We start from the raw sequence: 111,059 nt of genomic DNA, 5'->3' as shown, positions 1-111,059 counted from the left end.
TTACTATAGTGCTACATGCCTACACTCACTTACATAAGTACATAAGTTATCATTTCATATCACATAACTGCATTCCTTACATGCTTTATTGAACTTGGTATAAAATATCTTCTGTCTAAAAGAACAAAATACCCCACACATGGACCCCATACACAGCATACAAAACTACTGCAATAACCTCTGGGTATCTAGGACAAAAAGTCACCAGCATCTCCCAGACCAGGAATTGTCATTTGCTACATCTAGTGGATGATACACAACATTACAGACATTACATGATGCAGCATTCAATATATGCATAGATAACTGAATCTCTTATGCACTCTGGTGGACACATATTCTCTAAAAAAAAACCCCATCCATCTCTGTATAAGGTATAACAAGTTGGAAGTTGCAAATTGATGCTGTCATGGACATCAATTCAAAAAGAGGCAAATGTAGATATAACAAGGGACTGACAAGGGTAAAATACAACTTTCATCTATGATAGAAGGACCTTGTCATTTAGATGTCCAGCGCGTTCAGTCCAAAGTCAGCGAGCAGTTCCTTGTACTCCTGGTGGATGGCTGTGCTCTTGTCCTCCCATCGTTGCCGAGCCTCAGACAGCTGGGATGTCAGGCCGTCCAGAGTGTCCTACAGGATACAGCAGTGGAGACAAGACTGTCAATGGAAGCTGAGGTTTTTCCTAAAATCATCCTGTCGCCTAACCTGGTATCTGTCCCTTTAAAAACCTTTACCTCTGACGAGTTTTAAGAGGGAGGTGATTGGAAAAGATTGTGCTTGACATGAAGATAAGATATAGAAATAAGTTTCCTATTGCTAGTTTTGTTAATGCTGTCTGCTGTAGAGTCTTCCTTAAAAAAGTTTAGTTTTGTATCAGTATTATGTGAATCAGATAGTGTAACCCACATGCAGGATCTTCTCGTAGTCTGTCTCCATGTTGTCCAGTTTGTGTTGGAGGTCAGCTATGGCGGCGTCCTTGTCCTGCTCGACCTGCTCCCGCTCCCTTTTCTCTGTCCTCAGCTCCTCCTGACACAGGACTGGACATACAGAGACGCCATAACTTTTAATGTGGAAACTTATACTCGGACTCTTCTGTGTCCTTACTCATTAATGCACAGGGGTTATTATAAAATGTAAGGCGGTATCCATACCAAGCTGTTCCCTTAGCGTGCTGACTTGCTCCTCCAGCCTCTTCACCTTGGTGGTCAGCTCTGCCTGCATGGTCTGGAACTGGCGACTAAAGTCTAAAATAATATTCAATAACTTGTTGATGTAGGAATCAGCTTAGGCTCCGATTTAATTAGACTTTTTCTTTTCAAAAATTACCCTAACCTAGGCCAACATGCCCCTTGTCCTTACTCTCATGAGGATCCACGCTTTATCTAAGGTATTTAGGTTATTAAAAGAGAGACTACAGGTTGATTCATGCCGTCACTGTATTGTACCTGAGTTGAAATCCCTGTGGCCTTGTCTCTCGTGCTGCAGCCTCTGCTCCATGTCTCTCATGCGTCTCTTCAGGTCGGTGCTGTCAGATTGGGCCTTCATCGCCGAATCATACCGTAAGGCTGACACAAACACAGAAACACACACGTGTACATGCACACACATAAGCCTTACTGTGGTGTTATTGGTGGAGAGACATATTGACAACTTAAGAGTTTCACAATGCATACTGACACACACAATTAATTCATGCTATACATCGGAGGGCACAGAGTCCAAAATATATGATAACCATGTGGTTGGTTTTGTTCAATATTAACAAATTTAAAATGTATACAGGTATGAATTTCCAATTATTATTTTTTTTAACAAGTGAGATGTCATCCTACTTTATCCACCTTCAAATTGGCTCCAGATACAATATATACTGTATGTGCATGACTACAGTATGTGTCTATTGGTAGTTTGGCCTATTGGTACAGTAAAATATACATAACAGAGGGCAAATTTAACCCAGAATCGCTGCTCACCAAGATGATCCTGCAGAACGGCTATATCCAGAATACTGCGCTTATACTTTGCTTCCAAGTCATTTTCACCTGTATAAGAGAGAATAATAATTGAAAGCAAATGTATGAATCAGCATCACACAAGCACAGAATCATGGATACCTTGTAAATAAAATTACTCTTTTCTGGTAGCTTCTTCATGGTATTTTTGATTTTTCTCTTCCCCCCTTTCTTTGGAGGCATGGTCGCTACTCGGTTGTACACACTTGGCCTGTTTTAACTACATGGTAGGGGGATGACCCACTGTTGCTGAGCATCGGTTGCTGTGTGAGTTGCCATGCACTGACTGTCCACTTTGATTGATAGTTGATTGACTGTAATAACAGCCAATCACAACTTGACTAGGGCACTTTTGCCCTTTTAGCTCAGTCAGACAAGCCATGTAATTGGATCTTTATTTCCAGTGTGACATGTCAAAGCGTCCCTTGTTGTTAGGGGCGACCAAGGAGCGCGCAGGGAGAATTCAGGGCTGCATTCAGCATCCCTTGGACGTTTTATGAATGCTGTCAAAGCGGAGGCGCGCGTCCGACTACATTCACTGGTCGCGAACGCGCACAGAGAAGGCGTGGAGTTTGGGGGGGGGGGCGAGGGCGAGGCAAACGGAAGGGGACGTACAGGAAAGGCAAGGGCCGCGCATACACGTCACGGGGGGGAAATAGAAAAATAGTAGGCAATGTTTAATTTCCACAATTATTTATTCGCCCCTGTCCCCGGGTACGTTTGTGATGCTTTGAGTTTTTATGAGTAATTTCCCTCTTCAATCATCGATAGCTGTTCTGCCGCCAGCCCCACGGAGGAGGGCTGACAGAGTGTCACAGCCACAGAACTTCCCGTCAAGACTGAACACAGACGAAAAGAGCTGCTGAGAAAAAGGGGAACGACATCGGGGGTTGTCAGAGAAGAGGGCACACTCCAGTCCGCAAGGCTTCGGGCAGAGAAACGGTGCCATTGTCCTCTGGCTAAGGACGAGCAGAGACAGGTCTTCTGCTTTGCTAATTAGCCTGCGTGGGTCCCTGCAGAGAGAGGAGCAGCGCAGCTAGCTGCAGCAGAGCGGCTTGCAGGGTGTGAGTGAGGGGCTTGTGTCAAACACAATCGGGACATTTATCTGGCAAACTAATGTTAGGTTAACTCTGATGGGATCCTTGCTCCGATAGAGTCATCCCTCTCCCCCCGTCGGACCCTCGCTCGAATTCGCCACTCGGGCGCTGTCCTCGCCGGGGGGTGCCGGATCATCGCCCGGTCCAGCTAGCTACAGGAGGCGGTTCGGTCCCCTGACCCCTAGCCTGCCTCGCCTGTCGCTCTGGCCGACCCTAGCCGAGCCCGACCATGGCAGGGAACCTGAAGAAAGGCGGGGGGCTCATCGGGATGATGAAGGATGCGTTCCAGCCACACCATCACCACCTCCACTCCCATCACCAGCCCGGGGCCGTGGACAAAAAGACGGTGGAGAAATGTTGGAAACTGATGGACAAGGTTCGTGATGATTAATGTTAGCTAGGCGGATAGCTAGCGCGTTGGGATACCTAGATTGCTAGCTAACCTCAGCTAACTAGCGATTAGCTAGCTAATCTTCGCCTGCTGTGCTGCAGGTCTTGCGTTGCTAACGTTAGCTAGTCAGCTGGGTGAAGACATGGTGAGCTAGCGGTAGCTAATTTGCTAACCTTATCTGTCCTGTTTTGTGCTGCGTGTGCCAGGCTGCCGCGCACCACTTCAAAAGACAGACTGTGCGGCCAGTGACTGGTATTATGTTTAGTAACATTAGCCCAGGGGTAGAACAAGGGTTTCTTTAACACATCTGCTTGCCAGTACAGTGCCAGTCTTTGCTAATTAGTTGTCATGCCATGATCCATCCATGGCATATTCTGCAAGGGCTTGTGTTACTGGTCACTTTCAAGTGTTAAGGGGTAACATCAGGGTTAACAAATAAGGTAGAGTGGGTGTAAGAAACATGCCATTCAGGGTCTGACTTTAGCTAACTTATGGCAGTTAGTGTAGTTATCTGTTAAATTATTTGGGTTGCTAGCAAAGAAATATTCTCTCCAGTACATTGCTGAAATACCTACTGTCAACTGGCCATCAGAAATTAGACCTCCTTTGGAGACTATAACAAAGCATTGTGGAAAAGAAGGAAATGTGTCCATTTAACTAGGCCAATTATGCTGTTTCACAGGGGAGGCTCATTTCACAGCTTCACTTCTCGGAAAAACTCTGTAGCTGCTTGACCCCCAGTTTCCTGTGAGATTCACACAGCATTATTAGAGTGAATAGGAGGACAAGACACTCTTTTGTGTCTCCTCTTCCTCTTTGAGGCCTTAGTTTAGAGCATTGAGTTTAAGAGACCAAGTCTTTTGACAAAGCTATTATTAAGAACCATTCCGGTATATCTTACTATATTAGCATTTGTGGTAGATTGTGTGCCTGGGACTTTTCTCCACATCTTTATTTTGAGGAGGGCACCTAAAACAAACATGAAAACAGAAGTGACACTGCAGCGTCAGTCTTTTATTTTTTCTTGCTGAAAGCGAAGCGCTCTTCATAATCAATGGTCAGCCATGTGGTGTTGGGCTGTCAAGAGCTCTTGTGAATAAAGTGTGTGTGTGTGTGTATGTGGCTGTCTCAACATCTTAAATAGCAAAGCAAGACTGGATGATTGATCTAAAAACCTTTGAGAGGCCTGAAAAGTCAGACTAGACATTCATCTGAGCCAAGTAGCCTATGAGGGAGAGCATCAGTGGGGTAAAAAAAAAAGTGGCTTGCCTTTGAGAGGCTAAAAGGGCCAAAGTATTTTTACTCCACCAGACCTTTTAAAATAGAAGTGAAAATATTGTTCAGAGTTGTTTAAAGGAAAACCACAGCCCAGCATAGGCCAATACCTGTAGTATGTTAACCCGCTCTCTCATTTCAAAACACCTCCCACGCAGGACTAGGTTAAATGTTATGAATAGCATAATGAATGTGCACCTCAAGACAAATTCTCCCCTGCAGAGAAGCCTACACTGCCTTGTCTGGCAGAGTTCAGTATAAGAAGCCTTAATTATCAAAAAGTTGTTGACTTATTTTTTTTTACTTAACCATCATGTTCTTGATGCCCTTACTCATGCTGTTACCAATGTCGCTGCCCAGTGCGTCACGTTTAAACATTATTTTAGCATTTTATTGGTGTCTCTACTGTTACATCACACCATGCACCAGGCTGCTTTGCAATTCAGTAATCAAAGACCTGTTATTGTATGACCAGGTGCAAAATTACCATCGGCCACCAGCCAAATACTAGTAAACACACTGACTGCGGTTACTTTGCCACTTTGGCATATAACCAGCAATGAATTTCAGGTCATATTTTATGCTAAAAAGTTGGCTGGTAAAATAATGAATGTGGCTGTATAATTTTGGGATGTACTAGTCACTGCGTCTGGTAGACAAAACATATTTTTCAGCTGTTGTGTATGACAGTGATATTATCTTTGTCTTTTATGTGCGAGTGAAAGCCTCCTTGGCACCATTTTGTAAGAGTGTAATATAATACTGTTCACATTATAGCCTGATATGTGTAAAACATTGGTTTATTCCATTGAAACGGGGTGCGTCAAAACTTTTTTTTGTCATAACAGAGTAACAGGGTTATCTAACTGTGGGTCATATGAAAATATCTGGTAAATTTATAAATCCATGTCTTCATTGCTTTATAATTTTGTCTTTATTCATTTTGATCAGACAGCGGGCAAAACACTTTTTCATGGAACAGTTTCAGAGCTGTAGGGAAACAAGGAAGCACAAAATTGCCTGTTAACAGCTAATTTATCCTAAAAATTCAACCATGTTCAACTTTTCTGCAAGCTGGTTAGGTATTATAAACCCTGAGCTTTATGTAGAAAAAGTTCCTTGCTTTACGCCAGGTGTAGAATCAGCCGAGTTTCCTTTGGTTGCTCAGATCTATAGAAAATGAATGGAAACCACAGAAAAAAAAGCAGCTTGAGTCACAGGTGGGGTGTGTGCACAGTTAGGGGTTTATTTCACAGTTCATTTTGATTGCTCTTCTACACTAGTGTGTTGCTATCCACCCTTGACGTGGGAGAGAGATAGACAGAGATCGACAGTGACAGACAGAAGGAGGAGAGAAGAGAAGAGTGGAATGCCGTTTAGATTGGAGGCAGTCAACATTTTACTCCATGTAGCCTTGATTGACGTGTGTATGTGAGAGAGCATGCAGTTGTTATGGATTTGCATGTGTGCATACATGTGTGAGTACATGTGTACAAGTGTGGTAGTTGATAATGTTAGTGGTGAACCCCTTGGCAACAGTCTTATCTGGTCTCAGACAGAACCGGTGTAGACCTTCTGGGTTTGGAGGCCTGGGGAAGGGGTGTAGTGTCGGTGATGATACTGTATGTGAACTTTCAATGAAGTTCCTCACCTCATCTATTGCTCTCTGACCCTCTTCTGTTTGTTTCCCTTTCACTATCACTGATATCATGTAGTTAAATGAAAAGTGGACTATTGGAACTCATACAGAAATCATACAGTAGCAAAATATCCAAAATACACTAAGCATACGATGACTTGTATGAACACTTTCCTGATAGTGAGTTGCATACCTTTCAGTACAATCGAATGCATAATTGTCCCAATGCATCTCTCTCCTCCACGTCATACATCTCAATTTAATGATTGAAATTAGTGTTAAAGGTGAAATCAGTATGGGATCTTGCCTAGATTCACCTGGTCAGTGTTTTTTTTTCATAGAGCTAATATTAGAAAATATTTTGACTACTGTGACTGTTTTATCACCTGATGCATTAGTCCTTGTACTATCCATCCACTACCAACTATGGCTACAACTAATGATTATTTTCATTATCAATTAGCCTAATCTATCCATTATTTTTTGATTAAACGTTGAGTCTATAAAATGTCAAAAAATAATGAAAAATGCCAATAAAATGACAAAAAAGTCACCAGAACCTAAAAGTGACGTCTTAAAATGTCTTTTTTATAATAATATGAAGAGAAAATCAAGCAAATCTTAGCAGTTGTGAAGCGGTAACCAGCAAATGTTTGGTATTTTTACTTATAAATGATCAATTATCAGAATTATAATCAATTAATGTTCTGTGTATCAGCTAATTGGTTAATCAACTAATCACTTCAGCAGTAACTACAACTCCACAAGGTTGTATAGCCTACACCCTGCTGATATTTGATGTCTGTTGAAAATATATAAGGGTTTCAACTTTTATTTATATGATTTCTCGTATGCATATTGTTAATATGTATTTATGTGAACCTAGTTGATGTGAATATTATTTTATTGCATTGCATGGTTTCACCTGTGACCCACAAACACCCTGTATAAGATGGAAGTGGACTTCCAATCCACAGACAGTGATGAAGGCCGGAGTGCCAAAAACATTTTGTCGTGAAATAAATACTGCTTAAAAATATCCTCGCTGTCAAGAGGGACCCCATTCTTTTTGATAGACATTTGATACAGGGATGATGCACCAACTGGTCTGAGCGCAGTGGCCCACCTACAGACTGAGATCAAATGTTCCTAATATATTACACACTCGGTCTAGCAGGGAATTTTTGAGATCTGGATTTATGACATTTTCCTTTATGTCAAACACCTAAGATTTGAAAAGGAAGGGAAAACCCTGAATGATAATGATGAGCCAGTATTGGACTTCTGTCACGAGATGATTGAAGCCCTGCTAAGGTTTTTGGAATCTCACATCAGATGATTTACAGTAGCTTTCCCATACTGATAAACCAGTGGTTTCTAAAATGCAGAAGCCTGGAAATTCAAGCCGACATGCTTGTAATGCTATTCCTACCACATTTCTATCAAACAATCACACATGTTTAGTCGACAAAAGTTTGGCCTGGTCTACTAAAGAATGAGCCATGTCCTGTTGTCGGTGTGCAATTGTTCAGTCACCGGTATAGCTGACAGCCTAGCTCTCGACTTGAACCTACATCGGTAGGTTCAAGTCGGGACAAGGGATTTTGAATGGAAGTTTAGTTTTGTGCCTCTGTAACCACACAACTTAGATTTGGTCCAGTTTTGGCTCCGGTGCTAAACGTGACAACAGCCACGTCCGTACAGAGCCTTATGACTAAGAGTTCTAGGCTTCGCTCCAGTAACTTTTTAATGGTCAACTAAGCAACTCAGACACAGTGCAGCAGTACAGTGAGATAGGCCAGGAGAGGTTGAACATTACTGAAGATACATACAGTCTGGTTTGCCTGTTGAGCGGGTTCGACTGAAGCGCATAGTTGATTTATGAAAACTGTCCCAAAGTCTGACCATTGACAGGAGAAGTCTAACTTTGCATGTTTTATAAGGCTATCTGATAGAATGTTATCCCTCCGTTCACTCATTACAGAATTCACCCTCTGTGGTGTTAATGATTGATGCTAGTCAGGCTGTTTGACTTGAGGTATGTGTCCGTATAACAGGCTCCATCGTGGGCAGAGTTTCTCAGCATGTGGGTATAAAGCTTGTTGTTTTGTACTTAAGTCTACTTGAGAGTGTTTGTTCTGTGTGCCGAAGCAGCCTCTATGCCACTACAGTTGTAGGTTATCTCCAATAGTCAGTTTCGCAGTCAGTGCATCAGCTGGTCAAATTTGGTCGGCAAGCACACTCTAATCTTGAGTAAAGAGAGTTTTTATTTTTTAAGGCAGAAGTGGTATAGCAGGTTCTTGGGATTGAAATGAGGAAGTGTAAACACAACGACAGCTTCTCTAAACAAGCTTAAAAGAAAATGTGTGGAAACAAAAGCTGTCAGAACCGCAGAAATTGAGAATCAAACGTACTACGCCAGCCTATGCCCGGTGACACGGTGATCACGTAATAAAGTGCAAACAATTCCTGCTGTCAGCATCCTTGTGCATTTCTACAAAGAGATGTGATCTGTATAGTAAATGAATGAGAAATGGAGATAATTGGCTGCCAAGAGATAACAGGAACTGTAGAGAGATGAGTGCAGGTATTGGTTTGTCCTATTCCACCCTCATCCTTTTTTTTTTTTGTTTAGATACTAGAGATTGCTGTGGGGCAGTGGTGAGGCAACCCATCAGCAAGCCATAAGAGGGTATTTTGAACGGGTTGAGATACCAAATATATTCCGTTATATATTAAATATCTTCAGAGAGTTGTCAGCCTCTGAGAGCTCCAAGCTTAACTCTTTGACGGGGCTTTTAAGAGCCTTTTCTCGCACTCTTTCACTTCGCTGTGGCATTTCCCATTCTGTGTGTCTCCTAGCTGGCCCCACTGACAACATTTTGCACTAAGGATAAGTGCTCTAATACAGAAAAGAGCTAGCTATATTACACGAGGCTCTTTTCACATGCTATAAGTTCTGCCCCAATGATGCACCAAATACAAATGTATAGTGACATTTTAGCTGATTCTCATCCGCTCTTTCTCTCTTTTTCTCTGTCCCTCTTCTTTAACCCATGTCTCACCACTCTCTTTCTAACGCATCTGCTCTCTTGTGTTTCTGTCATGTACCTTCCCTCCCGCACCCACTCCCGGTCTGTCTCTGCCTCTTCTCTTCCTCCTCACATCCTCCCTCTCTGCAGGTGGTGCGTCTGTGCCAGAACCCCAAGTTGGCCCTGAAGAACAGCCCCCCTTACATCCTGGACCTGCTGCCAGACACCTACCAGCACCTGCGCACCATTCTGTCTCGCTACGAGGGCAAAATGGAGACTCTCGGGGACAACGAGTACTTCCGCGTCTTCATGGAGAACCTGACCAAGAAGACCAAGCAGACCATCAGCCTGTTCAAGGAGGGCAAGGAACGCATGTACGAGGAGAACTCGCAGCCCAGGTGAGTAGAGTGATGCTGGTAACACAAAAATACAGGGATAAGCAATGATTGTTGAGGTTCATGGGATGTGAATGGGATGAGAGAACCTAAAGGGCTTTTCGTAGGAGCTCTGTATGGTTTCTCCACCCCCACCCTCCAACCCCCAAACACCCACCAACCCCCCAAACACCCATCCCCCATTGTTGTGTAGTTGCAGTAGTCATGCAGCCATTTTATTTTATCTAACCGTCTGAGCAACTTTCCCTGCTCAATTTGTGAACTTAAGATGAAGTTGAACTGCATATTCATGATGTGGCATTCTCTTCTGAATAATTCTACACTACACAGGCACAGAGTAAACTATTGAAATGATCTTAGCAGCTATCACCCATCCCCATCCCCCAGGGTGGTTGTAGCCTGAGAAGTATCAAACCAGGGAGAGAGGTGTTGTGGTTTGAACATGTGAGCATCTGTGGTCAGAATGGCGCTCAACCTACAGCTGCCTGCCTGTTACCTTTGTTTCTTTGCCTCCATATCTCCACCATCTTTTACATGTTTTTTCTTTGTCAAGCAGTCTCTCTGTAATGCTACACAGCTCTCTTTCTTTCTTGAAATCTCACAGTGCTTCCCTCTCCATCTCTGTCTCTCCCCTGATACATTCAGTCATCCCTCTCTCTCTTTCTGCAAAACAGAATCACAAGTCTACAGTCTGTAGTAAAAATAAGCAGTGGTCTTTTGATTTTATGTGCAGAGGGACTCAGGGAAGTGTGATTAAGAATGAGATATCCCAGATACAGAATGAAGAGGGGCGTCATTTTTGAAGACAAATGCTACTGCAGAAGACCTTATAACAAACTGGGGCTTCGTATCAGCAAAAGGATGTAGTAGGGTTAATTACCAGGCCCTTAGAGTTACAGACTAGCTGCAGGATGGGGCCTTTTCTCACCTCTGCTCTCATGTCACTATAGATTCCATTTAATTCACTGGATGATGTGGGCTGTGTGTGGTTCAGAAAGGCAGCAGGCAAGCATATAGTTGTCGCAGTCACATCCAGTCACATCCATCATATACTGTACGGTAATGGAATTGTAAGACGGCTCCCATTTGGAGTCCTACAGGGGTCTTTAATACAAGATTTGAGCCAATGTTATCCCAAGGGGTTCCTCCTGAACTGCCCTAACGTCTCTGGGGCAGTTCAGTTGTTTGTTCTGTTGTTTGGACAGAACTGTTGTTTGTTCTCCTACTGGCAGGAATCATAGAGATGACTTGCAGATGAAGTTAAACAAAACATTGTGTACTCTAGGCTAGTTGAAGTCTGGCTACAGTTGCTACTGTCTTCAGGAGCTTTTGGATTGGTCTGTCGGACAATGACACTAAGCGGATAGGGAAATGTTTGTAAGGAAAACCCTTGCCTAAGGGAAATAGTTGCTTGCAGAGCAAGGGTCTGAATAGGGGTTCAAGTATGTAGAGTGTAGATTTAAGTTCTGCAAGGTCTGATTAGAATTACCTTAACTGCACATTGCATGCTTGGGTCTGTGAGCTTTAAGACTTGGACCCAGTTTCCCACTGCCATTTGCTAATAAACTAGCAATTGTAAACAATTCTTTTACATACATAGTTATGTTACAAACCTCATCAAAAATGACAATTGGGCTGTGTTAGTTGTGTTTGTTGATGTTTCCCCTGCTGCTGGGGTTTACTACTGCAGAACTGTAAGTGCATTGCCTTAATTTAGAAAAAAAATGTCAGTTGCCATTTTATCTTAGAAAGACCTCGTCAGTTTTGCATAATTGCGTTCATTTACGGAGGAAAATATTTTGGAAAACTCATCACGTATCCTACACCTACTATGGGTTTCTCAATGGGAGTCAAATCTGGATACAGCCCAACTCTTCGCTTTTATGAATGGGCCTATGTATTACACTTAGTACTGTCTTTGAACTTGAATGTGCCTGTCCTTTATGAATTAATATATAATGAATAAAGTGAAAGAATTAATAGTATCTTGAGTGCATGTAAAATTAGGATTTTAGACGTGATTCACTTCATCCCTGTAGACCATGAAAATTGGTAATGAGCAGAGAGTTGATGCTTTCCAGTGGAACTACAGACTAACAGCAGGGTGGAGCCTTTTCCTACCTCCACTGACACTTCAGTGTAGTCTAGATGTTTCCATTTAATCACCATGACCTGTGGGCAGTCTTAAGGCTTGTGTGCCATTTTTGTTTTGGCAAACATATAGGCCTAGTACTTGACACAGACTAAAATTCAGTCAGAACAGAGAAATAGGATGGACATCAAAGCTCCAGCTAATCGAACAACAAAGAAGTCTGAGAATGTTAATGCCAAGCCAGATATGAACAACAAGTTGAATTATGAAAGTAAAGATGGAGGAGAGGATAGTGGACCTCTAGGTTAGTTTGGACAGGTCTAGAGCTTCAACTTAAGACACTTTAGCACTGGGTCAGCGTGAAGCAGATTAGGCTACCCCTCTAAAAAGCTTCCTGAGAGTTGCTGCTCTGTTTCTGGTGTTGCTGTGTGTTGTCCCACAGGCTGATGTCATTGGGTTGGGGATTCATCATAACAAGTTGTTGGAAACAAACACAGAGATGCTTACAGGCCTTACTGGAGAGGGAGAGAGAGACAACCGGTAGGAGAAGCCTATTCAAATAGGTTGTCTGTAGAGCTGGCTTGAGAGTTTACTGGTTTGACCGGACTGGCAGCTAGGAAAAAGCAACCTGGGAGTGGGTGGATGCTGCATCATTTCCCAAGGAACATGGGTACTGTTGAAAAGTGGAGCTTATTGGTGGGTGGATCTTTTGTATTGGAAGGATAGCCTACTCTTCTAATTCCTTGTTTTACCCTACCAATCCCATTCTTGATAAACCTGTTATTGCAATGAAATTTAATGTATTATTATTGTTAGTTGTAGTAGGAGTAGCAATTGATCCCCGTATAGGCAATTCTCTTTTCCCTAACCCCTGGAACTGTTAGGTATTCAGTGTCCTGCTAAAAGCTTGCTGATGCTCACTGACACACAGGCTAAAACCCAGATCCTTTGGTGTGTAAGGATAGTTTCATTACACACTACACCACCCTGCTGTCCCTTTAGTCATATGGTATCCTGTTTTTTGTTTTGAGGAAATTAGGAATTTTTCTTTATCTAGTTTAGATTGTTTTAGGTCCTTCTTATCTAGCCAATGCTGAACATATTTGGTGGGTGTCCGTGATACATCCTCATCTTGTAGCTCAGTTCCTCTGTGTGGCTGTTCTTTGTCATCTACCATGACGGTAATCTTGCAGACAGAAAGCCTCATGAAGAGACCCAGAGAGAAGAGGAAGCTTCTATCTCTTCCTTCCCCCTAGTTTAATTATCATGAGCTGATGGAGCCATTTGAGCTGTCTTAACCATTTCTTTGTGAAATTAATTTTCATCATCACTTCATTACACCAAGAGGCTGCAGAGAAAGGAATTCCTCGTCAGAGCGGAGGAAAGACACACACACAAACACACACACACACACACACAGACACACACACACACAGTAGCCAAGCATTACATACAAAGACTGCTATTGTCTGTGTTGAGAAGGCAGTGGCAGTGACACTAACCAATGGGTATCACCCCACTGGAGAATGCTGTGGAATCAACCAATGACTTTCAGCCACTAGAGAGACTAGTATGTGGTTAGGCTGCAACTGAGAGCAACACATGGCTCAGACTGAGAAGTCTATCTTTAAGGAAACTCCTTATCTCACTGGCTAAGTGCAAAACGATTAGGAATCGTTTGATAACAGGCTGCTTTCAGTGCATTCTTAAATTCAGTGTTAATTGAAATGTTAGGGCATTTGAAAGTGACTTCTTACTCATGCTACCGTGACTTGGTCAATATGTGATGGCTATTGACTATATTTTACTGAATGGGACTCTGTAACGTCTGCATAGCTATTCTCAAATCACATTGAAGGATCCTAGTGTATCTGCGACTGCCGAGTGCAGCGTGGGTGGATATGCTGTCGTGATGCCCTACTGATTTCTCCACAATGGCCTCCCCAGAGATTTAGACCCTCTATTTATCTACATTTTAACTCCCACCTTCCTCCCAATAGGAGCTGCGCAGATTCCTTTAGTCCCCCCCCTCAAGCCCATAAGTTCTGTGAGATGAAGTAGAGCTGAGGTAATACAGTATAGGCTCGACTTTGTTTATTTGTCAAACAACAGTGTGCTAAGCTCAATCTTGACTTTTACAGCAGCTGAATTGTGTGGGTGAGAGGAGTCATATATTTACAGCAGTTTTATATTATTGATGGAGGAGAGAAGGAGTGCGGGAGAGATTTGTTCGTAAGAGAAGAGAGGGAGGATGGAAAAACGAGAGAGCAAGAGAGAAGCCTGGGAGAGAGACTGACGGGCCGCAGTCAGACAGAATGAACGCAACACGACACACTAAGCACTTCCTGCTTGTTTGCCCCACTCACTTCCTCTTCTTGTTTCACACAGTGCAGCCGAGACATTTTCTGTCCTGTTCAGAGAGAGAGAAAGAGAGAGAGAGAGCAAGAGAGAGAGACTAGAAGAATAGAATGTTAATACCCCAACCGGATTACAACTGTAAAATGGAAAAAAAACTGACTTTTCATTAGGTCAGAACAGTTCCATGGTTCAGAATAGTACATTTACACCAGCTATAATCCAAATGCTGGCAAATATTTGGCTGTGGCTGGTTAGCTTATCTACTCTACCAGCCACTTAGTAGGCAAGGCTGTGTGTGGTGGGTCAGTGGAAAAAAATAATTTAACTTCTAGATTAGTCAAATCTGACTTCCAGCAGCCATTGTGGCCTGCAGATGAAAAGGTTTAACTCCCCTTTGCTGAGAAACTCTACACAATGTAATGTACTGTCCTGCTCTGAATTACTGCCTAATTTTATTGCTGTAGGCAGCGTGAGTTAGTTTACATAGTCAGCTAGGAAACATAGGCTAACCATTATCCATCTACAGTCCCCAAGCAGAGCAGTACAGTAGTAGGGCTGATCAATGTGTCCACAGATAGGCCCCTTCGCCCCCCTCCTCCCTGTATCTGTCCGGATATTGTTTTGACCTCTCTGTGAGACTCTGTTTGATCTGTCTTCCTGGGCTAAGCTGCCATTACATCCTGACCACTGTCGATCCAGATCCAGCTGCTCACAGGAACTAGTGGGGCTCCTAGGCTTAAGGGTGATCCATCGGCAGTGAAGGACCCACTGTAGTCTGGGTGATCACTTTTGATGCAATTAGGCTTAATTTAAAAAAAGTAAATAAACCATAGGCAAACTAAGCAATTCAAATGAATATTGGTTATTGATCGTCAGTAAAATGACAAGAGACTGAATGAGAAAGTGAACCAGCTATGCCCAAGCGGTAGGCTAGTGTTATGTGGTTATATTTGAAGTAGGGGTGTATACCTCTTTTCGTGTAGTTTGGCTTGTATCTTATCTTTACACACCTAATATGTTGCTGGTGCAATGCATTAGGACTGTTGGCTTTGTTTGAAAGCCCTAGTAAAGCACTCTTCTTCCCTCCCCCTCCTCCCTTCCTTCCTTCCATCATCCCTGCCTTCCTTCACTGACAGCTTATAGGCCCAATCCTTTACACAATAGAAAAATGCATTCCAGGCATGCTTCAGTTATATTATTACAGTAGCCAGTAGGAACAACTTCCTCAAGCTTCTAGTCATTCAGTGTTGTGCAGCTGAGCTACTGCAGATGACCGGTCAGTGGCATTGATCAGCGTGCTTGGACCGGGGCGAGGGCCTTGTCCTCCTGCCTCTGAGGTGTGGCAGGTGCCATGAAGAGACTGTCCCTTAACAGTGGTTTAGACTCATTCCACTTCACTCACCATGACAACAAGCATCCAACTGTTCTGTAAATGCTGCTGTAGTTAGAGGCAGGTAAGATATGCATGCCTGTGAAGTTAGTTTAGAGATGCTTTGGCGCATAACAAGAACGCTAATTGATCAGACCCACATTGGGTGTGTTTGTTCTTTTTTCCCTCCATGATATTCACTGCCCAAATCAATATTTAACTATAGTGTTACACACAATATTTATCTTTTATATTGCTTTTGTTACTGTTCTATATTGCAAACCATTTCAAAATTTATGAAGAATGGTTGACATGAAAATCCAATTTTCTTTGAGAAGTAAGACAGAGCTTCCCTTTTATTTTTTTGTGGTTTAGGAATAAGCAAAGTGCAATGTTTTCCTCTTCATTTGAAGCATACAGTGGTGGTAAAACCAGCATGCTTTGCATGAGGCCTGCCCTTCAGTTGGCAGTAGCAGGTGTCTAGGACTGTTGTGTCTGCGGTCATTACTCAGTTACCGGCTAGCTCTTCCTACTCGTCACAGCAACTGGATTCAGTACCCTGACAATTGTATTTTGAATAGAATTCTCAGGACTAGAGTTTATTTTATTTGTTGGTTTGGTCACATCTAGCTGATGCTGTCAGACCTAGATAACAGGGATCACAGCATGAAATCCATTCTGCAGCTGTTGACAGTAAACGGCTTCTCTGCCTTCATGATTGATGTAGTCAAGCCTTTGCAGGCAGAGCACAACGTGACATTGTACGGTACAGCACCTCTGCTATTTGCAAATGTCATTTGCACCCACTGCTATTTTGGTTTGTCAAGTGAGCTCCGTCCTAAGTATGACTTCCTATTTTCTATAAACCTGACATCCGTGTGAAACAAAGGTTTGTCTCTGAGAGCTTGGTTCCCGGCTTTGACTATCTGCACCCTCATCTTATCACTGCTGCTATAATACTGCATGAAAGGTCTGCGTTTATAGTACTGGATGGAGCCATAAGGAAATGCAGCGGTGCATAACAATGATGTCAGGCTAAACTCATGACACGAGAAAGTTTGCATGAATATCATTCATTCTAGTTTTATCAGTAACTGCTGAACTAAGTTTAGCTTATTGGTTTAGTTACTCCCACTCATTTTTTGATTGTTGTAGTGAAGTGTCTTATAAAGGCATATAATCATTGACTGTGATATTAAGGATGACTTGTTGCTAGTTTTGGACTTGGTTCACATCACAGTATAGTTCAGTGGGAGACATTCTAGACCTACCTGATAGGCCTCTGTGGCTGACTTGAAAAAGGTTAAAGATTGTGCCCAGAGATAGTTGACTGCCTCTTGTGAGCCACATGTGCCTCTGCTAGCCTAGGATCACATCCTACTAGGAGTCTCTCTCTTGTGTTCTTCTTCTCTCTGTCTCCTTCTTCTCTATCCAACTGTCTAAATAAAAATGAAAAATCCTGAAGGTGAAGTGGACTGCCCTCTCTTATTTTATTTTATTTTTTTAAAGAAGTTAATGTGTTATGTTCCCCAAGGAAGTGAAACACTCAGCTTCGCTAAATGACTCATCGTTAGTAATTGGCTCATCTGTTGCCTGTTCATGCACTGTCGTAGATGAGAATTGGGTAAGAATCTGACCTTTAGTAGCAAACTCCGCCCTTGAAATTTGGCCTGGTTCACCTTGGATGAGGCTCAGACCTAATGCATACTGGTATGCCTGAAGTGAATTGAGGCCATCTCATCCTCAAAGCAGTTAAGCCTAGGTTTCATATCGAAGAGAGCCAGAGCGTTGCACAAACTGCTCCTCTGCTGCATTCACTCTCAGATGAGTGTCCTGCCTTTTTTTCCATCACTCTGTAGAAATTGAGATGGATTAAAAAAAACTTTGTTGCCTCTTACTATGCTGCCACAGCAGGGAATTTTAGCAGTAAGCTAGTTAGTTGTGATGGAGAAGGGAATGGAGTAAGAGAAGCTCTTAGTGGTTAGTGTAGCAGTCAGAGAGCTCAGTCGTAGCGCTGGGGATGGAAAACCCAGTTCACACTTCAGAGGTTGCGGGTGTTTCAGCTTAGATTACATTGGCCCACACTTCTAGCTCTGGGCTCTACGTGCAGATATATGCGCACACACACACACACACACACACACACACACACACACACAAACAGTAGAGCATCATGGTTATTTATGTCGCTGCAGTATCAGTGAGCAGCCGACTCATGTAGTCCTCACACTATTAGATTATGGTGATTAGCATGACGCAATCCACTAGCTTCTCTGCCCCACAGGGTACAACAGTAACACAAGCACTTACTATTTATTCACACAGAGATAAATGAGCTCAGATATGGCTATTGAGGCTTAGTGAGAGGATTAAGCCAAAACACTGCTATTTTCTTTCTGTTTTTTTATTTATTTATTTATGTATTTATTTACTTTTCTCCTTCACAATGTGAGTATAAGCCTCTCTAATTGACAGCATATTAACACTGAATAATGCCTCTTGATTGGTTTTGACGGGAGTGATATATTTAAGGTCTATGAAATTAAATCAATTAAAATGCTCATTTAGAGAACTTGGTCTGCATTTTGCACAGGTGTGTGTTTGTGTTATGTTTTGCACAGGCTTGTGTGTAAGGACGCAGTTAAGTGTGTTTGAATGATTGCTCAAGTATAATGTAGTGTGTGTTGTGCGCTGTCATGGCTGTTTCCTGATGGAGATCCGGAGTGAAGCCAGTTCCGGAGAGTTAAATTTATAAAGTAATGGCTTGGATGAAAGGGGAACCCAGAATTTCCAGCTCATGCGGCACTGTGTTTTCACAGTATAACTAGATTTAGTTTTAATTTCTGTGCAGGTTTTAAGTTTGCATTCAGTAAAGGGAAAAAAAAATTAAGGCGCAACACTCGCTCAGTAGAAAAATATAGACTCTATTTATTGCATTAAAAACGTGACGTTCCAGCCGTGATGGCTTTCACCAGAGGAATACATATAGTACATGTGACCCAAGCATTTATAGCATTAGGTTAACACAGGTGACAGACAGTTAGGTTGATTACAGGTAGTCCAATCAAGCACAGTTTGAGCACAACCTAGTCCTATCTTTTCACTCACTCATGATATGGTACTTTGCCTTTTTGATGACTGTAAGCTATAACTCTGATCTAGCTTAATTCATCTTGTAAAGTGTTGTTTACAACCTGTGATAGCTGTGTTTCAGAGCTCAATACGTGTTTGATCTGCATTTCCACAAAATACGATTTAGCCTTCAGCAACAAAGCACTTCACAGTAATGTGACACTGTGAAGATAATACAGCTGCACGATGATAATACAGCTACTTGTGATCCAATCCTTGACTCAGCCAATGCAGACAGACAGGCTCTCACTCTGCACGGCTGACCCTTGCTAGCTGTGCTGTGGTGCATTAGCGCAGTGCGGAGTCGCCTGGTTAGCTGCGCTACTTTATCACAGCCAGCAGGAAACAGGAAGGGAGCAGCCAGCTGCAGGGTCAGAGGTCAAGCTATAGCATGAGGGGGAGGGGGACAAAAAGCTAGTGTCCAGAGAAAGGTTTGGCTTGTTGCCTTGGTAATGGTTAAGAGTGACCATGAGAGATGGAAAAGGGAGAATATTGCAGACCTGTGACGATCCAGTGTGAGTTAGCAAGCCTCGTTCTCTGTATGGCTAAAGCTCACTGACTCCACATCCTCCTTGGCACAGCAGCTGAAATAGCAGCAACAGTTGTAGGGGAAGGCTATTGGAGCACTGGCTACTGCCCAGTACACACACCAACTACAGAGCTGGCATTGTAGGAGGGAGAGGGACAGAGGCGGAGAGGGAGGGAGAGATGCTCAAACAGATATTGGCTTACTCTTACGACTTGTGAGACTGGATTTGAACCCGTGTCTCAGTGAAAGTTTTGAAACAACTTTCAGCTTTTCATTCTGTCGCAGTCTCTCTCCCATACAGACTCAAATACACAGGGAAGGCTCATACACAGGGGCATTTCTCGTGCCAGAGACAGCTGTGCCACCCTGGGAGCTTGATGCCATTCACGCCAGTGTTCGCTTTCACAGCATTCTCTCTTTTTCTCTCTCTCACTCTCTCCCTCTCTCTCTCTTTCTATCTACACATAACACCCAGAACACCCTGCGATTGGCTGCTTCAGAGGTGCTAGCCACTGTGTTCTCCTACTCAGGATGCTGCAACCAACATGCTGAAAGTTACCCATAGAAATGTAATGGACAAACCTGAATTGTGTCGTCTGTGAGATACATGTATAATTCAGCCTAGCTTTAGCCTCCTATGGTCACACAATTTCAGAGTGTATTGCGCCCACTGAAATTGTGGCCTCAAATGTAAATCTCCAAGCTTACTATTAGCATTAGTTGATGAATTAGAAATGAAATTGAGTTGGGGAGGTTTGGAGTGAGGAATTTTTAAGCTTGAGGATTTAAGTAGCCTCCATTAATGTTACAAGTGCAGAGATGAGGGGAGTGGATAAGTGGATTCTTAAGACAGTAAACTAGCCTAGATGTGGAAATGAAAGCTTTGAGTCAGGGGAAGATTAGAGCTACACACAAACTTGAGCGAGCGGATAAATGACTTCATACGATTACGCTGTAGATGAAAGTAGAGCATGGGGGGGAAGGAGGGGGGGCAGTTGTAGCTTAGATAAAAGCGCAGACTCGAGAGAGGGTGATAGGAGAATGGATGAGACTGCAGCTTTAAGGCTCAGTAGGCCAGTAGGGCCAGGAAGCAGCGGAAACACAGGAGGACCTCCCGCTGAGATGATAGCTGTTGAAGAAAACAGTCAGAAAAGCAATGTCATACAGGGAATTCAAAGCTCGTCTCTCCGGAGATGACACTGGAAAGGGAAGATGTTAACAAGTAGGGAAAACGCCTAGAGGAGCTTGAAGGTCTCATTTTCCACGTTGCATCTCTGGTGAGGGTTGCCCCGACTTCAAAGACGTCAAATCACTGACTCTGGCTTCAAGTCTTAGCTGTAGATTTTAAGCAGACAGAGCAGTTCAATAGACTAGCCAGCCAGCTACAACGCTAGTCACTGTTTGGAGGATCATTTTACTGCTGAGAGGGTAAAAATATAACCCTTCATTTGCAAGCTGCCAATGTAGACCTTGCATTTTCTCTCTTCCACATTCTTGTCTGCACTCTCTTTGATATAAACGATCATCCTAGCAAGCACTCGCCTGTTTTGGCAGGGTCTCAACATATACTGATCTTACTCACTGTATTGCATCCATCCCCCAGTCGCTGTCCTCCTTGCTCATTCACTCTTTCCACTCCTCCCTCTCTGCGCTCATACAGCTGCGATGTAGCCACCCTCTCATTGCTCTCTCTCGTGCATGTCAATTCACCCGCCCTGAGAGCCAGGCACAATCCCCCTCTGTGCTGCCTCGTAAATCACCGCTTTCTCTGCATAACACTTCTAATGCTCTGCTTGGGTGTTAGGGCATGGTGGCATGGTGCTGCTTCCTCCTCTCCTCTCTCCTCTTGCTCATATTCTCCTCTGTTATACTCTCCTCTTCTCATCTCCTCTCCCACTCCCTTGTTCTATCCTCCTCTCCTCGCTACTCTTCTTCCTTTTTTCATCTCCCACTCTTCGCAACTGGAATCAGAGCTATATACTGGGATGCCTCCACCTCTCACTCACTGTGTGTGTGTGTGTGTGTGTGTGTCTGTGTGTGTGTGTGTGTGTGTGTGTCTGTGTGTGTGTGTGTGTGTGGGCGCACGCCACTCCGTTGTCCCCCGGGGCTCATGACTATCTCTGTATTGTGGAGGCAGCTAAGGACAGTTATCAGTAGGAGAAAACACAAAGGAAAAACCCAACCTCTTGTGTAAAATATCTTATCTCCCACTCCTTCCCTGGCACCTTGAAGCCTCCTCTGTAAGCTACCATCAGTTTGACTACATATTTTAGTAATTATAAGTTGTCAGTTATTCTTATGGAAGTGTACAATCTGCAGGAAAACCTCTTCTTTCTCTGAAGAGGTGAGGCCAAGCATGCAATTTGTGTCCTGACATGCGTCTGTCTGTCAGAACTAAACTGATAAGTTGCTGAGTTCACCCTGTGTAAAAACAAGTGAAAACTAGCTCAGTGTTAGTTTCAAGCCTCAGAGGGCTCCCCAAGCACCAGCTGCCGGCTATTTAGCCGTCTGCCCACCTCTGTCTGGCCGGCTACTTTTATAACTGAATGTCACTAAGGCTACGTACACACTGCCAGAATTTGGTAGTGACAATCGAATTGAGTGAATGCGCATACGGTATGTATGGTACATGGGAGTCACTCCACTCCTACGATCTCGCGATGGCCGTAAATAATGTCTGTAACCATAGTAACGTTTACTTCAGTTCAATATGGCGGCTACCATTGCCTTTATTTTCGGTTTACTTGATACCAGTAACCAGAGGCGTCAATTTATCCATAAGGTCTTAATAAACCGCCACTGACAGCAGCGTCACATTCTCTTTTTTCACCGCATGGACTTGATAGTTTTAACCGCAACATTTGCGCCGAAGACTGCAGAACTGGTAGGAACAACCGTAATGTTGAGGAAACAGACTGGATAGAAAATTTGAGAATGTCTCAATCCTGACAAGTCCCACTTGCACACTGACTCCATTTTGCCAATGTTCAAAATATACATGGGAGAAGTAAAGGGAGGAACAGGGAAAGATCATAGGGGCTTCTGTTTTAGGAGGGTTTGTTAAAGCCCCAGTATGCAAGTGTTATGACCATGTAAAATTGGGGCATTTCCTCATTATTTAAACTGATTTATGTTTCCATAATTATTGGATCTCAGTTCTGTGAGTGCAGTAGTACTCAGGAGAGAGATCCAGTATTGCTCTGAGAAGACTAAAATATGAACTTTGCCTTATATTTATTACTATTTGTTATAATATTTTTGTTTTAGCCTACTTATTTCTGCACTGACTCAAGAAAGTACATTAAACATTCACAATTAATAAAGACTAGTGCAGTGCCTGTTCAAAACAGGCCTGTTCGGAACGGACCGATTGCTTGGCCTTCGGAATTGCTGCTTGCAGCTTTCTTGAGAACCGCTCTTCCAAACAACTTCACACCCGATTCCCAGCATCTAGGCTAAGCTGATGACGACAATCATGCAAACAACAAAAATTAAGACCCAAGGCAACCTGCTTCGGCCTATAAATGATTTTAGTCTCAGTGGGGGTGAATCTTGGTGCATGACATCCACATTACGCTCACTCTCACACTCTCAGACACAGCTCAGCTGAATCCACGGTTATTTCAAGGCTACCGACAGAACGGAACAGCAAAAAACCAAGTGCCATATGATGTCAATAAGCATTCAGATTAATGGAAGTCAATGAACATTGTCCCCAAAATATCGTCCTTACAGACAAACCAACATGAAGAAGCTCTCCACCTAATGGCAAGCTTAAAAACATCAGCAAGTTTGTATGTCCTAGAAATGATATTCTGCACAGGAGAGGTCTCCTTTGCGAAAGGTTAATTGCAAATATATTGTAACTTTTTTTTTTCACAAACATTAGAAAAGAACACAGTTGCAGTGTTAAAAGTTAGACTTTTAGAAGTAAAGTTGACATGTCTTTATCTCACAAACACCTCTGCTCTTTCCTCTGTCCCCTTCTTCCTTCTCCTCCTTCCTTCCCACCACCATGCTTGTTCACCCCTTCCTCTCTTTCCCTTTTTCCTTTATTTTGGATTTTGTCTCCTTTATTAAGCTGTAATATATACTGCAGTCACAATGCATGATAAAGATGTTGAATCTCAGACTCTCCCCACTGCTCTTCTCTCCCACAGACGGAACCTGACCAAGCTGTCGTTGATCTTCAGCCACATGCTGGCTGAGCTGAAGGCCATCTTTCCCAATGGTCTGTTTCAGGGAGACAACTTCCGCATCACCAAGGCAGACGCTGCGGAGTTCTGGAGGCGTGCCTTCGGGGACAAGTGAGTCCAATTACAATACATATAGAATACTGTATTATGCCAGTGATCCCCAACCAGGGGTCCTGGAACCCCCTTGAGGTCCCTTGAGCAGGTTCCAGGGAGTCCCTAGCAAAAGGAGGATTAGGGTAAATTCACTGTGTTAAATTTACATTTACTTAATTCACTAGACCTTAGCACAATGAGAGAAAATTAGTGGCAATTCTGATCGGAGGTCTCACTCTCCTCATTCTTACCTCCCCTCAGCTACAGTAGACACAGACAGCAAACATCTTCTTAGATCAGGTCTCTGGGACAAACCCGGGCAAATTATGTGAGGGTCTTTGGTCTAAAGCTCATCTCCCCTTGGGGTCCTTGACATGAATGTTTGAGAACCCGTGTATCATACCATCAAACATTCAAACTAAACCACAAAACAGCCTAGATTTTCTTTGCGGCGGTATCAAAAAATACATCCCCAAGTACACATAGCTAAGTCAGTGCACGCTGTATGCAGCCATACAGGAAATATGGTAGAATTTTAATGGCTGGAATTTCCCAATACTTACACAGTAGCTTTCCCCATTTATCAAATAACAATGTGGTGGTTAATGTATCTTACATCTTCAGGGGGTACTGACCGAGGATGTGGTCGTTATTTGGGTATGGCAAGTTGGCATACCTTAGCCTAAGTGAGTCCAAATTTCATGTTGTCGTTGCAATTGAGAGTAAGAGTAAAGCAAAAAAATCCCCACAAATTTTTTTGGAAGCCATATCTTCAAAAAAATCACATCGGATGAGCATTCAGAACCAATGACCCTCTAAGCTCTAGTTGACCAAATAACAGTACCGTATCATCAGTCATTGCTCTGCTTTGTCCAGAGAAATGTTGTCAATATAAGCAGGTTTGGGTTAGGGTTAGGGTGACAATGATATTAGTTGCAGGGACTTTGGCATAACTTGAGGTGTATTGAATTGATGCCCCTGACCAAGGACTGCACATACTGCACTGCAGAACGATACAAAGGGCCAAAAGACTCATTGTAAAACAGCTATAATCATGAAGTTTAGTTTCTATTTCGATTTGCGCATGGGGATGTTGTCATGTGTTGTTGTGGTGTGTTACAGGACCATAGTGCCTTGGAAGGTGTTCCGTCAGTCTCTCCATGAGTTTCACCCCATCAGCTCCGGTTTGGAGGCCATGGCCCTGAAGTCCACCATAGACCTCACCTGTAACGACTACATCTCTGTCTTTGAGTTCGACATCTTCACCAGGCTATTCCAGGTAGGGAGCAGGCGTGTGTCCATTCACGTCCACACACACACACACACACACATACAAACACACACACACACACTGCACCTCACTCATTCTATTATCATTTGCCTTGTGAGTTAATGAGAGGAACACGCAAAGAGAGAGAGTGAGAGATGGAGTGAAAGAGAAAACAGAGACAGAGAGCAATTCATAGCAGTCTATTAGCCTTGGTGTAGGAAACAAATCTCATTTTAGCAGCACATAATGAACTTTAGCTCATCTGCCACATCTTTTTTGGGCTAACTCTATCAACTTGTTAAGAGGATGCCTGCTCACACTGTCAGATGGGACCGAGGTAGAAACTTTTCCCCCGCTCTCTTTGAGAGAGAGAAATGTTTGGTACATTGAAATGCTTTTAGCCTATTTTAGTTGTTTCACTGGGGTTCTGTTGTTGCTTCATTTGGCCCATACAGACCTGTTTTTTTGTTTTGTTTTGTTTTTTCACTTTAACTAGCTAGAGATTTCCATTGAGATCCTTCTCAAGGACCCTTGTCATTATGTGTGCTCCTCAGATTACTTTATGAAAACTAGAGAAGGTCTAGAGAATAGAGAGGTTCAGAAATTGTGGAACTAGCACTGAGACCAGAATCCCTTCTGGACTAAGCAGGCCTATTGGGGTTGTAGAGCATTGGTACGTTGTCGGTCTGTGAGTTTGTTTTAATCCTGACTCAACCTTGTAATCTACAGACCTTCGCTACTAGAGTATTGCTTTTGAGCAGGGAGCTGAATCCAGTCTTTCATGTTGCGATGATAAACGTGAGGCAGCCAGAAACGACCTATTTGCGTTTTGGAGTATGTGTATTTATTTGTGTGTGTATTTTTGTGTGTGTGCATGTGCTTCGCAATACTTATCAAGGTCCCTATCCTCATCAGCATGTCAATGAGAAGAAAGGAGGGCGGATGAGAAGAAAAAATAGAAAAGACAAAGGAAGGGGAGGGCAGGAGGCAGGTTTATCAGGCATCATCCTCCGGGCTAGTGTATAGTCCCGGCAATTAGTCTCAACACTGTAATTAACATTGTACTGGAGGAAAAACACTGAGGCGTTATACCATGTCATGTCTAAACCTCTCTCACTGCTCTTTACATTATCTTTAAACCACTCCCATATGGAATAGTGTATGCTGCTTATTCCCTTGATGACATTATCCCTTGCTACTCGTGTCTAAGGCGTGGACAGGCTTAATGAAGCTTAAACAGATTATAGGCCTACAGACATTTCCTTCACACTCCCTCATAAAGAACAAGCCCTCGTCTTTATGTCCTCGAGCTCTGAAGAGGAAGTGAGCCTGTGGCCATTTTGAGCTCTGTTTTTTTTGTTATTGTGAAGATACCTTCAAATGTCCCTCATTACATGCAGTGTCTTTAGGCCAATTAATTTGATTTAATTGGTGAATAATTTAGATCAATATCTTTAGTAAAGCTTCAAAGTTTAACAGGTTTAGGGTGAATTGACGTGTCTTTATGAAAAATAATTCTACTGCTTGTTAAAGCTACACTAGGCAGCTTCACATGTTGTTGGCTCCAAATGTCGGTGAGAGGTAATTGAATACTTTGAACTTCCATACCCAGTAATCATGTAACATGATGTCAGTAAACTGCACACAGCATGCTTTTGTTTCCCAACTTGGCCGGTCTGTGATCGCTTTATACCAGAGGGACGAGATGCAAAAGATCTAACAATGGTGGGTCCAGCAGGTTTCCTTGGATGGAGCGCTCACTCGCTGCTGTCGACGAGACCACTCGCATTTCGCTCTTACGTTTCGATTTGTCATTTCCTGTGAGCAAAGAAGCGTACATAACCGAACATTTCATTTTGGCAAATAGGGCGAATCTGCAGGGTTTCAAGTAGTGGAGATGGGACTCTTTTCTCTTTGCACTCCCTTTTTCATTTAGGCTGATAAGACAGGTGTATTTTTACATAAAGAATATTGCCTAATGCAGCTTTAACCATGGCTGTGACTTTGCAGTTCATTTACAGCCTTGTATGTGTTAATTCCACTTCCTCACACACACCAGACAGACTGTGGTGACAGTGAGTAGGTGGTTCCACACACTCACTCTGGCGCTTTGGAAAAGTATGAATTAGTTTATTATTTATGCTAATGTATCTACACTATCACCCCTTTTCCCCCTTGGGTCGACTTGACTCAGATTTGGGTCAAGAAGGGTTGAAAGAAACATACAACCACCTAAGAAGATTGCATGAGGCTGTTTTAGATACCAAATAGGAAGGGTTTGCAGTTATATATAATAATAATATAATAACAATAGTCAGTTGCGTTCATTTAACCTACTTGATTCTGTGGCTCCAGAAATGCCAGATAAGTCGCATGCAGTATAAAGTGTTTTAAATTTTGCTTGGGGACCTTTCTACATTGTTTGACCTAGGTGAAAATGGCCATTATGTATAAATCACACTGATGCTCGGTACACAGTTGTTTTAGCGTCATCCATGATTCACTATGTTTCTCCATTACACTGCTCATGCTGTCATTGCAATGTCCATTCACTCACACATCCGATGACTCACTCTCTCTCTCTCTCTCTCTCGTATGTGTGTGTGTGTGTGTGTGTGTGTGTGTGTGTCGTGCGTGCGTGCGTACATGCAGCCTTGGTCATCCCTGCTGCGGAATTGGAACAGCTTGGCAGTGACTCACCCGGGGTACATGGCCTTCCTCACCTACGATGAGGTCAAAGCACGGCTGCAGAAGTTCATCCACAAGCCTGGCAGGTGAGACAGAGAGAGAGACATAAACAAACACACACACACACACACACACACACACACACACACACACACATCCTACAATTCATACCAGATTAGCCTATTGTCAAAACACCGGCAGCGGAGAGGTTTGGTGACATTTGCTCCATGGTGTGAGTTCATTGTAGCCATGACTCGGCACATTTCTCAGCACAATGCGTATCTTAACTGGCCCCGGCCTCGCTGTCAGAGCCCAATGTCTTCCGATGAATTCTGTTTATCGCCTATTATTAGTTTCTGTATGCACATGTTTTGGCAGTGTGAACATTGCCACCATTGACACTTATTGTTACGTAAATAGCTCGTCAGTCACAAGACCATCTAAGGCCTGCATGTATGCTTGTGCACACGTACACACACACACACACACACACAAACGCACGTAAGCAAACCCTTGCTTGGCGTCGGTACAGTGACAGAGAAGGCACCAGTTCAGTCTCAGTTCCACTTTCACATGCCAGTTATGCTATGGTGTGTGTGTGTGTGTGTGTGTGTGTGTGTGTGTGTGTGTGTGTGTGTGTGTGTGTGTGTAGGATCCAGTGCAGCGTGGTACTGGTACCTAGCATCAATGGCCTGATTGTACACAGAAAGCTGATGTCACCTCTTAGGCCCGGCCTGCACAGGGCCACGTGGAGAGCAAAGCAGTGCTACACTTACCCATGCCCTATTACCAAGAGAATATTTCCATGCATGTTTAAGACCATGTAGTTGCATTTAGAGTTATTATTTTTTAAGATACACCACCAGTCAAAGGTTTGGACACCCCTGATTGAATGTACTATGTTTTTCATTATCTTAAAGCCATTTTGATCTAAAGGCTTATGCTTAAATGCTTGAAATTTGTTTCTTAGACAAATATAAATAGTGAAGTTGATGCCTATGTATGAATTTTTTTCCAAATCCTTTGCCTTTCCATCAATGTAAAGGGCGGCTACTTTAAAGAATCTAAAATATAAGTAGATAGTTTTGATTTGTTTAACACCTTTTTGGTCACTATATGATTCCATTTGTGTTATTTCATAGTTTTGATGTCGTTACTATTATTCTAAAATGTGGAAAACAGTAACAATAAAGAAAAATGTGGTGTGTCCAAACTTTTGACTGGTAGTGTACATACAGAATACTTTTAAAGAACAGGTTACCATGCACAATTTGCAGGGACACTTTTCACCAACTCATTTGATTAGCTTCTTTAGGCTAATTTCATTGTTTTCAGTGTGTGCCAAGTGTCACAACATCCAACAATATCTTATTTCTCATGTCTCTCTCCCCAGTTATATCTTCCGACTGAGCTGTACGCGGCTGGGCCAGTGGGCCATCGGCTACGTGACAGCAGACGGGAACATACTCCAGACCATTCCCCACAACAAACCCCTCTTCCAGGCGCTCATCGACGGCTTCAGGGAAGGATTGTAAGTTCAGCTGCACCTTGTTAGGCATCCTTATATCCATCATTTTCTTTCTTTTTCGGAGAACTCTATTTACTGTTCTCCTCCAGCTCTGTTTTTTTCACTGTCTCCCAGGCTTGTTCTTGCTCTGTATTTATGCAGTTTTAATAGATGATCTCTCAACCAATCTTCCTGTCGTAGTCAAGGCTTCTCTTCTGCCTCCAATTTCTCCCTCTTTCTTCTCCTCTCTCCCCACAAAGCATTCATTTCTATGTAAACTATGCAGCTTTGTTTCGCAGCCCACGATTGAGTCTGCTTGTCGGCTCTAAACCAATCCAGCCATATCATATTGCTTGTTCCCATCATTTCACTGTTATCATAAGCAGAATGGAGATGTTGGTTTGTAATGTGCTGCTCAGTCAGTGGTTTGGCTGCCTGGCGTAATACTCGTCTTTTTATGCCAACGTTGATTCCTTTGTTTAATGAAAGCTATGGTTGGCCTGTCCAAACCTGTAATCAAATGCTGATTTAAACTGGGAAAGCTTATACAGCACATTGCCTCTATCTACAAAACATTTATCAAATGGCAATTATAGCATCTGACCCATTGGTACAATAATCACGTACATGCATCGTTATGGCGATGATGTTAAAACAAGTTGTCAGATTGAATAAATGGACTGAAGAGATGTTGTCATCGCCGCAGCCTGCTAAGTGTACATGCAATATAAACATACCATATAGTAATATTAACGATAATAATATATAATGTTATATATAATAATATTATAGATTATATATAATGCTGATGATAACAATAAAAATGCCTTTCAAAATACCCACGGGCACTTTAAGGGAAAGTGAATAGTGTGTGTGTGTGTGTGTGTGTGTGTGTGTGTGTGTGTGTGTTCCTTCTAACCCTGTGTGCCTCTGCATCTGCAGCTATTTGTTCCCTGATGGCCGGACCCAAAACCCTGACCTGACAGGACTGTGTGAACCTTCGCCACAAGACCACATCAAAGTCACACAGGTCAAAGCACTATGTTGTAAATCATTCCCCTTCACTGACTTCCTAGGCTGCATCCACAGGCTTGTTCTTTGTTTTTTGTTTTGTTTGTTTCCTGATAACATCCGTTATGCAGTTGGGCACCCACATACGCCTGTCAAGCAGTCGTCATCACATATATGACCCGGGGTGAGGGGCAGACAGACAACAACAAACACACACAGTGTGCACAGTGTAGGCTTTAATTGTAACATAGCATCTAAATGCACAAGGAATGGGCATTTTTACATTTTAAATTATAGTGCAAGTTCTCACAGTCAAGAAAATACCAGGTCGCAGTGCATTCCCAGTCGGAAGCAGTAGTACAAAATGTGACAAAACATCCCACAGGCTATGTGTTAGTCAAGGTTAAGTAGCTGACTAACCTAAATATATAACACACACATCTCTATTTAATATGCAAGTGTTAATATACTTGATTCAATTAGTTTGCATTGGGTTTGAAAAATCTAATTCAAATCACCTGTAGGCTAATGGAGTATACCAGTAAATACAGGGAGGAAGGCAGTGCAGAAGTTGTTTGTAATGGCAAGAAGGAAATAATTTGAGGTAGTAATTGGTATTGGAGTTAAATACCAGTGTTTTAGACGAGGTATGCTGGTATTATGACTTTAACGTTAGCTTAAGTTGTAACAATTAACTTAACTCAAACAATGTCATGTTCCCCAAATAACATGCTCCTTATTGGTCACTATGTTGCATTTGGTTAGCAGATGTCACGGTTAGACCCCAGTGAAAATATACTCAAATATTAGAGTTGGGGGTTTTTTAGAGCTTTTCAGTCAAGATGGGGTGTTTCCTTTGTGAAGGCAGTCTCCCATGGCTATAAATCACTGCGGGAAATCCCCGAGTGTTTTCCACTACAATCTTGATATTTGGTCATGTTAAACGACCAAATATGTTAAATGAGGCAATCAATTTAAATCTGCAAAAAATCGGCAAGTCCAGTTGCCCAACCCAAATCCCTTATTAGCTCATATCAGACTGATACTCTGAGAGGATCTTTATGAACAGACTCATTTTGTTTTTGCATAAGATTGATCACCACATACTAACTTGATCCCCAGGCCTCATGCTGCAGATTGTTTTGGGCACTTTCAAAGTGGTCTCAGGGAGTGCTGATGTCCTGTGATGATATTCTGTGTTTAAGCGCTGAAAGCTCATAGTTGTCTGTGTTCTTTTTCCCTTCAGGAACAATATGAGCTGTACTGTGAGATGGGCTCCACCTTCCAGCTGTGTAAGATCTGTGCCGAGAACGACAAGGACGTGAAGATTGAGCCCTGTGGTCATCTCATGTGTACCTCCTGTCTCACTGCCTGGCAGGTATGGGAGTGGGTGGATGGATGGTTTTGTGTGGCTAGGTGGCTCAAAGTTAAGTGTCATAAATCACTGTTGAACCGTTCAACAGTGCCTTCTCATCCAACTATCTTTCCAGGGGCGACAAACACATAAAAGCAGACATAACATCATCTTGCTGTGACATAAGCTCATCGTGGTGTCCTCTTACATCTCCCTTTCCATCTGACCACCAGGAGTCAGAGGGCCAGGGAACGGGATGCCCGTTCTGTCGCTGTGAGATCAAGGGCACGGAGCCCATCGTCGTAGATCCCTTCGACCCCAAGGACAACAGCGGGGGCTCCTACGGGGGCTGCAGGGGCATGTTCGGGGCCGAGGGCGCCCCCTCACCCAGCTACGACGACGATGATGACGACCGACTAGAAGACCCCCACCTCATGATGAGCAAACTAGCCTGTACCAAGGTAAGATTGAGGAAAGACAAAACGGATCTCAGTTTCCTCTGCTGTTCTGCCTCTGGATGCACCTCACAGGCTCCCACTGTCCTCTACTCTGTTTCTATTCTTCTGAGAGAACCATCTCTCCACAGTTAACACACTCTCTGCCTTGCCCTTTTTTATTTTTAGTGAGCCTCAAGCTCACAGTTCATATCAAAAGTCTTTCATCTCTGTCGTCCAAGGTGCCAAGGTAGCAGCTTCCTTTGTGCCTGTAGGTATTCGATGTACTCTCTCCTACATCTTTAATGTGCCTCTGAGAAACTCTCTGTGCATTAGTCTGCTTACGGACTATGTGAATGCCTGAGATCATACACACTTTGATATGGTCCCAGGTATTTCTTTGGCTTTGAGTATTGACCTGGCCCCTTTCTCATCCTTGAGTAACTCTATAAATGTGTATGTATGTACTGTGAAGTACTTAGCGGTATTACATACATATCTTATATTTTGTGTTGAGTTGGGTTTGTCTCATTGTGGTGAGGGTGAAGGGTAGTGATCATTTTAGAATTCAGCAGCCATGGAGCAACAAGATAAGAAGTGTACTGCAATATATTCCTCTTTTTAAATGTGTAACACTGCTGGGCTTACATGAACAAAGCAACATGGATGGACAATATTGGCTGCAACAGGAATAGGATGGACATCAACATCAACTGATCAAGTGTATTATGAGAAGATGCCGTTAGGCAAATCTTGATTACCTTAAAATGTTGCCCTTGTGTCTTAACCTGACTATTTGATCAGATGTGTTGTGTGTCCCCTCCAGGTGGAGCGTCCCCCCTCACCCATGTCCATGACGCCCCAGTCCTCTCTTCCCCCCGTGCCTCCCAGACTAGACCTGCTGCAGCACAGACCTCCCAACCCCCCTGGTGCCTCCAGTCCAGGTGTCACCACCAAGGTAAGAGCCTCGATGCACCTACTGAACATACACCACCAAGTTAACAACGTATTTAGGCAAGAGAGGAATACGATTTCTACTCTCTCAGCCTTTTTCAGTGTGTTACATATACCAGACATTGATGTTATCACATACTGCTCTTTTACATGTAGAGAAACAGGATCTGTAGATAAGAAACTGGAATTCTCTGCAGATAAGAAACTGGAATTCTCTGCAGATAAGAAACTAGATTCAACTTGGGTATTACTTGTCTAAGTTGCTTATATTGTTGATTATGGTCACAGTGGTCTTGTTGCTAATTGGTTTTTTTCCAGCACAAAAAAATGCAACACTGTGTTTGCTTTGATTTCACATCAATTTTACATGTAGTCTAAATGACCCTCCCACTCTCCCCCAAAACTCTCCTTTTCTCCGTCACCATCCCTCCCCTGCAGGCGGCGTCCCACCACAAAGACAAACCTCTCCCCCTCCCCCCTGCGCTGAGGGATCTCCCCCCTCCTCCTCCCCCAGACCGCCCCCACTCCGCTGGGACGGGCCCCGACGGACGGCTCCAGAGGCGGCCCTTACCCTGCACCCCCGGGGAGCCCTCTCGAGACAAGCTGCCCCCGGCACCCCCCAACCGCCCCATGGCTGACTGGAACTCCAGGCCTGTTCCCAAGGCCCCCACCTCCACCTCTTCCTCCTCTTCCTCCTCCTCGTCTTCCTCGTCCACCCAGGTGTCCAGTCTGGGAGGGGACATTCGAGGAGGGGTCCGAGAACTGTCCAACCGACACTCCCTCCCCCTGGCGCTGCCCTCTGTCCTAGACACACGTGCGGACTCACAGAGGAACAACAGCTCCCTCAGTCTGGACCACCAGCTGGTTAGAGGAACTCACACACACACACACACACACACCTGGCTGTGGTTTGGTTTGATTGGTAGAGTCAAAGGCTACATTTACATGCACACAATAATGCAACTATTAACCAATTGTCTGAGTAAGACTATTGTGACACTTCCCCACTTCCCCTCCAGTTTACATGTGACATGTGGTTATTGCAAGTATTGCCTTTTTTAGTAAGTCACCTCTGAGCTCAATCACCAGCTGCACATGCACCACTTAATCACACTTAAAGAAATGTGATTAACATGTATTCATGTTCTGAGTGATCTCTGTTCATGCAAATAAAGTCTGAGTACTGTCACTGAGATTATGCTTACTCTATGAGCATGATCACAGTTAAATAATCAGTGTTTACATGGGTCCTGCCTTACTCACATTATTTTATTAATTGCATTACAATCATATTTTTTGTGTGCATATAAACATGGTCACTGAGATTTGTCTTTGGTTTGTAGATTTTGAATGTAAACATATCATTCACTTTGAAGGTCTGAGATTTCTGTGCCTGCTTCCTTTCCAGAGTTTTGCCGCAGCAGCCAGTCAGGAGTACGACAACCCCAAAGTAAAACCCTCAGCCTCAGCCAACGCCATCTACGCTTTGGCAACCAGGTACTTCACCTGCTCTTTCTCTCCCTCCCTCTGCCATTCTGTACCCCTCTTTGTCACTTCTTTTTTTCTTTATGGTGTTTTGAAATATGTAGATTATATATACGGGCCACCTGGGTACTTGAGGGATACAGTTAACTTACTAACAATGCACTCAGTCTCACTAGATGCCTGTTTTTGTTTCACTTTATGTAATAAAGTTATGACAGATGTGATTGTACCATGACGGGTGTGAAGAAAGCAAAGAGTTTCCAAGAGGGTGAAATTCTAAAAAAACAAAGGGAGGGGAACCACCTCTCATGCAAAATGAAACCATTAATTCAAGCTCGCAGTCACATAAATAACATGTAGAGATTCTGTACAATCCCACAGCAAATTTGCGGCAGTGATGTCTAGACATAATTAATTTGCAGTTTATTTGAATGTGATCTCAGCTCCCTCCCCAGCTCTGGCTCCCTAGATAATAAGCTGCCTTGGTCAGCAACTGAACCTTTAGAAAACATAGCTTATTATATAGCATGTCTCATGTTATTGAGACTTTTTGACAAGCACCCTATCCCAAGAAAAAATGTTTTGTTGCACTGGTACAATACTAGAAAATAGCTTGTAGCATATTACATACAATAGTGTCCAGTTGGTGGACAAAATAACAAACACGTAACAATATGTGAACATTAAGCACATAATAAGGAGTAGGGCCACCCTTTGCTCCAGAACAGCTTCGGTCCTCCTTGTTATACTGTCATATAAGTCCTGAACTGTGTGAACTGGGATACTGAACCTTGCTTCAAGAATGAAAGCCTCCTGTTCTTTGAGTGATGAAGGAAGTGGAAACCTGCTTCACACTCTGCGCTCCAGGACTTCCTATAAAGGTTTAATGATGTTTAGATCTGGTGATTGGGGGGAATGGAAGGTGTTTGACTTCACTGGCAGCCCTGACCTAAATACCAGCTTTGTGAAGCTCACAATGTACAGTTTTTGTTGATACTGTGTCACAGAGGTGTTGATGAAATTCTTTGGTATTTTTTGGGTTGTAGTTTTGTGGTTTTTAGCATCCATCCCTGTTGGTGAAGTTACATTTGCAACCACTGTTCCTCTTTACTATTGCAGTGCGTCCATGCTTGACATATGCCGTCAGGATCTTCCTTTCCCCTGCCGCATTAAACAACTCTCTTTTTATTGTTTGAACTGATGCCCCCATAATTTGGGCATTGGTTATTTTCCTTTTTGGTACCCTGTTGCGTCATGTTACTTTGAGAACTAGCACATAAGACTGGTAATTGTCAGAACACTTTTAAAGCTGACGCATACTGCTAATTGGCTTTCAACTTAATGTGACTCGCCTGTGTAGCTGCCTTTATAATTCTGATTTAGTTAGTTCAATGTTTGTCCTTTTTCATGTGCTGTTTGTTATTTTGTTCATACATATTCATTACATACTTCTCAATAATGAAGAGATGTGGTTTGTGAAAAATGACTTTTACCATACCATAATGAAGCTGAGTGAAGTCTCACCTCAAATCACTGACATGAATGTGGCTCTTGAAGACCATGGCATGGTAAAAATTCATATAAAGGTTGTGGAACAGTAAATATATCTATACAGTACATACCTAAGGAAGTTTCCACTGGAAACATGTTGCCCTAAATGTGTATTGTAAAGCCATATTTACTGCTCCACAGCTTAAGTATGCATTTTTATTCATGCCACTGTTGGCTTTTTGCGTGACGAGTGTTTCCCCTCCGCTTATTTTTCTAGGTGTTTTATCTTAACGAACCTAAAGTGTAAAATAAAAGGTAACCATTCTCGGGGTGTTTGTTCGCAGACCGTCTGCAGCCCTGAGGCCAGTGACAGGAGAGGAGACTGCCGACAGTGACGAGGAGTCGGAGTACATGATCCCCTCCTCTCGGCCCGTCCTGCCCCTCGCCGCGGCCCCACCTGCAGTAGAGACGCCCCCGGTCCCCAGGCCCCCGCAGCCTCAGCCTCTAGCACCTCTCCAGACAGACAGACAGACCCAAGCACTCAACTCACGGTATGCATATCACTCCACATACCCAAGTCTTGCAACACGTCAAGTTGATCATGACATACGGTAGTTTTACTGTCATGGGTGATAGCCTGTTGTCAGTATTAACTCTCCTATGAGTCGTTGTGTCAATGCAGGGCTGTGTCTGTTATTATTGTTATGTTATTGCTTTCATTGTTGTGCTAGGCTGACACTGGCTGACCTAGAGGATGGACCTCAGATGTATGAAGCCATGTACAACATCCAGGCCCAGGCCAGAGACTCAGGTACTTTGACCCACTGCCTTTAGTACTGACTTGGATCAGGTGGGAGGAGGACAGATGGGTACAATGATTGATTTTCATATACTTTGCTGTGATTGTCTAAACGTTCCACTACTTTGTACTTTGCTATGTGACAAACACAATGAAGAATTATTTACAAATGCTGTTTTGACGCCAACCTCCCTACCTGCTGTACCACCCTTCAGAGATTCACATTCATTTGTGTAACCTCCCATTTAAAATTACAGTCTTGTGGAATGAAACTCACTCTCACCAATCACTGAATCTGCTGAATATGAAGAATTTGATTCGAAAATAAGATCTCCACCATCTGAAAAAATTGCACCTACTCTTACAAAATGAGTGAAATTAAAGCACATTATAGGTTACAGTTGTCACTCATCTTAAGACCTTTGCTTGCGTTATAGTATAGTTGTTTTAGAGGGTAGAATTTTAGGTAGTGAAAATACTCTAATTTGCATATATATAGTATTTTGGAATGAAACAGGCGTTTGCTGAATCTCCATTTAACCACATGTGGTTCTCTGTGCATCAAATAGTGTTTTACACGCTAGTGACCTCTCCTTGTTCTCCATCTCTCCCAGATTATTCTGAGTTGCCCCCTCTGGCAATGACCAATGGCCCCCGTGACCACACAGCTGAGGAGGGAGAGGAGGAGGAAAATGGCTACGACTTCCCCAAACCCCGACTACCGCTGGCCCCGGCCCGACGGACCCTCTCAGAACTGGGGGGCTCCTCCTCCTCGTCCTCCTCCTCTTCGTCGTGCTCATCCTCTACGGCTCCCTTCAGCCGCCTTTCTATAGATGCAGACGCTGGTGCTGCAGCACGTAAGTCTCTTTGTCTCTGTGGATCCAGGGCCTGCTCCTTGGTGCTGAAATGATTAGTTGATTAGTCAGTCGACAGAAAACTAATTTATTATAATTGTGATAACTGATTAATCGTTTTAGTTAATTATCAAGTAAAAATACCAAACATTTGCTGGTTACAGCTTCACAAAAGATTTGGTTGCTTTTCTCCGTTTCATATCATAAAATGAAGCCCTGCACTTTTTTTGGCAGCTAGTCAGACTAAATAAGCAATTTTAAGACATCACTTGTGATGGGTATTTGTCATTATTTTTGATATTTTATAGACTAAATGATTATTTGATTAATTGAAAAAATAGACAGATTAATCGATAATGAAAATAATCGTTGCAGCTTTATTGCTTTTAATACGTAATATCTTATTTTGACAAAATCGCTGAAAGTAACCACAGTTGTTCACCATAGTTTTAGCACTAGTTCATTCACTGAAGTGATTGCTTAATAGATTTTGATCATAATTTACACTCGTGCCCCGTTTCTCCAGCCTTCTCAGAGTCGGTGGAAGCCCCGGAGAGACCTCCCAAGCCCCTGCCCAGACGAATCAACTCAGAGCGTCGACCCAGCCCCGTCCCCCCCGTCCCCACCCCGCCCAGTGGTGGGGCAACAGGAGGAGGAGCCAACCCCCAGATCAGTAGCGAGATCGAGCACCTCATGAGTCAGGGATATTCCTACCAGGACATCCAGAAAGCATTGATGATTGCACAGAACAATATCGAAATGGCCAAGAATATCCTGCGCGAGTTCGTCTCCATTCCCTCCACCGCACATATTCTTACATAGCACACTCCTCGTGTTTCTCTCTCGCGCGTTCACGCTCCTGCCCTAGCTTGGCCCAGCCTGGTTGGGTTCAGGTTGGCACAGCCCAGCCCAGCCCAGCCCAGCCCGACGCCCATCGCCTGCAGCACTACCTCCAGTGCTGGCTGACGCCCCTGTGGATTTTTAACTGGCTGTCTCTCTAGCGAGCTCACAGCTACCGTGGGACTCCGCGCCCTGCACTCCATGCGCTTTCAACAGTGTCTGGCCTTGTTAAAACTGCTCCAGCAGGCCCCTTCTTTCTCAAGAACATCTCTGCGGGACTGAGTGAGCATGTGTGGAACGATGGAGGGACGCCACACGACGCAGACTTTTCGTACGGATCCTGGGAAGGCCGATTCATACGTTCCATTTTGAAGCCTCTTGCCGAAAATGTAACCAACACCTCACAAATAAAACTAAAAATGTATGTGTGTCTATATGAGAATTTAATATATGAGTAAATATATATTAAATGTGTGTAATATATACGTACATATACAGTATGTGAAAATGATTTCAACTTTGAGGGTCGCTGTTAGTACAGGCGATATGGGTAGACAGGGACCAGGTTAGAGGGGGATGTTTTGGCCCTTCTATCTGACTGAGGGATGCCTATCCATGGGTGCTTTCGTCTCAAAGAATAGACTGTGGCGAAGTACCTGCGAGGAAGAGGAAGAGTCGGGAGGTCTTCCTCAGTCTGATCTGTCTGTAAGCAGCAACTCAGAAGACACGCAGCCAAGCTTTTTCAGTCTCTTATGGCCTTGGGTTAACGACATTGCTTTGGTACTTTTTTTTTTGTTGTTGTTTTTAAAGAAAAACATGCGTGTTTGTCGTGTTGTATTTTTCAAAGTAGCATGACGTCGGTTTCAGGTCTGGACTGTTGCCTGGCAGTGTGTGTCTCTGTGCGTGTGTATGTGTGTGGGTGTGTGTGTTTATGAACAAGCGTGTACTTTGCGTGTACTTTGCAAGGAACCTCGCACCTGCCAGACCTAATCCTCAAGGCCTGTTCTCAAATTAACCCCTCTTCTTGTACAACATGAATGTGGAAATTACAATACAGTAGTATACTCCTATTCAGGCTCCTGCTCTGTAAACGTACTACTACTCTAACTCGTATGGCAGGACCTAGTGTAGCTATAGAGCCTGGCGGTGAGCTTTAGAGGACGTACTAATGTTGACGACCCTGCAGTACCAGACAGGCTAGCGTTGTGTGATCCGTGTCGGCTGAAACTTTCTCCTTCTCTCTTCCTCTAACTCATTGGCTGGTGTGGGTGTCTCTGTCTCCAGCCCAGTCCAATGTTGTGAAACAAACAAAAAAAAAACATTGTCATTGATTTACTTTGATAATATATTATTGTAATATGATCATAAATGTTATTATAATTCAGAAGTGCTTCACTGCTGCTACTATTGTTAGTGCTAAACAATTAAGCCTTAAATGTACATTTGTGAATATTGTGTTTAACCGTCATTCTGCTCTTTAAAGTGACAGTATCATCTGTGTTTCTCCAGTCCGTAATGTAGCATACTTGAAAGTACAAGCAGCTTGTGAGTCTGCGGCCGTCTCAAGCTGACTCTTCAGTGTTTTAAACCTTTTTATGATGTTCTACAGGTTAGACTCTGCATAGCAACAGTCATTTACTTTATTCAAAGCAAGCAAAATGCATGGAATATGGAAACTAGCCATTTTGTTGTTAAGTCGGGCATCTGTTGATATCCGTTTCCTCTCTCCTCTGGAGTGTGCCCCACTGAAAGGGAGTGACCGCAGCGTGGTCGCTGAGGCTTTTTAAACGTAGGCTCATGGGTTTGCTGGCCCACCCCCGCGTCTACATTTAAATCAGTATTTGGGCCAACTGTAAGAACTAACTCAGGAATAATATGTATCTGAACAAGTGGCGTTCACCCTGGCTGTCCCAACTGGAGTAGACTCCTCACCAGAGAGTAGATTATGAAAGAATTAACAACACATTGGCATCGATGGCAGTTCGCCTGCTACACCCGTTCATCCATGCACAACCAGTAGCCAAAAATATCCGCTCAATGAAGTCACACAAGTAGCCTATTACTTTTCACATTATAAACTTGCACATTTTACTCATTTCCAGTGTTCACAGGACTAGAGACAGCAGTTTAATTTCCAGGTACTATGAATGGATGGATGAATGAATGCAAGGAGCTTTGAGGTACATTGACTTCAGCCTCTCCCGGCATATGAAGAATGTTGTTTGGGCGGGGGTGTAAATCATGTCAATAGCTTATCAGCCCTAGCTTATACTGTATAATGCTGTCCATTGACTGGAACATATCTCTCTGTGCTGACTGGCCATACTCTAGTTTCTTTTTCTGTTCCTAGTTGCCTTGAGAAACTTAATGAAAAACTTTTTGAATGCATTATTGTGATGGATAATGGACGGGGGAGGTTTGTTTTGAAGCAGCCCCGGTCCCTCCAATCATGAATACTGTACCAATGTTTTGTTGATGTTTTGAGGAAGCATGTATTATTTACCTTTCTTTGTTTTGTTTTTCGCACAGTATACCAATTTGTGCTTTGATACTGTCACTCTAAAGAAAAACAAAATTGTATAAAGTTACTGATATAAAAGAAATGGCTATGTTTTATTTCATTTTGCATTCCTGTACATGTATTTTGTTCCAAAGGTTTTGTTTACTTCTGTGAATAATTCTGTGAGCAGTGCCATATGTTTAGAGTTATTAGCAAGTTCCTCACCATGTGTAGAATAAGGCCTTGTTTTTGAAGAGAGTACGTAGGTATTGCTCCGTACCTGTTGATCTCTGAAGGCAAGATGGTCCAGTATTGCTTGCATCAGTCTGTCCTCTCTGCCTCATCAGTGGCATCAGGCCTCATCAAAGAGTACAAGTGCTGATCTATTAAAAAGGCCTCAGGTTCCTTTAAACCACCTTAGTCATAGTTACCTGAAAGGTAATCCAGATCCTAGGTCAGGACTCGCCCTCACAGATGCTTGATGCGCACCAGCCCCGTTGCAGTAATAACCCCGCTCCCTTTGTTGGGGTACTTCAACTTTCTACCAGAAGAGGGAGCCGTTGTTCCATGTTGCCATGTCGCTTTTCATCAGTAAAAAGGCATTTCATTAACTTTTTGATGGTTTTTAAAGCTCATATCACTTTGGAAGTATGCACAGTGCTGTTAATAAAATGATAAACAAAAGCCCTGATTTGTCTCTCTTCTGTATGAATATGTTCGAATCTGTTTAGCTTGGAAATGTCAGTACACTTTATTTATTTATATTTATCTTCTTTAAAAAAAAGAGTTCATAACATTCATAAGGCCATTTTAGAGCACACAAAGATAAATACAAGCACAACTATAAGCAGTAAACAAAACGTGTGATAAAGTAACAACTAGACACAATAAGTGTATGTGCATGTTTGTTGGGGCTGGGATACACAGTCCCGTGAATAGTCTCTTAACGGGATTTAATTAACAAAAGTCCACTCTGTATTGGTTTATGTGTAGCAATGGTTGCAAAGAGAAATTGTGGTCTGCCAGTGATGAGGATAAAGCCTGTTCAGACAACAGTCCAATGCCGAACAACTAAAAGTGACATGGTGAGGCCCTTCTGTTGGCAGTAGAGACGAGCATCAGAAACCAACAATCTCTACAAACTCAATATTTGATTATCATTTACTATGTTGATTAAACATTTTGTAGCTGCATTATCTCTGTAATTCAGTAATGTCATTGGTTATTTTCCTTATTCTTAAAAATCATGCAGTATCACTTATTTTCTGATGGCTCAAAAAATGTATCTTTTTTTTTCTTTCTCAATAGGAGTATAGATTTGCCAACTTCGGCCTTACTTTTCCCTGATAAGGCGAAAACAAAAGTGGGATTTGACCGTCCAAACACCCTGCTGCTATTTAAAATCTGCATCAGATTTGATCCATTTTCAAATCTGCTGTAGAAAATATTCAACTCAGTGAAAAAACAAGAACTGTGCCACATATGGTCATAGGTATAGCATGTGATTTATGTATGCAGGTGCAAACCCATAATAAGAGTCATGGGTTAGGGGAAATAACCAGCAGTGTGTGAGTTTAACGGTAACAGAATTGGACTGATATATTCAAATTCCTTTGTTCTGGTCTGCAGTCTGGCACAGGAAGGACATCTATTTATGTAAATGATGTTGGAGAGTTCTTACTTTCATTTAACAATCAATTTTTATTTGGTATTTATCTTCAAAAATTACTTTACAAACAATGGATTTGTTTGTATATTGGTTTGAATGTCCTGACATTAATTTTACATTTTACAAATCATAAGCATTAAAAGGCATTGTACAGGTTTCAGAAATCCAGAATGATTTAACATTGGTAGTTCTAAAAACAGCAAAACAACAAAGACTAATAGAGGGTAAGTACATATGACACCTGTACACAACTGAGCACAGAGAGCGGCTTGATTGTTCTCATAAATTACATATTCACCTTTTTTCAAATTTCATATGCATATCTAGATTTCAACTTATTTTCTATTTGTTTCTACTTGAAACTCAGTTGTAATCATGAGTGTAGAACGAGAGGCACTTTAATAATCTGGGGCTGACAGGCAGAGGAGACTGTAATAGAAAAGGATTCAGGGATCCAACAAACTATTTCAAGTAAATATTCAATGGTTGAATGACTGAATTAATGGAACAGAAACATGTACAGTATCTCTCCTCATAAGGTAGGCTATTTCATGCCATGACCCATATCTACCATGGACCAATCATCTGTTCTACCTTCATACGCCTAAAAACGCACACTAGCTATGGCAGTATGTTTCATTCACATACAGTCACATTACACAAAACAATTGTTTCACATAAGGGAAAAGCAACAACAAAATCGCATAAAGGATAACCACAAAGAAATCAGTGCACTGGACATTAAATGTAACAATTATAACTAATGGTACGGAAGGTGGGGTTTGCTGCTATTCATGTAAGCCTTCAAATGCAAAGCTGAATTTGTAAGGCACACATGTAAATTGACAACTAAAGATGTTGGCAATGCGTGAACTCTGTGTGTGCTCAAATACACACAAACGACGTCAAAATTAGACAGTTTGTGGAGGAAAGAAAAAATAAACCTAAAAGGCAACTACAACAAATATAAACCCAGAGTGTATGAAAAGAAATGCCAATCCTGAACAGATATTCACCTGTCTCTGACAGAAGACAAGCCACAAAATATCTTCTTCCATACACACAAACAGGGGTCAGGTACTGTATAGACATTAGTGCCAGTGATTAAATAAAAGCTATAAAAAAAAAAAAACTACAACAAATGTGAAATGATATGTGATTAAACGACCCACAAGTCCATTTTCAGAACAAAAAGGCTACAAGGTTAGTACTAGTATTTGGTGCAGGACAAGGTTGGAACTGGCTGTGGGGGAGCGGCGGTGCTTCGGCCCCACAGCTTCAGTGTACAGACTTAAGCAAAACAGAAACGACAGAAAAAAGAATGAAAACAGGAGGGCTACACACAGCTAAAGCTCTTCTTTCTCTCCGTGAAGAGCACCAAAACAAAATAAAACACTCTCTGGTCGTGTATTTTTGGTTGATTTTTTTTTTTTATCAGGTTATTTTAAATAAAGAAATATATACACAGATTATAATATATACACTTGATAAAGAGCTGTTTCAGGCTGCTCTTCAGTGATTGCTTCGCCTGAGGTTGTGGTTGGGTATAAAAACAGTCCCTGGTCATTGTTGTGCTCTAACTATGATCAGCAGTATGCAAGGCTCATGTTCATGAGGACTGCAGTCTGAGGACTGTCCATGGAGGTGGGATGGTGGGTATATTGGTAGAGTTATGTCATGGAGTTTCTCACACAATGTCCAAGTAGCTCGAGTTGCATAGCAACAAAAATGTTCTGGGATGTAAGTACAGTAAGCAAAAGCTGGGGTCGGGAACAATTTGAGTCTCGGCTGTCTATCATGAGATGTTAACCGATAGATAATCGAGCCCCGCCACGACATAACTCCAGAATAAAGGGCTCTGGTGGGAGAGACAAGGCATCGCTGGGTCTGAGCCTGAGAGGGAGAGAGGACAGGAGAGAGGGACAGGAGCAGCTGTCCGTCCATCTGCAGCCGCCTCACACAGCCTCCTCACTTCTGCACGTCCAGGTACTCATCACCCTTTACTTCAGAGGGTAAACACAGACACAGAAACACATGCAGAGACAGAGGGAGAGGGGAGAGGGAGAGGGGGAGAGAGAGAGAGAGAGAGAGAGAGAGAGAGAGAGGGAGAGAGAGACAGAAAGCGAGAGAGAGAGAGGGGGTTGGGGATGATGTGTAAATATGTTAATGGATCATGTATCAGGCCAGCTGAAAAACAGCATCGTCTGTGGTCACAGTCAGTTCATGTGGCAGTTAAATAGTAGATATATTGACCAAAAATATAACAATTTGACAGAATATTGCAATTGTGATTCATATCATCACAATTTTTTTCCATTTTGGACGCACCTCTCTTAAGCAATTACTTGCAGTTCATAGTGCAATTTTTCTTTTTTCTTTTTTTTTCTTTTTTTTTTCGATTAATTGTTGAGCTCTAGTAGATATCTACCTGGTCACTGGGAGGTTTCTTGTCTCCGTTGACCCCAAGGAGCACAGCCTCCTCTGTGTTGTCACTCTTCATCTCCACCACGATGTTATCTTTGTTGGACTTCTCTTTGGTGCTGCAAGACCACGAATACCACAAAGTCAGTAAAGTCAATTTGTATTGTAAAATATACTGTTTAACTATACAACCATAATGATGAATAATGATGTTCATCTGCAGCTTATCATATTTTACGACAGACCCACACAGTCTAAACACATGATGATTTATCGACAACATATTCTCACACTCCAATATGAGCCTCTGAATGACTCAGTGAGCACAATTAAGTGTCTCTCATCACACTTACAGGTCCTGCTTGCCAGATCGGCCGCAGATCTTGCCCTTCTTATAGAGGAAGTAGAGCACGCTGCCCAAGATGGCCAGCAGCAGGATACAGATGATGATGACCGCAACGACAACACCACTGCCCTCTGGTGGGGAAGAAGCACAAGTACAAGCACAGGTTTACTGACTGTTAAGTGCATTAGGAGTGAGGTGACGGTACTGGGAGGCGGGATAGGAGCCGGAGCAGAGCGTAGGATACAGGATCACATCAGGCAGGCTGTGCAGCATTCTACAGTGTGTAGGTAGCTAGCATTATACAAGGCGGATCTAAATCTGGCAACCTAAAGAAGGGAATGTCAATTCAGGAGAGTGGCAGTGTAGGGTGGAGTAGGGTGGTGGTAGAGTGTGCTCTTCAGAAAGTATGCATATACAAATAGCAGGACAGCATGCACAGGTAATGGTGAAGATGATGAACAATGCAATCAACAGTCGTTTCATGTGTCATTCATGGGGCAGGATGGTCTGATTGCTACAGTAGGAGGAAAGACAGGAGGATGCTGTGGAGAAGTGGAAAGGAGCTTTTGCCTTGGAGAGGGAGCAGTGTGGCAGAGTCTCAGCAGGCTTCCATACAAACCTTTCTTGATTTTCTTTGGCGGGATCGCTGTTGCTGCTTTGACTGAGAAAAACCACATGAGCACAATTATCATCACGCAGCTGGATGTATATAATACCTGATATCAGCGGGCCTAATTCAGATCGGCAGCTTAGGCCTTTAGCAGAGACCTGAACCAAATCTAATAAATGTGTGATCTGAGAGAACCGTATCAACGATTTGAGCCTGAACATTTCGTAGCCGGTCCCAGAGAGGCCGACTGCTGACTGGTCAGTAGCAGAACAGTCATTTCCAAGAGCAGCGGGGCCTCGCAGGCCTGTTTAATCTCATTTGACTGGCGCTTCACAAGAAACAACAACCTAAAACAGAGGGGCTGGAAATTTCCTGGCATGACGTACGTGAGTGAGGGCTAGAGGTGGGGGTGGGGAGGGTGAGAGAGAGAGAGAGGGAGAGAGAGAGAGAGAGAGAGGGAGAGAGAGGGAGAGAGTGAGAGAGAGAGAGGGAGAGAAAGACAGAGTGAGAGAGAGAACGCAAAGCGGCCATCGTAATGGGAGTCAGGAGACTTGCTCTGAGTGCATTTTAAACATCAGCTGCCTTCTACAGTTACACCGATGCGTGTGTATGTGCATGCCATAACACTAACAGTAATGCACTACTCTATGAGCATGCAGGCGTTAACAAAAGGTCAATAATTTTCATTCTTATCTGCCTTATTTGCTCAATTTTCTTGGATAAAGAAAAGCTTCTCCTCAGGCTACAATGTTTTCATCTTCTGGTAATTTGTAACAGTGCTATTTAAAGACCAGATCAAAGCGGATAAAGATATTTATCATGTAATAATTCACCCAGCAGAGCATAACAGCTGCACCTACCATTAGTCAATAAAACACCTCACGGCAATAACAGAGCTCATTGGTATAAACCATAAAAACTATAAAAGCCCAAATAGAAGCCACAGTGGTTTTAATCAGTCTAACCCTGCCATAATGACCTTTCAGTGATGTCAGTGCGCTAATTGCTTCAGCCTCCAGGTGCTTTCTTGTTTTCCTTTCTCTTCCTTTCTCATTCTTTCTGTCTGACTCATAGAAAAACAGCACAACCAGACCATGAATGAAAGTAAGCCTAAAATATATACCAAACATGCAAAGGATGCCCTTGATGAACAATTGAGGCATTCTCTCTCTCTAGAGGTAACAGCGTGTCTGCCAAGTAGTTTTCCTGGGACCTCTGCCTTTGTTTGGCACTGGCGGTTTTCTTTGTTGTTCCTATGTGAAGCATTTCAGTTAGATTATTTTAAGTTGATCTGACTTGACTGACGAGAGGCAGGCAGGGCAGAGAGAGATTAGTGTGGTCTTACCTGTGGGAGAGGTAGTGGTAGTGGTAGTGGTGGTGGTAGTGGTGGTGGTAAGTGTAACTGAAAACAGGTAAGGCAAAGGGAGGACACTCCCTGTTAACACACTGGGGGGCGGAGGGACGCACATTCAACAGCCACACAGCCGCTCATTCTCACCACTTTACTGACTGAAAGGTTGAAATTATATTACAGCCCATAGCAGAGCTCGAGGGGGTAAGAGAGTAAAAGTAAATAATAAAACGACAGACAACAAGGGGGGGGACAGAAGGAAAGGGGAAGCAAGGTGGTTAAGAGAGAGAGACATACACACACACACACACACACCCACACACAATCGGAGACAGGAAGAGCATACAGGAACTCACTGGCTTTGATGCTGAAGGCCACAGTGTCGGTGCCGTAGTCGTTGGAGGCGTTGCAGAAAGCATTGATGTCAGACATGACCTTGACACTGACCACACTGTGGACTCCATCCTCTGTCTCTTTATGGGACACTGTCTTCAGGACCTGACAGAAAGTAGATGCACACACAGGCAGTAGAACAATAAGCTTTGTGGTGCTACGGAAGGGAGCGGTTTTCATCTAAGTTTAACTTTTTTCTAGGTCAGATTTGCAGAATCCAATGCAACTCTGATGCATCTTGTGTCTCAAATCAAGTGAAACAAGTAAACATGTCTTCCTGCAAATGATGCAGGCACCCCTTGGGCCAATAAGTAACAAGAGGCATCATCACTCCAAGTTGTATAAAAACTTGACCAGTGGTGTAGCAGTTAATAGCGCCCACATCTGGCCAATCAGAGGAATTTTGACCTTTAATTGTAGTGCCCCAATAAGGCCAATCAGTGTAATATTTTGAACACCAGAACTCAGTGACAAAATGCATCATCGAGCCAAGTTTCATCCAAATCAGATCAGAGATATCATGTTTGATGGACGAACGGACACAATCCATAGTCCTCCGCCTCCCAAAATGGGATCGAACGAGTAAAATCAATTCAGATCTAATCGAATGAGTTGACATCTGGAAAAGCAATCGTGTCCAGTTAGAGTTTCTCTTGCAGTTGTAGCTAATCCAAGAGGAGCATCTGAGAGGAAGCCTCCCTGTCCCGTACCTGTCCGTCGGACGAGGTCCAGGTGATGCTGGGGGGGGGGAAGCCTCGGGCGTGGCAGCTCAGGTTCACCGTGCTCTCCACGTTCTCCTCGATGGCTGTGTTCACCGGCTCGCTGATCTCCGGTGGGCCTGCAGGACGGAGGAGAGAGAGAGAGACTAAACCACAGAGACGAAACAGGACACTAACTTTCGCAATGTTAAATCTGAATAAGTTCTGCCAGGCTCATAAAGTTCCAGAAATATTATAGTAGAATTGTATTAGTAGAACTGTATTAGTAGAATACAGACTACAGCAAACTATATATACGTTTGTGTTTGTGTGTGTCATTATAGTAACCTAAAACTAAGAAGAAAACTTGTTAAAAACATGGTCATAAACTGAAAAAATAAAACAAGACTTTGAAAAAACTGAAACTGAACTAAACTATCTTGTCTACTTGTAAAACTGAAATAAAATAAAAATGTATGTGAAGTTTTTTAGTTTTCATCTTTTTGTTGTTGTGTAAAAGAGTTTTGCTTTTGTTTGTATTACACAATACCTGTTGCAAACATATACAAAATACCTGTTTTGAACTTAAATCATCATACCTTTACCTATCATTACCTACCAAAAATATTAAAACTAGAACTGAAACTAAATACAAACTAAACTAAAACTAAACATTTGAGAAAAATAAAAACTAAACTATAACCTGAACCTGCAGTGAAAACAAACTAAAAGTAAACTGAAAAATATAAAAAATATATGAAAAAAACAAAACAATGGAAAATCCCAAACTATAATAAACCTGGTGTTAAATTTGTTGCTTTACATCCCTATTCCTTTGTCAGTGTTTGCTCCCTTACATTAGGTAAGTAGTTGCTCATCGGTTACACTACAATAATACCTTAAGAATAGGATATTGGTTATTGATCAGGCAGAGATGTAATGTATATTTGCGATCAGACCCACCCAGGACGAGAACACGAAGCACCCCGCTGGTTTCCATTCCCTCAATCTCAGGAACCGTCACCACACACACGTACGTTCCCGCTGTGTCGAACGCAGCATCCTTCAGTGTCAGAGTGTGTCCCTTCGAAACCTCCGCGCCGTTCTACACACACCAGGACACATAAAGCACGCTTACACACACACTGAGGTACACACACAGATATAAGGCAGGGCTTATCACTATACCTGTTTTTAAAAGGGATGCTTCAGTGAACTTGTTTTTACTCACGTCTGTGCAGAGAAATTACAAACCCTGTATGATGTTACAAGTCTAACTACATTAAGAACTGGGCTTGGGCCGCTTTTCAGTCATTCTGATCTCCTGAGCTGAGCAGCCCACTGAGACAATACTCGTCTTTGAACAGGATACACAAACATTTTAGGCAAGCTACTGCCAACAAAAACAATCCAATCAAATCAACGTTCTGTATCAGACTGACTCCTGATTGGCTGCCTGTTATGCTGCTCTACACAAAGCGGTACCATCTAAACTTCTGGTTCTTTGCTGTTTGGTTGCTTAACTTCTTCTAATGCTATTTGCACACATAGTATGCACTTAGTTACACCTGCATGCACAAGATCCAAAAAGCAAAACCTGCATAGCACCAAAACATGAATATAGTTTTGTTTCTGTTTTTTGTTTTTTTTCCCCTCTTCTTCCCTTCCCAATTATTACACTGTTGCAAAGGCAGGTCAAAATGAAAGCGTGCTACAAAGTCCATGTTATATAGGGAGGAGTGCAGAAATTACCTTATTGTGTTCCATAAGCCATTCCGTCCCCGATCCAAAGATAGGAGAGAGGATGCTGCCTTTCCTATGCTTAAAAGGTTCAGGAAATCCTCCAACCACTAATTCATATTAAACAATTAGCTTTCCTGACTTTCCAATAGCCAGTGCTATAACTTTTTGTGCAGATTTACAATCAATGCCACTGGGCTGAGAATCCAACAAGCATTTAGCCGGACATAGACCTATATCTCTTACTGCGTCCCAGAGGCCCTTAACAGCTGGACAATGCCATAGTGAATGCACAAGGGAGACAAAATAGTATTGAAAAAGGGGTAGCATATTCTATGAAAACTGTATGATAATTACTGTGGCCAGTAAAAATTATTCTTGGCAAGTATTTTTTTTTTAGTTTACAGCCCTTGGCAGGTGAAACAAAAGGTTAATTTCAGTTATTTTTTGTCCCATTACTATTTTTTTCTAGCGATTTTCTACGATTTTTCTATCTTTGCTTTGCTCATGTTTAACCTGTTGTTTGTGTGATTGTATATATGTGTATGTGTGTGTCTGTGTGTGTGCGTGTGTGTGTGTAGCAGCTGACCTTAAACCAGGCAGTGTGTGTCGAGAGAGAAGAGAGGGCGTTGCAGGTGGCGTTCAGCCCGTCTCCTTGGGACAACACACTGGTGTCTCCAGGCATCACCACAGCAGCATCCAGATCTACACACACAAGCACACACACATGCACAAATACACAGCAAAGAGATAGAGAAAGAGAGAGAGAGAGACAGACAGACAGACAGACAGACAGAAAAGAGAGTAAGAGAAGTAAGAGAGAAAGAAAAATCAAGTTAAGCACATCAAGTGTTATTGTATGTACTATTGGTAAAATGCCAAAGTGCAGGTATCATGGCCATGTATAGTCCTTACAGTTGACAAACACACTGGTATTCCCCATGAGCTCCTCATAAGTGTCCAGGTCCAGGGTGACACAGTGGTACAGTCCACTGTTCAGACGGGTCACATTCTCAAGCACCAGCACATTGGTGTCCGGAGTAATTTCCTTCTACAAAAACACAAAAGAGACTGCTAAATACACATCGTCACTGTCAGGTGAAAACCTTGTACCTCCAAAAGTACAACTTTCAGGAACTTTCAGGAAGAAAAACAGCCTCATTTTTAGCTTGATGACAATCCATTTTCGACATCCAATGGGTTTGCATAAGCCCAAGAGGTCAGAGAATTATTTTCAACCCATAGAGGAGCATGTAATCCTTCAATTGAAGCGAAATATAAATAAAACTGTTACAAGGTTTCCACATTACAACAGCAACATACTGACATACATACTGTACAATACAGTCAACAAAGTAGGCCTACAGTATGCTGTTTGAGTTACTTTGTGCCTCTGGTGAACATGATGAACATGAGAGGGCTGAGTTTCTTACTTCTTCATGTTTGAAGGTGAAGGGCGGTTGAGGATTCCCGTTGCCGCGGCACTGAATCTCAACTGTGTCTCCTTCCTTGATCTCACCCTTGGGTGACTCCACCCACATACTGATGGCAGTGGAGGGGTCTGAAACAGATATGGGAAATAAAATAGAGGCACACGGAGGAAGTTTATCGTTCAGACCCCATGACATGTTGATGGAGGATGTTATAATTGGGCTTTTGGTGGATTGTTTTCAACATGTGTGGGTCCTTCTGATGCATAAGCGACAGAACTTTACGGTTAGGTTTCCCATTAAGGCAATCTGTAGAAAAATATCATGCTTTATAAATGGCTAAGCAGACTCTATACATCACGTTTTAAGACCTTATAACAATATGTAATTGAAAATATATATGAAGGGTTTTATTCAAAAATGCTATATATCCATTTTGGAAAAAATATGCTACCTGAAATTCATCAGGCAACATTTAGAAAACATAAATGATTCTGTCCTCAAAAACTATTTTATAAGCAAATGTCTTAAGATGACTGATAACTTCAATACTAACCCATAATGTGCTTAAATTTCATGACATGAGTGGGTGTCATTTTTTTTTTTCAGTGTGGAACAAAACTCCTCACATGGACTCACACACAGTGATATCACTCATGGCTTATAAAACTACAAATATTTAGTTTAACATTAAAAATATTTGATGTATAGATTGACAGTATTCAGTAAAATCAATAGCTGATATTTTAATGTGGAAAACTCACAGTGTACAGTGATGTTAATACGGTTGGACTCCGTCATCCTGACTCCTCCTGGGACAAAGTAGGTGACCTCGCAGTAGAACAGAGCGTCTTTGTCCTCCTTCATCACTTTCATACTCAGCTCGCTCTTAACTGAGAACAGACCACTGGATTCCCTGGTGACTTGGTACAGCACAGTCACCTCTGGGAGACACAAAAACACACACAAACACACACATAAAAACACGCAAACACACACAAGACAAGAGAGGGAGAGAGATGGAAGTTGAGTGGAAGATATGTTTAACGCTTAAACCATATTCAGCCATATTCAAGCTATAGCCATTTGTGTTCTCACCACCAGGAACGTTCTGCATCGGCATGTTGTCTCTGTACCAAGTGATGTTGGGCCTGGGGAAACCATTTTTGGCCTCACAGCTCCCAATCTGCAGAACAGAAGAAGAGGGGAGGAGAGGAGAGGAGAGGAGAGGAGAAGAGAGGAGAGGAGAAGAGAGGAGAGGAGAGGGACATTTTTTTTTAAAAGAAATAAGTTTTTCCTGAAAATGAAATTTGCATCTCTCCCATGCTCTGGTGTCCAGACTTTTAGTACAATATAGACTCTTACCTTGGATGGGTTCTCATTGCTGACCGAGATCCCTGTATGAACCTGTTCAATGGAAGGAAGCTCCGGCCTTTCTGCAAAGGAATCAAGAAGAAGTATGACTTAAGCGTGTTGCCTTAAGCGTGTTGGCTTTGTACCGACCAGTTTCCTCTGCGGTTTAGCTTTTTCTTTCCCTCAATTCCTCTCTGGCTACTTCAAAGCATTAACTAAGACACACACACACGATGCATGCAGGTTGAATCTTACCGAACACCCTCAGCTGCGTCCGTCCCTCGCCGTTCCCAGCTGTCACACCGTTGATCTGACAGATGAAGTCCAGCTCGTCCTCCAGCTGCACATCTGTGATGATCAGCACCAGCTCTCCTTTGGCTACGGAGCCGATGACCTTGATCCGGTCCGTGAACGGCGTGCCTCGGTCCACGATGTTCGTGGTGGCGTCCTGGTAGTAGATTCTCTGCCTCACACCTAACTGCGTCATCTACGGATCCAAGTTGAGACATGTCAAGCATCACGTAAACAACACACATGTATGTATATGTGTGTGTGTGTGTGTGTGTGTGTGTGTGTGTGTGTAGGTGTAGGGGGGTTTATGAAACTCACATAAAGCCACTGTATCATCAAACCCCCGCTGCCATCAGCGGATGTGAACATGCAGGTGATCTGAACTGTGTCTCCTCTGAACACCTCCACTCTGTCCTCCATGTTCACCTCCACTACAGCCCATGCTGCTGAGAGAGAGAGAGAGAGAGAGAGAGAGAGAGAGAGAGAGAGAGAGAGAGAGAGAGAGAGAGAGAGAGAGAGAGAGAGAGAGGCGACTTGGTTGGTTCTGTTCAACACATTATGGCCTTATATTTCCACCAAAACAGACAAAAATTGTTGGTATCTCTAAAAAAAAAATCAAGAAAATCCCGAAAGAGAGAAATAGCGTAATATGTCAGAACCTGGAAGTTCATATCACGGCTTTAACTAATGATTTCTATCGCTGCGAGAATCTCACATGTTGAAATATGGCACACAAACACACACCCTGAGACATTCTCCAGCCGCACACCCATGATATAAACTGAACAGGAGGCAGGGAGGCAGATAGAGAGAGAAAAAAATAAAAAAAGAAGAGTAGAGAGTCATGATGGGTCAAAGGCAAGAGAGAGATGCTATGAGAGGAATGAGAAGCCCACCCATGTCCACATTAATGTGCTGCATTCCAGTATGTCACCCTCTCACAGGAAGAAAGGCTCAATTTACAGGCAGCATAGTAGCCCCTCTGTTCCTTCTCTGTCTCTGTCTGAGGAATGAGTGGTTTTTCCCCTTCCAGGGTCTCTCGGCGTGACGCATCCCACTATAGGACGGACCCCCAATTACACTTCGCATCGCAGTGTTTCAATACGTGTATGAGAAGCTGCAGAAAGGCGCCGCCCGGAGGGAACAAGGCCGCCAGGTTTGATTTAGCCGTTGCTTGTGCTCCTATTCATTACACTGGTGACTGTAGGCTTTCTCGTGGTAGTGGTAAGTGAATGAAGCGATGGCGGGAGGGGTTTCAGTTTACGTCAACTGCTGTGAGGGAGAAATTCATAGAAGAATGTAGATGTGCTGCATCTAGTGTCCTGCATTTCACTGATGTTTATTTTCTCCCTATCCGTTTCCCCTTTGCTGGGCAGTTATCGTAAATAGGGATTTGTTCTTAACTCAACTTGTATGGAACAAAATAATTAAATAATAAAAAAAATAAGACTTCACTGAAACACCACCACACAGCAAAAATGAATTTTAGCTTCATATTCCATAAAAAAAAAAAAGAGTGGGATAAACAACTTGTTTCCAATGTAGTTTTCACTTGTTTCTAGATAATTTCTAGAAAATTCTTGAAACAATGCAGAATAAGGACTCTATCATAACTGGTATCAAAAGACACTTCATCCAAGTGATTATTTAAACGTGTTGATTTGCTTTGGAAACAAGTGAAACTACCTCAACATACTGGCAGATTTTTTTCAATTGTCTTAAGAAAAATACAATTTTAAGACACGGTAGTAGACCCAAAAGTAAAATGCCTTGTTAAGATGATGCAAGATGATGGAAATGCAAACAATAGAGGAGAAATATCATTGTCTGCCTGACTCATCCCAACAAAATACCAGCACTCCCTGCTCCAAGCTCCTCCATTACATCATTACCCAACTACCTGTCACTGCATTACTTCACCCCATGCTTCTCTCTCCATCTTCATCTGCACACACAGTAAACACTTCCTAAACCCTCAACCTGCTCCCCTCCCTCCACCCCTCCACCTCTGGCTGCTACTTGACCTGCATCTACAGTAAACATGCCTCCCTCCCTCTCTCCTTCACTCCCCCAGTTCTTCCCCCTCTCTCCACCTCCCCATCTCATTCCAAACTCCCCCTTTCCATTTCTCCCTCCTCATTTTCTCCCACCTGCCTCTCCCCTCTCCTGTGTGTTGCTGTTTACCGGCGGCTAATGGAGCCGGACGGAGGCTTTCCTGAAATCCAATTAGCTTCTCCGACAAAGACATTTCCTGGCCATTAGCAATGACAGGACAACGCTGACTCACTCGCAACATCCCCTGCTCCAGCTAAGGAAGGGCCATGGGTAGTGTGCGGAGGGGATACAAATATTCTCCTATTGTACTTTTCAATTCAAACTAGCAGTTTCCCAAACTCTGGCCCCGCCTGTCTGATTGTTGTATAAGGCTTGGATTGTAGCTAGACCTGAGTTACTGGAGGGTATACGTGTTTGCTCTTGGGAATCTTAATCAAATCTCATTAGTTATTCTACCAATATTCATCTCCACAGTGCATCTACCGTATGTATACAGTCAATCAGAGAACCTGGCATCCCAGGGCCTCAGATCGATCCTTTCTGCTGATGAGAAAGTAGATATTGGGATCCATGCAGATTGGATAACAGCCTTAAATCTGTACGACAGAAAGAGCCGAGCAAACCCTCCAATAGTGGCGCAGTGGGAAAGCGAGGCCTCTCCAGCTTTACGAGCTCCCTTTAACAAACAATATGCTTTCTCCTGAAGAGTGTGCGTTTGACCCCAAGAGAGCAATTCCACATGTTGTGTGTGTGATTTCCCCAAGAGGGGAATGTGCTCCGCCCGCTGTAGTAAACATCTGTCTCTGTGTGTGTGTGAGAGGAGAGGAGAGGAGAGGAGGAGAGGAGGAGAGGAGGAGTGGAGGAGAGGAGAGGAGAGGAAAGGAGAGGAGAGGAGAGGAGAGGAGAGGAGAGGAGTGTAATTTAGAACATATGGACAGTGCGGGTCGTGGCAACAGAATACTACGAAGAGCAATGACAGAAAACAGACAAAAAGTCTCATTTTCACACGATGCTGCAGCATGACTTGCTGGGAAACAAATGGCTCAACATCTGCCACAAGACAAACTCAGTGACATCAGTTAATGACAGGATTCCCACACCACAGGGAGACAGGAAACCCCTTATTTCAAAAATAGCAATGTTTAAAGTCACAATGACATGAAAAATGACTCATTTACTTTGTTACTTTTTCCATGCCATAATATACACCTATTTAACAGTAAATGCCAAAATTATTATTTTCTTGTATTTTTATATCAAAATCCCATTACATTTACTTCCTAGAAAACGGTATCACAGATTTTTGAACAATCCCACCCCTCTGCTCCTCCCATCTGTCTCTCTCTAACTGATACCCATTGGTTTATACCCCTCCCCATGTTATGTTATGTCCCGCCCAAATATCCTGTTTCAAAAGGAAATACATCAAATTAAGGAAGCAAGTCATGTCATTTCATTGTGACTTTAAAGTCAAAGAAACACAGATACACAGAAAAAATACCAGAGAAACATACCAGTTAAAAGGAGGTACTTGCCTCCAATTTATATAGCGAATTGAGTCTGGGACAGAAGCACACACACACACATACACACACACACACACACACACACACACATCTCAATTAGTCTGACAGCAGTGATGATTGTGTTGGCAGTCTCCTCTGCCACGGAGACAGCAGCTTCAAAGAGCTCCAGTCGCTACGCAGCTGTAAGGAGGCAGCTACGGCTGATGTGACGATCTGACTCAAGGCTGCAGGTGACGCCTAAACACAAAACAAAAGTCTCGCTTCAGCTGTTCCTTCTAAAACACACCTCGACGCACAGAGGAGGTGGGTTGCATTCAAAGGCACGACAAATCTAGGCCCTCTTAAAGATAAGACAAAATAAGCCCCAACCCAACTTCTCATGAAAGAGAGTGGAGGCAGATGGGATAAGGCTTCAATCTCGAGGGAGAAGCCAAATCAAAGACATTGTGTATCCTGACAAAAGGCCTTGATTTCGCTGTAGACATAACAACCACTGTCTGGTCTGTAGAGAGCGATGATAACAAAGCTTCCTGTCTGGCTTTCTGTGCTTCTGTGGCTCCTTATCCACACCTATAAAACCACCATGTGATGTGTGATGGGCGAACAAGAAGGGGGGAGTGTCAACTATCTTAAATCAGTATGTATTTTAAAACATTTATGGTACCAATGTATATTTCAAACAGACACACTGAGCATCACTGTGACAGGTACAGTAGATAGATGAGAAATGGCATCTGGTTGTTCAAAGGCTGGAATGTGTTGTGAATCTCTGACCATGAAGGTTTAGTTGACACGCTGCAGTCAACCTGCGCTCCCTCTGTCTGTGCTGGCAACTGGCCCAGACCACAGATGGTCAATGGTGAAGGAGAGGAGAGGAAGAGGAGAGGAGAGGAGAGGAGAGGAGAGGAGAGGAGAGGAGAGGAGAGGAGAGGAGAGGAGAGGAGAGGAGAGGAGAAGAGAGGAGAGGAGAGGAGGTTCACCAATACACTGACTGGCATTCAAATCAAATAACCGTTTTCTTTTCACTATCTTACCTATCTCTTTCTCAACTGTAGAATGTCAAATGAAGCAAAAACGACAAACAAAAATGATCAAATGATTTTACTAGACTGGCAAGGCACACTACTGATCTTTAAAAAAACATTAAGAAGTACTTGCTTGAATATCAATCTCTAATTCCAGATCAAAGCTGTGGCGGCCGACAGGGTGATCCCTTAAACACACACACACACACACAAACACAACCTGAGACCATTCAGCCCTGGCGTCTGGGAGTCGTGAGGTGGGACGAACCCATCATAAGTGCAGGGGAATCTGGCATAAACACACACACACACACTCATAAAAAAAAGTCTTTTAACCATAGCTCACTAATCCCTGGGGCAAGTGACTAGTGACCCTGACCTGGAGACATGACTCCAGCAGTAAGCACATCATTACACGCTTTACAATAATCGTCCAAAAGAAACTAGCACATGACACACATCCCACATTGCTGTTTTTCACTCATTACTCTCCATCCAGTTGTTTTAATGATTCAAAGACGGCTTTTCTGCTCTCTCTCCAAATGGGCAGATGCAGGCGACTCTCTACTCCAGAATCCATTAATCTAAACGGCGGAGCAAGCAGTTTTGTTTGCATTACTGAGTGTCCTTATATAATCTGTTTCAACCATCGCTAGTTTAGAAGGTACTGTATTAATATTTACATACCAAGGATTCCCCAGCTAAGACGTCCATTCATGTTTAATTTACACTGGGGCTCTTCTGTCATGTTCTCTGAAGAAAAGACTGAGACTCCACCGAACTCAGACATGAGAGGACGAGTGTGAATATTACATTAAAAGGAAGGAAAGGAGGATAGAGAAATACTGACAGCAGTGTGTCTGTGTGTGTTTTCAGTCATGAACCTAGTTTTAATTACTTCCCCAATTAGCTTATCCTGTCAGGTGAGAGCAATGCTGAGAAACACAGTGAACGTAAAGGCAGCAAAAGCAGCAAAGATGTGGGGGCATCAGTTTAGTCCACTTAAAAAAATAATGAGGACCGTACAAACCGCAATCACAATTACATTAAATTAGTTTCTGCTGTGTTTTACTGAGAAACAGCCATTCATGCCTCGGGGTATGTTAGTTAAAACCAGATTGCTGTAATATGAAGTGACAACTCAGCGGCATGTTTCCAGCCTTGTCACATCTAAGAATAACAATGGCCTATCGAGCTGGTTTGCTTACATGATACAGCAGAATTGCGGTGCGTTGACCCGACCGGCAGCAGAAATAGCAGCCCTACTTCAGGACTGGGTGTGAGAGAGGGAGCATGGGAAAACAGTGCCTCAGTCAGGCTGCTCTTTGTACGATGTAAATAGGCCCGAGCAGGCTGAATAGAGTGTAGAGTTTACATGAGAAAACAAGAGAGATAAAAGACGAACAAGAGAGGATACGAGAAAGAAAAGAGAGAAGTAGAGCGAGGGTAAAGGGGGAGAAAACAGGGAGGCAGATGGAGAGCTAGATGTGCGAAGAAGAGGGCGGTTGGGTTTATGCCGAGTGTATTGTGCTGTGTTTGAGAGTTGCGGTAGCTTCTGACACTTATGACACTAATCCTTCAACAGCACACGTATCTGGCAGGCAGACAGAAATGGTACCAAGCTGAAGATAACAACTGTCACTCTATCTCTAACGCAGCCACTAAGGTGAGAGTGACTGAGAGAGATTCACAATGCCACTGTCAACTCCAAACTAGCATTCCCCGACCTTCCACTTTCATTTCTACTGATAAATTGAAGGTTGTTAAGTTTATACAAGTGTCCCAGAAAAACACCACCTTTTACTGAAGTCAAACCATCAGCCTTCTGGCTCCTTGGCATACAAATGCTCTGCATGACTGGTGTTAAAAATCTTTTTTTGATTCTGCTTTTCCAATAAAATATAATTCCAAGCACCAAACGTAAATATTGTCGTCCCCCCACGAATGATGCAGGCTCCATTTGGGCCAATCAGTAGCAAGATGCATCATCACTTCAAGTCTCATCAGAATCGGACTAGTGGTGCAGCAGTTATGGCCTTTCAAAGTTTTAAACTTTAATTATAATGCTCCCATCTGGCCAATCAATGTATTTTTTTAAACACCAGAACACAGTGCCAAAATGCATCATCCCTCCAAGTTCCGTTAGACTGGTGGTGGCTGAGATATCACATATGAGTTTAAAATTTTGTCCTTCAATTATAGCATCCCCATTATCCCAATTAGTGTGATTTTTAAATGCTGCAACACATTGCAAAGATGCATCACCCATCCAAGTTTCATCAAAATGAGACCAGTGATGTCTGAGATATCTGAGGTATCACCTGGCCTGATGGACAGATGGAGTCAGATGGAGATGCAGGCCGATCTCTAGTCATCCCCATACGTGGATCCATCTCCAGAACAGTAGCCACACTTAGCTCAGCTCAACTTGGCCTGGCTAAATGGTGTAAAAGAATCTTATAAGACATTCCTAAAGATGTAAACACTGTGGGCCTTGTCAGATGTTCATCAATCACATTAGTCCTACGATGTACCCCAAGGCATTTTAACACACACCACAGAGGGCACTTGCCTTTAATAAGGCACTCAGAACCATCAAAGGACTGACTCATGAATCCCACACATACCATCACACGACTCTGGCAAGGCAGGCATACTCCATTTCTATGAAGTGAACATGCAACAGAATTTAAGTTGCCATGCATAAGCCACTAGAATGAAAGAATGTCAGATGTTCTACAGTAAACACCCTGGTGATAAATAGATATGATTTCTGCAGCCATTACTCTTTAACACTGTAGATTTTGTTATGCTATTTTGAAATCCATCTAGCAATCCTGTAGCTATAATGCTGCAAAGAGAACTGACAGCTTCTTTGATCCCAGGTGTGTGATGGTAATGAGCAGGGACCCCAGACACCAGGCTCCATGGCCCTAATATATTTTACTCTTCATTTCTTGTCTTTTCTCATAAATATGTATGGACTTTTTCTATTCACTTGCATTGGCTCTCACCAGTTATCATATCAAAGCTTTCATTTATAAATGAGGACTCTTGAGACCTAATTAAAGTCACAAAGACACAAAGAGACATTGCTGAGGCTAGTTCTCAGGGCAGTGACCTTGGGTTGAGCTGGATATCACTACTGTCATGGCTCTATTCCCACTCTTCCCTCACTCTGCTGAGGAGGACAGCACCAGCCAATAGCACCATTCAGAAATAGCATCTAGAAACTAGACGCCAGAGGAATTCATTTTAGATGTGAATGGATCGAGATAGGTAGAGTACAGTGTAGTAATCCAGATGTCATCTATCAGTGCCAAATGGTGTGCAGCCATGCGCCATATACATAGCCAAAAAACCTGAAAATACAAACTTTTCATATCTATAGGAAACACGTCTATAGAAACTACTGTAAGTTGTCCAGGATCGGTCTAGTGTGTGGATCCTGTGTGAGTTTCAGGTGATGTTTTATTTGCTGTGTGCAGGAGACAATGAGACAGACAGCAGCAGCTGCACCAACCACAGCGGACTGCACATTCCCACGATGCCTGAGAGAAGGCAAGGTCGGCATGTCCCACTGACCTGCCAGCCACTTTTCCTAACACACACGTGTGTGTGTGTTACACACACACACACAGCAATCCCCAGGGTGCTGGAGCCAAAGGCGTGCAGTATCCACTCAACATGCCATCAAAATTAACGATTTACAGAGGCAGAGGAGACGGAGGATAGAGGGAAAGTAAATACAGTTGGGAGGATCAGACTGGACCACACAGCGGGGGAGACAGGGAGGGAGTCGCTCTGATTTCCCCTGGTGAGGCTGATCCCACTCTATATTCCCTTTCAGCGGACCACCTGTTGCCAAGATCAGATCAGGCCAGACCCGGCTCGGTCCTCAGCACTCCAGACTCCAGTGAATCACCACTTTTAAAAGCCTTGGCTGGATCTCCCATAAATATTAGCGATGACTATAATAATGTTAATTCTGTTGGGTGTGATGGTGTCCTAGAGGTAAGAGAGGCAGGCATGTGACCAGAGGGGCGGCAGCTGAAGACCCAAATCTAGGAGGGGAAAGTGAATGAGAAAAGCTGTTGCTTCCCTCAACAACTACAGTACAAGAAAGGTGCGCTTGAGCCAGGCATTCAGTTGCTCTGTGGCCATCAGTAGAAGACTGTGGTTGCAAGGGGAGGGAGAGCAGGTGCGAATGTGTGTAATTGTATGAGTGTGAAGTGTGGAGGTGCTGAAAAACAGCATGATTCAACTCTCATACAGGGAGAGTCAACTTTCCCCGGATGAATAAAGGTTAAAAAACAGCACTTTTTCTCCTGGGAGCAGGGATGAACCGCAGGAATGACACACTTCATACCGCAACTGCATGGTTCAAATATCATCTATGTGCATATGCGATGTATGTTCAAAATTGTCAAGGGAACAGTTCTGGATTAGTTTTAAAGAGTGTTGGACTAGCATCAAAACGACGTTGGAGCCGTCTCAGATCACAGCTGTGAAGAGTAGACCACCACAGGTTCACTGACCTCAGGCTAATCCCTCTTTGATAAGCGGTTCTTTGGTCTTCCTTCAGCAGACGCACACCAAAGAGAGTTCACTCTGTTCCCCAGCCTTTGATAAATACTTGGCAACAAGACCCACTCCCCTTTACTCAGAGTTTCCAAACCCAGCTATTTTGATATACCCCCCTGCCCCCCCACACATAAAATATGTGTTCTACATGACTTCTGACTTCATGTGAGATGTGGTCAGCTTCCCATGTCCAACTCCACGACTCCTCCAATATTAAAACAACATAGTTAAATGACATCTTTCAATTCTGTGCTTATGTGTGTGCCATGCCTGTGTGTGTGTGTGTGTGTGTGTGTGTGTGTGTGTGAGTGTTCTGAGTGGAGCTCAGTGGGCCTCTCCCCTCAAGCCTGCTCCCATGGTGGTACAAACGTCCCCTCCATCCCCTTTCCCACGTCCCAGACCAAAAAACAGTCTCCGAATCAGCCACTGTGTAAGCAGGCAGAAAGAAAATAACACAAGCTGCTCAGAAGTATGGGAAAGGCCAACAGGGATGGTATTTTTGTGCGGCATTGATGGTGATGATAAAGAGAGAGGGAGAGAGAGAGAGAGAGAGAGAGAGGTCCCATGACATGGCTTCACAAGTATGAGATGTGCGTTGCTTGCTGCTGGCATAGACAGGCTAAAGATAGAATGCTCTGGAAGCTAGCAAGCACAGTTCAGACAGATACACACACACACATACACACACACACACACACACACACACACACACACACACACACAGGAAGCTATTTGCCCATCGACTCACAGGATAAGGTATTCGGCAGCAGCTCTCTCCTTTTTTGGTGCACGCTGAATGTGGCATGAATGAATTACAAAAGGATGTTTGGCTGGATGTTCGGCTGGTCTGTGTGTGTGTGTGTGTGTGTGTGAGTGTGTGTGTGTGTGTGTGTGTGTGTGCAGGTGTGTGTCTGTGGATATACAGTGTGTGTGTGTGTGTGTGTCGGAAGTATCTGTACATGCTTTGGGCCAAAGATCAAATAGAGATATCACCTTTGTAAAGGAGCCAATTTTGCTTAAGGAAAAGCTCTGACAGCTATTGTGTTGCACATCAATATGCAATATGGCAATCTTGTGTTTTATAATCCTTATGCAAATAAAAAAATGTAAAAAAAACCCAAACACATTCCCTATTGCTTCTGTATATCATGCATATATACACATATGACCAGTAGTCCATGGTGAAAATGGATAGTGCAAATATTTGATTTCAGTCTGCCCTCAGGGCCGATGCAAATAGACACTTTTTCATATAGCGCTCGGTAATAAAATTATAACCAAACCACTGAGGAAGTCCTGTTTGCACATAAAGTATGGGCAAAGCAGGCTGAATGACTGGGGGAAGGTGCGGTCCTTACAATGTTCCCAACACACAATACAAAAATTATTCCTAAATCGCTGCAACAAGCATTGTTTTAGATAAACATGCTTACACATGTCTACATCTCCTACACACTAAGCATTTATAACATGTACAGCCGCCATTAAGTAGTGGAGAGACTCTTCAATGTGTGTGTGTGTGTGTGTGTGTGTGTGTGTGTGTGTGTGTGCTTGCGCGCGTGTGTGTGTGTGGTCCCCAACACTGTGGAAGATGAGTCATGGGTAAAAATGTTTGTTATTAAGCTGTCCAGACAAATATGATTTTAATCACACTTGCAGCATCTCAAGTTCTCACAAAGCTTTGACTGTTCATTAAGCATAAATAAAAAAAGGACATGCGGTTTCAATATCTCACATGTTGTGTTCTGAGCTCCTGGGTATTTCTACGGCATGATGAAGCAACCAGATGAAACAATGATCTCTTTTTACTGCATCAGCTGTTTCTACACGAGGAATGCTGATTAAAATGGATTGAATTGAACTGAATCAAATCATAACAGCTCACTTGGTATTGAATGTCTGGTGTAATAGGTGGAAAAAGCCTCTCAATAATCACAGCTCAAACAGAAGGGACACAACCTGTGATGCAAAAATAATTTAGAAAATGTAAATTAATGGATAGATTGATAACAGAAAACATAGATTGATAGAGGATAAAACCCTATAAATGTAGACCTTAGTTATCCCATAGACAAACACTAAAGCCAGAGTGCAAACCATAAAAGTTAACAGTCGCGTCACCAGTAATCTACTGTAACTAAACACTGTGAAGCCACAGGATCCACATCAGTCTCCTCTGTGGAGTCAGCAAGGCAGTGCCGTGGCTCAGGCCTGATAGGTTGCATTAGGTTAAAAGGGTCCTAATGTGCATTAGATCAGCACAGAGCGTTGTTTCAGGAAAACAACATCCATTATTAAGCAGGGCGTTGAACCATGGGAGAATAGGAGGAGGCAGAGATTCTGACAAAAGGCCAAGCGATCTTCTCTGGTCTCCACTTATGCCAGTCAGACCCGCTCCCACAGGACGACTTCAGATCCAGGGCTCAAACAGAATCTGAAGCAGCTGAAGCTTCACAGTTCAGACTTGGATCTGGAGCCTGTTGACTCTCAGCTCTCAGCTCAATTCTCTGCATTTGCCCTAGTCTTCTTTCTAGCAAGATTTCCCCCAAACAAAGTCCAGTCCAGACCAAGACCCCCTACCCCCCAACCCCACCCCACCATACAGAGTAGGGCTGAACGATATTGACATAAAATTGCAATTATTTGACAGAATATTACAACTGCAATTTAAACTACGATTCAAATCATCAATTCATATATCAAGTTATTCTTGTCTTTTTAGAACTTTAAAAAGAAAAGTGATTTCGTTAAAAAGAAATAGATGTCAGTGTGCAGGATTTACTGAGTTTGAGTATGATGAAAGGTTTTCACCAATAGCGTACAGCGAATTCATGGACCAAAGATTACGCTGAGCACTAAAACCCCTTGTTTAGAAACATCATCCTGCCTTAGTTGCAACCTCCAGTCCCATTTCTTGCGACACATCAGTCACTGTCCACAACATTATATTATTGATATATATCACTTTCACTTGCCAGAGGGACAGGAGCTGGCCCTCTACAGCAATTATCCACGGCGCCTGGTAAAAGAGCAGCACTGGGGTCTCATCTTTATCACACTCTCTATCACATCTCCATCATAAAAGCAAATACACAGAGAGAGCAGTGTGGAGAGGTGGGGCCTCCACTGGTCCTCCACTGGCCAAGCAGTGAGTGTTTTTCTCACATCGGCAACACTTACCAGGGGGACAGAGAGCGCTCTGTGTGTGTTTGACCTCAGAGCAGAGTTAAGGGGTTGAGGAGCACATAAATCACAGTGCCAGGATGGAAGAGAGACCTCAGCAATGGACTTCTCCACCAGAAATCAAAGCGTAGCAGCCGATGATTGAGTTGAGGTCTACGGATGAGATCATTCTTCATTCCTTTGCAGCCACTATCAATGATCTTTATTCAAACCAACATGATAATATTTTCTAGGCCTTGTGCAACATGTTCTATATGACATCAAACCATCTGCAGTGATTTTCCCTCGCATAGAATATAGTATCTTGACCACCAAAGTGAAAAACATCACAGAGGGCTGAGGAAGATTGAAATAGCCGCCTCTGCTCTGGTTTCATATTGACATTCAGTTTCACCTCACAAATCTGAAGCACATGGCCTGTTCTCCTCCTCAATGCTGTGAACTGTTCTCATGAACACTCTTCACTGTACATCATGCAGGACGAAATCAGCCAGACAACAAGCTTTTCACTGGCCACTTTGCTCAGAATTTCACATACATTGCAACAGCACTGCATGTGTGAAATGAGATTTTGCATCTGAACTCTTTCCCTGGGTGTCATGCTCAAATGGTGACAAGATCGGAAGGGTTAGGACCCGGGATAATCTTCGGAAGACATCTTCCTGAGGAGCCAACATCCGGAAAGTCCATTCACATACATTAGGTATTGATAATTTCTTAAGTCCTTCTTCAGTAGCCTCGTCTTCCTGCCATCTTATCAGTGTTAGAGACGACTTCTTCTTCAGATACTAGCTTTGGTTCAGCTTCTGACTTTGACCCTGCCTTGTATCCTGTTGCATTTATGTCTGTGATGGATTCTGATGGATTTACGCTTGCCAATATCACCGATTTGCTGCCTGGATGTCCTGTAGCTCTTTGGATGCTCATGTCTACAACTTCCTTCTTTGACAAAATTTTAGAGATATTCATCTGATAATGGATAAAAACAGACCTCTGAGGCGTCCTGGTGGCCTGGGACCTTTTTCGCATGTCACCCCATCTCTCTTTCCCAATCTTATCTGTCTCTCTGTACTGTGTCTACCAAATAAAGGCAGAAAAAGCCAAAATAATCTTATTGGTACTGGATTTATTGTAGCTTTTACTAAGGAGTTTTTAACCTGCCACCTGAAAACCAAGAGCTAAGGGTTTGGACCACACAACATTAACAACATTATATCCGCCTGCGCCCATGTGTACGTATTTGTGTTTGTGCTCGCATTTCTGTTTGTGCTGTCACTCAGACCCTCTTCATTAACAACACTGTGGAGAGCAGCACTGCATCATCAGAGGACTACATTCATACTTAGGCAGCCAGACCACAGAAATCATGCCAAGAGCCATATTTAATAGCTGGATTTCATTTGGTGCACATAATCGCACCACATTTTAATCCGAAAATAGTCTGAGGCAGCCAGAGCTGGCTCACATCACCCCCGTCTGAGAAAACAGGTCTGGAGAAGAGAACAATTGTGGAGACATTGTACAACCAAGATGTTTGTTTTCAGAGCATTAGAGCAGCTGCTTGCAGGCTGATGTGTGCAAGCTTTGAATGATTTCCTTCTACGGTATCATGTTATTCATGATGGAATGGTAACCACAGACATACTGACAAATGAACCGACAACATCCTGAAAACAAGTGAAGTACATCACCAAAGAGACTGTCCAATGATCAAAGTTATTAAAAGTGGGACGTAAATATTGTGTGCCCGAACAAACAGAGCTTCTGGCAACTGTCTTTTGTCAAACAGTGGAGACACCAGCAATCGGCACATCTAAAAGGAACCATTTTCTAAATTGGCAGACTTTACCAAAGTACCTTTTTTTGTATATTTCTTATCTCTCTGGTAATTGTTTCCCTTTTATTCGGAGCTGTAGGTCAAGATAGGCCTTTTATATAACAGGGGGTCATGTTGGCTCATTTGATAACTGATGAATACACTGTCTGTGACAGTTTTTCAAAATAAAAAATGTTAATCGCAAAAAAATAAACAGTGGAGACACTGCACACCTCTGACAACTGATGAGCAACAGCTTAGGAATGCAGACCAAATATTTGCAATAGGAATGCAAGAAATCTTGTGGTATAATGGGGCAAATTAGTTGTCTTACAATCTTACAATAAATTAAGCAAAGTGTGTGAGTTTGACAATGACACAAAGTTAATTTTTTTTTTTTTTTTTTTTTTTTTTGGAAATATGTTCATATACAGGATGTATGTAATATACACATGCCCCACATATCACACATATATCCCATGTGACAGTGTGGATGGTGTTGATTACACCGTCTCATTAAACCTCCACACCCTTGGAAGGGTTAAGAATGTTCACTATTTCTTAAAGCCAAAAGACTGTGTACCAACCAATCATCTTGACACCGGAGTCAGTGTGACTGACAGGATTGGACAACTGGCTGGTCTGTGGCCAATAAGCAACCTATGACCCAGAACAGGGGAGAAAGCAAATTGGACCATTTCCAATAAACGCCTGATCTCAAAAATGGTTGCACTGCATTGGCAAATGTCTGTACTGTTACCTAAAAAACTGCTCATGCAAGCAAAACATTCACCCTGCCTTGTTATTATCACCATATCCTGTTGGAAAGATATGGTAGCATTTAATATTGAAACTGCACATGGATTCAAGTGCTGTAGAATATTTACTAATAAATTCTGTGACTACTGTATTCAAAATTCACTTGTGACATCTTTTATGTACAGATAACATAAAAGTCTGCCTCCAATAATGGTCTGTCACCAATAAATACCTCGTTATCTTGGTTGTTGTGGCAAATAAACAACTAGATATTATTGGGCATTTCTGAATCAAAGGTCTTTGTTTGGGATGGAAAAATCAATATCTAATTCATTTTTAAATTCTTCCCATTGAACCACTCCAGAAAACAATATTTTGTAACAATCTTTTTCCCCTTCTACCCTTAATAAAAATTAAAAAAAGAAACTCTGATTACTTATTCCTATTGAAGGCTTAGCTGATGAAGACTGTGATATACTGTCGGTTAGACTACTGCTGACAAAATGTACTTTGGACAAAAGCGTCTGCTAAATGACATAATGTAATGTAATGTAATTGTGCTGTCATGGTTATTAGCTCCCATGGTGACCCACATCTTCAGGTTGTCAGGTTGGCTTTAGGCTGCCTGTATCTGTGTATCTCAGTTACAAGTAATATTCTAAATTTATACAGAAAGAATTCTCCCTTGGAGTCAACATGAAGTTAAATAAAACTGAACTGAAACGGCGCAGGATGACAACCCACAGCCTCTCTACAGTCCGGATCTAACATAAACTGGCAATAATCAGAGGAGACATTCAATATCATTCAGGTAGACTGCAAAGCTATTACTTAGGACTGGCAAAATTACACCGTAACAGTGTGTTTAGCCTTCTCTTACATTCTTAGATTCCACTCCACGCTGAAAACAAATGGATTGAGTGGAAATCGAGGCGGGCAGTTTCTTTTTAGGTCTGAGACGTCCAGCCGCTGTCGTAACAAGCTGCCGGCATGCTAAGTGTTTGTTTGCAAAGCTGCTTGCCTCCTGTGGGTTGACCCATTAACACCAGCAACACGGACGCTACCTGGGAATAGAATGGAATAGAATAGAATAGAATAGAATAGAATAGAATAGAATAGAATAGAATAGAATAGAATATTGCCCATCCTTTCTCCATGATCCAAACTCCAGTCTCTATGCCTATTCTAGTGCTGGGCAGGCAGCTGGTCCCTCTGCTTTTAGAGCCCTATAAAAAGTGATACGATCCTCTGTGGCCAAACACAAACCGCAATTATTACTTTTGTGCATCAAAGTGTGCCAGAAAAACACACCAAAAATCCATACGCAATTTTGTGGAGAGGACAAAAGCAATGTTGCAAGAATATTTCTCTGCAGCTTGCACTGTCGGGAGTGAGGGTTAATTTTAGGTTAGAAATTTCAAGCAGAAATTGAATATAAATGTAATACAAGTGATTATTCACTCGGCCTCAGACTAGCAGACTGGTTCCCCCTGCACCTCTTCACCGCCTCTTACATAATCAGAGAAAAATCTCCTCACTGACCGATGATGTTGATGTTTTTGGCTGGTCACACATCTCTTAATTTATCTAAATAAAAGTCCAAATGTCATGCCTCTGGAGGATGAAGCATGAGTTTATTGCTTAGCAGATACAACATAGTATAGTTAGTTTGGTTTGTTGTTTTAACCATGACCCAAGATGAGCTTTGCAAGCCATTCTGTGGGGTAAAATTCCATTTAGTACAATAACCTCGCTGCACTCAACAAGCTACCCCAGAAGTCCAGGGAAAGATCAGGAGCGGAAGGAGAAAGAACAAATACTCAGCTTCATATTCAAACCATATATTCAAACCAGTGACAATGATAAGGCATGGAAAATTAGGCAGGTTTGATAATGGACAGAGCTGAAACAGACAAAAAAAGTTCTCAGAGCTTTGGTGATAGGTGCTTGCTGTCCAATCCATTCCTCAGTATTTCCATGAACTCCTTGCATATCTGCACTTCGTTAGAGAGGCCATAGTGTAGCGTCCCATAATGTTAAACCGCTGGAGCAGGTAGGGGTTCAGCGCTCAGTCGGGGTTCGAGCGCTGCATACCAGCTGCTTTCCACTTGCCAGCTTAGTAAAACGCAATTCTCCACTACTTCTAAATGACTTCCAAATGGGGGCATTGGAGCTGCAGCCCCAGTACCTGTCCAACGAATTGTGCTCTGGATGCAAAATCTCAGACAGAGAACAGGCCCATGTCCTACTTTCCTACAGCATGTACAATGTTTAGAACTCATCTAAGCATTCATAGATGTAGAAGAATTCCTCATGGGATTGTATTTTGGTTGTGGCTTGATCGTTACCAACATTTTCGTTTTCTTGGTGCGATCTGATTCTAGGCCTCTGTGCCAATATACATTAATAGCTTTACAGATATATTGGATTAACAATCTGAAGGTTTTTTCATTAATATAACTCCTTGAAACACACTGCATCAGTAGAACTCAAAAATGCAAAATCTTTTTCTATTTCTTGTTAGCAGCTACTTAGCAAATTATAGTACTGTCACTCTCATTCTACGTTCTGTAGAGAAGACAGACTGAAAATGTATTTGAGTTCATCCTCTTATTAACACCTTTAAGACCAGCTGTTTGTTACTTTAACCACTTTAACAACTTTATTTCCCTACAGCTTATCTCTTGACGATCACTTTGAGCTGTTGCGTGCCTCTGGGCGACACAACTCACCAGCAAGTTATGAATATAGCACAACTGAAAGGGAGGCATGAGCTACCACCGTGCTATCAGCACCATAATGCCTGCAGCAACATACTGAACATTATGCTCTCAAATAATTACCGCAGTAGATGAATGCGTTCGAATTGCATGCATGCAATCATGTGTTAACTAGAAAGTGAAATAGAGAAAGTTAAAGTTCTGCAGTGTGTCAGCGTCACTAGCAGTGAAAGAGTAATTTGACCCTTTGAGCAAAATAAAACATGATGACAAAGGATCATTAAGCTGAGAAAGAGAATGTGGCTGGGAGAAGGGGCTACTGAGACCTGAGGGGGCACAAGGTCTGTGTGTGTGTGTGTGTGTGTGTGTGTGTGTGTGTGTGTGTGTGTGCGTGTGTGTGTGTCTATGTGATAATGAAAACTTCAGTAATCTGAGCCTAGCCTGTGCCTCCCTGGGAGTGTGTGTTATGCAGACTGTGAGGGCGCCAGGTGTATGCAGCTGTCTGCCTGTTCGAGGAACTTCAAAGACCTGCAAGAGCAGTGTAAGTGGTAACAGTCAGTGGAGGAGCGGCTAGGTAGAGGCTAGCATCTGAAGGTGATCTCTAAACTTCTTGATATGAATGGGTTTGCCCTACAGCCAAATATAGAGCATATAGATCAGAGTACACCGAGGCTGTCCGACGCGCTTTGAGGCTATCTAATATGACTTACAGATGAAATGCCTCATTGCACATCTGCAGACAAGGCAGATATTGTGTTAAAAATGAAAAACCAGTGTTGCCCAAGAGTACTTGGGCAACACTGGTTTTTCATTTTTTGTTTCATAAAGCCTATCTATAGTGAAAAATTCGGAGTTTTCTGAAAGCAGTTCGTCAGTGGCAATTACAAAATCACTGTAAAAAGATGACTGACAGATGTTTAGCAATTTGAAACCACCTAGTTTATGACTTAAAATGTTTTTTCCGCTGGGGAAAAAATGCTGACAAAAGGGTGGCATTTTCCCCTATCTGATAACTGAAGTGAACAAGGAGGAATATCAACTTCCTTCCTTCCCTCTGAACAATAAACAATTGTAGGACCACTGGCTTTGGCACAAAAAAAGTGTTGATGTTAAAGATATCATTCAGCAAGCCTTGATTGCATATTTTGTTTGATTGCTTGAGCTACATTATACAAGCAACCACTTGGAGTTAGATAGTGAGCTGAACACATACACAACATGGCCCTGATGACAACAGCACAGGGGCCTGGGAGCTTTCTGCACCAATAACAGCTGACTGACCCCCCACCCCCCTCCCTCCACTGCTGGTCTGCTGTATTGACCCAGGTAATGGTGATAATGGATGTTATTCACATCAATAGGAAGATCAAACAGTAAAAGGAAACCTTTTGCTTCTAAAAAATCATGCTCCCAAGTGCGCAGCATCAATCCATTCTATGGTCCAGCAGCGAGCATCGGGATCAAAACATTGTTTCCATTAAAACACTTGAAAACACTTGAAAACACATGTAGCGCTTCTTTTGGCTTTCATGGTCTAACACTAAGGAATCCATTAACTTCTAAACGGTTTTCTGGATGTGTGTGTTTTCACTTGCTCTGATCTGATGTCACTCTGTACAACTGTCATGTGTTACCTGGAGGAGCTGCACAGCCTCACTCTAAGGTATTTTAGCCTGCCTGTGGTTAACAGTGTGGGATTATAATCTATAGGCTGGTGGCGGGAGGTACTCGTCCAGCAGCTAACTGTTTCCTATCCTGAAGCCTAATTGCACCCTTCCTGGCCCCTATAAAGATACAGTAAGTGCAGCAATTGTTAGTGTGGTTGCTGGATTAGTATTTAAGCAGTAAGTATACTTTTACTGCTACGGGAATGTTGCTTTAAAAGTCTAGAGCATCCGATTAAAACCTTCATCTACGGGCCTGGTTTAGCAACACAGAAAATGTCTGTTTTTACATCTCTGAGGAGAGGCAGAGTGACCCTTCTGAGGAGCTAGTCTGCTCACATGGGAGATGATAATACTTACAAAATTACTTTAATGCAAGAAAGTAAGATTTATTTAAGTTTGCTCAAGGAGTAAAGCAATAAATCTCAAATGTTTTCTCCACCTAATCTAACTAACAAACCGGAAAAGAGTAAGGCCAAAAATCAGTTCAAAAGCAATGAAAAAAGCGATGCCTCTGATATCGAGGCATCTCGAGCAAAAACTCCTCTTCGTTCAGTGCAGTGAAAAAGAGATGCCTCTGGAAGATTCCCCCTCTTTAAGAGACTCCCCAAAGCTCCTCAAAAGTGGGATATTCTCAAGAGTTTTTCTACCTCTTTCTCACCTTCTTCACATCAAATAGTACAAAATCAACCAATCATTAATTTGTTTGTAAAGCGTCAAAACAACAAAATCAAAAGTAGATATTATAATTTTGTTTTGTTTTTCTAACAACAAAATGACTCATCCTTGTAGCAGTTCTCATTGCTGAGCCCAGCTTTCTGCAATTACATCTCAGCGCATTCAGTTGACCACCCTAACATTTAGAGAAGTCTCTAACTTCCCTTCTCACATCCGTTTTTCTCTGTTTAGAACTAGGGTGTTCCTTCACCAAAATTTTCCATGGGGCAGCAGAGATGTCTGGCCTTTTGACCCATGAGACCAATCTGTACAACTATTTATTTAGCATTTATCTGTAATGTATCCTCTAATACTGTAAATCCTGGAGCCAGTCACTTACTATCATCTATTCTGACAAAGTCTTTAACAGGTCAAAGAGACCTGAATGGCCTCTCCTTCCATTCACTTTCCACTCAAAACCTCACAGTGCCAACAATGCTAAAAGTTAAAGACAAGGACTCTTATTGGACAAAGCCCAACGAAAATGTGGGTGTGTGTGGGTGTATGTGCGTGTGTGTGTGTGTGTGTGTGTGTGTGTGTGTGTGTGTGTGTGTGTGCGTGACAGAGGGAGAAAGAGAGAGAGAGAGAGAGACTGCAGTTCTCCTCACTAGCTCTGACAGCCTACCTACAATAGTTAAGCAGTGATGCTTGAAGAGAGCAGGATCACACTCAATTCTTTCTTGAAAATCAGAAAGGATTCTACACATAATCATATTTATATTCCACTACACACTCAGACCCTAACAAATCCATTACAGACGCACATTTTGTCCTGTAACCTCATCAGTAAATCAGTCAGGAAACTCCCTCTCCATGGCTCATCTTGCTCTCACAGCTAATCTATGGGTAGACCCAGTGACTCTTGACCAAACTACCTCTAAATTTTTTACTTCTAGCAGGTAGAGCGCTTCAAATGCAAGAGGCGAACAGAGATACACTCAAAACATCTGTACCATATGCAACAGCATTTCTGTGATCATTTATGATACATGCATCGGTTTTCCTGCTATTTCCAGGTCAGTATTTGTTAATAGCACTGTCCTTTGTCTTACTATAAAAATCCCCTGTTCTGCATCTTGCTATAACGTCAAGACTGATACTCTTTAGCCTTTGTTCTGTTTCCTTTTCAGATTTCACCGGGGATCTGGATAATGTCTCACAAATCTTAACAACAGTGAATTAACCAACACAAACGTAGACATCTCCAGATTGATGCTGCGCCATCACAGACTAGATCAAAAACAGTGGTGGACTGCTCCTTTTCTGCATGGTGTCCTGGGGAGTCTGTTGCATGGGAACACATAAACAGTGTGCTTGGACAGCTCAGAGCTTTATTTCAGGATAAAGATAAGACACCATGCGGCCCACACAAACTTTCTCCAGACAAGGAACTGAAAGTACACAAAACAGACTGCTGCTAAATGTTTGCACAGGGACAAACAAGGTAAACAATTTGTTAAAAAGTTGCTTTCATTTCCTACAAACATGCTACCATGTAACTCTGAATGGTTCTGGACATGGTGCATATCTCTAGCTGCTGGTTACTCACAGAAGCATTCATGAATACTGTATGTAACGCTCATGTATACATCTGCACTTGTCTTGCATGTAAATGCTTTGTCTTGCACCAAACCCTTGGATATATCACGCAATGGTTTGCCTATATAATACTATTATATTATACTCTTGGTTAGATATCTGGCAATTTCCATGCACATTAGTAATCCATAATTAAGCCTATAAGGCTGTATGTATACAGAACCAAATGTAAGCATGAGTGAAATCACACTGGGTGTTTGAAGATTGTTGCTATGGACTTTAATTATAAAGGAGAACTCATTTCATTGTCTGACACTATCAGTGAAAGATGCAAGACCTTCAAACACCAAGGCTTTCCAACGATGTCCAATCTGCAACATGAACATTAACATCCAGTAGCCGGTCAGATGCTTGGAACTGAAACAGTAGCATTCCTCACTGCGGGTACATGTCGGACGAGAGGTCTGAATTTAGGGACTTCCGTTTCAAACCCGCTCTGCTCTGCTGATCCTCTGCCAGATTGCCGGGCCTCTATTTTCAATGCTGTGGTCGGGACACAACAAGGACATTTATTGTCCACGAGCAGCTCACTTCTTCTGAAGAGCAGCAGTTGTTTTGAGCTCATGGAACGAAGGCGCAGCCCCTCAGCAGCAGCAAAAACTGACGACCTTTTAATGACAGAGGTCTAATGTCCCGCCACTTTGGCCTCCCTCGATGGGCTGATGTCACAGGAAGAGAATTGTATCCTTATCGAGGGTCACGGCTATACGATCCGACAACATGTCCATCTTCCCTCCGATGTCCTCGGGGTTTGGAGACAGAGTTCTCACACAGACGCGTTCGCCTTCATCAATGCTCCACATACACATACATGTGCAAGTGTCCAAACACAGGGTCTTTCCAGATCCAGCAACCTTGAATTCTTTAGATAATAGCCACTCTCCCCTAGAAGGAGGGAAACAGTTGGCCTTCTGAACATCTATCACCAAAACTGCTGTTGCCAAGAGCTAACTAGTCTACAAAGTCTGCCTAAAACCTGTTGCCTTTTGACCAGGTGATAAAGATAAATGTAGCTTCTGATACCTTTGACAGACTTATCAAATATGAATTGTCCTGTTTGAATTCCAACACAGTGGAAACAGCTCCTCAGAACAGATTAGATACCAAATGTGTGAATGATATCTTCATCCTGCCAAACACAAGAGACTTGAGCGAGGTTTATTAAGAGATGAGAGAGGCGGTGGAAGTGAATGGCGAGGTGGGGGTTTTTTTTTTGAGTTGCGGGAGAGCTCTGGCACGACTCAGGCAGGTAGATAAGAAAGCCGGAGAAGGAGCGGTCCAGGAAGTGGAATTAATATGTGGCAGGGAGAATTGGACCAGAAGGAAAAGGGATCATGTACAATGGCCAGGCTGAACTAAAACAGGAGATCAGCACAATACAGGGAGGAGGTAGGAAAAGGTTCATATGGGGAACCGTAAACAGGGATATGGAGAGGTAAAGATGGAGGAGTGGGGGGTGGGGGGGGGGTGTTAAGAGAGGAGGGAAGTCAGGCACACGAAGAGGAAGGATTGGGAGGAAAAGCACACGCTGAAATGTCTTGTTTGAACAAACAACAAAAACAACACAAGAAAACTCCTTTGAAATGACAAAGCCGTAATGTGGATAGCAGAGATTAGCGTGCCCTCCTCACCTTCACAACACTAGATATAAATCTACACTCACACACTCGTCTAAAAATAAATGTACATCTGCATCTCATGGCTGCCTCCCAACTTTTCCTGAGTGTCAGATATACCGAGTTCGCCCATTTTAAGAAGCAGGCTGATTAACACATGATAAAATACTGTGGAGGCAGGTCTAAAGTTGAGTAATAGCGTCATTATCTCCGCAGGTAAACATTTTTCTTCCTTTCCTTTCCTTCCTTTGGCTTGACACTCTATCTGTGCCGTTCCGACCACAGCAGCTGAAACGTCACACAAATATCACACTGTATGCCTATAGTGAGAGCCAGATCTCACAGTGGGTATGTTGACATCCGTGTGTGTGTGTGTGTGTGTGTGTGTGTGTGTGTTTCTGTGTGTGTGTGATAGAAACATACTTGTGCTATTCACCGCCGCCTGGGCCGCACTGGGCCACTTGGGCCACACTATCACTGCTGGGAACAGACAAGAGCTGACAGAAAACAGACTGAGAGGTTCCTGACTTCAACTGGACCTTTATAGATCACAGCAGCCACAACTACAGGAAACTACACAAACCCACAATAACTCATTTATTAGACCTTGGAAATGAGCCAATACGTATTATTCATCAAATTACATCTCATTGCAGTCATTTCGATTTGTATTTTTCTAAATTATAGTTAAATCCTGACATGTTCATTTGCAAGAAGTGCTTAGTGAAATATAGTCTGTCATAGCTTTCAGTCTTTTTGAATGTACAGAGCTGGCATTCCTCAATTTCCACACATTATACACCCTGCACACAACATTGCTTCAGTTATACTTCAGGCATCCATTCAAATGATTAAGTAAAAGTGATAAGTGGCACATTCACTCCAAAAGGAGTGAAATATAGGCTAAGTTGATTTTATATTCTAATGCATGCACTCTACATGCATTTCCAAACAAAACAACTGTTCAAGTTGGAAAGTCTGAATATTAATAAAATCCTATGAAAATTTCCTCGGGGACTTTGGTTCAAGAGATCATGGGACTGATAAAAATCTTTTTGGCATAGGTGCATTTTAATCAACAAACCAGCCAGGTTAAAACCCCACAGGGCTGCAGCGGCTGGACAGTTTACCACGCTTGGTACATTTTTACTGAAAAAAAAAAAGTCTAAACAAGAAGCAAGAGTGTATCACATGTTTGCAGTTTGCCCAGGACCCGCACATTGCAGCCCGAAGGAGCAACAACGCAAAGTTTCTCTGTACTCAACACTAGTGGTTCTCAAAGTGGGGTCCGGGGACCGCCAGGGGTCTGTGAGGGGGTTCCAGGGGGTCCCCAGAAAAATGATGAACAGTTGAATTAATTTACTATGATTTCTAGAAGTCAGCACAGTGACAGAAGGTGTAAAGATGACTATTTTGATCATAGGTTTCACTGTCAGGTACGACCACAGCACAGACAGTTTAATAATTCTGGATCAAGTCATATCTAACAACAAACACCCTCTCAAATGGAGTTCCTTGGGACAAAATCGTATGCGTAGGCTACCTGTTCGGTGGGTCCTTAACATTGAAAAAGTTTGGACACCCCTGTAGGGTCCCACACTATATTTCCCCTACCGCAGTTAATTAAACCTCGTGCTGCGCAGAATATCCCCATGCAGCGGCATTTCCCGATCACTCACCTCCCCAGGTGTGAAAGAGGACCAAAAGTCCGACGAGCAGAGAGGCAGCGTCCCGTACAGCCATGGTTGTCGCTCGGTAATGCTGCTGTCTGTCCCGGGTGTGTGTGTGTGTGTGTGCGTGTGTGTGTGTGACGAGGGAGTCTGACAGGCGGCTGGTCCTCCTGGCAAACTGCGAAAGACAGAGAGAGAGCGAGAGAGAGAGAGAGAGAGGAGCGGGGGTGCGGCGCGCGAAGGGAGGCAAATGATGCAGGAGGGGCAGATAGGAGCTGCTGCACTGCAAAAAATGTCCATGTGCACAAGTCTTTTAGGCTCATATTCACTCTTGAAAGGTACATTTTCTCAAAACAAGTGAAAAGTTCTGCCGATGAGATAATTGCGCTTGTTCCCTGTGCAGTTTTACTTGTTTAAGTTGTCTGGAAAGAAAGTGTTAGTAGGCTTGAAACAAGGAAGATTACTCTGCTATATGATAAAGAAATGGACACTTGATTCAAGAAAAAATGATTTGCTTTGGAAAGAAGAATGAATATCTTGCGGCATTGGTAGATTTTTTTTTCTTGTTTAAGTAAAATAAGACGTCAATAGCCTACTATATTAATTGACTTAAGATGGATATTTTTTGCAGTGTGGCGTCTGGTAGGAGGAACTTCAGTAAGAACAGCAGAGAGGGTGGAGGTGTGGGGGGCCTGAGAAGATCATTTATAGATTCTACTTCCAAGGCTCTTGATGAACATGATATAACTCCCCACAAAGAGCTCTATAACTTGTTGGTTATAATGGGCAACCATGGATGATGAAGATTAGAGCTCATGTAGCCTAACTGAAGCATGTGCGTTAATTTGGTCTGGCAAAGGTGTGGCACTTGCCATACCTTTGCCTAATGGAGGCGAGCATTTAGCATTCAGGACCAATGTTCCCTCTAAGTTATGTGTGTTTGGTGACCTCCATCTAATAATTTACCACATTGACCAAATAATATGTTATCAGTCATCATCAGGCACTGTTTTGTGCAGCAGTGTGCTGGGGAGGAAACATCAAGGCAATGGAGGCAGGCAGGATGAACAAAGTGGTGTAGAGCTGAGTCTGGACAGTCTGGAGGCAGCAGCAGAGGGGAGGAGGAGGTCTAAACTGAACTCCATCCTGGACACAAAAACACCTCCCACCTCCTCCATGGTGAGCTGATGCAGCTACAGAGCTACAGACATCTTCAGCCTCCACCTCATCCCCCCAGAGTGCAACACGGAGTGCTTTAGGTGCTTTTTGTGCCAGCAGTCATCAGACTGTTCAGTTCCTCCTGTCCAAAGGGCCCCAGCCTCAGCCAGCTAGGAGGGAGCTGCAGCAGGCTTTGTCTACACAGACTACACAAACTATCCTGGATACCTTCACATTCCTATGCTCTGGGTTAATCTACAGCATTTGCTTGTACAGCTTATATGTTTCAGCATTTATGTATAAAATGTTGCATATACTGTAATACCTCCATCCACAATACAAGTTGTGATTATGATACAAATATAGGCTACATATCTGCGCAGTCTGCATCTATTCTTAGAAATGTAGTCAATAAGCAAGGACCTATACATTCCATTTGAAAAAAAAAAAACATAAGGCTGAAGTTGTTTGCCAATTTGCAGCCTCTTATTTGTGAGTTGGGAAAATTTAAGGAGAAGCCTAAATACATTTCTAACCCTGTAAAACATGTCAATACGCACATTTTTCACTTACACATTTCTCAGCTATGTAGAATTACATATTTTAACATAATTCAATTAAATTACTTACTTTAGCGCTACATAGTAACTATGACATAGATAGTCACCATAATCTTATCCATATCTAGGACCTAATAAAAAGAGTGTGACTCCCTCTCTAAGCTACAAGCCAAGCTTAATATGGACATACGGCCACATTGGGAGTTGAATCAGACTGACTTCCCTAACGTTCCATGTAAAAACACGGTGCCAGCTGGAAGATATCTATCATTAACATTAGGCATATATGAGGGCAGCCACCTGCACTGTGGGTGCAGATCTCCTGTCTCTATGAGATAAAGACAGCTACAGTGTTTGCCCACCTGCAGGAGAACACACACATTACTGGGTTGTAAGCAATAACAAAACACTCCTACCTTTTTGCAACAGTCAGAGAGGGGAGTGGGGAAATGACACAAAATACTGTACAGTTCACACTCTGACTAGATATCTGGTCATTCTGTCTTGCTTGTGCTGAGCCAACATAATTTATAAATTAAGTCTGTCCAGCATGTGAAAGAAAGGAGAGTAACACACACACAGAAACTTTAGCTTTGCAATAAATAAAACGCAGCAGATGTTAGATGAGTTAAGTCTCTCTCACACAGGGACAAATGGGATCATGACATGATGGATGAATGGTTGGTGTAAATGTTTTAAAATATCAAAGGCGCCTAAAATCAGCTTTGATACTACTATGCTTAGACTACGTACAGTACTTGCTGTGTACTAAACCATGGGCCCAGGTGGGATTCAATTCATCATCCATGCACAAGAGCAATAGTCAAGTTAAGTCAAGTCAACATTATTTCTATAGCATCTTAAACACAAAACACTTTGTTACGAAGCACAAGGTTAAAAGGAAAAATAACAGAACTAGAAACATCAGTCATACTGAAAGGCCAGAGTAAAACTGAGTCTTCAGTTGATTTTTAAAATGGCAATGAAGTTTGCTGACCTAACACTTTTGGGAGGGTTGTGTGTGGAACGACCAAGAGCCCCTGATCAGGAGACCTGAGGGACCTTGGGGTGTTGAGAGGGCACAAAATTTCAGAAATACTGTATACTGAGATGCAAGATGCATGAAGCGTCAAGATGCAGAATTTTATAAACACACAGCAAGATTATAGAAGACTCAAGGAGTCGATTCTACAGCTGACAGGGGGCCAGTGAAGGGACACCAGGAGGAGAGAGATAAAGACAGTTTACGCCTGTCAGGAGCTGTGAAATGGCTTTACCTCTGATGCCACAGAATGATACAGTAGTCCAGTCTAGATGAAATAAGTAAACACAACCTTTTAGTAGTAATAGTACATAATATTATAGTACATAATAATGACATAATAATGTTAATCTGCTCTTCACAACACCCAGGTTTCTGACATGAGGCCTTGCATTTGCTGACAAATTGCCAAGATTACTTAAAAGTCTACAAAGCTCAAGTCAAGTCACGTTTATTTGTAGAGCCCTTATTCACAGTTCCAGTTTTCAAAGGGTCAATAAATTAAAACAATAGATGAAAATGACACCCCCCAACCGTAGACACTCAATGAGAATATGGAACGACTTCCACAAAAACCTCATCAGGAAAAAATATATAGTTCATAGCAAATTAGGAAAAAGCCTCATTAGGAAACCTCATTAGGTATCAAATGCTGTGCTAAGGTCTAGAAGGATATAGGTGGAGCAGTACTGTAAAAGAATAACATTTGTAAACTTGAGTAGTGCAGTCTCTGTGCTATATATCCTGATTAAACTTCTCAAAGATGTTATTTTGGTTGAGGAAAGAAGTTAGCTGATTTGCAGAAACGTTTTCTAAGAAGTTTTACGGTCATTTGACCTGTAGTCACTGGGGGCCAGTGGATCTAAGGAAGGTCTTTTGAGGAGAGGTTGAACAAGCACACGTTTAAAGCTAGAGGTGGAAAACTGTTCACAAACACTGTCAAGGAACCTTTGAGGAACCTGGTTAGTACAACGTCTAGGGAGCAAGAGGGAAATTATATAGGAAATGGTCTCCACTAGGACTTAACTGAAACTGGATCAAAACAGCTGAACACAGCAAAAACAATACAGTCAGGACAGGATTCTGAGCCTAATATCATTTAAGTCAACTTGGAGGTGCCTTGTTTAAATTTTGTACAGTAAGGACCAGCTTAACATCAGACTATCTTGGAAGCTTCCCCAAAGTTTCTAGCCAGAATAATAGCACCCCTCTAGTTTGGGTGCACGCTGTTCATTTTGAAGACATCCTTTCTCTTCCAGAATGAATCAAAGTTCTCAATAAAAGCAAGAAAAACAGCGGTATGAAATTCTTCGGCCTCTAGTTAAGACTGCGGCCGCCAGGTTTTTAACGCCCCCTCTCTTACACAGCGGTCTTTTGCAATAATAAGGACGGTCTTAACAATAAATTGATTTTTATATTAGTTAAATTAAAAAGGATCCACACAGATATGACTAATTAATTATGTAAACCATGAAGGCCAGGTTATGTTTATGGTAAGTGTCTTTAAGACTGGGAAGGTCACATAAACACTCAGAGCCAAGGCCATGAGTCGGGACGGGGCCCGAGAGAACTTCCCCAGACTGCACAGTATCTGACAAAACCTCAAAATCTCTGTACAGCCTTACGGATTGTTTAAGCTTTAAGCATTGTCCGATCCCGCATGAACTATCACAGTCTGTGCGCTTGGATACAGTTCAAAGAGTGTAGGGGTGTGTGTGTTGACATCTGAAACTTTCACTCCTGGAAAACAGAAGGTAGTGCCATCCGGGCCTGCTGGGCAGGTCTGCCTCCGAGCCAAGGCCACCGCCGCAGAGGAAGGAGCCTTCATACTGAACCCGAGGAGTCCTTGGGAGTGACAGTGAGTCCTCAGAGGAGGGGTCAAAGAGTGGGAGCGACAGTTTTCTAGCAGGACAGGGTGGCTGGGGTTGTTTTTGCTTTGGGCTCTTCCTCACTGTGGTCCAATATGCCTCCGGGGAAGTAGTGAGGACGTAGCACAGCATGGACGGGCTGATAGGGGGGATAGTATGTGCTTTATTTAATTCTGGATAGACCATGAAATGTATACTGCAAAAACAGACAAACTTTTTAAGTTATTTTGTCTTGTATACAAACTTATCAAGCTTATTTTAGGATTTTTGCACTGGCAGATAATTTTACCGGTTTCAACAAATTTGACTTTTTTCAGGATAGCATAACTTGTTTCAGGACATTTACTGGGTAAAAGTGAAATTGTTTTAGAGAAAGTTTCTTGTTTCAAGATTTTCTTCATTGTTTTATGATGATTTCTGAAATAAGCTTGATAGGTCTGGAAACAAGATAAAATCACTTGACAACTTGTCAATTTTTTGCAGTATAGTCAAGGTTGTTCATCATATTTTGGGGCCTCCTGGTGGCTCAGTGGTCCGTGTAACCACGATGTCCTTGGTTTGAATCCGACACAGCGCCTATGTCGCATGTCACCTCCCTCTCTCCTAGTCTTTCCTGTGTCTATCTTTAAAAAAAAAAAAGAAAAAAAATTTATTATTACTTATATTTCAAGAATATTAGTTTCACTAGGTTTATCGCAAATTTGGGATTTATTTTGTTGTGTTCTCAGCAATTCTCACTGCTCTATTTCAAGTCGTGTTCTTTTAGATATGTTGTTTTATTTATTTATATTTGGTGGTAACCCAAAAGGGGCCGTGAGAGAGCTTCAGAGAGCTATTTTCTGTTAATGTCTCTGCCAAGCTCTTCCACAGTGAATTTAAAAGCCCTCTGTGTGAGAGAGAGAAGGCCCGGGAGTATCGGGCAAGATCATACTCAAGGCTGTAGAAAAGACGGTGATACAAAAATTAAAGAATCACTGTCCATTGTGTTTTTTTTCCCTGTGTCTACTAGTTCTAAATGTTCAATACAGGTGTGCAGAAGAAAGAGAAAGATAGAAGGACGTGTGTGAAAGAGAGAGAGATATGGCGGGTGCATTCAGTTGTAACGTCCTTTAATGTTCACCAGACATCACTGGCGCTCTGTTTTTCTTTCCCTCCTAAAGCTATCAGAGGGGATCTGTTTGTGGAGACACAGACACTGTTGCTCTGTTTTGGTGGAAATATAAGGCCAATACTGATAAAAAGAGACCATAACATTCTCTAACTCTCTCTCTCTCTCTCTCTCTCTCTCTCTCTCACCGAGCCTGTTGTGATACAGTGTTAATATATTGGGTCTTGTGTTGTAGGAAACTCAGCATAACATCCTCTGTGAATCACTGGGTCTCTGCCACAGAGCGGGGTACTACTGAACAATTGCAATTGTTCAGCCCCTCGCAGTTTGCTTTAAACATGAGAAGTTATATGTTGTCAAATTAAGTTCCTGTTGGATATGGATTGGAAGTTTCTAGATTACAGTATATCTATACTGTATATATACTGAGAACCCATAGAGAACAACATTAGCTATCTATGGAGTAACTAACCATTGCATACGGTTTAAGTGGTTTCATGCTTTGCCAAAGAGATTACATTTGAATGTAAAGGAGGGTGTAAACCACTGTGTTGATGTTTTCATTTCCTTTAGGGTGAAGCAGGGTCCTTATGGTTTGTAGCGATAGCAGTGAGGTAGCTGTTCCCAAAACAATTACATTGTTCAGCCACTCAAGGCCAGTAAAATTATGGCGAAATTTTCAGTGCTGCCATGTGACACTGGAGTGGTACAAAGAGCGTGGATACATAAATAAGTGTAATATAGAATTTGGGGAAACCATTTTTTCAATAGCCCTCTCAAAATTCCCTGTGGACAAATTGTAAGAATGTCCCCTTTTTGCCTTTATTTAATATGATACATCCTGGGCAGGGGGTTTGGGAATATCGGGGCCAATGGGTTTGGGAATGAGGCTGAATAAGGAAAATAGAAGCAGGAAAAGCATCTGCCCCTCCCCCACTGAGTTCCCAGGGACTGCAAAGACCTCAAACGTTGCTGAGAGCACGCTTCACAACCTGCTGACAGCGTACGGGACGCAGCCTGGCCAAAAACCTCCAACACTGATTGCAGAAAAATCCCCAATTAATCCCTTAAATATCTCAAACCTATTTCCGTAATAATGGTTTAATTAACTAAGCATTTGCACACATCCCTGTGTAATTTGTAAAAGAGTATTTCATTTCAGTCTAATCCTTTGGCCCATAAGAGAATTGTCTTTATCTGTATAGGGAGTACACACACTTGAACTTGGCTCCTTTAAGATTTCCCCCCCTGACGTACTGACCAGCGAGTGGCCTTACCATGTACCCCTGTGTATGCCATACCGCTGTGATTGATGATTACACACGGCTTCTGTTTATCTCGCCGGGGCTCTGCGCTGCACTCATGGACTAAAGGAGAGCCTGAAGGAAGGAAAGAGAGGAAAAGAAGTCATTCTTTCCGAGCCACTGAGGCCAGACCCGAGAGCGAGTTGTTTTGGGGGGTAGTCGGCCCGGAATGAGAGACGGCCATTGTCCGAGCCGCTCCAGAGGATGGGGGGCTTTTGAGTGTGCACTGGTATGGTGAGGGGGCTTGGGGGCAGAGTGGGAGAGAAATTTGAATTTCTGCTAAACTCCGTCACAATAACAGGGATTGTGACAAAGGGACACTTTGATAACTACATGGGCCAAGAATTGAACATTGCTGTCTCCATGGTGATTATATGTAATAGGGGGCATTAATCATGGTAAATCCGCCCACTGACATGACTCCTCAGAAGAGTTTCAGTCAGGGAAGGTTTCCTGCAATAATAAGAGGAGAAGAAGAGGAGGATGAAGACGAAGGAGAAAGGTTAATGACACCAGTTCAGTAATACAAATTTTCTATCTCTGCCTGGGGAAATTTATAAGTCAATTTGCCATGGAAAATGATCGGCGTTGGATAACGAAATAGCTTGAATTCTTTAAGAGGAAAAGTTGTCTGTGGTATCTCTCTTTTCATCTCTTCTGGGTCGCTTTATGAAACTCATCATATAATAAAATCTTGAGACAATTTTGATACTATGATATGGTTTCCCGGCAGATGGAGGAGATTTCATTTCACGGTTCGAGTTTTATTTGAAAGGGTCTCACTGTGTGTAATGGGGAGAGGTGCGGTGATGTCATTACAGGAAATACGTACAGAATAATGAGTCAGTGAGCAGGAAGCTGTGAGTTGCTACTAATGGAACTCATGGATACCCTGACCTTTAGATGCACAGACAGGCCCAAGGTCCTGGGAAGGCAACTTCCACGCGACACAAACAGGGGGATTTCCATAGTCAGTATTAGTCATGCCGTTCCTACATCTGATCTCTCTCTAAGTTCATCAGTTAGTCGGCCAGTCGGTGTCTCTTTTTCTACCTCACCCTCATTTTCTCTCTCACCCTTTTCCTCTATCTGCGATCTCTCTCTCTCGCCCTTGTCCCAGTGTAAAGCAGAGGCAGCGGGCCTGAGTGGAGGGTGAGTGAGGAATGCAGGGTCCCGCTCCGGGTCCTGACCAGTCTGCACTCCAGTGAGTTCTGCTGTTTGGAGTTTGTGTTTTCCCATAGAAGCTTCTGGTCTGCCGCCTACCCTCTGCTCTCTCCCCCCACCCCTCTCTCTCTCTAAAACACACACACACACACACATAGATGCACTCTGAATCTAAATTTTATGTGAGTCCCATGCACTGGCTGGCAGCCAAAGTCAACACTGAATCAGAGGATCTCGACTCTAAACCCCAAAACAAACCACAAAGTCTTAAGAAACAAATGATCAGACACGCTGACCACAAGCCTGTCATTCACTCTAACAAGGGCCTGTTGAGGCTTTACAGATGGCCGTTGCCCTCAACAGTTAGGGGCTTACAGTGAAATGTTTTCTCTGCATCTAAAATATTGTATAACACTGGTGGCACTTAATCTGCTAGGTTAATTTTAGCTACCCGCGAAGCCGAGACAGAGCGGTAAAGCGCCCAAGTGTCCAGGTGACGCCACCCACGCCCATGTCATTTCCCGTCCTAAAGCGTCTGCCCCTCGCCTCTCCGGTCTCGGGCTGTTATTAGGCATGGAGGGGCAGACCAGGAGGTGGAGGGGCAGGTCAGAGGGCCACACTTCTGTACAGCGTGGAAATGGGAAGACCAATTGCAGCAAATTAGTCATCAGTGGACGCTCGCCTCGTTGTAGGAAACGCGTCAAGGGGTTTGCTTGTTTTACCCTCTCAGATCCATCCTGTGCGAGCGTCTTGTTTCCCATGCCGGGGCCCCTGCAGGCGTCTTCTGGGCTTTATTTTTGAGGTTGTTTGTTTATTTTAACTGAGAGGCTCTGAGGAGAGGGCTTCCACTTCAGAGTTAGGGACTGCAGGACCTGTCATTCCTGACAAACGGTCGATGTGGAAACCTATCTTTGTCTCAGTTGAACTGGGAGTTGCTGGGTTGAGCACCTCTGCTGACTGTTGAGTGAATTTGAGGAAAGCACTATCAAGACCGCTGATAACCCTTGAAGCTGCATATTTTGGGTCAGCTAACCTTATCTTGGTTATAATAAAAATCGCCTATGCAAGAAGGCCACATTCTAATAAAGGTTTCCTCAAATGGATAACATGGCAGGAAATTAATCATTTTAGTCATTAATCAAGTAAAAATATGAAACATTTGCTGGTTACAGCTTCACAAATGCAAAGATTTGCTTTTTTTTCTTAGTTTCATATTATTATAAAATGAATACTTTGGGATTTTTTGGCTGCTATAAGTAACTAAGTAAGCAATTTTTAGACATCTCTTTGGGCTCTGGTGGCCATTTGTCATTATTTTTGACATTTTTATTTTGACAAAATTAAGATTAGTTGAATTAATAATGAAAACAAGTGTTAGTTGCAGCCCAAAATATGGCAATTTACTGTTTGGATGTATCTGTGTCTATCTATTCCTGTATTGCACTGAGGCTGCTGTGGACACGTAATGGCTACAGTATCCATAAAAGACACATAAAGAAAGCCTGCAGAGGATGGCAGACGATGACAAGCCGTTCACGTCTTATAGCCTCTCACCATTTAGAAAGGAAGGATTTGGTCGTCCAGAAAACAAACAGAGGAAGCCGACTACTGGCCTCCTCACGGACCAGAAGGTTAGCTGCCATAAAAGGAGCAGGTCCACAAGCTCACCGCCACACCAAGTAATGCACAAGGCCTTTTATAGCTCCTTGTACAGCTCCTCTTCATCCCTGATGTGTCATTAAACGCTTAAACAAATGATGTTTGTCAAGCGTCCAAATGTTTGGAACAGGATTTCCCATGATCATATCAGACATAGGCCTACTGTAGTTCCTTTGGCAAAAAAAAAAAAAAAAAGATTTTCTCCTTCAGTGTTGCTAGGCTCAGCTGGAGAGGATGAGATGCAAGGCAAGGAAGGAAATATTGTTGATGTTGTTCTGCACTGCAAAGCCTTTGTCTTGGGCTTTCATTGTTACCGTAGTAGGTGAGGTAATGGGAGACTCGGCTCGACAAGCGGGATTGTGTTCACTTGAATGGAATGGGTTGAGGGAAAATCCTGTTGTAATGGCATGAATGGTCAATGATGAAAATTATGACTACAATCATTTTCAGAAGTCTCTCTCTCTCTCTCTCTCTCTCTCTCTCACTCACTCACTCACACACACACACACACACACACACACACTCACACACACAGAGTTCAGTCTCTTTCTGTGTCCTCATTACAGCAACTACTCATCAGAAGTGTGATAAACAATAATAAAAAGAAGAAACCACCATCCGCCTATTTTTTTTTAATGTGATACAATTAAGAAATTCTGGAGAGACATTGGGTCTTACATTTTTTATAAGGTGAATGCAACCTTTTTTATATGGTATTATAATGTTCCTAATAACAAACCAGTTCAATATCTAGTGATTCTTTTTGTCTTACAAGTAAAGTTTTTATTCACAAACAAACATTCTCCATTTCTACAGCAACATTGCATCTGTTCCTTCTAGAATTCAAATCACTTCTCCAAACAAGACCTTACTAAAAGGAAAAAAAAGTATGAAATTATGAAAATGTCTTTAAACCTCTGACAACATATAACTTTATACAACGTATAATATTATTTTTACTCTACACCCCCTTTTCTTTTTTCTTTCTTTTTTCTTTGTTGTTTATTTTGTTTGTTTTTTGTATTTATTTATTTGTACTATCCACTATTACTGTTTACACACTGCTGTCAACTTTTGTCTCCTGAATTTTGTGTATACTGCTGTAAAGTGTCTGTACTTAAAAAGAAAAAAAGCTTGTATTTTAAAAGGAATCCTTGAAGATTATAATTTGGAATAAGATAAAGTCCCTCACAAATGTGTTATGATTTACACCTGAGTTTCCTTTTTCCTGTATTATTTTTTATTTTGTATGCACTATTTTGCTCTCCCTTCATTATACAATTCACTGTTTGTGATGCTTAGCAGGCATTGTTGACGTTTGACAGTTTATATTGTACACGTTTGCCTTATGATTGTACATTTACAAGGTTTTAAATTAAAAAATCTGTTTGTATAATTATTGTTGGTCAGTGATGTTGCGCAGAAGGTGCGCAGCGCAGCCTCACGGGAAGTGGATGGGTCAGCTGACACGATCAAAACAAGTATGGCGACTACAGTAACGGCAGCAAATAGCTCAAAGCTCTTTGTGATTTTTTCTTTGATTTCGCTGGTTTCGGTTGTCCTTTCTGTAGATTATGGATTTAACAAAGCGGCGGTCTGATCAAACGTTGCCAGGGAGCGGGACGTTTTGAGTACGACACCCGGAAACTAAACGGAAGTGTCTTCTTCGTTTTTGAAATCAAACATCCGCCTCTGTAACGCGTGTTAGCCGTGTTTTGATATTCGTCTCAGCTGGTCATATATTAATCTCAAGGTCCTTCCAGCGTAATGAGGAACGGTGAACCTTACCCTGGCATGACGGACAAGCTAACGGTCCCACCAACGTCTGGTAACCGGCTGGGCATCTCACCCTGAACCGAGCAAGAAATGGACTTTGCCGTAGAGACAGTTAGCGTTACCGCTACTACTAGAAAGCACCGAGCTAAATATCGATAAGGTAGCGCTAAGCTAGCCCCAGCAGCGGCTGTATGATCATGGCTTTGGTGAACTTTGTTATTTCCACTGTAGGAAAATGCATCGACGTCGTCTGCTTCCTGCTGGACCTCAATTTTGTCATCGTCCACACGCTGGTCCGGTCTGTCTTAGCGGTCATCGCCTTTATAAACAGCCTCCCCATGCTGCTTGTCACCTCGGTGGTGGAGTTGGGGAACTTCATGCTCTTCTGCTTGGTGTCCATGGCGGAGGCAGCGTCAGAAATGGCCCACGGGACCGTCGACATGCTCGGGAGCGGGGTGCTGGTTCTGGAGGGGTTACTGGAGAGCCTCAAGATGGTGGGCTACCTGTCCATGCACGTCCTGCTCCGAGGGAAGGAGCAGCTGTACCGAGGTGTGCTGTCAGTAGTGGAGTGCTGCGGCATCGCTGTGAGCCTGGTCGTCTATTTCGCCAACACGGTGGTCAACTTCGTGCTCATCGCCACCCAGAACCTTTACTCCAGCCTGGTCGGCGTGTGGCAGACGGTTTCCAGCCCGCTGCAGAAGGTTCTGGAGCTGGCCCTGACCTTTTTCACCTTCCTGTACAGCAGCCTGCTGGGAACCTCCAGCCTCCTGTGGTCGCCCTGTAAGCTGGTGCTGGACTTCCTGGTCTCGCTGACCCACATCTTCATCAGCATTTTCATACTGAACGTCTACGGCCTCCTGCTCACCGTCACTATCGCCGTAGCCACCACGCTCTACCTGAACCCAGAGCTGACCCGACAAGCTGCGGTGCGAACTGTGAATTACATCAACTCTGTCCCTGCGCTGCACAGACTCTATGTGGCTCTACGCCGCCTCACCTTGAGCCTGCGAGGCGCCCCCCGCCGTGTACCGGGTGCCGTGAGACAGCTGCGAAGGATGCTCCATCGCCTCTACCTGCTAGAGCGGGGGCTTTGGCAGCAGCTGTCTCGACAAGGCAGTCGATTAAGCCTGGCACTGAGGACACAAGTCCAGTGGGGCAACAACAACAACAACAGAGTGGGTGGGGATGGAGACCCGGGTGAGGATGGAGACCCAGGAGGGGACAGACGGGACCCGCCGGATGGAAGAGCGGGAGACGGGGTCCATCAGGAGCTACTGGATTTAGTTTTACCCAGCTCCAGCACAGACAGACCGCTAAAGAAACTGTCCTCCTCGGGCAAAGACAGTAAGCTTCCCCGTGCTGAAAGCTTGCTGACTCTGCTGAAGGAGCAGGAGGAGAGGAAGAAGTGTGTGATCTGTCAGGACTGTACCAAGACGGTGGTGCTGCTGCCGTGCAGACACCTCTGTCTGTGTAGAGACTGTACCAACATCCTGCTGAGGCAGCCCATCTACCAACAGAACTGCCCGCTCTGTCGGCATATGATCCTCAACACTATGGATGTATATCTCTGAGGGACTAATGGATGTGGATCTGGGGGCTTCTAGCAGAACAGAGCTTCTACCATGATTATAGGCTTGTCTTTAGTGCATGTTTTATCACCACTGAGAGGATGTTGTATGGCTTTTTGTTATGTTTTTTTTTTTTGTTTTTTTTTTAGGTTCAAGGTTATGGATTGGTTTCCGTTCATGTACGGGGATAGACCTATGCAATCTCTGAGAGAAGTTTAGAAGAGCAGCGTCAAATAACCTGCAATCTCTGCATTGAAGCTAGATGTGTCTGTTTTAATTTCCAGTGTTACCATGATGAGTCTCAGGTCCTGCAGTCATGGAAGCCCGCAGGTCCCATCTCTGATGCTGAAATGTTTACCACCACCTATGTCTTAAAATGTGTCTGTCTTGTGCTTTCAGTGGGCCAGGCTTTGAAGAAAGCAAACTAATACTGTGTTGCGTAGCATACACCATGCGATCAATATCATAATATCACATCCATATATAGGGCTGGGCGATAATTCAATATTACCGTTTATCGTCTTTCAGTGGAATCATATCGTGATGATATGAAGATATTTTAATATCGTGACACATTTCTGCTGTCTAAATTGATGATGACAAGCAAATTTTACTTAAAAACTCATAAAATGAGGTATGGTAGGAATATTATTTGAATATTTCTGTTTTGTTTGACATCACACCTAACATCACTATTCGGTTCAATGAGATGAACATTAATTTGATTATTTAACATGATTTTGCATACATGAACCATATTGTGATATATATTGATATCGAGAAAAATCCTTAAGATTATCGTGATATTGATTTCAACCATATCGCCCAGCCCTATCCATATATGAACAGTGTATTTCCTGTAGGAGTAATATGCATTAAAAGCATCCCAAAGGGACACTGTTACCTGTTGTTATAGCGAGTGCTTTTACACTAAAAAGATACTTTTGTACATGGTGACCACTTCAGTTTCTCAGTAGAGCTTTTCACACAGAGAAAAGAGTAGAAAGGGATTTGTGTATTTTGGGGAAGTGGTTTATAATTTGACAGTCATAGCTGACAAAATATGGCTTTAATAGGTTTATCGGTTCTGTTGATGGGGCTTATTCCAGTCTTCCATTATTGGCATATTATAGCCACTGCAAACAGATAATCATAAAATGATTTCTCCTTTCTTTCATAGTTGTAATAAAACATAATTTTTTTGTATAAAAGGACCATAAACTAATAAGGGTTTACAATTTAATGTTTTTGTTTTTCATTTGTTGATGTAAGCTGAAATGTTATTGATCAGTGTTCACAGTTTACAGCGCATTTTTTGTGACACCACTTATTGTATTATTCTGGATAGTGGGTGGTGCAGAATCATATTATTGGAAAATGAGAGTGCCATATTGCGTATGCCTTGATGTCCTATTTGAGAACTGTTTTCTGAAACAATTTGCATGGCTCTCAAGAGGAATTTTAGTTCTGGTACTGGGACTATGGAATATCAGTTATCGGCATAATTACGGCCTACTACATTACATGGCTATCATTAATGACAATGGTCTGACTGTCACATTTTGATATGAATATAGATGATTTCTAGAGACCAGACTGTAGTCTACTCAGACCTCTTCCTCTCAGGTATTCCTAAAGCCCTTTAATAACCCCAGTGGCATTCCTAACTGAAGAGTGCGGTGGATTGATAACAGCTCACATGACCGTCGTCTGTTGTGATGCTGCCTACAGTGACTGAATCTGTATGGCCCGTGTGTTCAGTGTGAATGGTGAGGGATAAAAAGTCATGAATGTATTTTTTTAAGCGTTACGGCTGCCACACTGGCAAGACTGAGTTCATAATAAAACAATCATTGATACGGTGTCTTTTATCTGTCTTTGTACCAACCCTACATGTAACCTTTTTCATAGGCTAGCAGCAGATTCTTGAAGGTGAGAATGATGATGAGCATTGCAGCAAGAATGCAGGAATTGATGTAAACTGTTATGGTGTCAATTTGTGTTTTTCCTTACCAATCCTACACCTAAACCTAAAGACAGCACCAGACAAATTGTACTTAACCAGTGATTCTGCAGTGTGTGGTCAGTTATCATGCAATTTAGGCATACTTCTTTCACTGAAGGACATTTTAGCTATGTAACTATTATTCTTGAATGAGTAACTGTAATGTAAACTATTATTCATATCTGTAGAGCATGAACTTCCCTCTGGACGTGGCTGCTAACGTCCCGTCTAGTTCAGAAATTGCAGAACGCTGTTTAAATCTTACATTCCTATCATTGGTTTAGTTAAAATTGCATTTTTTTAAGCTTTGCCTTCTCTATTTTGACCAAATTTGGTTTTGCTTATGTGACCCTCCTTTCATGACGTCCTGCATACAGAGCTGATGAGGTTTTTTCAAATGTGGAGGATGATAATGCAGATTTTTACTGGTTACTGGAATGCAGTGAGAAATGTTACCAGAGGGGTTATACACATGAGATTACAAATTCCTTGCCACACAACGATAGAGCGCATTATAGTTATTTAAAGTTTTATGAATATAGGCTCTTTCTCACATCTGTGAGGAGAATGTGGGCCAGAGGGAATCCAGTGTGTGTGTGTGTGTGTGTGTGTGTGTGTGTGTGTGTGTGTGTATTTAGGGGTTGTAGGATGCAGGGTCAGGGGAGTGGGGCCCCTAATGGCCGTTTGGGACTACTTCCACCAGCATAGGACAATTCACTAGAGCTTTGTGGTTTGCAGCTTCTGAGCCTTCATTCCCATTCCCAATGTCCTCTCTAAAAATATCTCTATCTTTTGTCATCTGGTCAGATGAAAGAATGCAGTGGCTGACATAAATCAAGATTTTAATACTGAGGCTTTGTTGGTAGAAATAATTAGATTTACGTTTGATGTTATTAACAAATTTGTCTCTGAACATGAGTGAAAAGGCTTTGTTGAGTTCTTTACTCTTTTGTTGTTGGTTGATTCTCTCATTTGTCCATAATGAAGGCTTTTATATCACAAAGCAGTACTTTCATCACTCCCTATGTCCAAAGGGTCATCAGTGACACGACACAAGACATGGGATCGTACCATGCTGATAACTGAGAGGTGTTCATAGGTTTGTACTGAAAGACCGCAAAACCAAACGTCCCGTCAGAGAGATCAAAAGACAAATCCAGTGGTTGTTTATCGTCTGCTGACCCATGAGCACAGTCTCAGCAGTGTTTATGTGTTACTTGTAAATGAGGGTTGTGTTAACAGAGAAGAGGAAGTTTAATGTCAGGGGAAGAGCAGGGAAGAGTAAACGGAGAGGAGTTTTATACCCCGGGGATTCGACCTCTTCCTTCTGACCCCTGCAGTCCGGGCCTGCAGCAGTGTGGGAAAATGACAAACTCTAGCCCACCAGACTCTGCCTCACTCAGGCTCGCTTTTTCTGTTTCTGCTCCCTGTCTCCATCTTTATCTCTCTGACTCTGTCTCCTGATCGCTTTCTGTTTCTTGCTTTGTCTGTCACTCTGTCATTGTCACTGCTTTTTTTGTCTGTCACTCATCTTTTCTCTCTCAGTATTTGCCTGAATCTCTCCTTTTCTCTGTGCATACCTCTGTTTCTCTCTCATGGCGTCATAATGAGTAGGGAGGACGTCCTTCAACCAGAAGACCCAGGTTTAAGCCCCAATATCAGCAAACATCCTCTCTGCTGTCCAACATGGTGACTCTCTACCAGCTCCAGCAGTCAGAGTTGTGGTCAGTTCATGAATGAACTCATCAATTCCATTTACAGGAAACAGAATTGGAATTGAATTGGACTTTCCGGAAGTTGAATTTAATTCAGTGAAATTCCATATTTGTTTGTTTGTTTTTTTGATTACCACATATCTGAAATTACACGTAAAGTTATTTATTATATTATTATATTATTATATTATCAGTACTGAATATCAGAAAGTATTAAAGTTACCTTTCAGGTGGTATTTGATGCATAACATGTAATCGTAATACATACATTAAGATTAAATGTATTTGATTTATCAAGTCAAGACAAACTCTTTTTGAAGTGTAATTTCATGGAAGTTAATGGAATTCAATTGTTTCCTGTCATTCCAATTCATTTGCAATTCATGTTCCTTAGGGCTGGGTGACCAGCCCTAAGGAACATGAATTCTCTATTTGATTCATAAATAACCCCCACCCTGCCAGCAGTGCTGTTCCATATATAAGAAATCAAGTGACTGACCTGAAATAACACGCCTTAGCCTGCTGCCACGATACAGATACTATCACCGCAGTTTAAAAGGGATTCGAATTTAACAGAAAAGAGATTAGATAAAAGCTGGAGATGGAGAAGAGACAAGAAAGGAAGAAAGAGAGAGGAAACTTAGATAAAAAAAAAAAAGGCGTCAGGGTGTGAAGGCGATAAACATCACTAGGTTGACAGCAAGGTGGAGAGATAAAGAGGAAGACGGAGGAAGCGCATTACACTTGGCCTCCACCCAACACTGACTCAACAGCAATTAAGAGGTTTGCTGTAATTAATCCAGATAATCCTGATAGCCTTGAATAAAGCAGCATGTGATTTGCAGGGTTGCAGGCAGATTAAAGCGAGTGACTCTTGAAGTAGGAAGCTGCGTAATAGCCATCAGGTCAGATGTCAGCATGTTAAGAGCCCTCTGGTATTTGAGCTTTCACCTTAAGACCGACGGAAAAATGTTATGTCAATGTGCCACTGTTCCTGCACAAGATGAAGTATAATCTCTGGAATGTGGTGGACGTGCCTCTGCTGTCAAACTGAACCACTGGTGATAGGGAGACCTATGCAAGATCGTAAAGATACCAACAAATAAGATAATTTAAGTTGAAATACAGTACATTCTTGTCGATTATGGGCTACTAGTAAATCATGGAGTGCTGTATAAACACACTGGATAAGAGAAGAAATCAGGCAAAGGTCCAAATCCAGAATAGTCCCCAGAGTGTCTCGGCTCTTAAACAAGGCCTTGTGGACGTGACTGAACCTCAGTTGTCATCTGCAGAGTCAGACCCTCTCTCACACCTACATGTTTGGATCATTCATAGCTGATCTACAGAGAGTTCAAATCTGCAAGAAGCAGTCTTCACAGATGTTCAGAGTAGGACTGCTAACGTTGCACCAGTTTTCACATATTTATAATGAAGAGGGGAGAGCATGGGGTGGATCCGTGAGTGCGGGTTTCTTTATTGAACTGTCTGTCTCTGTGGGGCTTCGCAAATGAGGTTCATACAGGCCAAGTGCAGTTGGAGATGCAGAATGGATAATTTTATCGACTTCAATAGCCTATATTTCCATTTTCTGAAAAGAGTACCCTCTGTTAAACATTCAATATCTCTGAAACATAGAGGATTTAGTCTGTAAAAGTGTTATTATTTTGTCAACAAAGAACTTGAAATCCTATCTTTAAAAAGAATCACATAATTTGCTTTAATTCTGAGCTATTTGGTAATATTTTAAGAGTGGGTGTCACTTTTCAAATGGTGGATAATCTTGTTTTGAAATAAAAACACTGAATTTCTTCCTCTAGCCTAGGAGCAATTATCTATCAGAGAAGTGAAGAGCAATCAAAGCGAGGATCTGGTCGATAAATATTTATGTGCCTGTGTGCTGTGATGAGAAGAAGCCGCTGGAGCAGGAGTGTAATGAATGAAATCCTGATGGACTGTACGTTCATGTCTCTGGCATTCATTTTAACATCCAGCCATTGTTGTACCCATCATAAAAGAGTCCTCAGAACTGTGCGACTGTTGATACAGCTGCCTGAAATGACTCATCCTGCCCAGATAATCTGAGCCACAAATTGCACCCCTGGAGTATGATACTTTACACTCGCCTCTGCAGATGTTCCTGTCTACCACAGATAGAGGATTAGGGGTTGGATGAATGAGGCATAGCTGCTGAAGAGTGATGCAATACTGCCCTCTAGTGGACAAAGCAGTACCTCCAATAGTGAACGATTTCTGATTCAGATGCCAGATGAATACTTGGTAATGCCAAATCACTGGGACCGAGAAAAACATACCTCGTACCAGGATATTCCTTACGACTCCTTTTCTTAAACAGTATGATTTTGATTTTGTCTTGACATTACGTTACGGTTTCAATAGAGTCAGACAACACTTGCATCTTTCTTTTATTTAAAACATACCCACTTATACTGTACCTACACCACCAGTCAAAAGTTTGGACACATTCTTCTTAATTTTTTGCTATTTTTCACATTTTAGATTAATAGTAAGTAGCAGTAGTAGACATCAGAACTATGAAATAACACAAATGGAATCATGCAGTCACCAAACAAATCAAAATTATCTTATATTTTAGATTCTTTAAAGTGGCCTCCTTTTGCCTTGATGGAAAGGCAAAGGCTTTGGAAAGAAATTCATACATAGGCATCAACAAATTTCAAGCATTTAAGCATAAGCCTTTGGTACATTCAATCAGGTGTGTCCAGACTTTTGACTGGTAGTGTATGTATGTACGCACCCTTTTCTATCATGTTGTCCCCCGTATCTTAACTGCACCCTATCTGCATCAAGATATTAAGCCAGATGTCAAACTCTTGCCTCACTCTCCTTCACTCAGACAGACACACACCCACCAATGGGAGCTGCGTATGTCAGGCAGTGATGTCACTGTCTGCTCAGTCACTGGCTTCTAGCAGTCAGAGAAAGATTTACAGGCCGTGAACTAATGGAAATGACTGATTGATGCCAGGGGAAGATTGATTAACTCCTCCACTCCTCTCATCTACCCCAGAGGGAAAAGTTAAAAGTATATTTTAGAGCATTATCATGTGTAGGAGTTTCACAGTAATGGGAAAAACAAATTTTCCTCAAGGCTGAGCTGGTGTATTTAACAGTCATAGAAAGTGTTCTTGTTGTTGTGATCTTGGCTGTGTTTACCCTGGTAAATAAATAATAATGTCTCAAAAGAAATGTCACAACAGTGGGAGAGACTCGGCTCAGTGAATTGGGGAAATTATACACGTTGTTGTTGTTTTAACCTATCATCAGTGACGAGGAGAAGGAGACGAGGCACATTAACCATCTCAGACTGTTGAAATGCAGCTTGTGAGTCTGTCAAGGTACTTACAGCGTTTGGTGAAATCATTAGGCAGAGGTAAACAGCGTGACTTCAGTGGAAAATGATTTTTTTTCCAGCCTTTTCCATTTTGGTATTTACTTTGGTAGTACACTGGCTGTGAGAAGTATAACTAGAGGGTTGGATATCAGGTTTTATTGATAAAATTACCATCGGTTTCTGTTCCGGAAGGGGAGGAGCACAGAGTTGATCAAAATGGTGAACGTCTATGTAATAAAACAGATGTGAGCACAGACAGGCAAGTTACGGGAAACTGACACAACAGTCCTGTTTGTGGGTTGAGGTTGAAGATGTAGAACTGGCTTACAACAGTTTGACACATGAGCAAAACTGGTTTGATCTCAACACATTAGTTAATATGTTGTATGGAGGGCTATTGTGGCCAAAAATATTATCTCAGGCATGTTTCTGTTAAAAACTAAGACTAGTTTTTTTTTTTCTATAAAGATTTATTCATTTTACACTTTAGTTGTGCGGAAATCAATGGGAAACAAAGTGCAGCATACCCTTGATAACAGCATAAAAGCCATTTGAATATTTATGGCCTGTAGTTGGCTAGAGGCCATTGTCACAACATCTGTTAAAAGAGTTAACTGTCACAGCAGTCAAAGGGCTATAACTGAAGCACAGATACTGAATAAAGCTGCAATGCTCAGTATGTATACCTGTTCACACTTCATCAGTATGGTATGTGCCATTCAAGTAACATTGTCTGGTATGTGCCTTACGTATTATACAACTGCAGATGTCAGAACCCAGAGCCACATCATAACCTATTCACTTGTCTTTATCCAGAAAGCAAACTTCTCAATTAGATCAAAACCAAAACGAGGCTAAACATAGGTTGTGGTTCATTTTCCAAAGTTGGGTATTATTAGGTTTTGTCCATAAGAGAGATTATGCAAACACAGCAGAGTTTTTCCAGTCTGAGTACACCAGGAAGCCGGTGAAGGTGCTGTCTGTCTTGCTGCTGGAGTAAAGTCCATTATACTCTCCCAGAGCCATCTGGACCCACACCTGGTCACCAGGGACGAGGTGGAGCAGCGAGCCGCCTGACAGAGATGCCGGTTTGGGCCAGTTACCATAGAACTGAAAGTAGGACGCCACCGTGTGGCCGTTTTTCATCAGGTCAAACTGCAGGCTGGCCCGGTAGACCGTAGCGTGGACGGCAAAGTAGTAGACTCCAGGGACCTTGCAGATGAAGCGTCCTGTCTCTGCGTTGTAGTCTCCCTGTTCATTGAGCATGATCTGATCGAAGCGGACAGCGTCTCCCACTGCGGCGGGTGTGGTGCGAGATTCAGACATCTTTGCACTGAAGGCTGATTTGGGGGCGACTGCGCACTCTCCTGGCTGCCCCCTCTCCCCCTTCTCTCCTGGGTCACCTCGGTCCCCGGTCAGGCCCCGCAGGCCTGTCTCACCTGGAGGAGAGGTGGAGCACAGACATGAGCGTGTAACCTTTATCGTCAAACACACAGAGAGAGACACACACTCAAATGAAATAGAGCACCTTCGTATCCCCTGTCCCCCTTCTCTCCCTTCTCCCCTGCAGCAGCATCTCTCCCGTCCCGCCCGTCTCTCCCTGGCTGACCAGGACTGCCATGAACCCCAGGGGAGCCCGGGATACCAGGGTGTCCTGTGCACAGACTGGGAGGGATCTTGTTGTCCTCTAATTGGTTGGAAAAATTGATGTGTAGAACAAGGAGGAAGTGCAACAGGGGCAACAACCTGAGCGATGTCATTGCAATGTCACTGTTGAGAGAAAAAAAAGAAAATGATAAACATACATAAAGAATTCGGACTTGGGAAGATGTATGTGGAAACATTTAAGGTTTGCAGACATGGACACAAGTCTGTAGAGGATTAACAACATTACATGTCATGGGATTACAGTGATCTGATTACAAAAACTTGGTAACTGCACTATTAATGTCACTAAAAAAACATACTAATCAGATTACAGATACTTACTCAGAGGCACATTTGAAGGGAAAAAAGTAATTTTCACTGAGAAATAGTACATAAACGATATTGAAAATATCTTGAAATAACTGTATATATATACCATACATATATACCATATATACCATGATAATTGAGGGTCCCATATTATTCAGTTTTCATGATTTTGTTGTCAAATATATTGCGGCTCAGGGTAGGAATAATGTTCTTCATGATGTTTTGCCAATAAATGTAGTTTAGTTAAAAGGGTACTTGGAGAATTAATTTCAAGATGAAGTCCTCACACTGATTGGCCGACAGCAGCAGCTACTCTAATTCAAATTAGCTAAACCTGCTGAGTGGAGCCTTTCCAGTTGAAATGCTGCAAATTGGCCTGATTGGAAAGATTTGAGCAATTTTCTAGTGAGGAAAGTAAATCAAGACCAAGTCCATTTGTGAGGCATTGACAGGAGTTAGTCTGCCTGGGAAAATGCAATAATTTTAAATGTAACCACTCAAACAAAATCTAAATTTAACGTCTCCAGTAAACATCTTTGCTCATATTTGTATAAATCGAGGAACATTTGAATTCCTCTAATAAAGCCACTTTAAGTGTTTCAAATTACATTTGTCATTTAAACTGCATTCTTTGCTCTTTACAGTGTGGAGGCACAGTGATGTAAAAGTAACAGAAAAACCCATATTACATTGCTGAGTTGTAATTTAATAGATTTCAGTGCTGGTGAAAACTGTAAGGAAGTAATCAGTAATCTGTAACAGATTGCATTTTGAAAATGGCCTTCTCAACTCGTGGAAACGCACAGATGAAATATAATAACTTTATAAAAGGATTTCAAACATTGCTAAGCAGAGGATTCTTTGTCAAGATCAGACTGTAATAGGTTTATAAAAAGATTGTGTTTATTAACACAGGTGCTGTTTGTCCATTGGTGCCAAGCCTGTGATTCAGCCTGTTCAAAGCTTGGGTCAGAAGTCATGATACTAAGAACAGCATGCTCTGTTTCAGGGAAAGGATTTGGAAGGAAAGGAGAGAGAAAAGAAACATTTACCAGAAATGGTAGGAATTTGGTATGAATGGTAGGAGAGCAACCCACAGAGACACAAAAAGAGAAGCACAGTTTTTTATATGTGAATCCAAGCTCATTTAACTTTACAGGACAATTTACATCGGCAAAAGTTTGATCAAAATGCCCTTTTTGATTTAATAACTCATAATGAAAACAAAATAATGTATTGACTCCTATTATGCAACATACCCTTTTAAAGCTCTGAGTGCAAAGCTCAATAAGGTATCAAAAACAAATCAAAAATGGTCAATGGTCAAAAAAAATTGTCAAAAAAAATCACAATGTGCCTGTTTTTCCACTTGGCTAATAATAAAATCTTCTTCTGCTGATCTATTCAGGCGGATAATAATAACAGTAGTTCTTCAACTAATCCTTAGTCATTTCTGATTCCAACACAAAACATTAGTAGCCTAACTCTCAGTTTCTAAACAGATGTTTCACATAAAAAGTTAATGAGATGCTGAATACCAGACAGCCAACTCAGAAACTACTACTCACACCTTACAGTTCATATTTAAACCTCTCTCTCTCTCTCTCTCTCTCTCTCTCTCTCTCTCTCTCTCAAAAAAGAAAAAAAAACTCAACCCTTCCCCAAACTGCTGAGACAAGGCTGCATGTAGAATAGAATAGAATAGAACAGAATACAGTAGAGTCGAATACAGTAGAGTCGAATACAGTAGACGAATAGAAGAAAATAGAATAGAATAGAATAGAATAGAATAGAGTAGAGTAGAGTAGAGTAGAGTAGAGTCGAATAGAATAGAATAGAATAGAATAGAATAGAATAGAATAGAGTAGAGTAGAATACAATAGAATAGAGAAGAGTAGAGTAGAATAGAGTAGAGTAGAGTAGAATAGAGTAGAGTAGAGAGGAGTAGAGTAGAGTAGAGTAGAATACAATAGAATAGAATAGAATACAATAGAATAGAATAGAGTAGAAAAGTAGAATAGAGTAGAGTAGAGTAGAGTAGAGTAGAATAGAATAGAATAGAGTATAGTCCATGGGCCAGACCAGATTTCGGTACCACTCAAGGTGGCAAAATCTAGTTAAAAATTTTGAAAAGGTACATGTCCATAGATGATATTTTGGTATGATAACCATTGCTGAATGGTAGCTTTGTCACAGTAATCAGCTCATGAAGTTAACCACCCCCTACAATAAATTGGATTGTAGGCGCTGATGCATATCCTATTTTAGGCTCATTTTCAGGATCTTTAGTCAGGTTTTATGAGAATATGTTTGATATCATTTTAAAGGGTAGCTTCTTAGCTTTCATTCAAGCCCACTTGTGAGTCTGTCTGACAAATAAAGAGGTCACATGGGCTCTTCAAAGTGTCAGTGACATTCATTTTTCCACAATTTTCGCCTAAACTATAGTCTTTATTTGAGCACTGTGACATCTAGGAACATCACAGACACAAACATCAAAAACTGGAATACTCACAGGACTGTAAGGATTCAGAAAAGATATAATCTACCCATACTATCCCATCGTGAGGGGTGATTTTGGGTCTTAAAGTAGAAGAATGACTTCTCGAGGGAAATCTTATGTTCTTGATTGTGAGTAGTATTGTGAATTGTGAATGATTGTATTGTGAACTGGCCATAGCACATAGGCCTTCTATTTAATGACACATACTACTCTTCAGACAATTCCCTAAAGAATTTCAATATTCAATAATTTACTGCCATTTCACCAAGAGGTTGCTAGGAATTTGTTTTAATGTGCCCAGGACTAGTGATTCTCAACCTTTTTTATATCAAGGACCCCTAATTTAGTCCACATTAGAGCCATGGACCCCCATTTGATGAGATTTTGCCTCTTGGACCCAAAGCTGAGAAGATTTTAATTGCTAGATATGATTTTTTGTCCAGAATTCCATGACTATAATGCAGGTAGAGAGATAACAGTGAAACTATGATCAAAACAGTCATTCTCCTACATTCTCTAATTGTGTTAACTTCTTGTAAATTAAATAATGGTGAAGTTTAATTCACAACAATTCATCAGTTTGCTGAGGACCCCCTGGGACCCCCTCAAGGACCCCTGGTGGTCCCCGGACCCCACTCAGAGAACCACTGCCCTGGACAAGACATACACTAAACAACCCTGTTCTATTTCACACAGGCTTCGCCCTCTAACGGGGCTTTATTGGCTCAACCACTCATCTAGTCACCTCAGCGCACTGAAAATATGCACACATACGCTCAGCCAATCAGGATGAGCCTAGTCAACTCTGCGAGGCCTCACCCTATATAAGGCGAGCAGCTCATTACTCAGCATCCACTTTTCATCAGTACTCTGACGAACAACGTTGCCTTGGATGCCATTGATTGATAAAATACTGTCCAACATGCCCCAGTCTGGTCGCTGCTGTGGAATGCTTCGATTGCCTTGGCCTGAACAAGCTGCAGATGGGGTAGCTGACCTGGCGGAGTGCATTGACTGGTGGGCTCTGTCTTTTGTGCGGTGCCAGCAATAATGGAAGCACTTCCAGTGCTACCAGTGTTCTCCCGAGATCCAGCTCCGCTGCACCGACGGTGAGGCAGAATGTGGTGGCGGCTCTGCCAATCCCTGCCCCTCTGCCCCGGTCACAGATCCACTAGCATTGGCTTGCCCCCACCCGGATATGGTGGATGAACCCATCCCACAGACACGGCCGATACAAGGCCGATTTTTGGCGCCCCCATGCTGGATGAAACTTGGAAGTGTGTGGAGGCATCGTGGCTTCTGTCTCCAGCTTCTCCGACTACACCAGAGTGAAAAGGAAATAGGACGTTTTGCGTCATGGCATCCTCCACTGGACGACATGCTGGCTGCCCACTTTTCACCTGGTTCTGCTGGCTGGTCGGGAAGCAGGAAGCCTGCTCCCCCTGCTAAAATTTTCTACCTGGCAGGCCCAGTCGGCAACGGCAGCAAACAACCTGTTGGGTGTGTTCCTGTCGCAGCTACCAACAAGCAAGACCACAAGAGTTGTATCTGGTGTCCCGCTTACTGGGACAGATGAACAACCTCACCAGACTGATGGCAAAGAGGGCCGAGGTTGTATATAAAAGCTTTATAGCCTCCATTCCACAGCTTGCCACCCAACCCCTGACAGAGTTTTATCACAAATAGCGGAGCCACTTTGTTTTGACAGAATGGATGGACAGGATGCTTAGATTGGGTTATGCACTCCAGTTTCGTAGCATCCCACCTCGTTCACAGGAATGAGAGAGTCTGTCATGACCTTGCCAGAGGACGTGGACACCCTGTTCAGGGAAGTCCAGGAACTGTTACAGAAAGACGCTATTCCTGTAGTTCCTCAGCAGGACAGGAAAGTGGTCTGTACTCTGGATCTCCGCTCACTCAACGTGTACATCACACAGAGGACATTCCGAATTCCGAATGTGCACAGCAGACTACCATTGGCTATTCCCTAGTCCCCCGTATCTTTTCCACTTGTGTGGATACAGCACTTCAATCGCTGTGCCGTCGGGAATACGGGTCTCTTTATATCTAGATGACCTAATCCTCATGGCCTGGTCCAAAGAATGGGCCATGTCTCACATGATCCAATTGGTGCAGGACCCTAGGACATTAGGCTTTGCGGTCAACTGGAAGAACAGCGTACCTCAACCGTGCCAGCAGACGCTGTTTTTGGGCCTGCAGCTTGACTCGTCCATCCTGAGAGCTTGTCTGTCAGAACTCAGACAGACAGCTATTGCGGAGTCAGTTCAATGGTGCAGCATGACTGTAATGCACCTTCTTGGTCTCTTCTCAGCAGCTCACCATTTGGTTCCAATGGTGCTGCACATGAGATGCCTGTAGAGGTGGTTTGCCAGACTGAGTTCGGACCCACGATGGCACAAACAACACCTGGTGACCATACCCCGAATAGCCAGAAGCGACCTGGACTACTGGCTACAAGGCAAGAAAATGCAGGAAATGGTGTGGGGACATTGATCCATTGACTAGCTCAATTGGTCTCTTTCCTCCAGCTCCTGCTGAAGAGACTGGCGCTTTCTACCATTAAGGTTTATGCGTCAGCGATGAGGGGCTTGGAGAGAGGTCGGTTTTTGGCCACCCTCTCCTGAAACGTTAGGAGGGGGCTAGGAGGAAACACCCGGTGATGCATTCCGCTGCCCCCCAGTTGGAGTTGCCCGTGGTCCTCGAGGTCCTTTCAAGCCCACTGGGCAGACCTCTGATAAGTTGTTGTCAGTCAAGGTCACGTTGCTGCTTGCTTTGACTTCGGCTAAGAGGGTGTGGGATTTGTGTGCTCTTTTGGTCCACCCCAGCTGTATGCTGATACTTGGATACCTGAGTGGCGCCACAGACTCAGAGAATCCATCCTTGTGCCTAAGAACATTAGGAGTAAATTTAGGTCTCGGATGATTCAGCTGGATGCATTTTATCCCACTTCTCATGAAGGGGAGAGGATGGAGAGGTTGCATTGCTTATGTCCAGTAAATGCATTGGCATGTTATGTGGAATGTGCAGGTGCACACAACAGTTGTTTGTGTGCTATGCACACAGGGTGGCTGGCAAGCCCCTGTGAAAATAGGGGCTGGCCCATTGGCTCTGCAACGGCATTTCTCAGGCGTATGTGTTGGAGGGAGCCTCCCACAGCCACACGTTGTATAAGGAGTGTGGCTGTGGTTGACACCCTGTCCATTTATCAGATTTTATCTGTTGGATGTGTCTGGGTCTCTCAGGGTCAGTGTTCAGGACAAGGAACTGGAACCCAAGACCTGTGAGTGAGAGACCTGTTGTGCTGAAGTCTTAACATACTGGGGCACTGTTGAGACCATCCCCGAGTCGCCGGACGTAGGAGTGCTAACACATAGGAGTGTAGTGTTGGTCCGCCCCCCCTGGCTGACCAAGGTGTTTACAGTCAATTCAGGCTGGTGATACAGTATGTTGTTAACGTGTTGGTGCAGGGAAGGGATTGAAGTCATCAGACTTAGTCCCCTAAGCCAATAGAGCTCTGAATCTTAAAATTGTTTGGGAAATTGTCTGAAGAGTAGTCTGTAGCATTATAAGTAGAAGGCCTGAGGCATGTGCTATGGCCAGTTCACAATACAATGACAACTCCATCACATTACTCATTTTCAGTGCGCTGAGGTGACTAGATGAGTGGTTGAGCAAATAAAGCCCCGTTAGAGGGTGAAGCCTGTGTGAAATAGAACAGGGTTGTTTAGTGTATGTCTTGTCCAAAGCAGTGGTTCTCCGAGTGGGGTCCGGGGACCACCAGGTGTCCTTGAGGGGGTTCCAAAAAATCATATCTAGCAATTAAAATCTTCTCAGCTTTGGGTCCGAGAGACAAAAGGTTGAGAATCACTAGTCCTGGGCACATTAAAACAAATTCCTAGCAACCTCTTGGTGAAATGGCAGTAAATTATTGAACATTGAAATTCTTTAGGGAATTGTCTGAAGAGTAGTATGTGTCATTAAATAGAAGGCCTATGTGCTATGGCCAGTTCACAATACAATCATTCACAATTCACAATATTACTCACAATCAAGAACATAAGATTTCCCTCGAGAAGTCATTCTTCTACTTTAAGACCCAAAATCACCCCTCACGATGGGATAGTATGGGTAGATTATATCTTTTCTGAATCCTTACAGTCCTGTGAGTATTCCAGTTTTTGATGTTTGTGTCTGTGATGTTCCTAGATGTCACAGTGCTCAAATAAAGACTATAGTTTAGGCGAAAATTGTGGAAAAATGAATGTCACTGACACTTTGAAGAGCCCATGTGACCTCTTTATTTGTCAGACAGACTCACAAGTGGGCTTGAATGAAAGCTAAGAAGCTACCCTTTAAAATGATATCAAACATATTCTCATAAAACCTGACTAAAGGTCCTGAAAATGAGCCTAAATTAAGATATGTATCAGCGCCTACAATCCAATTTATTGTAGGGGGTGGTTAACTTCATGAGCTGATTACTGTGACAAAGCTACCATTCAGCAATGGTTATCATACCAAAATATCATCTATGGACATGTACCTTTTCAAAATTTTTAACTAGATTTTGCCACCTTGAGTGGTACCGACAAGTGAAATTTTGGGCTTTGGCCCATGGACTAGTAGAGCAGAATAGAGTAGAGTAGAATAGAGCAGAAGAGTAGAGTCGAGTAGAATAGAATATATTAGAACAGAATAGAGTAGAGTAGATCAGATTAGAATAGAATAGAATAGAACAGAATCAACCTCAGAGGAGCCTTCTTGGACAGTAGGAGAGTTATAAAAATATAAAACAAAGTAAAACAAAACACCCTGTGTAGAATCAGTGAATTCCAAGTATATTGGTCCACTTTCATGCCTTGTCTTTTGGGTTTTGGCTGCAGCCAGGATTCAGTAGAGACTGTTAGAACAGACCAGACTGTTGGACAGCAGGTCGTCTGAAACACTGACCCTGTTGGCTGGCTGGCTGAGAACAGGACAAGCGTCACAGGACCATAAACTATCCTGACATGGACACCGGGATGAACCGAGCAGGAAGTTACAGCTTTAACACTGTGAATTCCACGTTTCACTGTAATGGCTACCTGCGTGTGAACTGAGACTTTTATGGCTCTGTAATGCAGACCAGCCAGTTGTGACGTGTGACATTTACAAGGAAAATCGACTTGTCATTGAGGCTGACAGATGGACACAAAGTGTGTCTTCAAGAGTTTCTGTCATCTATCTGAAGCTTTCCTAATAGGAACTGAGGAGACTACATCCAGAGAGAGAGAGAGAGAGAGAGAGGGACAGAGATGCGTGTCAGCATTCCAGGCAGACAAGAGGACAAATAGTGGAGAGTCTGAGCAGCTGTCTGCCACCACTCCTTAGTAGCCCTTGGTTGATTAGAAACATGCATGTTTTCAATAACAGCAGAAAAGCAGAATCCTCTGTTTACGGAGCGTTCATTTCTGAACTGCAGTGTGTACTGAACAACTGCATGCACATGTTTGACAGTTTGTTTATCCAGTCATTAGAGCTTTGTCTTTGTCTAAGAAGAGGCCATGCTATATGAGTAACACTGAGGCAGTGTAGTTAGCCAATTTAGCCCTTCATTTTGTATTTGTTCCTTGTAGATTACTATATTATCTGTCACTAGGCCATTATTAAAAGAAATGTTCATATATAATGAGTAAACAGGTGGTCACACATTCAAGGTCTCCCGGTGTTAGGCTGACCCTTGCTGAAGGCAATATTTCCCATTTAATTTAATCCTATATTGCTGAATGACGCCCATGACCTTACCTTCCCTTTATTATCAACCTCAAAGTCTCAAACAGGCATGCCCACGCTGTAAACAAGGCTGCACCTCATGTTAGTTCAGTTCTTATTGCCTTATGTTGAAAGAAAAAAAGTGCAGATCGGTCACCTTTTCTTTCACAAGCTCTAATTCTTTTCTGTTCTCAGCACAAAATGCTCTAACCAATTAGACACATGTCAGTCCAGCACCTAGACATGTGCAGTGTTATCAGTCTACCTTATCTATGATTCCAGAAATAGTAGTTTTAGAAGAAATAGTAGATAGTATAATAGCAAATAGTAGAAAAAGTAGTTTTAGCATCTCTGAGCTTTGATTCACAAAGTTTCAGTTCAAGGAGAGAATCAAAAAAGTAACTCACCAGACGATGTAGCGAAGTCCCCGGGAGCTGCTGCTGCTGATGTCTGTGTCGAAGAGTGAAAGTGAAAAGCTGTGCCTCCCCACCAGAGAGTCTGGCTGGGAAAAACTGAGAGGCTTGGCTCTCCAAAAGGAAATGGTAAAGAAATCCAATTAGAAATTGGGGAGGGTGGGAGAGGAGGTGCTGAGGGTGGAGGAGAGGGAACAGGGAGGACACAGAGGAAAATATTTGATGTTCGTCCAGCACAAATAAAGGAGGCGAAACGTCTAGTAACCAAAACAAAAAGCAACGTGACAGAATTGATACAAAAAGGAGAGATTTCTGGGGGATGAGAAAAAGTTAAGAGGGGGATGATGAATTGAAGAATGTTTGGGAGATTACATAAGAGTGGGTGGGAATTATCCAAGTCATAACCACAGAAAGTTCAGAAGGCTGTGGTCAGAAATAATGTTACCACAATGCACTGGGGGCTAAAGACTGGCTGTCCTTTTCCTTCTCACACAAAGGCAGTATTGCATAAACACAGACAGACAGGCAGACCAGCAACAGACAGGTAGAGACGCTACGCACACATATAACAAATACAGGCACAGACACAGACTGACAGAGAGAGAAAGACACACACACACACACACATATTCTTCTCTCTACTGAATCTCTCTTCCACGTAGGAGACTGTGCTGTTATTTGCTTCCAAGTTGAAGCAATTTGATCTATCTAGATAGCAACTTTATGCTATTATACTGTAAGTCTCGCACTCAGACATGAATCTCTGACAGTAATCCTTTTCTCCTTGTGTGGCAGTGTTGAGCTGATAAAGCGAGAGGTCTAAATATGTTTTTGGCAAGGAATCCAAAATCAAGCCAGTAAAATTTCACAGCTTCCTTGGACTCCTGATGAAAACATGTTGTTGGTTTTTATCATGCAGTGACCCCTAAAGGAACGGGCCTGTGCCAAAACTTTGGTCAGTAAGGAACACTATGGTAGGTGAATGTGACATGGTCTATCTAGTCTAAAACAGTGCAAGTTAAAAAAAAGAAGAGCAGGATAAAAATCTGAGATCATGCTGCTTCCTGACAGTTTGCCTGCTATATAGTAAATAATTTGGTGGATTAATTAATTGATGGTAGATGAATTCAGGCTTGGTGTCTACCTCTCTTTACACTTCATCAGAAAGTGTCACTTATCAAGACAATCAGTGTGATAGGACACACACCACACCTACACTTTACAAATTAAGAATACTGCTGCAACCTGCATAATCACACAAAGAACAAAGAATGAAACTGCCAAGACTGTACACATGGGTCCGCTTAATGGTTTCACCACTAAAACGCTGGTTTTATGGGAACATGATGACCGAGTGGGGGGCGCCAACGGCTCTTTGAAACAAGACCTTGACTTTCCTTTAAATTCAAGTCATCAGGCCGTTATGCTGTTGTGTGAAGGGACTTCACAAGGCTCCTGTGGAGGCAGCGAGCTGTAACTGAAACGAGCTTGAGCAGGAGTTAAAACATGTTTTCAATTAGCATCACAGGACTCAGCACATTCTGGGTCTGGTGCAATAATTTCCTGTTAGAATCCACAAACTACTTCTGAAGAATTTACTGTAAATTTGGGCCATTTGGCAATCAAGCAATCTCAGCACATGATTAATGGATAGTGTTGTTGAGGCTGGGATGGGTTAGCTAAACTAAAAAGCAAGGCACTATAGTTTTAGTACAGGGTCAAACTTAGTCTGAGTCTCAGAAAGAGAGTCCTAAATTTTACTGTAAAACCAAAGACGTTGTGTGAGGATAATGTCTTTAACTGACATAACATTGTGGGGACAAAACTTGGGCTTCTTAACAAGATTTATAGAAGATGTTATGATCATCTTTTTCTATTGACAGTCAATGGAGCATGGAATTTAATTTATGACACCACACTAACGTACAAATAAGTAAAAATGAATAAGAGAAGATGGAAAATGTGACTGGAAGTAGCCAGTATGGTTTTCTGGGCACAAGGACGTATTTTCTCAGTTGTAACTAGCAGCACTTCCTCAATTATAAAGCCGCTTTA

The 111,059-nt window shown here is 42.7% G+C and overlaps 5 protein-coding genes across 8 annotated transcripts; 2 read left to right on the top strand and 3 right to left on the bottom strand.

Annotated features, from left to right (window-relative positions):
* Positions 1–504: 504 nt before the first annotated feature.
* Positions 505–2,198, bottom strand: drc12 (dynein regulatory complex subunit 12 homolog). The gene is made up of 6 exons (XM_071520535.1): positions 2,135–2,198; positions 1,977–2,045; positions 1,449–1,568; positions 1,155–1,247; positions 910–1,040; positions 505–633 (listed from the first exon to the last, which is right to left on the bottom strand). The coding sequence occupies exons 1-6, from the start codon at positions 2,196–2,198 to the stop codon at positions 505–507; spliced, it is 606 nt and encodes a 201-aa protein (XP_071376636.1).
* Positions 2,199–2,691: 493 nt separating this feature from the next.
* On the top strand, positions 2,692–41,474 carry cbl (Cbl proto-oncogene, E3 ubiquitin protein ligase). 2 transcript variants are annotated; one of them, XM_071520553.1, is made up of 16 exons: positions 2,692–3,488; positions 9,600–9,847; positions 23,485–23,631; positions 24,736–24,892; positions 27,536–27,657; positions 28,965–29,102; positions 30,021–30,108; positions 31,336–31,467; positions 31,677–31,904; positions 32,704–32,835; positions 33,270–33,695; positions 34,240–34,328; positions 36,152–36,358; positions 36,539–36,618; positions 37,221–37,463; positions 37,987–41,474. In XM_071520553.1, exons 1-16 carry the CDS (start codon positions 3,342–3,344, stop codon positions 38,280–38,282), a joined length of 2,880 nt encoding a protein of 959 aa, XP_071376654.1. In that variant the 5' UTR covers positions 2,692–3,341; the 3' UTR covers positions 38,283–41,474. The 2 variants fall into 2 exon arrangements, with proteins under 2 accessions (XP_071376654.1, XP_071376655.1); XM_071520554.1 differs by lacking the exons at positions 24,736–24,892; positions 27,536–27,657.
* Positions 41,475–42,413: 939 nt separating this feature from the next.
* mcamb (melanoma cell adhesion molecule b) lies at positions 42,414–78,168 on the bottom strand. 3 transcript variants are annotated; one of them, XM_071520539.1, is made up of 17 exons: positions 78,046–78,168; positions 53,421–53,548; positions 53,067–53,298; positions 52,824–52,894; positions 52,557–52,644; positions 52,223–52,402; positions 51,462–51,589; positions 50,944–51,079; positions 50,618–50,733; positions 49,252–49,393; positions 48,301–48,428; positions 47,554–47,695; positions 47,192–47,248; positions 45,856–45,897; positions 45,244–45,367; positions 44,898–45,009; positions 42,414–44,472 (listed from the first exon to the last, which is right to left on the bottom strand). In XM_071520539.1, exons 1-17 carry the CDS (start codon positions 78,107–78,109, stop codon positions 44,470–44,472), a joined length of 1,893 nt encoding a protein of 630 aa, XP_071376640.1. In that variant the 5' UTR covers positions 78,110–78,168; the 3' UTR covers positions 42,414–44,469. The 3 variants fall into 3 exon arrangements, with proteins under 3 accessions (XP_071376640.1, XP_071376641.1, XP_071376643.1); XM_071520540.1 differs by lacking the exon at positions 45,856–45,897; XM_071520542.1 differs by lacking the exons at positions 45,856–45,897; positions 47,192–47,248.
* Positions 78,169–89,505: 11,337 nt separating this feature from the next.
* On the top strand, positions 89,506–93,072 carry rnf26 (ring finger protein 26). Its single transcript, XM_071520557.1, has one exon. The coding sequence runs from the start codon at positions 89,867–89,869 to the stop codon at positions 91,244–91,246; it is 1,380 nt and encodes a 459-aa protein (XP_071376658.1). The 5' UTR covers positions 89,506–89,866; the 3' UTR covers positions 91,247–93,072.
* Positions 93,073–98,581: 5,509 nt separating this feature from the next.
* Positions 98,582–109,183, bottom strand: c1qtnf5 (C1q and TNF related 5). Its single transcript, XM_071520556.1, has 3 exons — positions 108,999–109,183; positions 99,868–100,109; positions 98,582–99,778 (listed from the first exon to the last, which is right to left on the bottom strand). Exons 2-3 carry the CDS (start codon positions 100,097–100,099, stop codon positions 99,258–99,260), a joined length of 753 nt encoding a protein of 250 aa, XP_071376657.1. The 5' UTR covers positions 100,100–100,109; positions 108,999–109,183; the 3' UTR covers positions 98,582–99,257.
* Between the last annotated feature and the right edge of the window lie 1,876 nt (positions 109,184–111,059).

The sequence above is a fragment of the Centroberyx affinis genome, unplaced genomic scaffold (genome assembly GCF_046629955.1).
Source record: "Centroberyx affinis isolate AG114_WGS23_722 - 3 ecotype Tasmania unplaced genomic scaffold, CSIRO-AGI_Caff_v1 ptg000807l_1, whole genome shotgun sequence".
Taxonomy (NCBI): Eukaryota; Metazoa; Chordata; class Actinopteri; order Beryciformes; family Berycidae; genus Centroberyx; species Centroberyx affinis.
Note: the sequence above shows the minus strand (reverse complement) of the source record. Positions and strands in the feature narration are given on the sequence as shown.

Bases quoted from the DNA above. Each gene is read 5' to 3' on its own strand.
- drc12 (XM_071520535.1), bottom strand. From the start codon at position 2,198: ATGCCTCCAAAGAAAGGGGGGAAGAGAAAAATCAAAAATACCATGAAG. The intron at 1,569-1,976 runs GTGAGCAGCGAT...TGTTTGTGTCAG, and splicing joins CGTTCTGCAGGATCATCTTG to CCTTACGGTATGATTCGGCG. The intron at 1,041-1,154 runs GTATGGATACCG...CTGTATGTCCAG, and splicing joins CACGCTAAGGGAACAGCTTG to TCCTGTGTCAGGAGGAGCTG.
- cbl (XM_071520553.1), top strand. From the start codon at position 3,342: ATGGCAGGGAACCTGAAGAAAGGCGGGGGGCTCATCGGGATGATGAAG. The intron at 23,632-24,735 runs GTGAGTCCAATT...GGTGTGTTACAG, and splicing joins AGGCGTGCCTTCGGGGACAA to GACCATAGTGCCTTGGAAGG. The intron at 29,103-30,020 runs GTAAGTTCAGCT...CTGCATCTGCAG, and splicing joins GACGGCTTCAGGGAAGGATT to CTATTTGTTCCCTGATGGCC.
- mcamb (XM_071520539.1), bottom strand. From the start codon at position 78,109: ATGGCTGTACGGGACGCTGCCTCTCTGCTCGTCGGACTTTTGGTCCTC. The intron at 52,403-52,556 runs GTGAGAACACAA...TGTGTCTCCCAG, and splicing joins GATGCAGAACGTTCCTGGTG to AGGTGACTGTGCTGTACCAA. The intron at 45,368-45,855 runs GTTTGTATGGAA...CTTCCCCACCAG, and splicing joins GCCAAAGAAAATCAAGAAAG to AGGGCAGTGGTGTTGTCGTT.
- rnf26 (XM_071520557.1), top strand. From the start codon at position 89,867: ATGATCATGGCTTTGGTGAACTTTGTTATTTCCACTGTAGGAAAATGC.
- c1qtnf5 (XM_071520556.1), bottom strand. From the start codon at position 100,099: ATGACATCGCTCAGGTTGTTGCCCCTGTTGCACTTCCTCCTTGTTCTA. The intron at 99,779-99,867 runs GTGCTCTATTTC...CCTCTCCTCCAG, and splicing joins GGGGGACAGGGGATACGAAG to GTGAGACAGGCCTGCGGGGC.